The sequence below is a fragment of the Erythrolamprus reginae genome, chromosome 3 (assembly GCF_031021105.1).
Source record: "Erythrolamprus reginae isolate rEryReg1 chromosome 3, rEryReg1.hap1, whole genome shotgun sequence".
Classification (NCBI taxonomy): domain Eukaryota; kingdom Metazoa; phylum Chordata; class Lepidosauria; order Squamata; family Dipsadidae; genus Erythrolamprus; species Erythrolamprus reginae.
The window spans coordinates 218,693,855-218,838,033 of record NC_091952.1 but is presented as its reverse complement, the minus strand read 5'-3'; positions in this window follow the sequence as shown (position 1 = coordinate 218,838,033).

Below are 144,179 nucleotides of genomic sequence, written 5' to 3'. Positions count from 1 at the left end.
CTGTGCGCAGTGTGTAATCACAGAATGTTTAAAAGAGGAGGAGACTGGGAGTCTCCCTTTGCAGGAAATCAATGTTTATACCTACAAGAGGGAAAGAGCAAGTTCAGAGTCCACCACCCCTCAAATATTGCTGCAGTCTTGAAAATAATACAGTTTTGATAAGTCTGTGAGTAATTTTGCTTCAGCCAAGCTACAGGCTTTAAGTTACAACTCTGTTTTGGAACATTTCTTATCAGTTTTGCTGCTCGCTTTTTTGAAAGTTGGTCAACATTCTTTGGTTTAATTTGTAATTTTCAACAAGTTTGCTTGTACAATAGACTGTTATACTTCCCAACCCTGTGTCTGAGTATTAATTGGGATTTAATTGCTGACTGGTCATCGAGTCAGACAGAACACATATTACACATGTGAGAAAAACAAAATGTTCTTCTGCTCTTCTCTACTCTGGACCTTAATCCACCTGATTGAAGAACCCATTGGTAATTCTTAATCTTCTTCCTACATGCAGGCAACTCTAATCACCTTTTCCTTTATGTTCTATATCTGTACCCTATCATGTTACATCAAAGTAGGTAACTTTATTTTGATGCAAAGTGTGGAGAAATGGACAGTTAGGCCACCACTTTCACCTAGTGTTCTGTAAACAGCAAGCCAAGCATAAGGAGGACTGGGAAATAAAGTACATCAGGACTTTAAGAGACCTGTAGTGGGTCATTAAATAAGCACATGCATGTCAGTGGAATAGGAATCCCACAGAGAAAAAGGGATTAAAGGGTTAGAGGGACAGACAAACATTGAATATGACAGAGATGAGAAACAGGGTTGCGAGACCTGAGGGGCAAAACTAGGGTGGACATCATGTTGAGGGACACATAGGGGGGGAAATCAACATTGAACCTCTATAAGGTGAATATCATCTTATCACTAAGACAAAATCACTGTTTCCATTAAAAAAGAAAAACCTAGTCAGATATTTGTTGGTAGATTGATTATCAGTGCCATATAAGCAAACAGAAAAGTAATCCATGTTACTTATTGCAAAAATATTGGTGCATGGAGTATCCAGTCATAGTGATGGATGGCAGCAGTGTAGAATGTATCAGTAACAGAAGTATTTTGAATCGCATAAGTAAAACCTTCTAATAATAGGCTCAACCTGCTTTAAGCACAGTATTCGAAGTTCAAAACCCAAACAGATTTTTACACAGAAGCTTTGATCGCCAACCTTCTTTGCATTAAAGATTAAGCAGAGATGCATATGATACAAGGCTCTTGTAACAATATATGTTACATTTCATATTTCTAAAACCTGTATGTGTTTGTAACATTTTCTTCTGCTGCTAAAAAAATAATAATACTTGGTATGCCACATCATAACAAAGAAGAATTGCAACTATTTATTTCAGTATTCCTAATTCTTGTCAGGCTGTGACCTGGAACTGTGATACAGAATTTTTCAAAGTCAGCCTGAGAGATGGAGTGTACATTTATCAATTTTTTTTTACCTTAGTCACCTATGCAGCAGCACTTGTGAAGGTCTGTTTTTATTTAATTCTCAAGATTTTGTTGTTAATAGAAAAACTGTCCCATAAATTAGGGAAGTGCTCAGTTATGGGCTTGACAAAGATTGATTTTGGTCCTACAATTGGTCACCACTGGCAAGTGAGGGTCAGCTACTCTGCTGCAAATGGTACATACAGTTTAAATGTAAACGTAATAAGTATTTTGCAGTCCGGAAGAAAAATGTCCACCCAGAAAGATAATACTATTTTGATATTTGTAATCTGACACTCCTCAATATTTTATTCTAGAAAGTGACCCCATATATTTTAAATACTACTTTATATTTCTATTCAGAACTTAGATTTCCCCATTTATTTAATATATAGCTAGACATAGATTAATTTTGAAAATCTGGTCAGATGTTATCCATATGAAGATACCTAGTATATAACTATGTGGCTTTTTTTTTTTTTTAAAGCAGAGATAACTGGAATAGATGATGGGACTAGTTCAATTTCCCCCCCTGCAATTGCTGCAGAAATTAACCAATAATTTTTTTATTATTTCTATATGCAATCGTTAGTTTACAAAACTAAAATTAAAAGCTGAGATGCTTGTGGCATTTATACCTATTTGCTGCATTTAAATCTCATTTTTCTGCCAATGCAGCCAAACACTTTATACTTTAGAAGAAGAAGAAAATATAGCCAGTGCATGAAATATTTCTGAAGGGGAAGAGTCAAATATCTTTTTATATTTACGAGAAGAAATATTTTTTACATTACTCACCATTACTTCTAAGCCATTGAGGAAGAAGTTAAATATTAACAATCCCCAAGGAGACACTGGACGGGGGTGGGGGGGTGGGGTGTCTGCTACTAAAATCCTTCCATTGAGAGATCTGTCAATTATTTGCAACTTGTTTATTTAACTGTTTAAATGAAACATTTCAGCTTTGAATAACAACAGAATAGTAAAACTCCAAAACTGCTTGATTAATCACTCCTCCATTACTTCTCTTTTATCAAACATGGGTTTTATATCATTCAGCAATAATAGATCTAATTCATACATTAAAAAGGAATGCACCTTGATTACATATATTTTGCAAGAATACTTTCCTATATTAATTTTAAATCAAAGTCTTATTTGCCGTATTAGGATGTGGTTATGTATTTTTTTTAAAAAAATAATTGTTTCTTTTGCTTATAAACATCTTTATATAAACAAAAAGTCATTTTCTTGAATTGCAAGTTTTATTGGCAAATCAATGTTACGTTTGCTACAAAACAGGATTCATTCTTAAAACTATTGTTGATATGTCCATTTTTACAACTGTATATGATCTATGTTTTTCAAATGTATTCCAATTACCGTATATACTCGAGTATAAGCTGAGTTTTTCAGTCCAAAAATGGGCTGAAAAACACAACCTCGGCTTATACTCGGGTCATTGACAAAGTCACCACAAGAGGGCGCCATTGCTTGAGCCAGAGCGAGGAGGCACCAGCTTTTCCCCCCTCTCACTTGCCCTAGGAGCTGTGGGAGGGGTGGGGCTGGTTCTTCCTCTTCCTGGCTCAAGCAAAGGAGCCAGCCATGTGCTCCAACCGAGAGGGGGAAAAAGCAATGGAAAGCTGGTGAGGTCGTGTGTGTGTGTGTGTGTGTGTGTGCGTATGCCCCCTCTCCCCCCACCGTGAAAAAAGCCAGCTACCTCTTGCTGAAACCCGGAGGCTTTTTTTTTTCTCCCTGTGTGTATTTGTCAACAGGTTTACAGTAACTATTCCTTGCTCTCTCTGCATTGCCCTTAGTTGGATTAAAAAGGCCCCCTGCTGTCAGATTCTCCTCCCCCTCCTTTGAAAGGATTTAAACTGTTTAAAAAATGGTATTTTGTGGTAGTTGCTATTCTTGCTTGGATAGGAACTAATAAGGCAAGAGCTAGACAGGAATTCCTAAAGTGTGTTTGTGGATCTTTAAAAGTTGCCTTTTATAAAGTGGGTTTGAGAGCAAGTTTCAATTAACAAATATGAGGGGAAGCATTTTACATATTTTAAAAATGAGTTTGATTCTTAATAGGACCTGCATATTTAGGATACAAAACCACAAGAGCTGTCTGTGTTTTGCAAGTTTTGCTTGTCTCACTAGTATGTCTGTCTGTCTGTCTGTCTGTCTGTCTGTCTGTCTGTCTGTCTGTCTATCATCTATCTATCTATCTATCTATCTATCTATCTATCTATCTATCTATCTATCTATCTATCATCTACCTACCTACCTACCTAACTACCTAACTACCTATCTGGTTTTCTATGCTGATAACCTCACAGCAGCTAATGCTGAAGCTCTGTTTGGATATACAGATTTATTTAATTAATTAATTAATTAATTAATTAATTAATTAACTGGATCTGTATGCTGCCCCTCTCCAAGGACTCAGGGTGGCTCACAGCATATATAAAAACAGAACAATAATGTAAATCCAATTAATGATGAGATGATGAGAAGGAATCCTGTTTTAAATTTACAGAGCACCCAGGAGTTCTCTGCAGGCTTTCCAGACTCTTTGCTCACCCCATTTTTGTGAAAAAAGGGCAAAACCCCGGGCCATTTTCCTCAAAAACAGGTCCATTTTTGCCATCCCCTGGAACCCAAGAGCTCTCTGCAGGTTTCCCAGACCATCTGCACACCCCATTTTTGCAAAAAAAGAGAGCAAAAAGTGCCCCATTTTTTTAAAAAATGGTGTGTTTTTGCCTTATAATTATCCCATCTAGCATGACTGGAGGAGGAATTCTGGGAGTTAAAGTCCACTAGTCTTAAAGCTGTCAAGTTTGAAGTAAAATTTGTTAAAAGTATACATGTTTGTAAAAAGTATTCTGCTACACTGGTATTTTATTAAATAATATATTACTATACCATTTGGTTCAGAATACTTTTTTCTTTGTTTTCCACCTCTAAAATCTAGGTATGTCTTATACAGTAAGCCCTCACCTATCGCTGGTGTTACGTTTCAGACCCGGCCGTGATAGGTGAAATCCGCGATGGGGAATTTATCGACTGATAGTACTTATTTAAGTATTTATATTGTAATTGTTTGGTAAGTTTTCATTGTTTTAAGTGTTTATAAACCCTTCCCACACAGTATTTATTTTAGATACAGTATTTAAATACAGTATTTACAATTTTAGATTTTTTTTTAAAAAAAAAACCTGCCGATCGAGTTCCGCGGGCTGTTTAAATCTGCCGATCGACTTCCTCAGAAACCCGCGAACCAGCGAAGATCCGCGAATTATTTTTCTCATTAATATTTCTTGAAAACCCGCGATGAAGTGAAGGCGCAGTAGGTGAAGCGCAATATAGCGAGGGACTACTGTACTTCAGTGCGTTTTATACTCCGAAAAATACAGTAATTCACTCACATGATTGTGTGTTTCTGTGAAATATAGATCTGTTGTTTCAGTCTGAGTTATGTACACTAGACAGAGTAAGAATATTAAACTCACTGATGCAATTAAGAAGATTCAAAACACAGAAACAGATGGTTGAAGAGAGTGTGTGTGTGTCTAAAATAAACTAGTAGCAAGAGTTGAAAATGAAAGCAGAATTAAAGAGCTGTGGACTGCATGCTGAGATTATCAGTAAGCATATTATAGGTCAGACAACAAGGAGAAAGGAATATGGATTGTTGGGGGAAATAACAGAACATAGAATAACCCAACCAACCAAGTAGAATAAGGCTGAGCCTTTCTGTTTCTTTTCAAGCAAATCTGTGTAGACAAATTACTTCAAAAGTATGAGACACAACTGGCAGAGTATCAGTTTCCCAACACCTTGATAGTGAAGGTTTTAGAACTAGAAAACTGGCCACCTCTTCAATATTAATGTCAGGGGATCCTAATGCTTTTCCTCCTGTTTGTTCATCTAGGTAAAAACAAACTAACAAAACTGAGTGAAAACAATGGCAAAAATCATCTGGTAAGAATATTGATCTTCCAAATCATTCCTGAGATTCAGAGCCATCTGATTACTCCAGAATCAAAGTTTCAGTTCAAAGATGTGAATTAATTGACTCTAAGACAAGCGGACAATTCCACCAACTATTTATTTGTTTGTTTGTTTGTTTGTTTGTTTGTTTGTTTGCTTGCTTGCTTGCTTGCTTACTTATTTATTAGATTTGTATGCTGCCCCTCTCCGCAGTCTCTTACAGCTTCCTTTGTTAAAGGTGATCTTTAATAAACCTTTAATCAATTGAGTCTCTTCTAAATCAAATTATTCCTTTCCAAATTTTACATAGCATAGATTGGATCCTGACCAAGATTTTTCTTTAGCTTTTATCAACCAGTTTTTGCAAACCCGTCATAAATGGATTCAGATTAAATGATAGTTTATCACTAAGCAGTTAATTAAAGCAACTATGTGATTAAGGCACTTAGTAAAGATGGTACATTCACCTTGCAAAAAATCATTCTCTGAAGAATAATAAAATAAGAAGCTATATTAGACATGACATTTCTATATTTTTAATTTTGAAGGACAATAACAACAGTACTTTGATGGATTTATGTGAGTGGAAAAAGCGACAATTATTGTGGAGGATCTTAATCTCTTTTATGTATTTTTTTCTACAAGGTTTTTTTTTCAATTTAATGCAAGATAATTTGCTTTGGCAATTCTTTTAAAACAAGTGAGGATAGGGATAGTAGTGTTCTTAAACTGATTGAGTCACAAAATGGCAAATGTTGTATATAGATCAGTGCTGGGCTTCAGCAATTTCTGATCAGTTCTGAAGAACTGGTAGGAGAAATTTTGAATAGTTTGGAGAACTGGTGAACACCACATTTGACTAGACCTGCCCCATCTATTCTCTGCCTCCCAAATCCCAGCTGATTGGGAGGAAATGGAGATTTTGCAGCAACCTTCTCCTGCCATGCCCACTAAGCCACTCCATGTCATGCTCACAGAACTGGTAGCATTTTCTTTCAACCCCACCATTGATGTAGATGCCTCATCTGCATACAAATCTAATAAATTGTTATTGTTATTGCCATTGTCATTGTCACTGTCATTATTATCATTATTAATTCCTCCCACAAGTTTGATATTTTTAACCAGTAATGCTGAGAAAATTTCCGGTGTTCCACTTTTTTTGATTCTTCCTCTATATTCTGTATTATCCAAAGACCTACAACTATCTTCTTTCAGCATTGACCTCTTTCAATAAGTGTTCTGCCGGCGTGTCCCAACAGCCCGTAATTACAGGGTAATTAGTCGAGAAAGACACACACCACACGATAGAAAGAAAACCAAAAGTCTTTATCAACAGAAAAGCAGAAAAAACTCCCTTTTTAAATGTCAAAGGGATTTTCTGGTACACACCAGGCACAGGTCAAATGCAATCCAATGTCTCACCCAGTAACTGGGAAAATTGAGTCCAATTCCAAAGTCCAGAAAGTCCACACACAGCCTTGAACAGGGAAACAGCAAAAACCACGATCTTGACGAAACTATGAATCAGATAAACTTCCACAAGGCTAAATCAGCACGCTGCTCTTTTTATCTGTAGCACTAATTACAGCAGCCCCACCCAACCACAGGTGGCCTCACTTATCTCCTGTAATAATCCTTCAGTTGTTCTCTTCTATGCATCATTCTCCACATGCGTGGGTCTGTCATAAATTCTTGTTCAGAATCCAGGGATGATAAGGAAGATCGATCTCCTCCTGGGCTGTCTGCCAAACTCCCCTCTTCCCTGTCACTTACGCTTCCTTGGTCAGAGGAGACTTCGTCGTCAGATTCTATCGGGAGCAAAACAGGTCTGCAGCATGTGGATGTTTCCCCCACATCCACCTCCACATTCCTTGGGGCAGGAGCTGGGCCAGAGCTAACCACAACAATAAGTAACTATGTAAATAGTAACTCAATGAACTCCTTCTTATATGCAAATTTTATCTTAAAACACGCTTCACAAACAACTCTGCTTCCTCAATTCAATCCAGAGGTGGTTGAATGAGGTGTTCCAATAGCAATTTATTCCACATCCTAGAAATAGATTAGATTCTTCCTTCCTTCCTTCCTTCCTTCCTTCCTTCCTTCCTTCCTTCCTTCCTTCCTTCTTTATTTATTTTGTATATATTTTTTATTTTTTATTTACTATTTAATTTATACGCCACTCATTCCAAAACAGTCTCAGAGCAGTTACAACAGTCATAAATACAACAATAGTAAAAAAGCAATAACAATACAACGATAAAATCAACAATGTAGTAAAACAATAATATTATAAAAAGAACCATGCATACATTACAATCGAAGGTGAGGGGCAAGATTAAGAATGACAAATGTGTGCAATGACATCATGACACAAATTGTCTTTTTTTATATTTGAATGAGGAGATAGCAAGGATAGATAGATAGATAGATAGATAGATAGATAGATAGATAGATAGATAGATAGATAGCAAGAGCCGGGGTGACGCAGCAGGTAGAGTGCTGTACGGCAGGCCACTGAAACTGACTGTAGATCTGCAGGTCAGCAATTCAAATCTCATCACCGGCTCAAGGTTGACTCAGCCTTCCATCCTTCCGAGGTGGGTAAAATGAGGACCCGGATTGTGGGGGCAATATGCTGGCTCTGTTAAAAAGTGCTACTGTTATGTCTACAGTTAAATAAGAAAGAATTGTTTCTAGGTAAATTTCCAATACTGGTTGTTAAGCAGAAATCTTCCAAAGTAATGTAAACTGTTTACCTGTTTCCTATTGGTTGTTGTATTTGGCGCCAAGATCGGATAGCTGTCAGCCGCGGCTTGTTGCTGGGCTAAATGTTATAAATAGGACGGCTTCTGGTCTTACGCGTCTTCTGCTGGAAGCGCGGCTAAGTGAAAGTGTTACAGCCGCTTGTTAACCTCCTGCTGTGAATAAAGAAAAGAATAGAAAGAAATCGTGTATTGCATTTCTTACAGTGGCGACGAGGGTCTAGAGGTGATTTTTTTTTAACAAAAAATCATAATGTCGACCCCATCGATCATCCAGCCTCCTGAGCTTTTTGACCCCGAGAGGTCAACATGGACTGCCTATATGGCTAAATTTGAAATATTCCTTGAGGCAGCAGGAATGAAGGATGCTGAAGACGGAAGGAAACGAGCCCTGTTTCTTAACTACTGTGGCTCTCAAATTTTTGACTTAGCGGGCACTTTAACTGATCCTGAGCCCGCTAACTCCGTCCCATGGGACATGCTGAGAGAGAAATTGGCATCTCATTTTAAACCCACAAAACCTGCGAGGGTTTATAGGCACCAGTTCTCCCGTACCTCTCAGGCTGAGGGAGAATCTATCAACCAATTTGCTACTCGTCTGAGGACGATTTTAGCTAAATGCCAATTCGAAAATCCTGAAGCTCGGTTGACTGATGCCATTATTTTTGGCATGCGAAATGTCACAATTAGAAACAAACTTTTGGCAGCGGAAGATTCAACCCTGCAAGATGTCATCAAAGCAGCTCAAACAGCTGAAGTAGCCGAAGCCGCTGCAGCTGACCTCAAATCAAACGACAAGCTGCCAACTGTTTGTAAAATCTCCAACTCTCATCGCACCCCAGGGAATCATTCCCACGACTACCACCCTCAAGACCTCGATTCCTATGAAGACTACTGCTGTCAAATTCGAGGACCACCAGCGAGACAGCCCCGTCAACCGTTCCAGCCCTGCGCCGGATGCCGAGGCCAGCACCCAAGATCCAGATGCCCCTTCAAGGATGCCTTCTGCCGCCGCTGCGACAAGCGAGGCCACATTGCCGCCGTCTGCCGGGCCACTCTACCGGATGACCTCTCTGGCAACCAAGAATTGCTACCCACCTTTTCTTCCCAACGTTTTTATCGCTCCTTCAGACAGCAAGGAAGAGGAACCAGACATCCGTGGACCCCCCGAGGTAATAACCCTTACTCCGACTGTGGCACCTATTTCTCCCCCCCAATAAAATTGTTGTCCCGATCCTCCTCAATCACCTGCCTTGCCACATGGAACTTGACACTGGCTCAAAGTTCACTTTAATGCCGTGGCATAAGTTGCGGCTTTATGTGCCAGCATTGTCTCGAGACTCTTTACAACCATTGGACATTGCCATTAATGACTTTCAGGGACACCCTATTCAGATATTGGGAAGAATTAGAATTCCTGTGACTTTTAAAAATGTCCACCATGTCTTGCCAATTTTAGTTGTTGAGGGGGCAAATCACTCCCTTTTAGGTCTGGATTGGATGGCTCCTTTGGGATTGGCTGTCACTGGCCTCCACAAAATAACCACATGGGGGACACCTAATTTCATACTCGAATTTCCAGAGGTATTCCAAGAGGGTTTGGGCACGTATAAAGGTCCTCCTATTTCTTTTTCATTGGATCCTAATGTACCTCCCCTTCGGTTAAAGCCACGGAGAGTCCCCCTGCCTTTATTAGAGAAACTGGATGCTCAATTACAGAAACTGCAGATGCAAGGCATACTAGTCCCTGTTGAACATGCCCCTTGGGAAACCTCTATAGTAACCCCGTTGAAGCCGGATGGCTCACTCAGAGTATGCGCAGATTATAAATCAACCCTTAACAAAGCGTTGCAGCATAACTCATACCCCATACCAGTTGTACAGCAGTTGCTGCATACCCTAGGGGCTGGGAAATTATTTGCAAGGCTGGACCTTGCCCAGGCATACCAGCAGTTAACCGTTGATGATGCCACAGCCTTGGCACAGACGATTGTTACACATCGGGGCGCCTTTAAATGTACACGACTACAATTCGGTGTCAGCGTAGCCCCTGGTATTTTCCAAAGGTTGATGGAAAGACTGCTGAGTGGGCTTAAAGGGGTGGTCCCCTATTTTGACGACATTCTAATTTGTGGGGACACCCCTGCGCATCTGCATGGCAGAATTAGACAAGTTCTCTCTCGTCTGAGGGATAAGGGTTTGAGACTTAAGCCTGAAAAATGTGTGTGGGAAACACCATCTGTTGAATTTTTGGGGTTCCGCATAGACTCACAAGGAATACACCCCACAGACGACAAAATAAAGGCCATCAAAGATGCACCAGCCCCCACATGTAAAGCGGAACTGCAAGCCTTTCTAGGTCTCTTAAATTTTTATTCTGTCTTTTTGAAGCAAAAGGCATCTGCAGCTGAGCCGCTTCATCGGCTCCTCCACAAGGGGGCAGCTTGGGAATGGGGAGAGAAACAACATCTAGCTTTTACAGCTGTCAAAAATCTATTGACATCAAATAGTGTTGTTATTCAATACAGCTCGACCCTACCACTTAGACTCACATGCGATGCTTCACCGTACGGTGTGGGGGGGGTGCTTGCTCATGTATTTCCTAATGGTCAGGAAGCCCCAGTGGCTTATTTCTCCAGGACATTATCTATGGCTGAACGGAATTATGCTCAAATCGACAGGGAAGCATTGGCACTAGTGGCAGGGGTGAAAAAATTTCACCACTATTTATTAGGTCGCCCTTTCCAATTGGTGACTGACCACAAACCTCTCCTAGGGTTACTAGCCACTGGTCGCCCTACTCCTCCCTTTATGTCTCCTCGGATGTCTAGGTGGGCAATATTCCTCGCGGGGTATGATTATGTGCTCATTCATAAAGGTGGCTCAAGCATAAACCATGCTGATGGACTGAGCCGCTGCCCCTTAGGTCAGAGGGTGGAAGACCCAGACCCAGCAGCTGATGTCCTTCTCATAGATTTGAATACTGACCCCTTGGTGACAGCCAAAGAAGTGGCTATCGAAACAAAAAAAGATCCTACCTTACACAGGGTGCAACAATATATTTTAAAAGGATGGCCACCTAATGGTGAAGACCCAGGTGTGGGAGAGTACAAAACTAAACGTTTGGAGCTGTCAGTGATGCATGATTGCATTCTGTGGGGTGACAGAGTGGTCATTCCCACTGCTTTAAGGCCACAAGTTATAAAGTTGTTACATCTGGGTCACCCGGGGGTGGTTCGAATGAAAGCTCTGGCCAGAGGTTATGTATGGTGGCCCGGATTAGATAAAGCAATTGAGAATTGGGTTGCCACCTGTCCACAGTGTCAAGAATCGAGACCAAATCCACCTAAAACCACCCCTGCAATGTGGGACATGCCCCAAAGTCCATGGTCAAGAGTACACATAGACCTAGCTGGACCAGTAGGCCACCAGATGTTCCTCATCATAGTGGATGCATACTCTAAGTGGTTAGACATTGTTTTGTTGGGATCCACTACTTCTACTGCTATTATAACTGCTTTAAGAAAATTATTTTCCATTCATGGGTGTCCAGACGTTCTAGTGTCGGACAATGGGCCCCAATTCACATCGAGGCAGTTTGAGGTGTTCTTGGCACATCTAGGGGTCAGACACGCTTTAACATCAGTCCACGCAGCCTGGTCTAATGGGATGGCGGAGAGATATGTGCGTGTGGCCAAAGAGGCCATTAAAAGGTCATCACCAGAGGAGATGCAAGAGAGGCTGGACACCTTTCTCCTTACTCAACATATTACACCCAGTTTGACCACTAACAAGAGTCCAGCCGAGATGCTTATGGGGAGGAAGTTGAGGTCTCCCCTGGACAGACTGCACCCCTCTTTTGTGCAATTCAAAAATGTAAATATGGCTATTCCAGAAAGGGCAATGTGCATAGGTCAATCAGTTTTTGTTAAAAACTTTGACAGGGGCCAGCAATGGGAACGGGGCACTGTGACCGAACAACCTGGCCCAAAGACTTACATGGTCAAGTTAACTGATGGACGTCTGTGGAAAAGACACATAGACCATATAAGGGAAAGACAGGAGACAGCCATTTTGAAACAAAATGGGAATAACAATAATAATGGGGCTTCTAATCCTTCACTCCCCGCAGGAAGTTACAACAGACCGGGCAGAAACCAGGAACAAATAGACTGGGACTTACCTGGGCACTCTGACCTCTCCAGCGCTGCCCCTTCTCTGCCACCTGTCAGTCGTGGAGAATCATATGCATCAGGACATGAGGAACCCTCCTCTTCCGTAGACACCCAGGTATCCCATGATCCTCGCCGGTCAGACAGGACACCCCGAAGACCTGCCCGGTTGGATGATTATATTACTTATTTGACAGAATAAATACAAGCCAGAAGGGGGAGGGGTGTTATGTCTACAGTTAAATAAGAAAGAATTGTTTCTAGGTAAATTTCCAATACTTGTTGTTAAGCAGAAATCTTCCAAAGTAATGTAAACTGTTTACCTGTTTCCTATTGGTTGTTGTATTTGGCGCCAAGATCGGATAGCTGTCAGCCGCGGCTTGTTGCTGGGCTAAATGTTATAAATAGGACGGCTTCTGGTCTTACGCGTCTTCTGCTGGAAGCGCGGCTAAGTGAAAGTGTTACAGCCGCTTGTTAACCTCCTGCTGTGAATAAAGAAAAGAATAGAAAGAAATCGTGTATTGCATTTCTTACAGCTACTGCTAGCATGTTGTAAGCCGCCCTGGGTCTAAGGAGAAGGGCGGCATAAAAATTGAATTAAATAAATAAATAAACAAACAAACAAACAAACAAACAAATAAATAAATAAATAAAGTATCATAACATTGCTGTGCACATTTCATTATATCTTCTGCATTATTGGGGTTTACACCAGATGCATCTGGAAACCTATCCTTGCTTTTCAATGAAAATACACTCCAGATGATTATAAAACTTGTGAGGTGTCTGTGAAGGGAGGGATTCTGTCATTGATGTGGAACTTATTTCTATTTTGATTGATGCCAAGTATTTATCTATATACAGTTCAATTATTCACTGGCAAATTGAAAATCATTTCTTCTACTCTACATATTTTAATCCACACGGTATAAATTGGCAGCCACTAAACGGCAAATTATCCTGCTCTTAATCCAGTTATTAGAAAGGATACCAACAACTGTCTCATTTGTAGGCAGCTTTTTTCCTTCTCTGTTGGCTGCTCCCACTAGAAACTTCACTCTGAATTTAAGGAATCATTATTCCAACCAGGAAGCAGTCTATATATTGTACATGACCCTGTAAAGTGGATACTTTGCTCCTGTCAACAACTAAAAGTGGAGAGATGCTGTTCAGCTTCCAGCTCTTTTCAAGAATATAGCTGAGCTGAGTCCCAATTTAATTCCTAATAATAGGCTTTCACATTTAATGCCAAATGAAACAGGATAGTGGAAATTGCTGAAGGAAGAAGGATGAATACAAATTAACTGGAATGCATCTGATACTCTTCATTAATACTAAATATTTTTGAATTGCAGTTGGAGTCAGCGGCAAAGTTGAAAATCTACCAATCAGCCTTTAGATGTCTAAAGGCTATCTAGTTATGCTTTATGCACTTTTCCCATCCAGCGGATCCCAAATTGGGAGCAGCTTTCTGCTTCAGTATTCTGAGCTGTTTCTAATTAGTTTCTAATCTGCCTTAATTGCACTTAAAAGAGCAATAACAGCAAAACAGCTGTTAGATTTTCCCTTTTACAATGTAACCAGAGCCACCATTGGAAATTGATTTTTTAAAGGGTGATTTTTCTTTTTAGCTTTAGTCCTGGGACATAAGCCACCAGTTTGTAGTCATAGATCTACTATTCTGCGGGTCAAATTCTTAAATGGAAGTTCAACATAAAGTCTGTACATGCATGTGAATTTTAGACATAGATACTGTATTCTAATGTACATCCTCCTTTCCAATCGTTTTCCCCATATTAATTAATGGTGTACAGTTATTATACAGAATTTTCGTTCTAATGCATTCAGCAGTGTGTACTAGCCAGAACGCTAAATTGCACTCACCACCGTGGTTCGTAAGTGCTTGTGGGGCAACATGATTTTGCTTCTGCACCTGTGGGGATAGCAAAATCGCGCACGGAGCCGCAGATGTGCCCGTGTTCAGTGAGGTTTTTTTCTTCCGTGCATGCTGAAAAACGGGCGCACCCGTGGCGCCATGCGTGGTTTTGCTACCTCCACAGGTACACAAGCAAAATCGTGCTGACCCCGCAAGCACTTACGAGCCGCGGCGGTGAGTGCAATTTAGCGTTCCGGCTAGTAGCCCACTGCACTTTATTATTAGCAAGTCTTAATCTCATTTCTCCATTTGCCTTTCAACTTTAAGTGTTATCTGCATTAAATTTATTTAATCAACATTAACTGTAACACTCTCTACATGGGTGTTCGGAAACTTAAGATTGTGCAGAATGCAGCTGAGAGAGCAATCATGGGCTTCCCCAAATATGCCCATGTTACTCCAAAACACTCCGCAGTCTGCATTGGTTGCCGATCAGTTTCCGGTCACAATTCAAAGTGTTGGTCATTACCTATAAAGCCCTTCATGGCACCGGACCAGGGTATCTACGAGACCGCCTTCTGCCGCACAAATCCCAGCGACCGGTTAGGTCCCACAGAGTTGGTCTCCTCCGGGTCCCGTCAACTAAACAATGTTGTTTGGCGAGACCCAAGGGAAGAGCCTTCTCCTTCTCTGTGGCAGCTCCAACCCTCTGGAATCAGCTCCCTCCAGAGATTAGAACTGCCCCCACCCTCCTTGCCTTTCGTAAACTCCTTAAAACCCACTTCTGCCATCAAGCGTGGGGGAACTGAAACATCTCCCCCTGCCTATGTAGTTTTTTGTGTATGATGACTGTATGTATGTTTTTATATATTGGGGTTTCTTGTTTTTTAGACTTTTTAAATGTATTATTGTTATTTTAGATTCTAACTGTTAGATTTGTTATTATATATTGTTTTTATCATTGCTGTAAGCCACCCCAAGTCTACGGAGAGGGGCGGCATACAAATCTAATAAATAATAATAATAATAATAATAATAATAATAATAATAATAATAATAATAATCTTCCACCTGCCAATATTTCATTGTTAGGTGCTCTAGTCATGAGCTGCAATTTACCCTGCTGGCTTATTTTCAGGGGTGAAATGCTCCCTGTTCGCTGATCGTGAAGGCAGCGTGAAGATCTGCCCACCTGCCCAGAGGCTACCATTTGGGTTCTTTTACTCTCTGCACATGCACAAAACATTCTGTGTATGCACAGAAGGTAAAAGAGCTCAAACGGCGGCATCTGGATGGGTGGTCTAAGCCTCACACTGCCTTCGTGACCAGCTCTCCAATAGCTGACAGGCATAAGGGAACTGGGAGCACTTCACCTCTTCTTATTTTAGTTTTTTTTATCCACCCAAAAGCTTAAGGAATAATAGCAGCTTCGCAGAAAGGACCAAACACTTGAAAATGGAAAAATGGTGTATCTCTGTTGCCAGGTCTCTTAAAAATGATGTCTTACTTCTAAAGAGGGGTCTCTCCAGCCGAGTATGTAAAGCAAAGTAGCTGAATATCTCAGCAAATTTTTTGTCTTTTCCTTGGTAGAAAAGTTGAGTCAGTTTCAATTTTCTACTTGTAGTGTACCAATTATCATATTGGCAGAAGGCCAAACCCAGAATAGAAGTGATAAGTATCCATGGAAGGACTGTTAAAGGCAAAAGATTGTCAAAGGACAACTTGAACAATTATGTTAAAAGAGTTCCCCATATTCTGAGATGAATCAGCAGCAGGTAGATTTTTAATAGCAGAATTAAGTTAAGAGATGCCCTGAAAGGTTTCATGGAATAAGAACATAAGAACATAAGAAGAGCCATGCTGAATCAGGCGAAAGCCCATCGAGTCCAGCATTCTGTGTCACGCAGTGGCCCACCAATTGTCCATGGGGATCTTGAGCAGAAAGAAAAGGCAAGACCCTCCCTTTCCCTTGACTCCCAACAAGTGGTACTCAAGGGAATCCTGCCTGCATCAACCAACATAGAGGTGGCACATGGACATCCGTTTCAATAACCATCTATATGCTTGGCATCCACGAATTTGTCTAATCCTGCCTTGAAGCTATAGAGCTGACAGTTGTCACAACCTCTTATGGAAGTGAATTCCATAAACCAACGACCCTCTGGGTGAAGAAATATTTCCCTTGATTTTTCCTCACTTTCTTACCTATGAGCTTTAGGAAGTGCCCCCTTGTCCTAGTATTGTGTGATAGAGAAAATAATTTTTCTCTATCCACATTTTCTATCCCATGCATGATTTTATACACTTCGATCAAGTCACCCCTTAAATGCCATCTTTCAAGGCTGAAGAGAACAAGGAATGCAAGAGGGTAAAAAACTCCAAATGGTGGCATCTGAGCAGTTGGGTGGAACCTCACTTTTCCTTCGTGACCGCCTATCCAATGACTGATAGGCATGAGCGGGCATTTCACCCCTGAGCCAAACAAGACTTGTATAGCCTTCTCAAGAATAACACCTAAACGATCCATTCCATAATTTATATATATATATATATATATATATATATATAAATAATGCCTTACAAGGCAGAGGCCCCAGGTTCAAATCCCAGAAAGGGTGTGGCTACCTGATGAAAGCAAATAAGCCTGAAATAGATCTATGGTAGTGTCCCTTCCTTTTCATTATCAGCAAAATATGTTACACACACGCACGCACACACACAGGTGTGTGTCTATGTGTGTATACTTAAAAGAAATAAAATTATACAAAACTAGAGGTGGGAAGAAGAGGAAAGACATGAAAAATAATGCATTCGATTAGATCCCAGCGAAAATGTCTTCAAGTATAATTAATTGTTTGGTGTTAACCAGATTGGCATAAGTCCTGAATGAGGCGACAGGGTCATTCAAAGGTCAATGTGGGAATAAAACAGCACAATAGATGGGGTTTAAGACTGTGTCAAGAAAGGAACGGAGGAATCAGCATGTCATTCTGCCAAGGTAGTCTGTAATCATTAAAAAAAGAAAGTGGGAGGCAGAGTTGCTAGAGGGGACACTGTGAACTGATTTCCATATACTAAAGCACATGCCAGAAGGGAAGTGGCAAACAGCTTGCTCTGCTACTGCTCTGGTTGAATAATTTGCAATGCAAACAAGGACTGCAGGATGTTATCACATGGAGCTGACTGGCTGGTTCGCTGACTGGCTCTATCTATCTATCATCTATCTATCTATCTATCTATCTATCTATCTATCTATCTATCTATCTATCTATCTATCTATCATTTATCTGAGGTTGAATGTGCTTCCTTAACATACATCATTTACAGGTTCTGGGCTGAACAAATGATTCTTCACTGAGCTTTTAACATTCTCATAGAAGCCTGGCTTTAGCAAGTAGTTAACCTGTACCAACATGGGGCTACCTTTGTAGAGTGTTCGGAAACTTCAGATCGTGCAAAATGCAGCTTTGAGAGCAATCATGGACTTCCCCAGGTATGTCCATGTAACGCAGTCTGCATTGGTTGCCGATCAGTTTCCGGTCAGAATTCAAAGTGTTGATTATGACCTATAAAGCCCTTCATGGCATTGGACCAGAAAATCTCTGAGACCGCCTTCTGCCGCATGAATCCCAGTGACCGGTTAGGTCCCACATAGTTGGCTTTCTCTGGGTCCCGTTGACTAAAGAATGTCATCTGGCGGGACCCAGGGGAAGAGCCTTCTCTGTGGAGGCCCTGACCCTCTTGAACCAGCTCCCCCTGGAGATTAGGATTACCCCCACCCTCCTTACCTTTCGCAAACTTCTTAAAACTCACCTCTGTCGTCAGGCATGGGGGAATTAAGATATCTCCCCCAGGCTTATATAGTTTTATGTATGGTATGGTTGTGTTGTATGTTTTTTTAAATAATGGGGTTTTAGATATTTTTTAAATATTAGATTTGTTTATTGTACACTGTTTTATTGTTGTTGTGAGCCGCCCCGAGTCTGAGGAGAGAGGTGGCATACAAATCTAATAAATAGATAGATAGATAGATAGATAGATAGATAGATAGATAGATAGATAGATTCACACACACACACACACACACACACACACACACTCCTCACCCCTGCACAAATCTTAAGGTTTTTTCCTTAATTCAGCTACTTATAGTACAAGATGTGCATACTCTGAACTCTGCAAATGCACAATGACTCAGTGGGATTCTTAGCATAACACAAACATATGGCATCATTTAAAAATGTATGCTACTGGTGTACAACTTGAAGTCTTAGAAGATGCAGACCCTGAAAGACTTTAGAGCATGAGGGTTGTGGACAGGAAGGCTGACATAGATATCTTTGCATCAGATACACAAGGACATTTTCCATTCCATTTAAATGTCATTATGAATTCTACCAGATGTCTATGCTTGGTGTGGGTTTATAAATAAAACTATTTATTTTTACAGCAGTGGTTCTCAAGCCAAGCAATTTTAAGATGTATGAAAAATAAGAAGCAAATTATTAAATGGAAAACTGTATAGTGATCATATATAAGCAGTGAAAGGCTGCAAAAAGTTTTACTACCACACTGTGGGTGTGGCTTATTTTGTAGGTGTGGCTTGCCAGCCATGTGACCAGGTGGGAGTGGCTTGAAAATCATGTGACCAGGGTTGGCTTAAAGATCATGTGACTGGCTTGAAGATGGCCAAGTATATGTCACTCATGTTAAGGGTTTGGGTTAGGGTGCCTGGCCTCTCTTCGCCTCAAAGATATACAATTTCTCTATTTATTTACTATTACTGAAGATGCAAAATATACTATTTAATTCTATGTATATATGCCATATGTGTACATACATATTACACACAGGCACACAAAAATATACAATATCTACTATATAAACTGTATGTGTATGTACACACACACATATACACACGCACAGCTCTTCTAAAATTATACACACTCAACCTCATTTATTGCGATAGGAAAAATATACCCAGAGCCCAGAAGGGAAAAAAAGAAAAAAAATCAATTTTTTTCTACCAGTTCTGCATACCCGACCAAACGTTTTCTACTGGTTCTGCGTACCTGACCATAAACGTAGGAGCCCATCACTGTATGTATAGGAAAGTAATCTAATTTAATATTGCCCTAGCCTAAACTCTTTATAATTGGAAAGTGGCCGGTTGGTCGTTCTGTTGGCATTCTATTAAACTATGTATAATATTATTTAAAAAATAATGCATTTAAGAAATTTATGTTTCTTAAGACTTAAAAAAACATTTTTATTAAAATTTTCCACTAAAATCAATACAACTATTGGTCATTTGGTATCAATTTTTTTCCTCCAGTACCGTATTAGAAAGGATGTCAGAAGATGCAGTACCATAGACAAGCATACCAGAGATAGGACAAAATATGAAAAAGGAAATGTAATAGAAGAAAATAGCTGTCAGGCAACTGAAAGAGTTTCTTAACTTTGCTTTCATAGAATTTTTTTCCCAGGTCCTTGAGCAACATTACACGAATCTGTTAGTTAAGATGTTAAACATAGTAGAAAGGTAGAGATGCCTGGAATATTTTAAGACAAAATCCAGAAAATAATTCCAAAGTTATGTAATAAAAATCATGCCAGAATAGACTCTCAATCTAACATAACTTTATCTGCTTGATCTGTCACTCTTTAAATATTTATCCCTATACTTTCAAAATGCTTTAATTTTTTAATTTTTGCTGCTCTGGTTATAGGCATATTGAAAAACACACATACTACTTTAAAGACACTGGATACACTTTTGCTTTATTGTACTGCGGTAGTCATAATCCTAACACACAGTATGCTTTTTATTCTTTTTAGAAATTTAGAAACAAACATGTTGATGCAAACCCCAGCCTGGCAGCATAACCAAGTCCTGAGAGTCTTACAAAAAAATCAAAAGGGATAAGGCTCATCTAATTTTAGGAGGAAGCATGCCTATTTTTTTCTCTCACATTTTACTAAAATAAAGTTTCAGTATAAAAGAACATTACATTGCATTGGATGTACTTCTTGAAGGTATTACATAACATACTTCTAACGCACGTGGAATTTGGCCTTGGGTGAGTATAAAATGTCTGAGTATACTTCGATATTACCAGACATGTTCTGGCAACACTTTTTTACACTATGTCCCATGACATTCACTTTAACTCATCTCCAGGCCATGAGAAAGATGGCCTTAAGTCATCCTTAGTGGCATGGTGTTAAAATAGAATTTCTTCCTAAATCCCAAGATAGCCTTAAGCGGTATAAATTCTATTAGAACAGGGGTCTTTAAGACTTGTGTACTTCAATTCCCAGAGTTCCTCAGCCAGCAAAGCCGGTTGAGGAATTCTGGGAGCTGAAGTCCACAAGTCTTAAAGTTGTCAAGGTTGGAGACCACTGTATTAGAGGGCTCCTTCTCAGCTCCCACCATGTGGCATGAGATGCTTGATAAGGCAATTCATCACCTCACCCAAACTAAGCAGTGGACACCTTTCAGTTATCCTCTATGCTGGTCTTGGCAGCAATGTAAAGAGCCCTTTGTTCCTTTGCTCAATGTTGTGAAAAGGGGAAAAAGAATATGATAAATTACCAAAAAACCTCAAACCCCTCTCCAATTTTTAATAAAAATCCTAACATTCACAGCAGGTGCATTAATACCAATGACATAGAGTTGACATTTCTCTTATTACTTTGGAGCTACTTAATGTCATACACCAGAACATGTATTTGTCTTAGTATTTAGAAGTTATTTTTCATTCACCAGGCTATGAATGAAGAGAAGAAGAGTCATGGTGGCCAAATGGTCAGAATGCAGCATTGCAGGCTAATTATGCTGAATGCCAGCAGTCTTATCCTGACCAGCTCAAGGTTGATTCAGCCATTCATCCTTCTGAGGTCGGTAAAATGAGGACTAAATTGTTGGGGGTAAATAAATAAATGAATGAATAAATATAAATATAAATATAAATATAAATATAAATATAAATATAAATATAAATATAAATATAAATATAAATATAAATATAAATATAAATATAAATATAAATATAAATATAAATATAAATATAAATATAAATATAAATATAAATATAAATATAAATATAAATATAAATATAAATATAAATAAATTTATTTAAAAAGAATAATAAACAAACAAACAAACAAATGTCGGCAGTGAGATTTATGAAAATTACTGGCTTTCCTGAAGACTATGCTGCTTTTTAGGACACAGTTTTTCTGTCCCAAATAATAAAGTCAAATGGGATTGGCAAATCCTAAATAGATCCTAGGAAAGAAGAAAGCCATGTGAACTTTTAGATGTGAGTGGTATACCACTTTGGATATTGTCCACTTTCCCACAGTGAATTTAAAATGGTCAGGATGCAATTACTCCTTTTTCTCTTTCTTATCTTTCCCCGAATGTTCCACATTTAAGAATGACACGGCATCATTGATTACAACTGCATTCAGTGTGCAGTGAGCACATATTCCATTAACATTCATAGTAGGGAATTAGAGGTAGGACATCAAATGGGATCTTTTTCCATTTAACTGCTTACCCACATTATTGAAGCCAGCTAGTGAAAATGAAATCTCTAGATGGTACATGAGGTTGTTTCTAATAGTTGCATTTTCTCAGCATATCAGCTTATTCATATATGAAATAGCATGCAATCAGGGGGGAAAGAAAAACCCTTTGACCATAAGTTGGTTAGACGTGAGGATGACATGAGTAAATTTCATTTCTGTCATGAGATATCTTGATGGGTATATATTGGGTGTTATCATGAATTACCACAGCTGCAAGGAATTATTTCCATGATCATGCTCGGGAGTACACAAACCTTTCTCTAGCTTTTAACTTAGCTGGAAAATTAAACAATGTTTGCATTAAAAGAGGGAACATAGTTTTTGAAACTTTTAGTAATATTCAAATGAAAAGTTTACTTAAAAAACAATTTATGTAGGAAAATAAAACATTTATTATGATGTTCTCCCTATTTGCATCCTTTTCAGTTCAAGCTTCTCAATCATTGTTTTTCTAACCTCACAATAGAGATTTTAAAAAATTAGAAATAATAAAAATAGTATCTTTATAAAACAAACAATGATTAAGAAGACATTTATAAACGTTTATAAACAGAGTTTTCTTTTTTATGCTACTTATTTCTTAAAATATATATATTGTGTTGGTATTCTAAGAACATCAGTGTCACCCATCCTTTAATTTTTCTATTTACTGTTTCACATTCAAGATCTTCAAGAAATTTTGTCTGCCTGAAACCTCCTGATGTTGACACTGGTGATTTATCACTTCAAAATAATTTGATAGCCATGAGTTTTTCATCAAAGATAAACTTCTGCTAGTGTTGTTTTCTTCATGTGGAAAATAGGATTAACTGAAAGTAGGAGCCAATAACAACTGAGGCCAATAATAATGAAAAGTTAGTTAAAATGGTTAAAACCAATTATAATCTTACAGGTAATCTCTGACATGATTAACCACACATAACTTTGGATGACCAAAGTTATGCCATGGTATTCATCGATACTTCTGACACTGCCATTGATCTTCAAAAGCACTTCTGAAAATGACTTTTGTTCGATTCAGTTGTTTTATGCTGTCCCTTATTTACTAACATAACTGAAAGTTAAAATTTTGAATTGGAGTTTAAATTTTGAACATAGTAAAAGACCAAATAAAGGAATAAGTAAAACAATCATGAGATTGGAGCATCTCTTCAACAAAAAAGATTGGATCATTTTGGATAGTTTTACTTATTTGTCACTAAAGGCAGAAAGTGCATCCTTTTTCTAGAATTCTAGAAAACTGATAAGAAATTTAAGGGAGACATTTTTCTCAAAATTGTACTCTATTATTATAGTTTACTGGGTGAGTTTACCCAGGATAATTTACTCTCAATGTTGGGGTTCAAGACACTACATTGAATCATGAGCTAACAAAAGCAAATGGGTTTGCAAAAAAAAAAAAGAGCTAAAATGCTACAACCCTCACCCAAACATCAAGAATAAAATAATCATACTTATCAGCTACCACATTTAATTAACTTAACTAAGTTTTCTGTTTAAGTTAATTCATTGTTCTCATTGTTTAATAGTAATATTTCCTTGTAAAAATAATAATCTTCTCAAGAATTGTTACTAGAAAACAGAAAATGAAAGGGCTAAATGACTTTACATCCTGCTTATGAGTTTCCACTAGGCATTTGATGGACCACCTTTGGGGGAAATAATGATTTCTAATCTAACGGGTGTTCTGTCGGGCTCTCTGGTAGACTCCTCCCAAAAATTCACAGGTACAAATTTCAGACACACACACGTTTGAAAATTCAAAACAATGTTCTTTATAATGAAAATTCACTTAAACTAAGCCCTCTTTTGGTATAGCAAAGAGCACTCGTCTCCAAACAAACTGGTAATTTGTACAAGTCCCTTATCAGTTCTGTGATACTTAGCTTGCAGCTGTGAGGCAATTCACAGTCCTTCTTCTTTCACAAAGTGAAACACACTTTGCTCTGGTTTAGTTTCCAAACAGGGAAAAATCAGCACTCAAAAGGTCAAAGTCAATAAAGCAGTCATGAAACACAACGATCAGATAATCTCCACAATGGCCAAACCCACAGGCTGCTATTTATAGCAGCCTCACTAATTACCACAGCCCCACCCAACCACAGGTGACCTCATTTTCTTTGATAATAATCTCTCAGTTGTTGTTGCCTATGCATCGCTCTCCGCATGCGTGGCTGTATCATTAACTCTTGTTCTGAATCCAAGGAGAAGCTAGATAATTGATCTCCTTCTGAGCTGTCTGCCACACTCTCCTCCTCCCTGTCACTCATGTCTTCTTGGTCAGAGGAGCCTTCATCATCAGATTCCACGGGGGGCAAAACAGGCCTGCAGCATGTGGATGTCTCCCCCACATCCACAGTCCTTGGGGCAGGAGCTGGGCCAGAGCTAACCACAACACTGGGATTCATGTTGAATTCACCAGGATACAGTATATTACAGAACCATTGCTTCTCAAGGTGCATATTCCATCAGATATGATCAGGAGTCTTCTGAAAACATGTTACTTATGTGGCAGGGAAGGTACCATGATCATGAAGGTGGCTTTCCAAGGGTAAATCTCATTTATTATTTATTTATTTTTCTTTTATTTATTTGTCAAATGTGTATAGGATAATAGTAGTTTGTATAAATATAACATAAGCTGTCCCGAGTCTGCGGAGAGGGGTGGCATACAAATCTAATAAATTATTATTTTAAAAAAATAAGTAAAAAGTATGATGAAGAGGACAATAGGACCGTAGGACAGAGACAGTAGGCACAGTGGTGCGCTTATGCATGCCCCTTACAGACCTCTTAGAAATGGGGAGAGATCGACTGTAGATGGTCTGAGGTTAAAGGTTTTGGGGCTTGGGGAAGAAATCACAGAGCCAGGTAGTGCATTCCAGTCATTGATCACTCTATTACAACTTCAGCAATAGAGTGATCAATGACTGGAATGCACTACCTGACTCTGTGATTTCTTCCCCAAGCCCCAAAAACTTTCTTCAGATTTTTGTTGTACCTATTAACTATCTCTGTTGTAAAATCTTTACATGAAGTATTGTCAGATGACACACACACACACACACACACACACCTACCACCACATTACAGCACCAACACATGTTTTGATATATTTCATCATGCACACAATTCACTGGGTGCTGAAAGTTTTCCATCAGATGAAACTTAAACTAATTGACAATGTCACTTTACTAGATTCCTCTTGTTTGTATCTCTTCCATTCAGCAGCTGAAGCTGGATCAATTTTCAGAGGCTATCAGGGAGAAAGAGGGCATTTACAAACTAGCTGCAACTCTCACTATAATGATCTCAGACATGGCACTTTCCACTTCTGATTCTCAAAAATCATTTGGAAATAACTCCATGCTAGTTGAAGCTTCTATTAGTGCACACAGCAGTAATCCAATCTTGGAGTGACAAAGGGATTACTGTGATTAGGTTTATATCCCAAAGGAAAAGTTGCAGTCTCCTCTGGAGTTTATGGGGGAGGGAAGGTAGCAGCTTTCATCAACACCAACTTGCTGGATATTCAAAAAAGACACTACTATTTTGAAATTATGAAGCAAGTCTTCAGGATTCCACAGCTTCCTATAACTTCCTATAACTGGGTTCTTCCAGGTGTGTATATATTATCAGCCTAGGAATTTCATTAACTATGTTATCTGGGAATGAATTCCCAACATATCTAGATAACACCAGCTGGAAGAAAAGAATAAAAACTAGCTTTGTTATCACATTCTTTATTCTCCATTATTTACCTTTTTTCTCACTTTTACACAAATGCTACATGTTATCTATTCATCTTTTTTTGCTATGCTATTTTACTAGATCAAATTATTAAGATACATCTTTATTTTATTTCATTACAACACAATAGGAATCCAATAAATGAAAGTTTAGACTAACCAGAAATACAATAGTGGATACAATATGTACCAAAAAGAAAAAAAAAAAGGATTGGGGGGCGGGGAGAATAAAAAACTCATTATTAAGCTACCATAAAATTTCCATCAGATGTTCGAACTCTTCCATAATTAGAATATCAGAATGTTTTTATTTTTTTTCCAGTATCACTCCAACATATCCCCTGAGACAAATGATTGTCTGGTGTCTTTTCATCCACAGTTTATAGTTGGACACATGGTTCATACCCAGCAGTCTTCTGGCCAACAGTTTCTTGCACTTCAATATCTGATATCTAACAGGGCTATTTGAGAGTACTAATTGTGAGGAAAACCCTAAGTACAGTGGTACCTCTACTTACAAACTTAATTCGTTCCATGATCAGGTTCTTAAGTAGAAACATTTGTAAGAAGAAGCAATTTTTCCCATAGGACTCAATGTAAAAGCAAATAATGCATGCGATTGGGGAAACCACAGGGAGAATGAAGGCCCTGTTTCCTCCTAGGAGATTCCTATAGAGGCCCCATGGAGGCTTCTTCTTGCCTTTTCCGGTCCTGTTTCCTCCCAGGAGATTCCTATAGAGGCCCCACCGAAGCTTCTCCCTGTCTTTTCCGGTTACAGTTTTGGGGACTCGGGTTCGTAAGTGGAAAATGGTTCTTGAGAAGAGGCAAAAAAGTCTTGAACACCCAGTTCTTATCTAGAATAGTTTGTAAGTAGAGGCATTCTTAGGTAGAGGTACCACTGTATTAATCATATACTATAGTAGAACAAATCAGCACGATTACTGATATACAAGCTTTATTAACAGCCATTGGTTTCAAATTATCTAAAGAAGACACCCAACCTAATAGCCTCATTTCATGTAGTTCTCAAACCAATTTCAGCTTTTGTGCAGTGTAACAGATAACTTCAGGCCAGGAGATAGAGAGAGAAGGTACCAGAAAGTTAAAATAAAGGAATGAGATAAATAAGCTTTAAATGTTGTTTACCTCAATGTTGCCCACCATATTGCTAATAACAGCTTACCTTTGAGAGTCAGCTTACTTCATTTTGTACAGAGCAAATTATTTTACATTGCTAATCTTGACTGATGTCTAACAGGAAGCAATAGCAATCCCATATTTCCTATCTAACCCATGGTAGATAGGAAATCAAAACAAGGCAACAACAACTCTGGTTCACTGGTTAAAGGCATCAGGCTAGAACAGGAGGCTGATACAAGCCATATGGGTTGTATCTAGTCCCTTTTTCTCAGTCCTAGCACGGAGCCAATGGCAAGCCAATTCTGAAAAACTTTGCCAAGAAAACTTTAGGGTCTTGTCCATGCAGCCTTCCAAGAATAAGACATTGTTAAATGGAAGGGGGGGGGAAATCATAGATACTGTATACTCGCGTAGTCAACTAAATTCAACTCACAGGATAATTTATATTATAAGAGTGCAGAGAAGAGCAACAAAGATGATTAGGGGACGGGAGGCTAAAACAGATAAGAATGGTTCCTGGAATTCAGTATTCCAGTTTAATGGAGAGAAGGACTAGGAGTGACATGATAGCAGTGTTCCAATATCTCAGGGTTACCACAAAGAAGGATGGGGGAGGTCAATCTATTCTTCAAAGCACCTGAGAGCATGATGAGAAGCAATGATTGAAAGCTAATGAAGGAGAAAAGCAATCTAGAACTAAGCAGAAATTTCCTGACAGTTAAAAAGAGTGGAACAACTTGCCTCTAGAAGTTGTAAATGCTCCAACACTGGAAGTTTTTAAGAAGAGATTGAACAACCCTTTGTCTGAAATGGTATAGAATGAGTAAGGATTGGACAAGAAGACCTCCAAGGTTCCTTCCAACTCTGTTATTCTATCTTTATTCCACAAGATTAAAAAAATCCAGTTTGTTATCTCCATTCAATATTTCCAGTCCTATAAATATAAAGTATTGTATATAGTCTTACAAACAATTTTCAGTGTTGTTAAAAATGACTGACTAGCATGGAAAATATCTGAACTAGATAAATATTCTACAGTTATTCTCCTGTTAATTTCTCACTAAACATATGGTATTTGTTATTTTTGCTTGCATTTAGAGTAACAGGTGGTATATTCATTACAGGACTGAAAAGACTGAAGATAATTATTCCTTCTCTCTGCTCCCTTCTTGCCTCTCACTATCACTGCCTTGATCAACTGAGTCCAAGTATCTGTTATACAGATTCATTACAAAACAAAGTAGATTTTGTTGGAAATAATCTCCACTCTGATCAACCAGGTCTATTGTCTTGCAAAGTTTTAAAAACTCTTGCTCTGTCCAAAACTCTTGACTTTTGAAAAGGTTAATTTGTTTAGGGTTCACCAAGGTAATAGCATATATTCTCACAACTATCTCTGTAAATCCAGCCCTTGATAGTTAAGGTTCCCAGTAGAGACTGAGATTTGCCTGCTTTTATTCCCTATTTTCCTCATCTCCCAGTTTTCAGAGGATTTCATTGAAAAAAAAGTTAATAAAAACAAGTTTTTTGCTAAAGCATCTTTCTAGCATTTGTTGAAGTACAAATGAAATCAATGGCCTTTATTATATCTGAGAACAAAATGTCAAAATTAGAACTCATTCTGTTGAGAGAGAGAAAATTAATCTATTCAGCTAGATTCACCAACACAAGAATGCAAACTCCAAATCTGAAATGGGGCTGGATATGGCAGTATTGCAGTAACCGTAACATTTTAAAGTACCTAAACTATTTTTTTTACCAAACCAAGTGTTCTTTTGTCAGCTACTTTTATCTTCATTTTTCTTTATAACCTGAAATCCATTTGCAATAAGACAAAGTAGATTAGTACTATTTGCATGGAGGTGAGATAAAAAAAGACAAAATGGAGATTTGGATTACACGGAAGTTGCTGCCATATTGACTCTCCCTTTGTAGATATTTCTGCTGTGGACTCACTACAACATGTATGCATTTAATTGCAGCACAGTTTAATTTAATTCACTATATAATAATTTGCAATATTTTTGTGGTTTCAAAATGCAGGCGAAACTAAAAAACTAGAATATTGTGCAAATGTTAATTTATTTCAGTAATGTAACTTAAAAGCTGAAACGTAATATATGAGAGATATTCATAACATGCAAGGCAAGATAGTTCAAGCCGTGATTTGTCATAATTGTGATAATTATGGGGTACAGCTCATGAAAACCCCAAATCCCCCATCTCAGAATATTAGAATATTACATGTGATCAATAAAAAAAAAGGATTGTATATAGAACAATACTGGACTTCTGAAAAGTATAAGCATGCCTATGTACTTTCCTTTTGCAGCAATTACTGCCTCAATGCTGCGTGGCATGGACGCTATTAGCCTGTGACATTGCTGAGGTGTAATGGAAGACCAGGATGCTTCAATAGCAGCCTTCAGCTCTTCTGCATTATTCCATGTCATGTCTCTCATCTTTCTCTTGGGAATGCCCCATAATTCTATGGGGTTCAGGTCAGGCAAGTTTGCTGGCCAATCAAGGACAATCCCATTGTCATTGAAGCAGGTTTTAGTTCTTTGGGCAGTGTGGACAGGTGCCACGTCCTGCTGGAAAATTGAAGTCATTATCCCCATAAGGCTCGACTATGGAAGGAAACAGGAAGTGCTCCAAACTCTCCCAGTAGAGCTTCCAGCCAGTAACTTCACCCCCAGCTTCTGTGAGTTTAAGCAGCAAGTAACCCCAACTAGAGTTTATGTGAGAAGTCACAGAGGATAAAATTAAAACATATTTAGAATCAACAAATATTAAACAAATCATGGAAGATCAAAGAGAGATGTTAGATAGTTCAATTACAATCACAGGTTTTGAAATGATATTGAAAGAAAACCCCAGAAAAATAACAAAACATCTGGTCCAGATGGGATAATGGTAGAATTATTCAATGAGGTACTTCAAAAAATAAGATTACTATCCACCTGGTCAGAGGTTTTAATAACATTAATACCTAAGGAAGATTTGGATCACTAACTAATCCAAAACTAGAGACCCATCTCCCTTTTAAATTCGGACTACAAATTATTTATATCAAGTATCCAGAGAAGGGTGGCCTAGAAATAAAAATATAAATGAATGAATGAATGAATGAATGTAAATAAATAAACAAACAAATAAATAAATGTAAAAAGAGTTTTAAAAATTCTAAATGAGAATATACACAAAGACCAAAATGGTTTCCTGCCGAAACAGCAGATTAAGAACAATATGAAATAATAATGAATATATTAAAATATTATGGACAACATCTTGAAAAACAGGCAGCACCTGTTTTATTTTGAATAAAGATGGAAGGATAAGATGGAAACTACTACATAAGATAAGATGAAACATAAGATAAGATGAAAAGAAGGCTAAGATACAAGATATCAAAGAAAGGGGTGGATTTGGGCTCCCAGATTGGCAACTATACTATCAAGCAGCAGCCTTAGTATGGATTAAAGAAGGGATGGATAACAAGATAACAAAATAACAAGAGAATTTTGACAATAGAGGGACACAATCTCCAATTAGGATGGCATGTGTTCATATGGATGAGAAATATTAATCTTATATTTTAGGAGACATTTGGTTAGGAGTGCATTATTGCAAATTTGACCGAACATCAAAAAACATCATTATACAAAGATTCCAAATTGGATATCCATAATGAAAGCCATAAACCACCTAAATTCAAAGACTTTTGACAAAATTATAAGATGTAAAGATTTATTATAGGAACAAGGAAATTTGAAAACTCTCTGCCTAACAAGAATGTTTAACTGAACATGGAATAAATTTAGACTGGTGGGCTTATACACAAGTCCAAACCAAATATTACAGCGATAATAAAATTTATGAATTTCAAAAAACCCCTAATGACCTTGATAAGATATTATTCAGTACTGATAAAAAATTGAATGGTAAAATTTATAAATTTCTTAGAAGAGATAAAATGGAAGAGGAGATGAGAGGCGGTGGTTAAGGACACGATGATACGATTGGCAAAAAAAATTGGACACACTATAGATCATAAATACATGAAAGTAATGGTGGTTGATTTCTAAAAACATGGGGTTTGGTCTTCATAAAGCCTGAGACTGACTGACTGACTGATCTATCTGTCCGTCCGTCCGTCCGTCCGTCCATCCATCCATCTATCATCTATCTACAGTATCATCTGCCTGCCTGCCTGCCTGCCTGCCTGCCTGCCTGCCTGCCTGCCTGCCTGCCTGCCTGCCTGCCTGCCTGCCTGCCTGCCTGCCTGCCTGCCTGCCTGCCTGCCTATCTATCTATCTATCTATCTATCTATCTATCTATCTATCTATCTATCTATCTCAGCAAAATGACTGTGGGTGACTTACAGTTCTAAAACTATAAAGCAATAAAAATAGCCAAGGAATAAATACGTACAGCAACCAAGATAGTTAACCAAATGAACAATATACTCAACAATAGGACCCTTAAAAGATTCTGAGTATTGAAGTTTTTAAAGCCTTACAAGAGGCCAACAGGGTTGGAACCATTCTAATCTCCAAGGAGAGAGTATTCTGCAAAGCAGGAGCTACAGCTTAGTTTTAAAGCTTTAATTCTGAAAAGAAGTGAGCTTTCCCAATGCAGGTGGTTTGGAAGATATGCATATTAAACTGAACATAACCAAAACAATATGTCAAAAAGTTTGATGCATAAAATGTTTAATGACTTGCTTTAACCTCTGAGATATACGTAGAGTATATATAAAACAAAACATAACTGACTTTTGTAGATGGGGGTAGAGATTCAAAGCAAAATCAAAAGTATTTTTTAAAATGGTATGCTAGTATCCAAAAATACTAAAAATAACATTTCTAGAAATGATCCTCTATTCTTTGGAAAATATATAGTCCACTTTAACTGGTATGCATTTTCTTTCACCTTAGAAATAATAATAAAGGCAGATATTCTATATAATTGTTTCCAACTGATCAAAATTGGAAGCTATATCAAATTCTAGATATAAAACACTATCTACATTATTGTTATCCTTTGTCTAACAGACATTAGTGTTATTGCATTCATTTTGCCAGACAGGACCTACCAGTATGGTATGCTCAATTATCTGTTCTTAACAGCAACACATTATTTTAATATAAAGTTTTCACTGCCGTCAGCAAATATTGTGTATTTTGTTTAAATTGACATGTCACATCTTATTATAAATTATACAGAGAAATGGAGGAGCCTCTCTGGGTTAGACCGAATCATTTACTGTGGTTTGGCTCACCCACACAGCATATTTTCTGCCAGCAAGCCTCAACAAGCCGATGAGAAAATAGCCACACAAAAAATAAATAAAAAGAATTGAAATGTTGATATATGAGCTAATGAGAAATTGTTTATTCATTTTATGAAATTAAAAACAGAACCTCCAGAATGTTCACCTCCTCCTGTTTATAGAAAACATAAATATTTACCATACAAGACATCTAATAACTATGATGTACCAGCTTTTAGTTTTTTTCAAGCCTCCAGACAAATGGGCTTTCTACCTCAAATGCCACTTTATATGTGTTAGCCAAAATTGGATGTCAGGATTTGTGTTTAAAAACAATAACATCTGAAAATAAAGTGGCAATATTTAAAGGTCCTCATTGATTGTAGTTTATTATGCAATTATCTTAATGCTGAGCTCAAGGGGAAATGGAAACCACACATCACAATCTGAAATCAAGACAGTGAGACTAAACAATTCTCCCCCAAGTGTGCTTTTGTATCTGCTGTAGTTACTGATTATACAATTGAATCAGCTATTAAATGTCATATGCTATTATAAAAGCAAAAGAGCTGCTAAAGCTCCAAAATCTTTTATCAATCTTAGTAAATTGATGGAATGTATTTCCCGCTTCTGTTCACCTGAGCATCACTTAAGAAAAATAAATATCTATGAAAAAAGGTTGAGCGATGATCATTGAATTATTGATCGATCAAATACTACATAACAGTGATGTCTTGTTTTGATTTTTGCTAAATTTGAGATCACAGTAAACTTCCATAAAATTAAATTGAAAACATCTAGGCCGCCAATAAAATTAATTTGTTCATCTATAAGATTTTCTATATAATAATTTAGTTACTGGAATATTTCGCAAAGAAAAAGAAGAAAATACTGAGGAACACAACACACCCAGAAAAAGGTATTTAACTTAAAAAAACACACAAATGTTTAAGTTTCGTTTAAAAGTATTAGGCCATACAAGGTATGTTAAGTATATGGACGTGAAATATAATATATTAGACATTCTGAAGGAAATAGCTTGGGTGAGGAAGAGCAGAGGAATAGATTTATGAGAGAAGATAAGCAAAAAGCAAAACAATTTTTGTTTGTCTAGTAAACTAGATATAATGAGATACTTCTGTAGCATCTATGCGAAAGAAAGGTATAAGCAACCTTTGATTCCCCTAGATGTCACTGAATTCAATCACACAGCTATGGAATTGTATTCAACAAAATGATTTTAGCAATGATTTTATATCTTTATTTTAAAACATGTATATCAGCGGTGGGCTGTTTCCGGTTCGGTCTAGTTCAATGAACCAAAAGTGGTGGTGGGGAAATGGCAGGCTTCTGCACATGTGTGAACCGGTAGTGACAGGATTTGGAACCCAGTACTGATTTAAATGGCTGCCCATCTTAAAATCAAACTGCGCAACTTGCAACGCACAGGTGGATTCCTCCTGATTCGGACCGTTTCTATAGAACCATTAGTAATTTGGCAGTCTGGGTCTCTGGAACTGGCAGTGACCTAGGCCTGCCATGCCTTGAGAAACATGGGGCCCTGAAAAATGCCCCCCCCAAAGAAACCAGTTCTCTCCGTGGCACCATAGTTGCAGAAGCTTTTGTTAGTACTCCGTGTGCGCAGAGGGTCATTTCTGCACAAAACGTACAATTCTGTCACGATGCGAACCAGTGGGGAAGGTAAACAGAACCCACTTCTGTTGCAATGGTGATAAATATGAGAGTTGCTAAGAGATAGAAGATTAGAAGAGAGAGAAGATACAAGTTTCAATGACTACTATAAAGGCTACATAATATTTTGGCTATGTACTTTTTCTGAGATTCCAATCAGAGGCAGGCTACCTTTCAGTATCTGTTGCTGGGAAAGATAAGCTGAAAAATACTAATGTGGTCATGCTCTCTTTAGGACATTCCATAGGCACTTGACTGTTCATTGTGAGAAAAATGTCGTGGGTTTTGAATTGGATGCAATACAACTGTTCTTACCACCTACATTACAATCTTTTTATCTTTCCAAGAGCTTGATGGTTTATCAGAGAAGCGTGTATCCACCTGATTAGTTGAAGTGGTCCCCACTTGCCTACAGGGTTCTTAGGATGATGTTGCATTGGTACAAGCTATCCAACATTCTTATTATTGTTGGATTTAAATGACAGTTGTGCCTTATATACATAAGCTTGGCTAATAGGGAAAAAAAAAGAAACACCAGGTAAATAATATAGGTCTTCTTATTTACTTAAATCATTATCTGAAGTTAGGAATGAGGAGAAAGCTCTCTCTCCCATTACTGGGTGAATCGCTATGCATATCCTTTCATTTAAAAAATAATGCTTGCATTGTCATACAAATTCCCATTATATCTGCATATATTCCATTGTGTATGTATCTTTACATAATTTCTATAAAACTTCCTGAAATGTATGATTTTTTTGTAACCATGTTATTCTCAGTATGAAAACCTTCAGAATCATCCAAACGCACCTAATTATTTGAAGCAGCATTTAAACATGATCACATTTCAAAATGTGAAACAGATGATCATTCGTGGATTTTTGGGTATTTATCTGAGTTTGGTTGTTTGCTTAGAGATGTTTCATTGCGCAACTAGATAACATCATCTGTGAGAGTAAGTGTGGGGTTAGCTATCTCTTCATATAGCTTGTCCTACAGTTTAGTGCAGTGTGATTTTCTCTTTGGTGGTTCTTTGATTAGATTAGTGTTTTCTGCCTGATTAATACTTGTTTGGCATTTGATCTCCTAAAATGCAATGATTCTTTCTTAATTATCATTAAAAGTTGTACTTTTAATTATTTATTGTTTTTAAATTAAATTAAATTTAATTTATTCAACTTCTACACCGCCCAGTCCTGTAGGACTCATATTTGCTATCAAACATACTTATGTCATTGGTTAAAATATGGTCTAGGACCAGGGTGACTGATTTTATAGCGTATCTTTTTTCAGAATGCACAATATATTTATAATTTGGTTTATAAATTTTTACTTATCAAAAACTTTTTGAGAGTTATATAAATATTTCCTGCTGGGAACAATGTTAATAAAATTATTCTGAAAGGTTTCCCAAAATGTGGCTGATAGAGCATTCTTAACACATTACATCAGGGTGAAATTCAGCAGGTTCTGAAGAACCAGTAGTGGAAATTTTGAACAGTTTGGAGAACTGATAAATATCACCTCTGGCTGGCCCCAAAGTCGGGTGGGAATAGAGATTTTGCAGTATCCTTCCTCTGGAGTGGGGTGGGAATGGAGATTTTCCAATATCTTTTCCCCGCTACAGCCACCAAGTCACACCTATCAAGCCCCACTACCCCTACTAAACCATGCCCACAAAACTGGTAGTAAAAATTTTAAATTCCACCTCTGCATTACATTCTTGTGAATGTATATTATTAAATCAAAGTAAGTGGAAACTTTGATGTTTTGTAGATGATTAAACTACTTGGATGATAGCATTCGATTTGCACTAATCTATCATAATACTAGTAGATACAATTCTAGTATATCAGTAGTTTATGACAGGATTCATACCCATGTATAATTCATATGCATCCACAATATTTAAGGGGAGAGGGAATGAATGCACATAATAGATGATATATGTACAGCATATAGACATTTTATATTATGCAAAATATTTCCTTCCTTCCCACTTCCTGCTTCTTTCTCTTTCTCTGTATCATCCCAGCATTAAATAAGAATCTTCAATTCATAAAAAATATAGCTAAATAAATGCACATTTTAGTGCAAACTTAATAATGTTGTATTTAAGAATATCCAAGTCCACTTTTCATTATACTGTACTTATTTATTCATCAATCAAATTTCTACACTGCCCATTTCTCTTGTGACCCTGCTAAAATATGGCATTAAGATGCCTCAAATTAGTGAAAAGGCACAATGAGAATTCCACCATGATGTTCTCCGTTAAATGTGAGTAGCCAGAAAGGCTGCAGAATGTTTGAATGCTATAATTTAAAATCTACATACATAGATATTTTCTTTGATGATCTGTCCCTAACCTGATCTTTTCAGCACTGCCTTTATTGCCATGTTATCCATCCATGTTCCTGCTAAGCCTGGTACTAAAATATACCTTTTTCTGTTACATTTATGTCCACATTTTTCTTTTTTTCTTAAAGAAGAGGTGTTAAATTTTAGCTGATTTAAAAACAGAAAATCAACTTGGCTATAATTTTTGGCACAGTTCATTCCATCCAGGTGCTTTGGAGACCACAAAAAGACTTTTGTAGGCTAGATTTGACTTCCACATTTTCACACCTCTGCCTTAAAGGGTCAATAACAGGAAAAACTTTTTGACAATTGTTTATTTCCCACTGCTGCAGAGTTTACACAATGTAAAGATTATTTCTTTTGAAATATGTTTCTTTTTTAAAACAAAAAAACCACTGCCTATTAAATGTTTAATCCCTTTAAAGTTCTTACCTGTTAACTGACAACAAGCTATCACTCTTGATATGCCTGGATCTTTAAAACCTTGTAACTTAGCTAACTTCTGACTCATAATCGGTAGATTTCCATCCATAGCTAGAATGTCATAAGTGTTATTTTGGTCTCCAAATTAGTCAATAGAATTTAGCAATCTTTCTGCCATCCTTTCGTAAGCTACTTAAAACCCACCTCTGCCGCCAGGCATGGGGGAATTAAGACTTTTTTCTCCCCCTAGGCCGTTACAACTGTATACATGGTATGTTTGTATGTATGTTTGGTTTTTATATATTAAGGGGTTTTAATTTGCTTTTAGTATTGGATTTTATTGTATATTTTCATGATTGTTGTTAGCCGCCCCGAGTTTTCGGAGAGGGGCGGCATATAAATCCAATAAAACTTAAACTTAAACTTTATATCTCAAATCAGCCACATTCTTATTTGTCTGAATCTTTTAAAAAAATCCTGTAAAGAGGGCTTGAGAAAAAGTGATGACAAGTTTAAAGCACTACCTTAACCTTCCTGTAGTGGCAACAATGTAATCTGCATAACCTTTTCATTTCACCTTTATCCTATGATCCATGTAGCAATAGGATGTTCTTGTCTCTCTCAGTATCTCTCAAGAGAGAGATTGATTAAAATAGAATGTTTCTGTTGAATCTAGTATCTGCAATTCTAGATTTTGAGGATTGATATGACTACTTCCACATTAATTAGAATGAAATAAATGCTTTTGAAGTCTGAATGTATACTGGAAAGAATTTGATTCTTTAGCAACAATTTGTTTCAACTGGAAGATAGTATACTTTGGCTAAGGGATGGAATCAGAGTTGTGAGAAAAAAAAATATCCTGAGACCCTTGACCTATGTGCTGACAGAAAAACAAGCAGGGTTATTTTACTAACTTTTTTCAGAAAAGAGTAGAAATTCTCCAACTAATAGAGCTCTCTGTTACAATAGTATGTTTTATTTCTCTAAACATTTTTTGCATAAGCAGTGTTGCCATAAGAACTACCTGGTAATCATTTTGTGTCATCCATAATGTCCAGAAAAAATGAATCATGATGAAGGGGTAAATATTTGAAGAAAATCTTCTAAATGTATTCTCACCCTGATGAGAAGAAACAATTCTCAGTTCTTTTCTTAGAAAAGTATCTTCTGAGAGAACAGAGCATGCCTCATAATGCAACTGAGGACATCAATACAGAAAAGCTTCGATTCATGCCAGGCCCAGTAAATGTTACACAGTAGGATGTTCATTGGGTTCATAGCACTAGAGGAAGGCCTATAATCATACTTACTTTGCTGTAGATCACTATCTGTTCTCTCTCACCACATAGAAACTATTTATATTAGGAAGGAGAATGAATTAAATTTGATCCTGGACAATTATCATACTGAATTTGGCTCTGGGAGTAGAAATTTGTCCTTAATACATGGTCAGTTCCACTCTATTTCTTCAGAATGCATTTTAAAAATAAAAATACACAGAGAGAAATGAAGCATGGTCACACTTCATTTATACTACGCAAAAGTTTTTTGTTAGCTATTTCATAAAATGTGCATTTTTGTCTTCCAATAGAACTTTTGTTCTGAAATATAATTTCAGGATTTTTTAAAAAATCATAAAGATGAATTCTAATATATTTTAATTCCATATTTTTTCATATCAGTAATCCTTACTATTTTCTTTTGAGAAGATAGATCATAATTCTAAATAAACACTGAGAAATACCAACCCATTGTTTTAATTTTCTTATTTATTTTACTTATTTGGGGAAATGTCATGACATAAATAATGGGGAAAAAATTACACTTGGTTTTGTAGATTGCTAATGTGCCAATAATTTTTTTGTATTTAAACATTTAGGAAAAAGTACCAGTTTATCTATGGACTGTTGATGTTGCAAAGCAATAGCACTTATATACCACTTTACAGAACTTTACAGCCATCTCCAAGAGGTTTGCAGAGTCAGCATATTGCCGCCAATAATCTGGGTCCTCATTTTACCCATCTTGGAAGGATGGAAGCCTGCATCGACCTTGAACCTGGTGAGATTCCAACTGCCAAATTGCAGGCAACCAGCAGTCAGCAGAAGTAGCCTGCAGTATTGCATTCTAACCACTGTGCTATTTATTGTATGTAAAGACCAAATCATGATGTTTGGAAGCTTAAGCATGTGTTTCACATATATAATCCAAAATTGTAAAAGGGCCAATCAGTGTATTTCTTATTCTTATTCTTATTTATTAGATTTGTATGCTGCCCCTCTCCGTAGACTTGAGGTGGCTCACAACAGTGATAAAAAACAATATATGGTAACAAATCTAATATTTAAAATATAAAAATAACAATTTTACATTAAAAAGTCTAAAAAAATCCCAATATATAAAAACATACACACAATCATATCATACACAAAAACTACATGGGCAAGGGGGAGATGTCTCAGTTCCACCATGCCTGATGGCAGAGTTGGGTTTTAAGGAATTTACGAAAAGCAAGGAGGGTGGGAGCAATCCTAATCTCTGGGGGGAGCTGGTTCCAGCGTGTCGGAGCCACCACAGAGAAGGCTCTTCCCCTGGGTCCCGCCAGCCAACATTGTTTAGTTGACGGGACCCGGAGAAGGCCAATTCTGTGGGACCTAACCGGCTGCTGGGATTCGTGCGGCAGAAGGCGGTCTCACAGATATCCTGGTCCGGTGCCATGAAGGGCTTTATACGTCATAACCAACACTTTGAATTGTGACCGTAAACTGATCGTCAACCAATGCAGACTGAGGAGTGTTGGAACAACATGGGCATAAGTAGGGAAGGCCATGATTGCTCTCGCAGCTGCATTATTACAGGTTAAATCTAGATTAACAAACCATAGAACATAGAAAATAAGTCATAGGCGCAGCAGTGGTTTTCTAGTCCGACCACTTAGTCATGGCAGCAAACCTTATACCTGTGATGGCGAACCTATGGCATGCATGCTGGAAGTGGCATACAGACCCATCTCTCCGGGCACACAGAGCCATTACCCGTTGCTCTTCTGAGTTCTGGTGTACCAGCCAGATGGTCTTCACACACACAGGAACACCAGAAACTGAAATAACTCACCCAGTGCCCATGCACTCACTGGGAAGGTGATTTTCCTGTTTCCACTGTGTGCATGTGTGCTGGCCACTTGGCCTCCTATCTGGTGAACCTGAGTGCTCATGCGCCCAAAGACACCAGGACAGGATCCTAGCTGTCATTTCCTAAGGCAGCAGAGCTGTCAGCCAGGACCAGCTGCCTGAGCAGGATTCTTGCGTGGCCGCACCCCGAAAGCCCATAACAACATGCATCCACAGTCCAGAGTGCCTGGACAGCTCAGGCACCCTGAAGAGAAGCAGCAGCAGCACTGCTTCTTTCAGTGGCAGGCAAGGATGGTTGTTCTCCAGAATCACCAACTGCAAGTAGCAGAGTGAGAATCACTGTGCAGCCCCAGAGAGCAGCAGGAGCACAGCTGCTTGTTCTTGGAGGCTGGATGGGGTGTGTGATTTGTTTATTTATTATTACATTTATGTACCGTATTTATTTATTAAATTTGTATGCCGCCCCTCTCCGTAGACTTGGGGTGGCTCACAACAGTAATAGAAAAAACAATGTGCAATACAAATCTAATAATTAAAACTAAAAACCCATAATTTAAAAAACATGCACACAACGTACCATACATAAACAATATAGGCCTGGGGAAGTTTTATCCTACAGCATCCTGGGCAAAATCAAGAAATCCACCCCTACCAGCCACTGAGAACAAGCATGCCTTTTGCACAGACTCCACTCCTACAGCAAAGTTGCTTGTTCTTGGTAGCTGGAAGGGTGTGTGTGATTTCTCCTCCAGCATCTCAGGCAAAAGTAAGAAATCACCCAGAGAAGTGGGAAGCACTTTTCATGCTTGTTTGCTGCAGGAAAAAGTGGGTGCTTGGAAGACCAATCTCTATTTGGGCAGGGATCCCTGTTGGATAGCGTGGTTCAGCGGGGAGGATACTGTAGGGGGATCCATTTAGAGGGACCTGGGTGGGGCAAATCTCACCTCATTCTTCATCCCACACCCTCCTTGCCTTTCGCAATCTTCTTAAAACCCACCTCTGCCGCCAGGCATGGGGGAATTGAGATACTCTTTCCCCCTAGGCCTTTACAATTTTATGCATGGTATGTCTGTATGTATGTTTGGTTTTACAATAGGGGTTTTTAACTGTTTATATTGGATTGTCATATGCTGTTTACTACTGTTGTTAGCCGCCCCGAGTCTACGGAAAGGGGCGGCATACAAATCCAATAAAATCAAATCATTCAGATGTGTTTTTTCCTTTCCAGCTCCAATCAAGACATGCAAATGCTGCTGAAGTTTGTGCATCTTTTGCTTGGAGCTGATCTGGAAAATAAAAAAGGGGGGCAGAGCTGCTTGTTTCAGTGGCGAGCAAGCAGAGGATGTGGCCTCCCACTTGCAGTCAGGATTCTGGAGGAGAAACACTGCCACCTCCCCGGTCAGCCATCGAGAACAAGCAGAGCTGCTGCAGGAGCTAAATCTGTGTCAAAGGAGCATACGGTGCTAGGGTAAGAGCCTGAAGGGAGGCTTCCCAGGCTCCAAAATGGGCAACATGTATGTGTGTGTGTGTGTATGTGTGTGATGAACTTGTGCAGCAGTGTGTGTGTCATGCACATATGGTGGTTATTGAAATGGATGTCCATGTGCCGCCTCTATGTTGGTTGAGGCAGGCAGGAATCTCTTGAGTACCATTTGTTGTGGGTCAAGGGAAAGGGAGGGTTTTGCCTTCTCTTTCTGCTGAAGCTCCCCATGTACAATTGGTGGGCCACTGTGTGACACAGAATGTTGGACTCGATGGGCTTTGGCCTGATTCAGCATGGCTCTTATGTTCTTATGTTCTTACATATGCAATGGGGAAGCCTGGGGATTGCATGCTCATTCATGGGGGAAATCATTGGGGGGTTCACGTGCACATGCGCGTGGGGGTGGGGTGCTTGGGTGCATTGCATTAAGGGTATGGGCACACACATATCCTAGCCCCCATGCCCCTCCCTTTTGGCATGCCACGGAAAAAAGGTTTGTCATCACTGCATTATACCATCTAATCAAATGGTTGTCCAGTCTATTTTTGAAAACCTCCAGTGATGGTTTACCTACAACTTCAGGAGACAAGCTGTTTCATTGATTATTTGTTTGTTTGTTTGTTTATTTATTAGATTTGTATGCGGCTCACAGCAATAACAAAACAATAAATAACAAATCTAATATTTAAGTAACTAAAAGCCCCTTATTAAAAAAGCAAAGCATACACACAAACATACCATGCATAAATTTTATAGACCTGGGGGGAAGGAGATATCTCAATTCCTCCATGCCTGACGACAGAGGTGGGTTTTAAGGAGCTTACAAAAGGCAAGGAGGGTGGGGGTAATTCTGATCTCCAGGGGGAGCTGGTTCCAGAGGGTCGGGGCCACCACAGAGAAGGCTCTTCCTCTGGGTCCCGCCAAACGACATTGTTTAGTCGACGGGACCCAGAGAAGGCCAACTCTGTGGGACCTAACTGGTCGCTGGGATTCGTGCGGCAGAAGGCGGTCCTGGAGGTGTTAATTGTTCTTACTGTCCAAAAATTTCTCCTTACTTTTAGATTGGATCTCACTCTTAAACAAGCTTCTGCCCTCTATGTTTGCTGTTTAAATCTCAAGACTGATTGACGAAGCTGAAGTCAAAACCCATACATCATGCAAGTTTATTGAAGTCTTGCATTCTACCAATGGGTCCCTTAACAAACACATTGACTTAGAATTAGCTATCAACCAATAAAGAAGTGGCCCCACTACCAATCAACGATAGAACCGAGTATCCAGTTGAATTCTGCGCTTCACAGCAACCAGTCAGAAGTCACAAAATTACAAAACTAAAATCAGTCTTGTGATTTAATTAATCTTGTGATTCAATCAGTCTTGTGACTGACTAGCTAATTAGCTGAAATTAATTAATCAGTTATTTTGAACTAGTATGTCATTGTTCTCTTCAATTTTTAATTGCATCTGAAAGAGCTTTAAATTTCATAAAATAAAAACATTCAACCCCAAATTATCTACCAGTACTATTCTATCTACCATCACTTCTCAATGAGTTATGAGTCAAGAATAAGATTCTTTTATTCCTGCCTTCTTTCTGCATAGGAAAAATTTTCAAAACAGGTCAGTAATTTCCTGGAAGGACTATGCTTGGCAGAATTTGTTTCCCAACAGATGTTGGGGGAATTAAAGTCCATTAACACTACTGCTTCATGCTTTTTTGAAAGTTTGCTTTTAGAGACCATTATCCTCATCTTCTACTTGGTTGGTTGGATGGTAGTAAATTCCAAAAATAGTATTGTTTTTATTCCTGCTACCATTTATTTTAACCTAGATGCTTAATAGCATTTCCTTTGTTGTTTCTGTTCCTTTTAAACAGTTGCTGTAGTCTGGCAACAATAACAGCCTCACCAGCTCTCAATGATACTTATTCAATTATATTTAGTTTCTTTTGTAATATAAGTTCATGCTGATTTTTTTTATTTCCCTTGTTCTCAGCATTAGAGTATATACAACCAAGACCATGAACTTTATGTGTCAGTGTTGTTCCTGATTGCAATTGTCATTGAGTGATTTACTGCTAACTTCTGTAGTGCATAAATTTTTATCTAAAATACTTTTAGGTTTGTGCATAGAATTAAAGACAAAGGTCTCCTGACCTACTTCACTATATAAAATATTTCCAGTTTTTTAACATACAATGTAATACTCTATCATTCAGGGAATGCAACTCATGATTCCCAAAACTCAATATTTCAAATGAATGCCATTTTTCTAATTAATATTCCTTGTTTTTATTTTATCTTTTCATTTTTTCTATGAATTATAAAATGGATAAGAACAAAAGTTGTCACAAAATTATTTAATTTCCTATCTGGATCTGTTATGCCCAGGGTTGTAATTACTCTTGAGCAATATAATTTCTCCTAGGAGAATGACCTACATAAGTAGATGTAAATAATTAAGAATAATAATAATAATAATAATAATAATAATAATAATAATAATAATTTATTAGATTTGTATGCCGCCCCTCTCTGAGGACTCGGGGCAGCTCACAACAACATAAACAGTGTACAAATCCAATTTTAAAATGCAATTTAAAACTCTTATAATAATATAAAATAATCATACAACCAATCAAACCATACACCAGGCTTGACAATTAGGGTGTGTGTTAGTTTCCCCATGCCTGGCGACAAAGATGAGTTTTTAATAACTTATGAAAGGTGAGGAGGGTTGGGGGCAGTCCTAAACTCGGGGGGGGAGTTGGTTCCAGAGGGCCAGGGCCACCACAGAGAAGGCTCTCGCCCCTGGGTCCCGCCAGATGACATTGTTTAGCCGATGGGACCTGGAGAAAGCCAAGTCTGTAAATAAGTTATCTATATTTATTATTTGTATTTGTAGGGCTCAGGGCGGATATAACTTTTTTTATATGTAACTGTATATAATTTCTTTAATTTTGGAACAATTTTGAATACTAGAATCTACTTTTATGGTGCTCAGGATTTTGAAGGGAACATCAATAGAGCATGGGGTTGTATTAGTAATAGTAAATTCATTTACACCTATGTTGTTTTGTTTTAAATAAGCTGTTGTACCTTTCTATCCCATTCTATAGCAACATGCTGAGTTTTACAAGTTGCAAGAAATGTAACTGATGAGTTATGCAGCCCTACTTTTGCAATGTGACATATTATATTGTTTTGGTGCTGACATAATATAAAATATGGCTCAATGTAACGGTAAGAATGAGAAATGAATTGAAGTATACAGTGCATTCTTCTCTAAGGTGTAAAATCTGAACAATGTGCATTGCTAAAATCATTTAAAAACTCTTGTCAGAAATTTCGCACAACACCCATTATCAGCGGATTTTAAAGATTGAGGGCTGATCTCTCAAGAGTGAGATGCTATGATCATGGAACTGGAAGTTTCATCTGCCATTCATTCATTCATTCATTCATTCATTCATTCATTCATTCATTCATTCATTCATTCACGTACGTATTTGTAATATACATAGATATGACATTCTTTATATACCTAAGATGCGTACTGATAAGAGGGAACAATTAGATAGAGATGGTAGGCATACTGATACCTACCCCTTATTGACCTCTTAGGAATTGGGTGAAGTCAACAGTGGACAGTCTAAGGGTAAAGTTTTGGGGGTTTGTTGATGAAACAACAGTCAGGTAGTGAGTTCAAGGCACTCCGTTGCTAAAGTCATATTTTCTACAGTCAAGTTTGGGACAGTTCACTTTGAGTGTTTATCTGTTGTGTGTCATGTATTGTTGCCGAAGTAATCATTGGCAGGTAGCAGATAATTGGCAGATAATTTTATGAGCTATGCTTAGGTTATGCTGTAGCAGATAATTTTATGAGCTATGGTAGGTCATGATGAAGGTGACATAGTTCCAAGCTTTCTATTATAAGTATTTGTGAAAGGTCGTGCCATGTAAGAAAGTGAGACTAAAATATATCGGGCTGTTCCTGATACTTAAGATTATCAACCCTATCATGGTCCAGCTCTAACTCCCACAACTTCTGGGGAAAACCCACCCCATCTTCCTTTGCAGTTTACCATATCTTTACCATTTCTCCCAGATCAGAGGTCCTCTGTTTAGACCATCCCCATCTGCCACGGTGGAGGGAGAACAACACTATGAGATGGAAGACATACTAGACACCTGATGGTACAGGAGAAGACTACAATATCTAATATCATGGAAAGGGAACTCCCGCTCAGAAGCCAATTATTCACTAGTGATGTAAAAGCCCCTCAATTAGTCTCTAGACTCCACCAGAAATATCCAGATAAGCAGTGCTTTTTTGTCTTCTGGGTACCATCTCTGTGGTGATGGTGGGGTGCAGGTCAGCTATACTGGAGAGGTATCATCAGAGATGCCTGATGAAAAGTGCCTCTTCCATAAGAGTATGGTGAGATATAATCTACAAAAAGCCATACCAGATTGGTTGTTGCCTATTTGGTGTTGGGAGTTCCTGAACATCTGGTAACAAATGGATTGCAGCACTCAGGTCTAAGCAACCAGAGAGAGCAGCTGCGGGACTCCTGGAAACAATGTCACCAATACAGAGTTGGAAAACAAAGGAAATAAGGATATGGATATAAGGATATGTTATTACAAATCAAGTCCCAACAAGAAGAAGAGATCTTTTAAAAAAGGCAGCAGTTCTATAAAGGATATCCAGAATAAAAAAATAACAGAACACAGGTTAGCATATTAACATTAAACAATAGTATGAAATAAAGTATTCACAAAAGGAGAATTGGAAAATTGCAAAGGTCTACCTAGAGCAAACAAATTGAAGCCTTGCCAGAATTAGGTCAGACTGTAGAGGCAAATGAAGGAGAATCATCAGGCATCATAGACATGTAATTATTTTCATTCCCAAACTAGGCACCCTTTCTTCTGCCTTTTCCTCAGAAAGAACAAAGCCCTCTAACTAAAAAAAAGAATTGAATAACTGAGCATACAGAACACCACAAAAACAATTGAATCAGGTTACTTTCATTAAAGCTTGTGTCACCATCACCATCAACAGGAAAAAAAAATAGTGAAAACTAAAGGAACCAAGAGGACCTATGGAAATAACATCAAGAGTCTGGATGAAGATGATCACTACATATACCTGGGCATCCTTCAAGCTGACAACATTAAGCACACTAAAGTCAAGAAAAAAGGTTAGAAGTGTGAACATCAGAAGAGTGAAGATCTTACAACATAAACCTTAAGAGGAAGAAAGTCATGAGATAAAGAGCTGGAATAGTGGACTGGACTCAAGCAGAAATAAAAGACCTAGATAGAAAGACCAGAAACATAATGGCAATACATCATCTCCTTCATCCACACAAGTGATGTTGACATCAGTACATAAAAACTCTAGCAGGCAAAGCAGGTAGCAACAAGATTTGGCAATGGTTAAGAGCAGGAAAGCTGAAGAAAAAGACAGAAGGGTTAATTCTGGTTGTACAAGACCAAGCCTTAAGAACAAAAGGATATAAAGCCAGAATTAAGAACACGGCAACAGACAGCAAGTGCTGCCTCTGCAAAGAAGCTGAAGAACAAGTAGGCCACCTGGTTAGCTCCTGCACTATGAACACACAAGCTGATTACAAAAAACAGCATGACAAAGTAGCAACGATGATATGTTGGAAGCTTTTCAGGAAATACCATTTTCCTGCAAGCAGGAACTTGGTCGAATTGCTTGGCCAAGTGCAAGTAGCAGCATTACTTGAAAACAGATTATATCCCACAACATTTGCCTATCCCAGGTCCTAGGGAAGCACTTGATAGGAGAATAAAAATGCTAAGTCCAGTCTAAACATCTGCCAGACCATGCAATGAACAATAACAATAACAAAAAGATAGACATGATCGAGTTGCTAAATTAGTCTACCGGTCATTATGTAAAAATGTGACGTACCTGTATCCGAAAAGTCATGGGAGCACAAAGTGGAAGAAGTTACTGAAAATGAAACAGTGAAGATCCCGTGGGACTTTCAAATTCATACAGATCGTCATTTGGAACACAGCATGCAAGATGTCACAGTTATCGACGGCCAAAGAGTACAGTTTATTGATATCGCTGTACCAGGACATGCCAGAGCTGAAGAAAATGAATTGGGAAAAATTATGAAATATCATGGCCTGGACATTGAAATTGCACGACTATGGATGAAACATATAACAATTATGCCCCTTATTATCAGGACACTTTGTACAATGTCCAGGAATTCCACAAAGCACATCAAGAAATTGCACTAGTGGAACTGCAAAAAACTGCTACTCGCAACATCATACATTTTATACATTTTCTCTGGAATCAACTCCCCCCGGAGATTAGGACTGCCCCCACCCTCCTTGCCTTTCGCAAACTCCTTAAAACCCAACTCTGCCATCAGGCATGGGAAATTGATTCTCCCGGGCCGTTTCTGTTTTACGCAAGGTTTGTCTGAGATGTATGATTGTTTTTATATTAAGGGTTTTAAATTGTTTTTATTGTTAGATTTATACCGTGTTTTGTGTTATGAGCCGCTTCGAGTCTCCGGAGAGGGGAGGCATACAAATCTAATTAATAATAATAATAATAATAATAATAATAATAATAATTTAAAGAAGATACTTGGTTGATACCTAGGAAACAACCCATGCCAACCATTAGCAGCTGTCAGTGGTATTTGTGACGCTATTTAAATGTTCAGTTGATTGAGTTTTATCTTTAATAAATAAAAGAGATAATAATAATAATGCTGATGATGGTGATAACAACCATAACGATAACAATAATAAAATCAACAACTGCTGAGATCATAACATAGAGAAAGTAATAGAAAAGGAAGAAACATAATTACTTTGGAACTTTAGAATTCAGTGGGACAGGAACCTGCCACATAGCACTCCACACTTAACAATTATCATTTAGAATGACAAAAAAGTCTGGATAGTGGATGTGGCAGTACCTGGAGACAGCAGAATAGAAAAGAAAGAACTGGAGAGGGTAATAAAATACAAAGACCTGTAAATAGAAATAGAACAATTGCTGCAAAAGAAAGCAAACGTAGTACCAATAGCAATAGGCAACCTGAGGGCAATCCCAAAACAACTGGAGCCCTGCTGGAGCACTGCTGGAACCCATTTAACATTGATAAAATAATCACTGCAAATGGCAGCTTTTTTCAATTTACATCAACTTACAACAACTTAATACCATCAAACTTCCGCTCTGTCTATGCCAGTTTCTTTGGAAGAACTTGATAGATGGATAAAAATGCCAAATCCAGTTTGAACATTTGGCCCATTGTGCAATGGACCATAATAATATTATATCAAATTACAATTAGAATAACTGCAGTACCAGAAGAGTAATGGCACAATAAATATAACCTTAAAAGAAACTGTTGTCAACCATGCAAGATAGATCAGACTAAGAAACCAACACCATGTAGGTCAGCACTGCTCCCTATTGTAACAACTAGACTAATCGTGTAACTATGAATGTGCTTTTTCTTGCTTCATTATCATATGAAGTAGGGAGCAAGTTTTCTGATACATTTTCTCTTTTTCCTTTCTTAGCCAGGACTCAGTCCTTTCTTATCTGACTGTTGCTTTGGTAGCAGCTATTCATCCTGTTCCTCAAGGCCACCTCTGCTTCTCTTACAGTTCACCATTTCTAATACAATGGACATATTTTTTTTTTACAGCTTTCTGAAAAATTAGCAATGTACATGTCAGTCTGACCAACAGGCTGCTGGCCCAAAAGGCTTATCTCATAATCCCTGTAATTGATTTATCTAAAATGAAGAACCTAGAGAAGTCCATCTCTGAGGCTTTCTTACATGCCAAAGAAGGATGACAGTCCAGTAGAAATCCAAGTAATAACCCATGAATATTGTTAAATTGGACAACCAGCATCTTACATTACACCCAGAAAGAAGGTGAGTAACTGAACTTATTGTGAAATTGGTAAAATCTAATGGTTCCTTAACATATTGTAGGTTCTTTAGAGTGTTAGAGATTTGCAGCAGAGGCGGAGTAACGACGTGGACACAGGGCTGGATTTAAAACTGGGTCATTTTTATTAATTAAATTAGCATAAATTTAATTCAACCTAACAAGGACCCGCAGGGTCAAACAATTACTTCCGGGGCAGAAATGACGTCAGAAAAACTTCCGGGGCAACATATGGGCGTAGCTCCATGCTGATCCAGGTGAAGGGGCCACGCCCTCACCTGGATCCCAGCCACGCACCTACATGTGGGAGGTCTCACCGTCTAACCCCTGCAAGGGGATAGAAATGGGTTAGACCCAAAGGCAGGTTCTCCCTAATTGCTCAGATCGAATTAAAGGCACCATGAGCCCTTGGAGAGAACCTGCCAATCATCCCCAAAGATGCCCAACGGAGAACACGCAGTTGCTAAACACCATCCAATTTCCGCCCCAAACCTGCCAACCCAATGACCAAAGGTAAGCCAATTAAAACTAATCAGGGAGCGAAGCACCCCCTAACCATCCATCCGTCACCACAGTGTGGAATAGGCAAAAAAACGGTCACAGAAAATACCGAGACCTCCAAAAATTTCTATTCAGACCCCTAAGGGTGACCCACAGTAGCACACTGAAAGATAGGGAGGGAGGGCGGGTGTTCGCCTGCTCATCGTCGGGGCGAAAAGGAGGCCCCAAGCCTGCGCAGCCTCTTTTATAGGGCTGGCAGGCTCCGCCCCTCCCCCACGACATCATCGGACTGGGCCGATGACCCAAAATGGCCGGGATCTCACAAAATCTCGTGAGATCCCGGCCTTCCAAAATGGCGACTGCGACGGGAACCGCGTCTCCCTGGCCCTGCCGCAAATCCAGGCCAGAGATGAGTCCCCGGCCGGACATTTTTAGGATTAAAGCAAACTCTTTCATAAGTAGAACCTGTAGGTTAAAAAGAAATCCATTTTCTCTAGATACTACTCACATTTGGGAGGGGGTGAAACTATATAAAGGAACAAAAACTCTTATGTGAATGTTATTTTTGAGTCAGGGACATATGGAAAAATGCATGTGTGTAGATATTCTTTTTCCCATAAAAATAAATCTATTTTCCCATGTAGGTACTCAGTTCAACATCCTTTGCACCACTTCAGAGTAAATGCTAAAACAACTTATCCCAAAGAAAGGCCAATTTTACATTACACAGACAATTTATGACTCTCTCCTAGCAGGAAAAAAAATAGATTCTCAAATGTAACTGGAATGGTATGAGAAGTTGTTTAACACTGTGATCATTATCAATCCAAAGCAGTTGTTAATTTGAAGAAATTAGTACCATCCCTTTTAGAAAAAAAGAATATTCAGTTCTTTTTTTAGCAGTGCTGATTTGATAAAATGCAATTTTCTCTCCCAAATGAGTTAAAATAAATATGAAAACATCAGGCAATCCAATCTTCGAGAGCTGTATAACATGTTGCTTAGCCCTAACCCAACCTCTCCTTCATCTTGGTGATTTTCTCTTTTCCACATTAATTTCCCTGCTTGCACTTTGCTGGGAATGTGCTTTGTTCCTGGTAGACAGAGCTGAAATTAATGCAGCTGTGGATTGTGCCCTCTACAGCCTAATTTTGAAAACTCGTAAATGCCGTTAGAGAAGACTTTTTCAAGTGAACTTCAGAGATCATTATGTAACTGAATACAAGAACCAATAATGTCAGCATGCTATAACAACAAGTCACCGTAGTTCAATTTCAAACACTGCTGTGCATTTAATAGGTTCCTGCATGTTTCCACAATGTGTATATGGGGGCACAATTTAGCAGATTAGCATTGAGAGGTCACATATTCAATAAGAATATGGATATTGTCCTTACCTTTCAAATAGATTTATAGCATAGCTTTTGAAAATGCACTATTCTCTTGAAAATCAGAGGAGAGGAGAAAAAGGGAGATGAATATTTAGAAAGTTCACTTTTGCTTTTTAGTATATTTGCATTCCCAGCCAATCCTTAATTTCATAGGAAACTCAGAAAAGGCTTTAAATAAATTTTAATGAGATAACTTTAACTGAGATTGGGAAGAAAAATCCCTCAAATGCAGAAAGCTGGGGTAGTGGTTATGTGAAGTGAGAAAGAGCTACCTACATGCATGTATATGTAAATCTGAATTACTTCCAAGTAAACCTATGCAGTTTTCTGCCATGACCACAAAGATAAAATGTGATATCTGTTAAGGAGAAGATGGAGAATAGTTAGCAATTGGGAGACTTGTCAGACATCAGATCCCTATTTCAGCATAATATAGCTCCTTCTGTCTTGCAAGATAATTTTCTTCTAAGAAGAGAAGAGAAGAAAATGGCTTTTAAAACCTTTAATGTAGCCTAATACAGGGAAAAATATGCTCTGTGATTCAGAGAAGTAAATAATTCCCCAGTTCCTTATTAAACTCTCAATAGCATCCACATTCCCATATTGAATAATAATCAACATCAGTGATATTTTTCTGGCAAGGAACACAGTTGGCCGGAATTCAAGGCACATGCTTAAGTCCCATTGATTTCAGTGAGAACCTCAGAGTGTACTCCAGTCAATTGGATACTTGCCATTTGAGTGAATATTTGTTTCAGATATTCTAAAATAGAACCCATACAATTTTAAAATGGGAATTCTGAAAGGCAACAATCAGGTATTTTCTGTATTTCAGTTACACCATTAAGGCCAAAATTATTTTTTATTATTTCCTTTGAATGAAGTAATTAAAAGAATTTTGCTTTATTTTGCATTTTAAAATATTATGCATAAGCACCCCTTCCCCCAAAGAAGGAAGAAATATCCATCTAATTAATCTGTCCATAGAGACACTAATTTACAGTACTGTATTTGAAAAGCTTCAATTTTCTGATCCTTTGCACATGTTATTGTATGTTAGGTTTCCAAGATTATTTTATATTCTCTTAGTCATGCAAAAGCTATAGTGTTTCAAAACTGCAGATTAGCAATGGCAGCAACCTATTCCTCTTGGTTATCTGCAGCACCATCTTAGTATCTTAAGGCATAAAAGAATATTATCTGTGTGACAGTTATGGCTGAAACCATCTATTCATGCTATCAGCACTCAAAAAAGAGCTTCAAATTCAGTTTAAGACGTCTTCCCCTTCCATCCTTTTGTTAAAATTGTTAAAATGCTGCATGTTATGATAAGCATTCTATGAAAATTTCAGTAATACTATGATGTGGGAAGTATCTATGTGGTTGGAGTTTACTACTCCTTTGTAAAGCTAGTTGACCATAAGCAAGCAACCTATAAATGTATTCTTCTTTGCTTAATTTTCATCACAAATAATGTGCCCTCCTGATTGCATGAAATCATCAGGAGTATCTCCAATTACAGTGTGCAGCCTCTGATCAAAATGACTTCCCTTTATTCAGAATCAGGGTTATGGGGTGGGGAGGAGAGAGAATGACATTCTGTATGTGTGTGTGTGTGTGTGTGATATATAGGTATAGGGAACAAAGCAGAAAGCACAGTATTTATGCATTACAAATGTCAGGTTGCTGGGGAAGTGTATATATTCATATTTAATAATTTCTAAGATGGAATTGTGATTGTAATAATGGCTCATTCATATCTGCATTTCATTTAAATGCAGTGTTTTGAATCAGTGAACATTTGTCAAATATATTATTGCTAAACTTTTTTTTTCCCTTCCCATGGCCACTGAGGTAATGACAAGCATTACATTACCAGCGAAACTGCACGACTTGCTGATACTTCCATTTTCCTTAGCAGCTTATGAAATAATCAAAATGTGTGCATGAAATGGCGTCCTACTCTGAATTTATTTTAATACAGCCAGGCTTATAGAGAGAAATGAAGACGCGCGTAGGCCTCAGACATGAGAGACAATGACTTCACACAAAGCTGAATTTTACTAGCAGGAAAGATGGATATATGAGTATTAGACTCTTCATAGCTATAGGAAGGATAATCTTTCAATCAGATTAATGAAAAAATATATTGCATGGGCCCTACAGCACTTTTTGCTTTCTAGCCTAATACGTGATTTAAATCCCCAAAGTACATTTTCGGCATTACAATATCCTTTGATAATAATATCGCTTGCACAAAGATAGATAAAAATAAAACAGTCCCCCTCGATTTCCCATTTTAGATTTGAAGTATATTTTTGGTCCTTGTCTTGCAACAGAGGGGAATTCTATTGAGAAGAGTCACATTTAATAAGGCAAAGAAAATTTTCTAATTATGTTACCTGTCAAGATTTGAATCTATGGGATTGCAACTACAGTTGAAGAAACAGATGAGGCAATTGCATATACTCCAGTTTCCTTGGTATATGATTACTATTTGTGCTTATGTATTGGTTAATGTAAATCAAGCAAACATACCAATGTGTGCATACAGATAAACATCAAGAGGCAGATTTCAAAATGGATTCTGCAAACCAAATTGCAGGCTTTTTAGTAATCAAATTTCTCCAGCTTTCCTGTATTCTACACAGAAAAGGAAAAATAGTGCAAACTGATGAAAATTAAAGGCTCTGAAAATATGCAGCAAAGTAAATAAATATATGGTATTAAAAAAAATCCACTGAGAGAATAAATACCATAGGTGTGTGTGTGTGTTTTTGTGTACGCACATGTGCCTGTCTGTCTGTGTGATTTTGTGTGTGACTGTGTGTGAAAGGGAGAGGGAAAGGAGGGGGATTTGTCTATTTTATTAAGACAAAGGGAACTCAAAGGGGGGGGGAAGCAGACCTACTGAAGCCAATAAAAATTTTGCAACACTTATTAAAATCTACCTGGTGACTATAAATATACCTCTGAAAGTTCTTATACATTGTCCTTCAAGGATTTCTAAGGCATGATTCGTTGTTGAGATCCCTTCAGACATTATTCTTGGTCACGACAGTGGATTTTAGTAAAATTACAAAAAACAAGGAAAGGTTCCTTGTGTTGTTATTTTCCATAATAGATATTTGTGCAGATCTGCAGCTTATCATTAATAATGCCTCAGCATCCATTAGAGCAGGAGAAATCTAAAATCCAGCACAGTTCAGGATTTTTATCAGGACCAGCAAAAATGCCAGAGCATAGGAAAAAAATGCTTTTGAGCTCTTCAGATTTTTCTTCTTGTAGGCATTTAAATAAAATACAGTGGGCAGCAAACAAAGAACAAAAGAGAAAAGTTAGTAATATTTCAGCACAAGTTTACCATTTCCTTCAGCTTAACCATGGAAGGAATTTGTAAACATAGTTAGGTAAGAGGATCCCTTAGTATCTTATATCCCAATCAATAAAATCTATTTTTTTTAAAAAAAAATTAAAAGTGCTTTATGTTACAGAATTACATTCCCTAATGGCATGGTTAATAAACACAACTTATACAACAAACAGAATTTTTTACTTTTGGAAAGTCTCTCTTATCCATTGTTAATTTTACAAGTTAATTTTTTTAAAAATTGAATAACTTATGATTATTAATAGCTGTTCTCTTTGTGATGAAATAAAACAAAAGCTGTCTACAGGACTAAGATCTGCATTTCTTTAATCTACATTTCTTTCTAGTTCTTGAATTGAGCCCAGGGAAAAAACAAACAAACAAACATTAAGTTATGGGAAGGGCTATGTAATATCAACAATGGCTATAGAACGATTTCAATGATTTTTTTACTTAGGGAAAAGATGGGGGAAATCTTCATCATTCCTTGACAACCTGAAGTTTGAGATGGAAGGGATATGTTAGATTTACTACCTGTGTTCAGAAAGGACTGGTAGAATCATTCCCTATTTTCTGATTTTCTATCATATGAAAACTTGACATATTAATGTATATACATTAGATGTAACAATTCCTTGGCTTCCATTGTGGTGGCACTAAATATTTCCAACATTTTGATAGATGACCTTTACTGAGAATTAGATAGGGCAAGTACATCTCCATTAACTCTGCTAGGCTTCTGAGAGATGTTTACTGCTTTCAATAATAAGATTTACAAAGAGAAGGTTACTTGTTTGTTTGTTTCATGCCTTCACAACTGTTGACTCCTGAACAAATCTTTGCAGTTTTTGCAAGTTTTTGGAACTGGTTTGCCATTACCTGTTTAGGGCTGAGAGAGAGTGACTGGCCAAATATCATCCAATGGCTTTATGCCTGTCAGGAACTTATGGTTTCCTGATTTCTAACCTGATGTTCTCCTCCCTGTATTGGAGGAATACTTTGCCTTCAGGAAATCTTAACAGAGTTGAAAGGGACCTTATAGGTCATCTAATCCAACCCACTGCTCAAAGAAAGGGTATAAGACATGCTACTAAACCCAACAAATGGCAGTCCAATCTCTTCTTGAAAGTCTCAAGTGATGAAGCTCCCACAACTTCTGAAGGCAAGCTGTTCCATTGGTTGGTTGTTCTCACTATCAGAAAATTCCTCCTTGTTTCTATGTTGAATCTCTCCTCAATCAGTTTCCATCCATTATTCCTTGTCTGGCCTTCAGATGCTTTGGGAAACAGCTTGACCCCATCCTCTCTGTGGCAGTCCCTCAAATATTGGAAGACCTGCTATCATGTCTCCTCTGGTCCTTATCTTCTCTAGACTAGCCATGCCCAGTTCCTGTAACCATTCTTCATATGTTTTAGTCTCCAGTTCCCTTATCATCCTGGTTGCTATCCTCTGCACCTTTTTTTAGAGTCTCAATGCCTTTTTTATAGTGTGGTGACCAAAACTGAATGCAGTACTCTAGGTGTGGCATACTAGTTTAAATATTGTGGGATACTAGTTTAATCCTATGTATTTATATGCATAGGTTTCTTTGAGTTTCTGTTCTACCCTCTATACTTTTTATCATTTATGCAAAACAGGTGAAATTGTTGACCAACATTTTAAAAGTAGAGTCTCATTGATATGCTGATTTTCTTCTAATATTCCCAAGAGAGGCAAAGACACTTTACACTTGCTGTTAGCAGTGGTTGATGCTAGCAATGGTCTAAGAAATGCTACTAAATTATAACTAAATATGTCCAAGTCAGTTATTCTTCCAATAAGTAGGAAGGATTTCATTTTGAATTTTGAATATGTTGGAAATAGATGCACTTACAATTCAGATTCATGCTTTAAGGGTGCTTTTAGACTAAGCATTAGATGTGGCAGTTGAGTAGTACTTTGTGGCCACAAATGCATCAATTGTTTCCATTTTCTGCAATGTATGGCAATCTAAACCATTACTATTTTATCTTCATTATTGCAACACCTTCTGGCTGTAGCTATTTTTTTTTAAAAAAAGAAAGTTTGGAAATATACTGTAGAATGCTCAACCAGGTTTATTATAGGGTAGGATAATATAGTATATGGCAGTATAGTAGTTTTATGTAGTGCCCATCAAGATGCATGGATCATTAAACCAAAATTGCAACCATCATCCCAGTTGCTGATGATTAAAAAAAATCTAATTGGTTCCTGCTCATATTATTTCACTCTGACCTGAGAATTTCTGGGCGTTTAATGCTTGTTTTTCCCATCCTTGCTTTTGCCATAACATCTTTCTCTGACAGCAACTTAGAGCAGTTTGGTAGGAATATTTAATGTCTAATAAAGAGCTATATTCTTTCATTTAAATGTGAAGTGAGGTTCATACTTAAAATCACATACTATTAATGACATCTAAACAAGTGTTCACTTCTGTATGCATGGATACATATATGTTTATATTAGGGCACACAGTGGGGTAATTTGGAGTAGCTTCTAAGACTTTTGTAATGGGAATAGAATGTATAATTTGCGCTATCCTGATTTAAATTCTTTAATATACCATTTGGAAATTGAGTGATATAGCATATAAAAAGGGGCAGAACCCAACCTTTTTGTTATTTGCAACACTATTCATGGAAGGAGAGGAATTACAACAGGTAAAATTGTGATTATGGCAGCACATGTACTTGGGGAAAAGGAATCCTCAATCTGAGTATTGTATTGGCAGTTTCTGTGTTAGCAAAAACCTCAGAAGAAAAGGATTTAGGGGTAGTGATTTCTGACAGTGTCAAAATGGGTGAACAGTGCAGTCAGGCAGTAGGGAAAGCAAGTAAGATGCTTGGTTGCATAGCTAGAGGTATAACAAGCAGGAAGAGGGAGATTATGATCCTGTTATATAGAGTGCTGGTGAGACCACATTTGGAATACTGTGTTCAGTTCTGGAGACCTCACCTACAAAAAGATATTGACAAAATTGAAGGGATCCAAAGACGGGCTACAGGAATGGTGGAAGGTCTTAAGCATGAAACGTATCAGGAAAGACTTAATGAACTCAATCTGTATAGTCTGGAGGACAGAAGGAAAAGGGGAGACATGATCGAAACATTTAAATATGTTAAAGGGTTAAATAAGGTCCAGGAGGGAAGTGTTTTTAATAGGAAAGTGAACACAAGAACAAGGGGACACAATCTGAAGTTAGTTGGGGGAAAGATCAAAAGCAACATGAGAAAATATTATTTTACTAAAAGAGTAGTAGATCCTTGGAACAAACTTCCAGCAGACGTGGTAGATTAATCCACAGTAACTGAATTTAAACATGCCTGGGATAAACATATATCCATCCTAAGATAAAATACAGAAAATAGTATAAGGGCAGACTAGATGGATCATGAGGTCTTTTTCTGCCATCAGTCTTCTATGTTTCAATGTTTCTATAATCCAAACACTGTCCCTTTTGTATGCATATCAATGCTGCAAACCTGTTCAAAGAAGCAGGGCTTGGATTGCACTGCCATGGTCATTGTCTGACCGATTTTGATCCCACTATGCAGATAGGTTTCTTGACTTTAAAAAATAGTAAACGGAACCAGAATAATCAGGGGAATATAGACTTTGGACATCATCAAATATTTGACTGAAGTATCCTTCTAAGGCTTCTGAAATAGTTGCAGTTCACTTTGCTTAAGAAAATAAAGCTACACTAGTTATAATGGATGGATTAATGTTCAGTCAGGGGCGGGTTGCAGTCCAGACAGGGGGAATGGAGTGGGGTAGTAAAAATGGAGCTCCACCCCAGAGCTCTCAATTTGCACCAAAATATGTTGAAAGAAAATGCAGGGCATCCTGCATAGGCCACGCCCACAGTGTGGCAGTAAAAATTTGGTAGCCCTTCACTGTGTTCAGTGAAGCATAATTGTTAATCAAAGTCTACTTCATATTCACTTTCTCACTTAATACATAAGAAATATTTTTATTCAAATGAGGTGGGCACCCTCATACTTATTTTTATTCAAAATCCAAGGTACATGATGTTGTGGTTAGCTCTGGCCCAGCTCCTGCCCCAAGGACTGTGGATGTGGGGAAGACATCCACATGCCGCAGGCCTGTTTTTCTCGCAGTGGAATCTTCTGATGAAGGCTCCTCTGACCAAGAAGACATGTGTGACAGGGAGGAGGAGAGTGTGGCAGACAGCTCAGAAGGAGATCAATTATCTAGCTCCTCCTTGGATTCGGAACAAGAGTTAATGATACAGCCACGCATGCAGAGAGCGATGCCTAGGCAACAACAACTGAGAGATTATTATCAAAGAAAATGAGGCCACCTGTGGTTGGGTGGGGCTGTGGTAATTAGTGAGGCTGCTATAAATGGCAGCCTGTGGGTTTGGCCATTGTGGAGGATTATCTGATTGTAGTGTTTTGTGCCTGCCTTGCTGACTTCGACCTTCGTGTGCTGATTTTCCCCCGCTTTGAAACTAAACCAGAGCAAAGTGTGTTTCACTTTGTGAAAGAAGGACTGTGAATTGCCTCACAGCTGCAAGCTAAGTATCTCAGAACTGATAAGGGACTTGTACAAATTACTAGTTTGTTTGGAGACGAGTGCTCTTTGCTATACAAAAAGAGTGCTTAGTTTATTTGAATTTTCGGTATAAAGAACATTGTTTTGAATGTTCAAACGTGTGCGTGTCTGAAATTTGTATCTGTGAATTTTTGGGAGGATTCTACCAAAGAGCTCGACAGAACACATGATAGATGATGTCACGATTGTTTCAGGAGATGCTGGATAAGAAGCTCAGGATACTTCTATTGGAAGAATCAGACTTCAAGTATAGAAACTTGAAAGAAACCCCTTATTCATTTTGTACAGGTAGAAATATAGCAGTAATTTCTGTGCTCCATCACAAATTGTTTTTTTCTCCTGGGAAAGAATGAATGTTGACGGAACTTCTTTCTTGTCAGTATTAGTTTTTCTTTCCCGCCCCACACCCAATTTTAGGATATAAAACACTAAAATTTACTCTCAACAAGATTCAATGGAATTATTTTTCATTGTTATTGAGGAGGCAGTAATACATATATTCTTCTCTAGGAATGTACTTATTCCATTGAATTGGAAATCACATTTTTTAGAAATAAACCTGATGGAATTTAGCAGAATTTCTCTTGCCATCACTTCCAGTTTAGAGAAGAAACAAGAATTTATATATCCAAAGGATGAAAGTTATTTTCCTGTCTTCTTTTTCTCTGCTGAGTAAAGTAAGAAACAACTCAGGAACATAATAAGAAAGATAATAGAAAATTGCATACGATAGCTTTGGTGACTTTTATCCATGTCCATCAATACAGAAGCATCTGGATCCTGTTCAATAGCTTTCAACAATATTGGATAGTCCTGCCTAGTGTGCATATAGTATAAGCCATTATTTAGTTACTTTATTTATTTAGTAGTCTCATATTTCAAAAGAGACAAAGTAGAGAGGAAATCTAGGCAGGATATATGGAAAAAAGTCATTTGTGATAGAGATCTAAATAAAACTTCCTCATGTATTTGGTCAGACCTCAATATTAGTTCAAAATTTGCATACGAAGACTTCTGTATTCTAGACAGATCTATCTTTATGAAATAAAGGCCCTTATTCTTTTTTTGCCCATCGCTGGTTTTGAAATCTGATTTCAAAATATGTTTGTCGGCCCTAACCTATTTCACGTGCAAAAAAATGAGGCAGCTAAAATAAGTAAATATAATCAATCAGTATGAGAAACTAATTTGTGGGGGAGAAACTGTTAGTGGTCAAAAAAGAAACAAAGCCAAAATAAATAATAATAACACAATATAATGCTGTAACTCTTATAGCATAGCATGCACAGCTAAACCTATCTAAAATCTTAAAATATATATTTATGGGTATTGACAACTTCTCAATATACTTAGGACATATGACAACTTTACTAACCTTTAAATGGACATCTTGACAGCTACATGTCACAAATGTTAACCAGGACGCTCACAGGGAGAATGGCCAGTGGCAAAAAATGTTAGTATTTAAACAGATGTTTTGGTTAACTGCATTTCTGTGGTTGATGTAGTAATCTCTCTCCCTGTCTTTTCTCCACCCCTCCCCTCTCTGGGTATGTGTGACAGACACAAACAACCAGATACACATACATACATCCACATGTACTGCACATGTAGTTGAGAGAAATAGCTTCATAGCTGATTTCCTTCATACACATATGAGCACACCCTTTTAAATAGTAGATATAGAATTTTAAGAATCATTAGGATGAAAAGCACTATAAATGAAATATATCATTAGAAATAAAATAAGTAAACGAAGAGAAAAGGCAGATAAACCTAGGCAGATCTCCCAGTTATTTCTAACTAGGCAAAGAAGAAGGCCTTGAGCAGATTATCTCCCTTAAGCTTGCCTTTCAGGCCTTGTGTCCTGAATTTATTCAGGATTAATCCTCTACTTCAAAAGAGATGTTGCTACTTAGACAGCAATACATTTCCTTCCTGTACTCTATCTACTGCCCTTTTCACCCCAGTAAAACTCAGTGGGGGCAAGTTGAATGTTCTTTCTCAGTCCATGGTGAGTCTTATTATAGTGTAATGGGTCTTTTTCAGACATATCGGGTACCTTCACAGGTATCTTTGGTAAACGTTGATCCTGTTTCCTCAGTAGTCAATAAGATTCCATCCAACAGGATCATCCTCCCTTCCCTCTGGACCTTTGATTGGAAACATGTATAAAGAGAAGCTGGATCAGACAATACTTTCCACTTTCTTTTTAGTGATCCACTATTCTGAAAACTGAAATGGTTTTGCTTCAATTGTACAGTGCCCTCTAAAAGGCTACAGAGTACTAAGACAACATTTCTTTTTAAAGATTATTAAGTCTGTTTTTCAAATCTTGCTCTTCTGTGGTGATTGATTTTAGGCTGTAACAGCTGCTCACTGTAAGGTCCTCATCATCCTTCATTGTCTGTATTTTAAAAGTATTAGTGAATTTTCTTCTAGGTCTGCTCTCTATTAAATCAAAGGAAGAAAAAGAGATGACCTTTCAGCTGAAACTGTTATAGGACTATCCAGAAATCCAGATTGGACTGGACAGTACAGACTGATCTGGTTTACCTGTACGGATCAATTCTGCATTCTTCCTCATTATTTGGAGGATCCGTGCTGTATGCCTTCCTGCCTGTCGAGTTCAAGTCATTCAGTAGCACCTAACATAATTAATTTACATGCTGAAAAATATCTAGATAAACAAATAGAAGAAATAGTGTTAAATGAAGAATTTGATAAAACTTTATTTGAACAGAAAATAAAACCAGTTGAAGACCTTCAACTCAATGGAAATGTTTTTAAAGCGAAGTCCTCACAACAGTGCACATTTGATATGTGATTATTATGGCGCATTGAACACACCAATGCCATATTCAACAAGTCCATACAAAAAAATGAAATTTGTTAGGTGCATGTTAGGAAATGTGAAAGCAAATCTGAGCGAACACACAAACACATACATACAATACACACACCAATACTATATATACCCGACAGAAAAAACATATAGCCCCTCCCGGGAACAAAGCTGAAGGGATTGGTTCCTGTGGCCAAGAGGTTAATTCTCTGGCAGAGGCTGCAGGATCAAATCCCAGTAAGGGTATGGCTAGCTGATGAGGCTGGAACAAGACCAAAATAGTGCTATCCTAGTCTCCCTTAATTTTAAAAATTGAGCAAAAAAACATGTGATACATATTTAGCAAAAAATATGTGATACATATATTTATATATATACATACATACATACATACATACATACATACATACATACATACATACATACATACATGTATATATACATATATTTGTATTTGTATTTATTAGATTTGTATGCCGCCCCTCTCCGAAGACTTGGGGCGGCTAATAACAATATATATATATATATATATATATATATATATATATATATATATATATATATACACACACACACACATTTGTACCTTAGTTAACAATCACAATCCGTTCCGGAAGGTTGGTTGTTAACCAAAATGGTTGTTTTCTGAAACAATTTTCCCCATAGGAAATAATGGAAATGGATTTAATTGGTTCCCTGCCTTTATTTTTTATGGGAAAAATTGAAAATTGAGGGGGAGGCGGTTCTCTTCCTCCCACACACATATTGTCCTTCACTCTCCCCCTCTCTTCCACTCTCTCTCTCTTGGGGAATCCTCACTAGGGGCTCCCAGAGGCTACACATTTTTAAGATGATCCCAGGGCGACTTGGCAAAGCAGCTGCAGCAAGATCTGAGGGGACGGGATGAGACTGGATGTGAATGGGGATCTGGCACGCCCCTCCTGGCTGCCTGCTTAACACCCTCCCACAGTATACCCTCTAACCGCTCCAAGCTCCAAGGGGGCGGCTGCAATACCGGCAGCTTCAGGGACACCTTTCCTCAGTGGTTTGGTTTTTTACCTCTAGGCAACTGCAGCAACTTTTTCCTTCCTGGTGGTGGCAATGGTGGCGGTGCCTTCCCTTTGAGGAGCAGCAGTGCCAGGAACATCACGTGATGAAGGGAAGCCGCTGGAGCCATCTCAGAAGTTGCCAGGGACTCAGCCCCCCCCCCCATATTGCTGAGAGGGGATGTAACACGCAGAAGGCATAGACAGCGGCACACCTCCTTTGTCATAGCAAAAGCGACGCTTTGCTGCTGGATGTAACATTTTGGATAATAACCAAAACTTTCTGCTATCCGAATTTTTGTTCGTAATCTGAAGCAAATTTTTGCCCAAAATTTTGTTTGTCATCTGAAAAGTATGCTAACCAAGGCATTCGCTAACCGAGGTACCACTGTGTACATACACACACACACACACACACACACACACACACATCCACTGTTCAAAAAAATAAAGGGAACATTTAAACAACACAATATAACTCCAAGTAGATCAATCTTCTGTGAAATCAAATTGTCCATTTAGGAAGCAACACTGATTGGCAATCAAATTCACATGCTGTTGTGCATATTCAACTTTGTACAGAACAAAGTATTCAATGAGACTATTTCATTCATTCAGATCTAGGATGTGTTATCTGAGTGATCCCTGTTTTTTTGAGCAGTATATATGCTCAATATATATAGTGCAATTTTCATTAGCAAAGGTAACCCATGATATTGCGTATGTGTGTATTTTAAAAAGAATGAATGAATGTCTAAGTCATATACCTTAGCACATTATTATGTCCCAGATTGTAGACATCTGAAAAGCAATGAAGGCATTAGGAAAATTAATGGCATTGATTTTATTTTTCAAGAACAAAAGGGTTAAAGTGCATTTTCAAGGTGTAGAAATAAAGCTCCATTATGATAACCTTTTGTGATCCAAAGGAGCAGGAAACCAAACAACAAAACTGATTTTGTGAAGGAACCCGTTAATTTGCAATCCTAATAAACTAGAAGTGCTGAGTCCCAAAATATGTGGAGATTACTATATTTCTAACATGCATTTAAAACAATCAGGAAGGTCCCTTACTACAGCAGCAAGTAATTTGTTTATTGCCCTGAAAGTCAAGGATAAGTAAAGCAGTTGGTGGTGAGCTTTCCTCATAGGCTCTTCTTTTTAAAAAAATAAATAATTCCTCATGCATATGTCTTCAAGCACAAAAACAATCTCTTCAATTTGAGAATGCATCTCCTGGGGGTTCGTTATGTTATCCCAATTTTAGATGAAATAATACAAACCTAAACCCTCTTTTATTTTTTATAGACTGATTTCTATAGTATGTTCCATTTTCAGATGATGATGACGATGATGATTGTTGTGGTTAGCTCTGGCCCAGCTCCTGTCCCAAGGACTGTGGATGTGGGGGAGACATCCACATGCTGCAGGCCTGTTTTGCCCCCCCGGTGGAATCTGATGATGAAGGGTCCTCTGACTAAGAAGACATGAGTGACAGGGAGGAGGAGAGTGTGGCAGACAGCTCAGAAGGAGATCAATTATCTAGCTCCTCCTTGGATTCAGAACAAGAGTTAATGATACAGCCACGCATGCAGAGAGCGATGCATAGGCAACAACAACTGAGAGATTATTATCAAAGAAAATGAGGCCACCTGTGGTTGGGTGGGGCTGTGGTAATTAGTGAAGCTGCTATAAATAGCAGCCTGTGGGTTTGGCCATTGTGGAGGATTATCTGATCGTTGTGTTTCATGACTGCTTTACTTACTTTGACTTTTTGTGTGCTGATTTTTCCCTGCTTGGAAACTAAACCAGAGCAAAGTGTGTTTCACTTTGTGAAAGAAGGACTTTGAATTGCCTCACAGCTGCAAGCTAAGTATCACAGGACTGATAAGGGACTTGTATAAATTACCAGTTTGTTTGTAGACCAGTGCTCTTTGCTATAACAAAAGAGGGCTTAGTTTAAGTGAATTTTCATTATAAAGAACATTGTTTTGAATTTTCAAACGTGTGTGTGTCTGAAATTTGTACCTGTGAATTTTTGGGAGGATTCTACCAGAGAGCCTGACAGAACAATGATGATGATGATGATGATGATGGAAATGACAGGCCATCCTCCTCTGCTTCTTTTAGTAAAATATCCTAGCTAAAATCAATCTGGAATATAAGCTAATGATAATGAATGCAGTTCAGAATGCTGGTTTCTCTTAAAATCCCATAAATAGATTTATCTTGATTCTTTTCTCACCTTTTAAACTACATTTCCCTTGCCAAAACTGAAAGGTTCATGAATATATTTGTGTCAACACGATCTTGTTTAGAAATTAAAGTTCTGCAAATATCTATTAACTCAATCCAATGCATTGAGTTCAGATTGAGAAATTATTCTCAATTCTTAGAAAATGGAACCATGTTTATAATATATAATAATATGGATGGAAAGACCTCTATTCTCCCCCAAATACTGAATATTCAGCTCTCTAGGAGTTTTGCTATCCTGTATGTGCCATAGTCAGAATAGAGTTCACTCTTCTTTCACTATACAGTGATCCCCCGCTCGTTGCGAGGGTTCCGTTCCAGGAACCCCCGCAACGAGCGGGGTTTTCGCGAAGTAGCGCTGCGGAAGTAAAAACACCATCTGCGCATGTGCAGATGGTGTTTTTACTTCCGCAGCGCTAGCGAGGAGCCGAAGATTGGGGGCAGCGCGGGTGTTTTAAAACGTCCCCGCCGACATGGGGGGCTCGCTAGCACCCCCCCAAACCCGGGTTGGGGGTTCGGGGGGGGTGCTAGCGAGCCCCCCATGTCGGCGGAGACGTTTTAAAACACCCGCGCGCCTTCCCAACTGAGCCCTCAAGCCAAGCGCAGAAGTTCGCCCTGGCGCAGGCAACACGCGCTGCCATCTTCCGGGCCAGCCAGGCTCAGTGGATCAAGCCCGGCTCCTCTCGGCCCAGCATCCCGGGCCAAGCGGCTGCCTTCCGTGACTGAGCCTGGCTCGCCCGAAAGATCGTAGCGCGCGTTGGTTGCAGTGGCGCCGACATTGCTGCCGGCTTGTCTTCCCTCGCCACTGCAGCCAACGCGCGCTACGATCTTCCGGGCGAGCCAGGCTCAGTGACGGAAGGCAGCCGCTTGGCCCGGGATGCTGGGCCGAGAGGAGCCGGGCTTGATCCGCTGAGCCTGGCTGGCTTGGCTTCCCTCACCGGCGCAGGCAACACGCGCTGCCATCTTCCGGGCCAGCCAGGCTCAGCGGATCAAGCCCGGCTCCTCTCGGCCCAGCATCCCGGGCCAAGCGGCTGCCTTCCGTGACTGAGCCTGGCTCGCCCGGAAGATCGTAGCGCGCGTTGGCTGCAGCGGCGGCGACATTGCTGCCGGCTTGGCTTCCCTCGCCGCTGCAGCCAACGCGCGCTACGATCTTCCGGGCGAGCCAGGCTCAGTCACGGAAGGCAGCCGCTTGGCCCGGAAAGCGGTGAGAGCCAGCGCCAGCGAACGGCTTGTCCGCGCTGGCTCTCGCCGCTTTCGAGCTGAGTCCTGGAGCGAATTCGCTTCAGGACTCAGCTCGAAAGCGGCGAGAGCCAGCGCCAGCGAACGGCTTGTCCGCGCTGGCTCTCGCCGCTTTCCAGCTGAGTCCTGGAGCGAATTTGCTTCAGGACTCAGCTCGAAAGCGGCGAGAGCCAGCGCCAGTGAACGGCTTGTCCGCGCTGGCTCTCGCCGCTTTCCAGCTGAGTCCTGGAGCGAATTCGCTTCAGGACTCAGCTCGAAAGCGGCGAGAATGAACGGCGTGGGCGGGCGAAGGGCGGGCGGCAGCGAGGAGTTTGCGTGGGCGGTGGGGAAACTCTTTGCTGATGCCCGCTGCTCGCCCTCCCGCCAGCAAGAGGGGGAAGACCCAGGGAAGCCACCCAGCAGCTGATCTGCCGGGCGCCATCTACGCATGCGTGCCCATAGAAAAAAAGGGCACACATGCGCAGATGGTGTTTTGACTTCCGGGTTGAAAAATCGCAAATTACCCTGTTCGCAATGGTCGGGGACGCAATAACCGGGGTATTACTGTAATTGGTCAAGTTAGCAGAGAATAAACAACTGTTTACAAACTAGTTTAATACATCTTTTTATTCATTTTTTTTGGGGGGGGGGAGAGAGAATGTGATTGAGTTCCATAATGTGGTAGCATGCATGGGAATGTTTGATTTTTAAATGTTTTAAGATAATTTTTAAATTAATTATTTCTATTAATTGGATTAGAGGTGTTTTATATATTGTATTTTTTATTGAAATGTTGGAAGCTGCCCCAAGTCCACAGAGAGGGGCAGAATAAAAGTCCAATTAAATAAATAAACAAACAAACAAACAAATAAATAAATAAATAAATAAATAATAAAGCTATTTTACAGGAATTCAGAAATAATCTTTTAGCAAAACTTTTTTTTATAAAGTTACACTGTGAAGTCATAATTCCAGAAAGAAATATTTAACTTAATAAATAATAATAATAATAATAATAATAATATAATTCATATTATTTATCACTTTACTTATTTAAAATACACCTCTATTTTTTCCCCTGAGAATTATGAAAGAGATATATAAAATTCACACAATGGCGGGAGGCACATACACACGTGTGGTGGAACTGGGCTGCGGTGATGACTGGTGTATCCACAGAGAGGGCTCTATGTATCACCTGTGGTACACATGCCATATGTTTGCCATCACGGTTCTATAGAGAACCTGAGACGTTCCAGCAGAAAAGGTAACGCTTCTGAGAACAGAAGTGAACGTTTGTGAAATGCAAGGGGAAGTATGTGACCCGGTGAAGCAAGAAGATAGTCAGTGATGGAGTAATTGCTATTGGGCTCCTCAATCATTGACTGTGCTATAGTATTTATATAAAGGACTCATACCCTGGGATAGACAGGCTATGTATCATGATTACAGGGAGGATCATGTTTGGTAGGTGCCTCACCATTCTTGTTGGGAGGATACTAAGACAGAGCAAAAAATGGAAGAGAATCGAATGTATTTCCAATGTTAGACTCAAGAAGACTAGAGACAAATGGATGGAAGGATAATTTAAAATTGACAAGAATTTGCACAGTGGGTAAATTCCAGGTCCCTTTTGAAATAGCCGGACACCAGTTGTGGTCAACAGAACTTTATTGAAGAAGTCGGAACAGCATTACATAGGAAAGAACAGGAACCATAGTCTGAATGACAGGTCTTATATACCCCTGCCTGCTGAGGCAACCACCAATCGGGAAATGTAACTTTTTCCGCCCTTGCAACCGCGGCAATTAACCAATAACTGTGACCTGGGTTCATCCAATGAACAACTTGTCTCTAAGCCCCTTTTACTAATCTCTGGGCAGGACATAACACCTTTTATTAAACTATGTCACATATTGAGACCAAAGAAAGTGTGCCTTTTCTATCATGACACTTGCTCTCTGATGTCTTACTTTCCTGGAGATCAAAATGGTGCCAGTCTGCAGTTCCAAAAGCACTGAAAACTTGATTTTCTTCTCAAGTGTGATTAGCTATGTAGCCTATCTAGTGTATTTGATTTGTTTTCTTTGTGTGTATTTTTATTTTATTTTATTGATTCTTACCTTTAAAGTGTAACCCACCCAGAACTGTCTGGAAGTCCAGTTCTAAATCCAAACAAATAAAACTATTTGTTTCTTTGGTGGGATTCAGATTGATTAAATCCAAACAAATAAACAAGCAAGCAATGAAGCATGGGATGCTACCAGTAGGTACAACCTTAAAATTTTCAATATCACAATACCATTATGTTGGGAAACAAATAAGAAGAAACTTAAATCTTACTAGAAAACAAATACATTATAAACATATAAGTCCTTCGGAATTGGGCAGCATAGAAGTTGAATAAAATGAAATGAATTTATGAATGAATGAATGAATGAATGAATGAATGAATGAATGAATAAAAGAAAGAAATCTAGTGAAATGACAAATATGTTTGGAATATAGTTTTAGAAAACTATAACTTATTCAAAGAAAAAGACTCAACAGACACCGAGGGAGCATTGTGCAGTACATAAAGGAAGCATATGCCTGAATAGAAATTCACTAATCAGAGCATGAAAATCCTACTGAGAATACTTAGATAAGAATAAAAGGAGAAAGAAACAAAGGTGATATAATCACAGGAGTTTATTATAGATTACCTGGACAAGCAGAAGATATTAATATCTTTTGCTGTCAATTACTAAACTATCAAAATGGCAGATGATAGTGACAATGGAAGATCTTACAAAGACATTTCTTTTTTTCAGCTCATTTAGAAATCTAACTCTGAAACTTCTGAAAATTTAACTCTGCAAAACAGCAGCGATTTAACATATTCCTATATTCTCCTATTAATGACTTTATTTGTCAGAAAATAGAAGAAGAAACAAGGAGCCTTCTATCCTGATTAACAGGAAGAATTGATTAAAAAAGTAAAGGTGACTAGATGGAAGTCATCATGATATCCTTTTGTTTATGATATCAAAGGAATAAGCAATAGAAAGGAGTCAGGATTGTCCAATGAGCAGATTTTATAATAATAATAGCAACAACAACAAAGTTGGAAGGGATCTTGGGGATCTTCTAGTCCAACCCCTGCTTGGGCAGGAGACCCTACACTGCTTCAGACAAATGGTTATCCAACATCTTCTTAAAAACTTCCAGTGTTGGAGCATTCACAACTTCTGTAGGCAAGCCATTCCATTGAATAACTGGCTCTTTCTCATCTTCTTCATTCCTTTATTCATTCATTCAATTTTTCTAGCCACCTATCTCAAGTGACTCTGGGCAGTGAACCATCATAAAACCAATTAAAACCAAGAACATACATAATATAAAAATAAATACATAAATATAACAACTGAGAAAAATTGTAATAATAAATATAAATTTAACCAAACAATTAGCAAAAACTCACATGGATTTATCACAAACAAATAACTGTTTGTATGGTTAATCTTACCTCATTTTTAATAGAGTTTTTAAGCTTAAAAGAGGGGGAAATACCCTGGATGGAATGTACCTTGACTTCAGTAATACTTTTAACAAATCTCTCATGATATCTCCCTTAATTAAATAATAAAATATGTCTTGAATGATATAATTGTTGTGATCATTGTTCTTCATATTGATTGTAAAATTATGGTATATTATCCTAAATTTGTTTCCTACATTTAAGCCTAGTGTGAGGAAGTAGTGATTTCTAAAACCCATTTTAAAAATGGGTTTTCATGTGTACACACTGATGAATGTGTACAATGATGCCTGGATGCCCAGTATTCTAGCAATGGGTAATGGCTGGGAGCATCAGCTTGGCCCATAGATTTGCCAGGCCGGTAGGTCTTGTAGGAATAGCTTGCAAGGAAGATGGTCCATCTGATGAGCTGGGTGGAGAAGGATGCCACTATGGAGTGATAAGTGATAAGATCTAATAAGGGCTTGTGGTCAGTGACCAGCTCAAAGTCCCTGCCGTAAAGGTACTCATGAAACCATTTCATCCCAGCCACCACAGCAAGTGCCTTCCTGTCGAGCTGACTGTAGTTGTGTTCTGCACTGCATAGCATCCTAGAAAAATAGGTGACAGGAGCCTCCTGGCCATTGAGCAGCCAGTAGCTGCCAGACCCCAAAGGGGAAGGCATCACATAACAACAACACTGGTAGAGTTTGATTTAACTGGAGGCCCAGAAAGCAGCTGCTTCAGTCTTCCCCCAAACCCAAGGTCCTTTTGAACAGGAATCGGTGCAGGGGCTCAGCAACAGTAGCCTTATTCTTTCTTTCTTTCTTTCTTTCTTTCTTTCTTTCTTGTTTGTTTGTTTGTTTGTTTATTTGATTTGTATGCCACCCCTCTCCGTATATTCATAAACACACTGTAAAAGTTCAGAAGCCCAAAAAGGCTTGGAGCTCAGATTTATTGGTGAGTATAGGGGCTCAAATTGTCCTAAACTTATCCTTAGTAGGGTGAACATCAGTCCTAGTAACCTAGGAACTCAACCTCAGGTACCCCTATCTTGCATTTGCTTCCCTTGACTCTGAATCTGGCATCCCTAAACCTGCACAGGCCCTCCCTGAGTCTAGTCTTTAGTTGATTTTCATTGCAGGCAGTTATGAGCATGTCATCAAAGTAGGACACTACTCTGGGAATTTTATTTAGTAATTATTCCATAATTCCCTGGAATATACCTGGAGTTACACTGACACCAAATAGTAAGCAGTTGCATTTTAACACTCCCCTATGCATGACTATGGTCTGTGCCTCAGCTGTAGTGCCATCTACCGGCAGTTGCTGGTACACCTACATAAGATTGAGTGTAGCAAAGATGGCACCCTGGACTAGCGTATGTACAATTGGAATTGGAAATCCATTCCATTGAAGGGCCTTATTAAGAGTACATTTGTAATAAGTGCAGATGCACATGTCATTCTTGACCAGTGTCACAATAAGGGTCTCCCACTTTGCATGATCGACTGTCTCTAACACCCCATAGCTGATTAGTTTGTTCAATTCACAGTCAATTTTGGATTTCAATGTTAAGGGTACCCTCTGGGGCTTCATTCTGATTGGTGCTATGCTAGGGTCAAGGCTAAACGAAATAGGGATATGCACGTACTTGCAGAGCCCATTGTTGAACATGTTGAAGAACACTCGCAGCAAGTCATCGGCACAGCTACAACGTTGATTCCTGCCACTCCCATGCCTAGGATACTAAGCCAGTCCAGGCCCAATAGACTAGAGAGGCAGCAAGGTACCACGGTCAGGGTATCTCCCTCGAATTTGCCAAAGCAAATGTTGCAGTTGCTCCAGTACAAGAATGCAATTGCCCTGATAATCTCTGAGCTTGAGGCTTTGCACTTTATGTTTATGTTTATGTTTATTAGATTTGTATGCTGCCCCTCTCCGTAGACTCGGGGCGGCTCACAACACAATAAAAATAGTTCATAACAAATCTAATAATTTACAATTTAAGATATTTTTAAAAACCAATTATTAAGCAGACATACATACAAGCATACCATACATAAATTGTATAGGCCCAGGGGAGATATTTCAGTTCCCCCATGCCTGATGACAAAGGTGGGTTTTAAGGAGTTTACGAAAGGCAAGGAGGGTAAGGGTAGTTCTAATCTTTGGGGGGAGCTGGTTCCAGAGAGTTGGGGCCGCCACAGGGAAGGCTCTTCCCCTGGGGCCCGCCAACCAACATTGTTTAGTTGACGGGACCTGGCGAAGGCCCACTCTGCGGGACCTAATCGGTCGCTGGGATTTGAATTGCGTCTGTTGGAATGCCAGATGGAACACTGAATCTTGGCCTATACGGTTTGAATTTTGCTATGCAAATTGGCTACCATTCTTTCTGCTGCTGGACTAGATCTTCAGTGTCTTTTTTCAGCTCTTTTTCTTCAGCCTTCTTCAGAATCCAACCTTCGTTGCCAGTTGTTGAGTCCAGGGATTGAAGAACTTTGACACAGGCTTCAAGACAAATAGCTCTTTATTTCAGTTATATAGAAGATCCAGCAGAGAGCTAGATTGACAGCTTCCCTTTTTATAGGGAGCTGTCAGAAGGCTTAACTAATCAGCAGTCTTCATTTTCCTGCTTGAACATGGACCTTAGAGTAACCAAGCAGTCTCAATATCTAACATGAACTCTTGAACATGATGTGGTAGTGAACTGTCTATACAGAAGGCATCTCCTTCAGATGCTTTGGATGACAAATACCAATATTTCCAAGAAAAAATATCTATAGTATGTTTGTCTAGGAATGATGGTACTTGCAATTCAACTAATACAGAAATCTCCCATTTTGAAGAAGGCTTGTCTAGAGAGAACATTGTATCTCTGTATTTTCCTCCTAGATCCAATATAATGTACACTTGGACAATATCACATCAAGCTAGTTTTCTTGGAACTTTGTTTTTTACCTAAAACAAGGTTTTACATTAGCAATTGTTTCATTTGTTTTTGCAGATGGTTGGTTTTTCTGCCTGAAACATGTCCCTTGATTTTCTTATGAGTGGAACTGTTTAAAAATCATACTGACACATAGCAAGAGTCCCAATCACCTGTGCAATTAAAGTTTTATATGACATAATACCACCTCTTTCTTCCAGCTAGAAAATGGCTGTATCAAAGAAGCAATTTAAGATGGAACCAGCTCTCTCCTCTCTTCCCTGATCTCTTTTTCTTTGTCATAAAAAGTGCTCTATTCCAGTTTATGAAACATTTCAAGCCAGGGGAAAAAAAATGAAAATGAATTAAAATGTATATTTCTTAGGCAATACCTCCCATCATGTAAGAATTTTCAGGTAGCCAACTGTTTTGAAATAAAATGCCTTGCAGTTGCTATAGTGATGATAATAAAGTTCCTGTCTCAATTTGTGTGACAGAGTTTCCTAGCTGAGCACTTGAAAAGGTAAGCTAATGTAAATGAAGGCACTGTTCGTTCTCAAAGCAAGCATCCTTGAATTTAGTTCACAATTACAGGACCTCTCCATTGTTGTCAATTGTATTATAAGCACATTATCATAATCTTCTTCAAAGCATCGGTAACAAATTACATATCAGAGACAGCACCATTCTCTTTACAGATTAATGGACATGGACAAAGGATATAGACATTTGTAGCAATAATCAATTCCTAAATTAAAGACTTTTCTCTGTTAGTTCCTTCTTTCTCCTCTGCCCAATCCTCTTCCTGGCTTATTACAAATCTTTATTTTTCTAACAATGCTATAATGAGTGTTATTTTGCTTCCAAGCTACATTGTGATCCGCTCTCATTTTATTTCCACACTGATGCAAACGAAATAGCTTTAAAGCAGACAGCTAACTGTCAAAATGGATGACTCATCAAAGCAGTGTCAGAGATAAAGCAGTATTGCCTTCAATATACGTTCTCTTACAGAAATAAATTTTGTAAAAAAAACATAATTTACGTTAAACCATTTGTGACGCCAGTGTCACTTCCATTATAACTGCTTTTTTTTGAAAAAAAATGCAAAATACCTGACATAGCTAGAACATCATTAAGTACAATTTCAGATAAATAAAATCAACAGAAATAATAAGGATGACACAAAGAGATAAATCCAATAATGAGGAAAACAACTCCATTTTGTGATGTGTATCTAATACTTCCCTCTACTGAAATTTGTCAACTAAAATTTAGCAAGTAAAAATGAGTATATCTTTCTCTTCCGTTGCTTTGACTAATTTCAAAAGTTTATTCTGTATTGCATATAATAAATCTTTTATTCCTAGGAATAAAAGTAGGAAATTTTCTAGAATTCAAGAATTGCGGCATGAGGTACATTTGCTCCTTCCCACTACATTTGTGATTTGTGATGCAAAATACCACCACCAAAACTATAGTATACAGATATAAGGAGATACAAGAATTAGGTAAACATGAGTATTTGCATTAAGCATATATAAAATATTAAAACACAGAGAGAGGGAGGGAGGAGAGGGAGAAAGAAAAGGAGAAGGAGAGGGAAAAGTGATTAAAATACGAGCCTAAAAACTGGGAGAGTGTGAGTTTTAGTCCTACCTTAGGCACAAAAACAACCGGACAATCTTGGGCCAGTTACTCTCTTTCAGCCCTGGGAAGCAGGGGGTGGCAAATTACTTCCATAATCTTGCCAAGAAAACTGCAGGGATTAGTACAGGCAATTACCAGGAGTAAAAAAAAAATGGCCCAATGGCTAGCAGAAGGAAGAAAAGATATAATCATACTGAATAAACAGAAGACTATGGCAACTAAAATATATACTGTACATAATTTAAATACTAAAGGCAAAGCCCAAAGTGGATCTGATGCACCAGTTCCAATAACCCAAACTGAAGTAATTCCAAATTCCAAAAATTTAGAAATGTGGAAACATCTATAATGTGACTGACAGGTGACTAATTTTCTATGCATTCTATCCATTTTAAAAGCCATGAATTCTTTGCTCCTGGAACTCCATTGCATAATCTCTTTACTTCAACAGGAAATAGTTTTATTTATTTATTTTTTAAAGTTCTTTACAGTAATTAAAAAATAAAGTTCAGTTATAGTTCATGTCTGAATTGTAAGGGCACAAGCACCATGTTCAAAATATGTCAACTAACGGGGATAGATCAAACAAATTAATGAAAGTGTCTGCCAAAGTTAATGGCCACGATGTCAGTATGCTTTTAATTAATATCTTCCAAGGGTTTTTTTTTTTAAAAAAGCTCTTTTCGAGCTGAAGTCATTACAATTTAGTGCTCTGCTAATGAAAAAAAACAAACCCAGTTATGTCAATTTTTCCCTAGTACAATTTTAGTAATGGCATATGTTCTTTGGTCAAATGTGTGAAGTCTTAATCTGACCAGTGACATTCAGGTCATGAGTACACATATGGTGTGCCATACTGGTTCAATTAACCATCCATCAATTTAATTGCATAATATATCAATCCCTGTATTTCTTTGCCATTTAAAATAGCACATGCATGCAAATATATAAAGAACAGAAACAATGGCTCATGTTTGTTTATTTGAGAAACAATAATATAATTTATGATGCTTACTTTACTCTTTATTCCCAGCAAAAATGAAATGACAGTCAAACTGATCAGAGTCTGCTAGTTCTTTAAATGATAATAAGCAAGCGTAGGTGGAAAGCCAGCTTACAAGAAAATTACAGTGCTTCAATGGATTCTAATCACATTAATGTAGAGATAAGAGGGAAAGATTGTGTATTATTTAAACATTATATAAATTCTAAAGAAAGTTAACATGCTGCAAAGTTGTAAGTAGTGGCATTGTGAGATTGGTAATTTGACTTTAAAGCAATCATTCTGAATGATACTTCACAAAGATCTTAGCATGGTGACATATCTGCATTGGGAAAGATCCCTAGTTCACAAATTGCATGCGATTAAATTCAGTTGCATGTAATAGTGTGATAGATTTCAGACGAACATTGAATTCAGACATCTCTACATACTGAGAAATGAACACAGATCTCTCACACAGCTGAAGATGTCCATTTATCTCATGGAAAAAGACAGGTCAAATGACATCTCAGTGAAGATGGTCTCTTTTTCTCCAAGGTTATATGGAAAGTCTTGGTGTTTTGGTAAATCTGCACCTGGAGGAGGTGAAAGAAGCATTTTTATTTGAATGTATGCCTTTAAATCAAAAGTTACATAGCCGTGGTAACTAAATTTCAAGCTTTGGGCTCAAACAGAAGCTTTAGCATGTTTATTTTTCAATCCCTACATTAAAATATGACTAAAAAGATGCAGTGATGTGCAAGAAGATTTTATGCATTATTTTCCTGATATAAAACTATTTGCAACCCTTCTCACCATGGCCTTCATTTGACAATTCTCTGGGTATAACAACCGGTGCACAAAATCACAAACTGTCAGCCACAGGCCATAACATTATTGCAAGATTCTTTCTCTTACATGAACCAGCTTCATATAGCTGATATCGTTCCCTTTCTGCAATTCCTTTGGGGATAAAAATCATTCTGGTGTGATTTGTCTTTACTGACCTGCGGTTGTTGCCTAGAATCAGATCTTCTCTTTATTTTCTTTCAACAGAAGAACACCCAGCACTGCATATCTTCCTTCTTAGCACTGCTTATTCATCCAAAACATACCAAAGTTGTCTTTTCTTTCATTCTATCAGTAGCCCAATTGAGAATTGTGACTTATTTGTGCAATTAAAATCTCTAAAACATAATCGTTTCTTCTCTTTATTATACTGTCTTGATATTTAATCATATCATATTGAATATTTATTCTTAATATTTTGATCTCTATATTTATGTCTATCTATCATGTCAATGTCCAATCTCAGAAGAAAAACAATAGCATCTTGGCAAAACCTATAAATGGAGTAAAGCATTGCAAAGTGTGCATAGCAGTGTATCACTTCATCATCACTTTATTAAATCCAGAATTGGAGATAACATTTGTTTGCTTTTGTCTTTGAAAGAGCTTAATCGAGGTAGCATATAACATGTAAAGGCCTCAATAATTTTTAAAATAGTAGGTCAAATACTAAATGCACAGAATTAAAAGAATTAGCAGAAGATTGACCAAAAGGCTGATTGCACTGTGTAAATTAAAATTGTAAATGTAAAAAGCTTCTCATGATAGTCCTGTTTGACTTAGAAGGTGGTGCTTATTTCCAATCCATAACTGAAAAGCCAATATTGTCAAAAATAGTTCCAGGGTCATGTGGCGGACATGATTATATGCGATACGTGTCCAGAATGCTGTTACCTTTCTATAAAAGTGGTACCAGGGGTGGGCTGCTGCCCAGGCGGGGCGGGGGGTGGCGGATGCAGAGGGGAGCGAAAATGGAGCTGCACCCCAGAGCACCCAATTTGCACTGAAAGATGTTGAAAGAAAATGCAGGGCATCCTGCATAAGCCACACCCACAATGTGGTAGTAAAATGTTTGGTAGCCCTTCACTGAGTGGTACCTATTTATGTTAAAACACTTGGGAGAATGAAAAAACATCTGTCTGGACCTAGAAATGTTGCAAACGTAAATGCCAGGTGGGCCTCCTTTAAGAGGATATTTCAAGACTGGGGGGGGGGGGGGTTCCTACATCTGAGAAGACCAGCCCAGAGGGAACTATTTATTATACTGTACCTCAGACGGAGTGGCACACAGAGCAAAGTCTCTGAAAATAAGCTGAGGGTTTAGCTCAGATCTTGTGACAAAAGCCATAATATCATAAGCTGTGACCACAATTCTTACATCTTCACAGCAGTATCTGTAAAGTACAGTAGGATATCTGTATTATTGCATACGTGTAACAAAATATCTATCATAAGGTCATGTAACCTACAGGAGAGAGAATCATATCAATGTAAATGCAATTACACATAGGGCAGATGGGAGGCATAAAAATTGAGTGAATGAATGAGTGAATGAATGAATTATTTAGTTAATTTATTAATTAAGTGTTTGGTACAGAAGATAAATTTCACTTCCATCCCCCACCCCCAAAAACATGAGGAGAGAGGGGAACTCACATGATATTCTCTTGGTGGAACATTTGTACATATATTAGTCTGTTTTAACATTAAGGAAAGATGTCTTTGAAGATTCTCAGTCATCCAAATCATAGTTGTCCCAAAGGCGCTTTTGCAGAAGGCAACTGAACTTTGTTTGTTTTCCCTTGAAGTCGTTCCCCTTATGATTTAAAAAGGTTGGATGACAATAGAAACATCTTATTGCCCTTTGATTTGCTCTCTACATGGGGCTACCTTTGAAAAGTGTTCGGAAACTCCAGATCGTGCAGAATGCAGCTGCGAGAGCAGTCACGGGCTTACCTAGGTATGCCCATGTTTCACCAACACTCCGCAGTCTGCATTGGTTGCCGATCAATTTCCGGTCACAATTCAAAGTGTTGGTTATGACCTTTAAAGCCCTTCATGGCGCTGGACCAGAATATCTCCGAGACCGTCTGCTGCCGCACGAATCCCAGCGACCGATTAGGTCCCACAGAGTGGGCCTTCTCCGGGTCCCGTCAACTAAACAATGTCGGTTGGCGGGCCCCAGGGGAAGAGCCTTCTCTGTGGCGGCCCCGACCCTCTGGAACCAACTCCCCCCTCCTTGCCTTTCATAAGCTCCTTAAGACCCACCTTTGTTGTCAGGCATGGGGGAACTGAGACATATACAATTTATGAATGATATGTCTGTATGTATGTTTGTTTAGAAAATGGGGTTTTAAAAATATTTTTAAACTGTAGTTTAGATTTGTTGTAAATTGTTTCACTTTGTTGTGAGCCGCCCCGAGTCTTCGGAGAGGGGCGGCATACAAATCTAAATAATAAATAAATAATAAATAAATAAATAAATTTGGTAAATATAAAGGGTGCCATTCAAATACACAGTATTTTAATATGCCTTAATTTTTCTTAATCTTCATCTTCTTATTAATAATAAAAAAGGATCTATAGATAACATCTGTAGAATGCCTTCATGCACTAAACATATAATTGAGCAGAACCAAATATGAAGAGCTGAATATCACAGACAATCAGACCAGGGGTGGGTTCTTGCTGGTTCGGACTAGATCGCTCGAACGGGTAGTGACCCTTTAGTGATGTCACAATGGCATCATGGATCCAGTTCAGTCGGTGCTGGTCTGTGGGCATTTTTTTTTTCTGATTTGTTTTACTGTTTTGAAGTTTTTCCCTCTGCTGCTGCTTGAAAAAGGGCCCACATGCACGCCCTTAAGGAGCCGATCAACTCCTCACATGTGTTTCGGGCTGATCATAGCTACTGAGCATGTGTTGAAGTAGAATTGATTGAGGGGACACACTCGTGCGCGTAAGCTTATCAAGTGTGTACCCACGCATGAAATGTCACAATGCAAAATGGTAGCGAAGGTAAGTGGAACCCATCTGTGAATCAGAGACAATGTTTGATCCAAAGTTCCATTGCTCATCTATCTGAAGGAAAGAGAAGCTCTCTACGCTGTTCCAGCAAAAAAGGCAACATCTGTGGCCCAAGGCAGTCAGGTTTGGCAAGTAGAGTACCCACATGACAACTGCTGGCATGATTTTCTTCAACAGCAGTAGCAGCAGCAACATCTGGATCTCTTGACAGCAGTCTAGTTTTTCCTTTGGCTGAAAGCCCTACAAACAGATGTGAAACTGTCTCTATTGCTATCCAGAGATTTCAATGTGGTGGGTGTGGCATAATTTAACCAGCTCCCCCCGGAGATTAGAACTGCCCCCACCCTCCTTGCCTTTCGTAAACTCCTTAAAACCCACCTCTGCCGTCAGGCATGGGGGAATTGAGACATCTCCCCCGGGCCTAAACAGTTTATGCATGGTATGTTTGTGGCTATGTTTGGTTTTAATAAGGGGTTTTTAGTGTTTTTAAATTATTAGATTTGTTGGACATTGTTTTATTATTGTTGTTAGCCGCCCCGAGTCTCCGGAGAGGGGCGGCATACAAATCTAATAAATAAATTAAAAAAAATGTTTCCAAATAATTCAAAAGTATTAATAGAGTTTTTTTGAGTGGCTGAATTGATTTGGTGGGCCAATATTACCTTTACAACATTGATTTCTTAACTTAAAGAAATCAATGTTGTAAAGGTAATATTGGTCCACCAAATCAATTCAGCCACTCAAAAAAAAACCCTCTATTAATACCTGCTCAAGGTTGGTTCAGCCTTCCATTCTTCCGAGGTGGGTAAAATGAGGACCTGGATTGTGTGGGTAATATGCTGGCTCTGTTAAAAAGTAATATTGCTAACATGTTGTAAGTTGCCCTGACTCTAAGGAGAAGGGCGGCATAAAAATTGAATGAATGAATGAATGAATGAATGAATGAATGAAACAGATAAACAAACAAACATAATAAATAATAAATAAATCATAAGAAACCCTAGCCTAGCACAGCACAGCTATGTTCCTCTGGATATTATTGTGCAGTTCTTGGCATAAAAATACCACACACACACATGATATTTGTCCATCATGTTTGAATAGGATCTTGATATCTAACCGTTTTTGGGCTGTCCATGATGTGCCTGATAAGGCCTATACAGGCATGAAATGTTCTGACATATGCTGGGCAGATGTGTGGGCATTTGGAATATACTCACCCTCCACCCTACCACACCTGTAGAGGTAGAGGTACAGAGAGATAGAGATAGAGATAAATGTATACACACCTACATATAATAATATTTAAGAATATGAATTAACATAAACAAAATAGGGATATTTGGTCACAAAAATATCTATTTATTAGATAAAATCATATATTAAACAATTTTTATCCAGAAATAACTTTTCTTAATTTGATTTTTTTTTAAATCATAGCTTTAATATGGAAATGGGAAAAATGGGCTACTGTTTTAATAACAGGCACCTGCTGGATAGAGATTGATTTATCTCTACTATAGAGACTGTTTAACAGAACTCAGTTGTGGTTTCTATTGCCAAAGCAGATCAAAAGACTCCTTCTCTTTAAAAAGTTGTAGCTTTCCTTCCTTGTTCTAGAAGAAGCTTTAATGCACAAGGAACCATTAAAAATGAGTAGTGCCCTAATGAAAAAAAAAATCCACAAGATTTAGATTTATCCCATGCAATACCCAACTCGACATGGAAATGCATCTTAAGTAACATCGTAAGTTGGGTCTAAACATTTGGATGTTGAAAATCCAAATCCAAAGTTTCTTTCACTATCCATTTTGTTCCATGTTTTTGAATCCAGAACTTTTTCCAGAAGATCTTCTGAAGTACTTCCCACCTCCTGAAACTATATTTGTTATACGGGAGTGAGTTTTATGCTTAGTTTTATTTCATCTTCAAGGTGGGTAAAAGATCTCTTACTACTTCTGAAAATCCAGATTATTATTTATATCACTGAGCTACTGATGAGAGTTTTGTTCTTCTTCCAGTGGGTCAGGAATCTTTTTCTGTTTGTTGTTGAAAACTTTCAAAAGCTTAACAAGCTAAAAAGGATAGTGCCAAGTCTAGCAAGATTTTTTAAAATCTTTACTTCAGTGCTTCTGTATTGACCGTGTAACACAACCATGTCATCAAAGGATATCAGGACATCCTAGCAGAATATATTTTACATCCTTGTCAGAATATGTCCACCAATCCACAGCAGGACCCTGGGGAAATAAAGCATAGTTTAAGCAAAACTAATTGTATTGGATCCTTTGTTTTATCTTTTACCGAAAAGTTTAATTCCAGGTAATAGAACAACAGCATTTGTCAACCTACAAATTGTTCTGTCGGGCTCTCTGGTAGACTTCTCCCAAAAATTCACAGGTACAAATTTCAGACAAACACACGTTTGAAAATTCAAAACAATGTTCTTTATAATGAAAAGTCCCTTAAACCAAGCCCTCTTTTGGTATAGCAAAGAGCACTCGTCTCCAAACAAACTGGTAATTTGTACAAGTCCCTTATCAGTTCTGTGATACTTAGCTTACAGCTGTGAGGCAATTCACAGTCCTTCTTCTTTCACAAAGTGAAACACACTTTGCTCTGGTTTAGTTTCAAAGCGGGGGAAAATCAGCACACAAAAGGTCAAAGTCAGTAAAGCAGTCAGGAAACACAACGATCAGATAATCCTCCACAATGGCCAAAGCCACAAGCTGCTATTTATAGCAGCCTCACTAATTACCACAGCCCCACCCAACCACAGGTGGCCTCATTTTCTTTGATAATAATCTCTCAGTTGTTGTTGCCTATGCATCGCTCTCCGCATGCGTGGCTGTATCATTAACTCTTGTTCTGAATCCAAGGAGGAGCTAGATAATTGATCTCCTTCTGAGCTGTCTGCCCCACTCTCCTCCTCCCTGTCACTCATGTCTTCTTGGTCAGAGGAGCCTTCATAAGCAGATTCCACTGGGGGCAAAACAGGCCTGCAGCATGTGGATGTCTCCCCCACATCCACAGTCCTTGGGGCAGGAGCTGGGCCAGAGCTAACCACAACACAAATTAAAGATATATTAAGTCATCTTACATCATATTCTAATAATGTTTAACTATATTATTCAGTTCATAAACAATTATTTCCATTCTCTAAAGCCGTGGTGGTGCAGTGGTTAGAATGCAGTACTGCAGGCTATTTCTGTTGACTGCTAGCTGACTGAAATTTGGCAGTTCAAATCTCACAAGGCTCAAGGTTGACTCAGCCTTCCATCCTTTTGAGGTGGGTAAAATAAGGGCCCTGATTGTTGAGAGCAATATGCTTACTCTGTAAACCACTTAGAGAGCGGTATAAAGCACTGAAAAGGGATCAGGGGTGGGCTACTGCCCGGATGGGGGGGGGAATGCAATGGGGTAGCGAAAATGAAGCTCCATCCCAGAATACCGAATTTGCACTGAAAGATGTTGAAAGAAAATGCAAAACTACGGCTACAGTGTGGTAGTAAACATTTTGGCAGCCCTTCGGAAACTTCAGATCGTGCAGAACGCAGCCGCGAGAGCCATCGTGGGGCTTCCCAGATTCGCCCACATTTCTACAACACTCCGTGGCCTGCATTGGCTGCCGATCAGTTTCCGGTCACAATTCAAAGTGTTGGTCATGACCTTTAAAGCCCTACATGGCATTGGACCAGAATACCTCCGGAACCGCCTACTACCGCACGAATCCCAGCGGCCAATAAGGTCCCACAGAGTCGGCCTTCTCCATGTCCCGTCGACTAAACAATGTCGTCTGGCGGGCCCCAGGGGAAGAGCCTTATCTGTGGTGGCCCCGGCCCTCTGGAATCAACTCCCCCCGGAGGTTAGAACTGCTCCCACCCTCCTTGTCTTCCGTAAACTACTTAAGACCCATCTATACCGCCAGGCATGGGGGATTTGCGACACCTTTCCCCCAGGCTTATTATAATTTATGTTTGGTATGTATGTGTTGTCTGGTTTTTTAAATTGATAGGGTTTTTAGTTTTTTCTTAATATTAGATTTGTGCCTGTACAATATTGTTTTATCGCTTGTTGTGAGCCGCCCCGAGTCTTCGGAGAGGGGCGGCATACAAATCTAATAAATTATTATTATTATTATTATTATTATTATTATTATTATTATTATTATTATTATTATTATTATTATTATTATTACCTGCAAAGAATATATAAGTCTAAATGCCATGGCTATATTTCCTGTAAAGTTTATTTCTAATGATAACTTTCAGGATTAAACCATACAATTCATAATGCATTCTAGGCCATCCACTTTGCCTCCAACATTGAGCAGTTTAGCATTGCCATTTTTAATTATGTAGAATGTTTTGGTATAATATGAGAAAAGAGCTATGATGAGAAATTTAAAATATCAAGTGGAAATATTCCTGAAGGCTCATAACACTCCTTCTCATTGCTGCTCTCGTTTACATATGTAGGAAGAGTCATCCTGACATTTTGCTAAGGCAATAAAGGTATTGTAGGCTTTGCAAAGTTTCCTCATCTGAAATTCATAGAACAGCCAATAGTCCCATTATACAAAGTTGGTTGGTGTTTACAATTCATTGCAAATATATATATGTCAGAAACAGAAAAATGGTGAATCAACACAGATTAAATTAATTTGACAAGATACCTGGTGGATAACCTCTCAAATTTTATTATAACTTTTATTTTCTATTAATTACTTCTCTCATCACTATTAAATATTTCTCAATTTCTCATTTAGAGTAGAGGGTTGTCAATTTCTCTCTCTCTCTCTCTTCTATTGCCTTCTGCCTTTTCTTCTGTGTCTCTAGAATATTCAGCTCTTGTTACTGAACAAGAGCAAATCTTTTTCTGGAAAAATCTTCTATTTTTCCTTTCATGCTTTCATTCTTCTGTTTTTCTTAATACCATATATATCCTAATGCTTTATCTTCTGATGAACAACACTTTCAACTCTATAACAAACCTTAGATTTCATTTCTCCAAACTATCACTAAAAATCTCCTAATAAGATTTTTATTTAAACCTTCTCAGCTCCACTCCTCCCCTCTAGAAAGCAAAGTGTCAAATACAGTTTAGAGCCTATGTGGCGAGAATGAACTCCCCTGACTGATAATCTTGAGGCATGTCAGAAGTAGTTCAAAGGTTCTTCTTTCTTTCTGATTGTGTTTACAATCTGAGTGTTTACATAGGATACTACTGTGAATCACCATATAAATATTTGAGATTTATAGTATTTCTTAGTGATATTATTAATTTCTTCATAGACTCCCAATGTCAACTTACAAAGCATATTAATTAATAAAGGCATTTTTGCTTCTTTGAGAATGGTGATTTCAGACTATCTATCTTATCTCTATCTATCTATCTATCTATCTATCTATCTATCTATCTATATTTATCTATCATCTATCAATTTATCATCTACCTAGCTATCATCTATCATATCTACATCTATTTATCCTATCTATTTTGACAATACAAGAAAAATTAATAAATTATATATTCAGTGCTGTATTTCCTTTTATTGGCTGGCTAACTTGCCATATACGACCTAAGCATAGCCCATAAAATCATCTGCTACAATGTTCATATAGTCAATGACTATTTCAGCTTCAACCACAACAACACACGAGCACACAACAGATAAAGTAAATCGCTCTAAATTCGACTGCAGGAAATATGACTTTAGTAATTGAGTAGTTGATGCATGGAACTCACTACCAGACTCTGTAGTATCATCACCTAACTCCCAGAACTTTACCCTTAGATTATCCACTGTTTGTTCTGCCTGACGGGGCTCAGGCGGTAATTAAGAGTCCAGGAAAGAAGATCAGACACACACGGGCAGTGATAAACAGCACAATTGTATTAAACACAAAAGGAAAAACTAAACAAAATGTCCTTATTCTTCAGGATTAAACCACAGTTCTAAGCGAAAGTTCAGATAGATACAAAGTGCATGTGAAGTGAAAAGGCAACCAAATACAAAGTTCATGTGGCAGGAAAGTTCCAGGAGTTGTCCAAAGTCACGAAGCACTATAGAAGCCATGATTCACAGGTTTCTCAACGCCCACTTGCCTGAAAATGCTGGGTTGAATCCAAAAACACAGAGCAAAGATTTCAAAGCAGGGAACAGTAAAGCCATCCAAACCACACAGATAAACATCCATGGTTTGCCTCTGCCTCTGTTCCCTTTTGTAACTGTAGCCCTCATTATGGGGACCACACCCAGCCCTCATTCTGTTGACCACACCCAAACACAGGTGATACCATAATCACCTTTGATAATCCTGTAATTGAGCCCTACATTGCATTGCTCTACGGCTACACATATTGATTATCTGTTCGGCATTCGAATCCAGAGAAGAGAGGCTATCTGACGGGCTGCCTGCCAAGTCCCCTGGGCTGTCTGCCAGCTCCTCTGGGCTATCTGCCAACTCTTCTGAGCTATCTGCCAAATCCTCTGGGCTGTTGGCCAGGTTTTCCTGGCTGTCAGCCATGCTTTCCCAATTGCTCTGTGATGCATCTCTCACATACGTGGGAGCAGCAGCTGGCCCAGGCCCAAACACAACACTGTTGACCTCTCTCAATTCCTAAGAGGTCAGTAAGGGGTGTGCATAAGTGCACCAGAGTGCCTTCCATCCCCTATCCTACTGTCTTATTTTATTCTTTTAGCATTACTTTCTATGTTATGTTATACAAATTACAACCCTATACTTGTTCAACAAAATAAATAAATAAGAATAAAAATATAACATGAAATAAAAGGTCTGAATTATTAATTAATTTGTATCACTAGTCTCCAGCACTCTACAGAATTTTCAATTTGCAAGCTTTGCAGTTTTCTAAATTAAGAATTTACTGTTTTGCCAAGGTAGACCTGATTGTTCAATTGATGAGAGATGGGACAGCTTTTCTGAACCTCAACAATTAACGTATATGTTCCAATATCTAAATTAGATTAGTTCTCTGGATTAGAACTTTTTTTAAAAGAATATTCGCTATCCATCTTCAAATGTTTAGCTTTGAGCAGATATGTCAGAGAAACTCAGGCAATGCCTTTCCTTTTATATTTATCCTTTATTTTCATAGATTTGGCTATAAGGATATAAAATGTATTAATGAAGTGAAAAGAAATGTTGAACTGGGGAAAAAACTAATCCACTTATGAAAAGGATGAAACCTCAATTCAATAACTGAAGACTTAGATGATTTTCATTTTCTCTGGATGGAGACAATCTTCCAAAATTTTATTGTCCTAAAATTTACATGCTTGCAGTTTTATGTCAGCTGTTACTTTTTTCATAACTATGCTTGCTTTAAGCAGATACAATTTTCAGAATGTACATACTGTGAGTTCATCTAAAAAGTATTGTTTACTGGTCACATTGTAATTTAAAGATAACTTTGAAAATATGTTGTAGATGAATTAAAAAAGCAAAAATAAAGTTGCTGATCAACAGTGATAATTGTAAGCAATAATGATCAGAAAGTCACCTCATTATGACTGGCTGACTATTTGATATGGATTTGACCTCAGGCAATGCCTGAAGCATTGTTTATTTAAAAGGCCAGAAAACTATAGAATCATCAGGATCTTACATTTATATTTTTAAAAACCTTGAAGACTGCATGAAAGACAGAAGGGGAAAGAAGGAGAAGAATAAGCATAGTATAAATTTTAAGATCTTGGTTTTGTTTCACTTTTTAAAAGAGATAATGAGGTTGACTGGAGGTTATGAGTATGTTAAAAGCCTTTGTATTATGCCAATTTATTATAATCTCACACTTCAAGAAGTCAGAGATGGAACCTTCATGTGCTTGTTTCTTTTTGATTTTCTCACAACAATTTATCTGCTATTATCTGTTATTTTTTTAATTGCAAGGCCTGATGAGTTTAAGTCAACATATTTCTTTATTGCTCCTTCTGCTTGTCAGCTGTAGCTGAATTGATAAAATGCAAATGAACAAATCATTAACGAGTGCTGGTTATGAATCTCTCAGGCAGTTCAGGACCCTATCAAATCCTGCACCTATTACTTTGTGTGATTGATGTACTATTGTAAGTGATTGTTCCTGATCTTATTAAATCTTATTGATTTTTTCCCAGGTTTCTATTTTATGCAGGACCAGGCCTGGACTATTATGAATGTTGCTGAACACTGTTAATCAAGCTTACACAGCTATTTTGATGGCAAACAATTAGAACTCTGCAGCAATGCCTTGCAATTAGCTTCAGGGATGTGGACCTCAGCACCATAATAATGAAAAAGGCCTTCTCCTTCAAGCAAGATAATGAGATTTATAATTATGACCCCAAATAACCTCTAAGAAATAACCAATCTGCAAACTCAGATGTGTTTATCAATAATTTGTGCCCTTTAAAATAAAAATGAATTTAATTTTGGAAAGGCATTTTAACATTTTTTTTTTACTTTCTGTGAACGATGCAAATTGGAATAAGAAAAAAAAAGGTAAATTTAAAAGGTAGCACTTAAGTATTGATGATGGCTACTGTTTAATATTTATCTAGAGTAAACAATATTTCCAGCAAATTGCTCATTTGTACAATATGACACCTCAGAATAATAGCGTTGAATATTTTAATATTCTGATGGCAACACGTCCTGGAATTGCTATTCTCACATACATTTCTCTTCACATACAAGAATACATTAATATAGAATATAGAATTAGCATAAATGGCCTTTTGACATTCTCAGCTAAAAATTTGAGCAGAGAAAGAGGAATTATGATTTTTAATGATTTTTTTCCAGGAGAATTCTTCAACAGTTTCTTAAGGGCAGTGGCAATAGCATAACTACTGAAAAGTCCAACATGAAAATTTCCTTCATATCTCCCCAAAAATTTCAAACACATATCACTCTAAACTTCTTCAGTAACTAGTTACTGACATACATTCATACCGGTTATCAACCTCTAAAAGCTTGACAGAACTACACAAACTGGCTGTCAGCATTCCAAATAGCATCCGAGAAAGAAATCAGAGTCCAAGGCTTCGCCTTCTTCAAAGTTTCAATATATTAACAGGGCCATGTTAGCACAACTAGAGAACTTGAATCTAAAGTTATGAGGGTATCTCCACCTAGGTTAGAGTTCATTTCCTTGCATCTCCTCCCACAAGCCCATCACATCAACCATACATCGTCCGCCATTCCCAGCAGCTTCCAGCTAGATGCTGACCTTGAGAACCTAAAAGGAATGTGTCATGGCATGCAGTCTCACACACACACACACATGCGCACACACACACACTAAGTTCCCACAGCAAGAAACATTCCAAAAGAACATAGCATAATGTAGCAGATCAAAACCTCCAAGCATTCTAGCTTCGGCCTGACACTGGTTTCATGATCTGTGCCATATCTCCAGTACCAATCCTGTCTACCTCCATTTACCTAATGGAAAGAAGTCTGGATGGGAGCTGTTATATGTGTTTAGCTTAGAATTCAATTGAGAACTTTCTTATTGTTGCTGTTAGTGATAGAGAATGTTTAGTGTGAGGGGCCAAGTTGCATAATGAAAGCTCCAAGCTTCCTACCTGCTATTCTGCACTGAGAAGCTAGTATGACCAAGGAAAAAAAAAGTTTTCACAGAAATGTCCCAAAGGTGCCTTCAAAAGGCACCTGGATATCTTCTCTATTTTTCCTTGAATATTTCTTGAATGAGAAGAAGCTTCTTGGATGAAGAGTGAAACATATTCAACGAAAAACAAAGAAAGTTGAGTTGCCTTTTGAAAGAACACTTTTGGGACAACCATGACCTGGATGACTGAGAATCTCCATAGACATTTTGACACGAATCTTCAGGATTCCCTTTACCATTCATAATTATGCAAAAGGAAAATAAGAGACCAAAGCTACAATTTATAACAATTCAATTAGCTACCCAAACAAAATAAACTTTTATTTCCAAAAGAACATAAGAAAACTCCGGCTGGATCAAACAAATATTCATCTTGTGCAGTAGAGAAAGTAGGATGTGGATTGCATCTGCAACTTCAGAACCTCTAAATTAGGTGGAAGGGTTTTTTTAAACCCCATTTTTAATTAAGTTTTGGTGATTCTGGTTTTTTAAAAAAGAAAAATTAATGTTTTAGCATGCATGGAAGCAAAAAATCTTGCTGTAACACGAGTGCACCTGCATTCTCCATGCACAATTTCACTACCTGCATGGGCACAGCAGCATAACTCTGCTCAAACTCACGGGACCTCCAGAGTCACAGAGGCGAGCCCAATTAGGCATTCTGGCTAGTAGCCCACCACTGCATACATACTATATATTATTCAATAAGACAAATTTTTAGAATATGGTTTTTTAAGTGTAAAAAACTTTCTAAAGAACTAAAATCAGAAATATAGAAAATTTAAATGTTTATTTTAAATGTTGGAGTATAAATATTGAAGTTAAAAATAATATTTACCTATAATTTTCTTTTTCTATATATAATTGTTAGTCTTTATAGTTTAATTTTTTTATCATAATAGTATAGATTTTGGCACTTAGATCATAGATTTAAATTTCTCATGTGCACTGTTAGTATAAGACCATAATGTAGAAGAGGACCTCTTAATGACTTGTATGAAACAAATAATAAGCATTTTTTGAGAAGAAAAGATGACAGAAAAAGCAAACTTTGCAGCAAAGGAAATCAGAAACTTCTATAATTTCTGTATTTTTGTTTTTTGTCTTTTCTTTTTTTTATTTTTTTGTTCTGCATTATTTTTACGTTCTTCCTTTTTTAAACTAATGTAATACTACTTAATAACAAATTATCTTAAGGAAAACAGAAATACGTTTGAACTGAAAAAAAAATCAAGGAACTATCAAAGAAATAACCATATCCTGGAAAGGCAAAGCACTATATATAAAGATGGATCAAACCTCATATTCGCTTGTAGTAATTATTGTTATCTAGCCAGGCAACCACATAGCTCCTAGTGACAATAAGGGCCTACAGATTTGATCTTCTCCGGGTCCCATCAGCTAAATAGTGTCAGCTGGCAGATATATGGGGGAGAGTCTTGTCTGTGGCCGTCCTGGCTCTCTGGAACCAGGTAGAGATCCGGACTACCCCCCCCCCCCCGCCCCATTGGCCTTCTGGAAAGCAGTAAAGACCTGGCTTTTCTGACAGGCCTGGGCCATTGATCTTATGATGATAACCAGCGAGATCCTGCCATGAATGGTATGCAGGGATTTAATTGTTTATATTGTTAATTGTTTTTAAACTGTTTTTTAAAGGTTTTTGTACTATTATTGATGTTTTATATTTTTGCTGTGCGGTGCCTAGAGTCCATAGGGAGTTGGCCGGCATAGTAATTGCATGAATGAATGAATGAATGAATGAATGAATGAATGAATGAATGAATGAAGACACCTTCTTTTGAAACAGTTGGTTCCTCGTAAACAATATGTTGAGCACTAACTGCGCAATTTTGTTCACTTGAGTAGTTTTGGATTATTACAGCTCAAGAATGGAAGAACTCAATTTGCAATTATTTGGACCCAATAATAAATTGATGTTTTAATGTTCCTGTCTTCCTTTGTACAGATAGCAACTGTTAATCTGTTGACGAATCCTGTTACAGTATGGAAGGTGGCATAAAAGAAGACAGAGGAAAATTCTGCACTAAATTGAAACTAAGGGGTGAAAAAAATCCTTCCTGGTGAATATTTCCAAGTGATTATTGGATTGGGACCTGCAACTGTCCAAGAAATGACAGATATAAGGCATTTATAGCTTCTGAGCACTTTATTTGTAACATAGCAAAAATTCTCACTGGCCAGGTTTGGAAATACAAAAGCCTTAGGACAGTATTGTCTTGAAAGGCAGAAGGATGTTCCTAAGTACACATTGCCATTCTTTTAGCTAAAATAAAATACTGATGTCTTTTCCAAGCCAGCTATCCCTGGTTTTGAACAGGGAATTTTCACCTCACGTTCTACAGTTTGAATCCTTTTGACTTGTTGTCATGTCTTTGACAGTTTTCATTAAAGCTGCTCCAGATAGGAAACCTGATAAGCTTCAGCTGCCAAATGAAATCATTATATCAAAATGTTGAATTTTAAATACTAATGTGCTCCAATTATTAAAAAAATCCAAATATTGTAGAGCAGTAGATTTCAATATGCCAACTAGAGAACACCAGATTTTTTTTTAAAAAAGAACTTTTTTCTCAATAAGAATTGTTAAGAGTAGATGAGTTTTCCTAGATTTAAAAGGTGCAGCAGCTGGGAAATATGAATAATGAGATAGGATGTAAGATAGGAACTAACAGTTCCAAATCAGAATGGATTGAGTGAATTCACCAAAAGTGATCTTTAAGAATTAGAGATTACATTAGCATTTTTTTCTCCTCTTATCATTAGCTAAGGACATTAATGGCACCCAAACTAGAATGCTAACTTTAACAATACAATTACATACTATTCCTATGCTAAAGAGCAATAATAGTTTATCTTCCTTTCAAAGATCTACCAAAACAGGCTGGTTTTAAATTTTAATTCTGTTAATAATAAAGATAAAAATTTGAAGAAGCAGGATAAAAAAATATTTGATGCTTTTTAATTTTGGTGTTGGACAGACTCTTGGGCAAATTGGAGACAGCCAAGAAAATAAACAAGTAGATCCTTAAACAAATCAACCACAGTTCTCATTTGAGACATATATTACCTAATTAAATTATCCTATATTATGCATAAGAGCTAGCAGTTTATTATTTATCTATGTGAATTTATTATTCAGCCAACTCCATTGAACTGACTGGAGCATACCCACTGTTCTGGAACATACTGGACAGGCAGAAACAATTGGAGACAAGCAGTCCCTTAGATATCCAAGCCCTATGCAATCCATTTATATGTAATAACATTTCAGTAATCTAATTGTCAGTGCAATCCCTTATGTTTCTTTAATTCCTTTATCAGTGCATCTGTCAATTATTGGGCTATTACCCATCCCAATACTCAAATATACACCAAAACCAAATAGGAGAGTGACTGTTTAGACAAGTATTTTAAAAACTTAGCTTTTTCTTGATGTGGTGTGTATAACTCCACTGCATAGATTTTATTGCGGCGCAGGCGGAGTAATAGTCGGACACAAGGTGTGGGTATAACGGGGTCACTTTTATTCAACAACTTAATTCTTAACTTATTAACTTATTTAAACCATTAACCCCACATGACCTGCAGGGTGCAAAATCAAATGGGGGCGGAATAACATGCCCAATTCAGACAGCAACCCTTGGGCGAAAACTCCTTGAAACTGGGTGCGGGTCATGTTAAACTACACCTACCCCCTGCACCCTTACTACGCCACACCTGGCGTGTGGGATGGCTCGCTACTGGTCTACGTTAAACTCCAGCCAGCGAGCCACAGGAGCGACTCACTCCCCGGACCCAGGCCGGTCGAGCCCTGTAATCCGAGAAGGAGCTCGCCCCTCACCTCAGTAGAGGTGCCCCAAAAGGAGCTCACCAGTTGCTATTTATTTTATTTTCCGCCCCCTATCGGCCACAGCAGGGGGTGAAATTTTAATTTATTCCCCCTGCTCCCCCCCCCTGCACATATATGTGCAGGCACCTCTGCAGGTCGGCTATAATTTTAACGTTCCCTCTATTGGTCAAGTGTACACCGTCCTGCCTGTGCAAGTCTATGAGGGATGCCCTGATGTCTGGATGATCTATCACTCCACCCCCAGCCTGAATCACCCACTTCTTAACCACTCTGTTTACCCTCTTTCGAGCCTTATCCACTGCGCTAGGGCTTCTGGCCTGCCGCCAACTCCTCCTGGGCAGGATGTTGGACCACCACACACACGTATCTGGCCACCGCTCCCAGATCACCTGCAAACTCTCCCAAATGTGCCACAGCAGCTCCACACCTGTCATCGCTCTCAGATCGCTCCCACCAACGTGCAATACCAAAACAGCCCGGCACCCTTCGCACCCTTCCACTGTCGAACAACAGTGGAAGAACTTCCCGCCAACATCGGCCTCGTCGGCCCAGCCACTGGGCCACCACTCGATCGATCTCCAAACTCGTGCCGGGCGTCGTCTCCCGGGCCCTCCGCTCGGCCCAGTACACCATGCTGTGGCCACATATCAGGATTCTGCGGCGCCAGTCAAGACGTCGGGCTAGAGAAAGGGAGGAAGCAGAGCAGCATCAGACTGGCGGCCCGGCGCCTCCCCCCCCGCCCCGCCCCACTCACCTAGGGGCGGTCGTACGTCCGGAAGGCCCCAGATCTCCAGCGGCCCACTGTCTTTATATCCAGCCTGCTGAAACCTTCGACTGCTGCCAACGACGCTGCACCTTTTCTGAATGAGTGAGTCCCGTAACGTCTGGGGTCCAAGCCCAGCCTTGCCAGCGCCTTGGACGTGACAGCCCAGAACTGGTACCTGGTCAGGGGTTCCCCGGACACATGCCAAAACAAAAAACCCAGCTCTACACCCTGTGGGCCCAATACTCCCCCAGCGCGGCCACCGGGCATACCCGCCGGTTGTTGGCCCGGGAAACTTGGACCGTCACACCTCTACCCCTCTGGTCGGTCTTGTACCGTCGCAACCTTAAGTACACCGAGCTACGACCTAACTTGATATCCCTAGTGGTGAACGCCTGGCCGGAGCTATCGGCACTGGAAGCTGCTAGAACCTCGCTAACCCGAAAAGCCCCGAAAAACAAGGTCACCGCCGCGGCGTGGTACAGTGCCGCCTCATAAGCAGAGCGGCAGAGCCGACCCCACAGCTCGTAAAGCCCCATCAAGTGGGTGAGCTGTAGGGGACGCCTGCTGCCACCCTGGGCCCGACCTTTCTCCCTGATCCAACCCTCTAGTCTGTCTAATCCTGAAATCCCCTGTGGTGTCCGCAAGGCCCCGAGACTTGGCTACGAAGGCCAGGCCTGCCAACTTGCCCCTAATCGTCCGGGAAGACAACCCACAGCGGCGGTCAAGGCGCGAAATTCAAGCAGGTGTTCGACCGGAGCCGGCCAGCTGATCGTATCTCCTATCATGACGAAAAGCCGAAAATTCCCTACCTGCCCGCTGATATGCTCTCCTGGGCTCGTTCCTAGATGAAAGAGTATGCACTACGTGTCCAACCGCCATATGGTCACACCAAATTGGACTGTCCTATCGGCAAAACTGGACGCCCACAACTCAATGGCCACTACTATTGGGAATAGCTCCAAAAATGTCAAATCCCTACAGATGGCCCCGCCGCGCCACTCCTGCGGCCAGTCAGCCCGGAACCATTTGCTTTGCCACACCCTCCAAAGCCGGACGTGCCCGCCGCATCGGACCCCACTTGGAAGTCCGCTTTCAGCAGCATATCCTGCCTCCACAATAACACACCGTTGTACCCGTCCAGAAACCCTTGCCACACCACGAGGTCCCCCCTAACACTCCTCGATGACCCGATCCTGTGGGCGGTATTTGACACGCCAACCGTTGCCCTGTACAGTCTAAACATGAAGGCCCTTCCTGGCGCAATCACACGACAAGCAAAATTCAACAGGCCAGCCCGCTCCTGCACCTGACTCAAAGTCACCTTCTTTGCGGCTCGTGCGACCCCCACCGCTTCCTTGAGTCCAGTCAGTTTATCATCGGGTGGCCTACACGTTTATGCAACGGAGTCCGCCGCGATGCCCAAAATTGTCAGTTTGGTCGAAGGCCCCTCGGTCCTTTCATGAGCCAAAGGTACGCCTAAATCCGCGCATAAAGCCTGGAAACCCAACATTCCCTGCTGACAATCGACAGCGCCCGCCGGCCCCGCGAATAGAAAATCATCCAAATAATGTACTACAGACACAAAGCCCGTACTTTTAACGTGGGCCCCCTCCAAAATTGAACTAAACTTCTCAAGCAACGAGCAGGATATAGAACAACCCATTGGCAAGGCCCTATCAACAAAGAACCCGCCCCTGAACTGGAAACCCAACAAGTCGAAATCCCCCGGGTGAATGGGCAAAAGCCGGAAGGCCGATTTGATATCACACTTCCCCATCTACGCCCCCACTCCGCACGCCCGGACCATCGCGACAGCCGTCTCGAATGGTGTGTAGCGCACCGAGCAGAGCTCCTCGGGAATGTGGTCGTTCACCGATTCACCAGGGGGGGACAACAGGCGATGTACCAGCCTAAACTCACCCGCGGCCCTCTTGGGCGCCACACCGGGTGGGGACACCTGCAGTAAGGGCAGGGGGAGCCCCGAAAAGGGGGGCCCAAAACCCGGCCCTCGCGCACCTCCTTCATAATATTGTCCCGCACTACGTGGCCCATACCTGCCACAGGCCTCAAATTGTCTGCCATGCAGGCCCTGCGCGGCCCCCCACACGGGATCCCGAAACCCGCGGTAAACCCCGCGAGCAGGAAATCCGCACCCTTCTTGAGGCGGTACCCGGTGAGCCAATGCTGCAACCTGTCAAATCTAACGGGGGTTGGGCCCCTTACCTTGAGCTCCCCCCAGGCTGGGGTTTGGCGGGGGTCCCCGCGTCCTTGGAGCCGGCCCCACCGCGCCCCCGGTAACAAGCGGAGGTCGGGTGTCTGCCACTACACAAGGCGCAGGCGTGGCGAAAGCGACAATCTGCCCTGGAACAGGCCCCTCTAGCGCCGTACTCGTAACAGTACGGCTGGCCTCGAAAGGACGACCCAGCCGTGCTGCGTTGGCCGGAGGCCGGGGTCCCCGTCCCCACCGCCGGGCGGGGAAGAGTAGCCTCCTTGCCCGTTGTTAAGAGCAAATGACCTGTGGGTGTACGCCCACTGGCCGGAGTTGACACTTGTTGCGTGGCCTGAAGCCACAAATCGTTATGCCGCATATCCCACGGCCAGTGCCTGTTGTGGGCGGCGAACCTGCGAAAATCCTCGTCATATCGCTTCCAAGCCTCCCCCCCAAACTCCTGATACGCTCTCAGAATCATGTTCATGTACAAGATGAGCTCATGTGTCTTATGGACATCATCTTCCACCACCACAGAGTGGTAGGCCAAAAATGCATACGCCCCCGACAAAATTCCCTTGTCCATTTTGGTGCCTTTCGGGTCCTCCGACCCCTTCTTGCCCTCTTTATCCTTCTCCTTCTTAGACTTTGCCGGTAGCAAAATCTGAAACATGTCCACGTAAGCGCCCCGCCAAATTTTACGCTTGAGGGACTGGGACATGTGCATACTGAGCGGAGTGTCTGGTAGGCCCGGCGCGAAAGGATTATCACTGTCAAAAGAAGTACTGGTAGACCCCGAGGTAGTTGACCCAGAGCTGTCCCTCGAGGTATCCCTCTTCGCTTGTGCCTCCTAGCCACTGTCCTTCTACGCCCCCTCCTCCAGACCTGCGCAGCTGTGCGGGAGCGCCAGGTCCTCCGACCCCCCTGTGTCGTGCGTTTTGAAGCCCGTAGCCGGCCACGAGGCCCTCTTGGGAGGGACCACCGGTGCCTAGGCATAGGGCACTCACCCCAGTGAGAGGAGTCGTCATCCGCCTCCTCAGAGCCGGATACCATCCTGCTGGCCTTCCTCCGCTTGGTCTTTGACTGCGCATGCCGGTCCTCGTGGGATCTCTGCGGGCTCGCAGCCGACTCCGATGAGCTCCGAGCCCCATCCGCGCCGGCGGCTGGCGTGGCCCGTCCCCGACGAGACCTGCCCCGCTTCTTTGGCCTCTCTTCCAGTTTCTCGAGTAATGAAGACAGTATACGTGAGGAAACAGAAAGCGAATCCCCCGCCCCCTGCCCCCTTCTGGCAGGCCGTGAAGCAGAAGCCTCTGCTTCAGAGAAACCTGATTCCCTACCACTGAGAGGCCCCTCCTCAGCGCTGGAAAACTCCTCTGGGGCCCCCAGTGGATCCACGGGCGGGGCCCGGCCCTGGCGGGGCCCCCTCGCCCCAACTGCAGCTCCCCTACGGCCCCTCGAGCGCCCCCCTGGGGGTCGCCACCCCCCTGGGGCCAACCTCGCTATCCTGCCTCCCGGCAGACCCTGCCCCTGGGGCCTCGCTCCACGCCCGCTTGGGCGCCCTCCTTCTTCCGGTGCGGCGGGGCTCCGTGGGGGGGGCCCCCGGCCCTCCGGCCTGCCCCCCCGAGGCCCGCCGCCGTGCCCCCGAGCGACCACGTCCGCCCCCCGCCATGCCTCCCTGTTCCAATGCGCCTCCAAACCCTGTGGGGGGTGTCGCCGAAGCGAACTAAGGCTCCAGCCGCCGCTCGCGGCTCTTCTGGCCTCGAAGGCCTGACGCTCCGGCGCTCCTCGGCTGCGCACCAGGCCTGCAGGCCTGTGACGCAGCTCGCTGGGGGGAAAGACCGCAGCAGCCTCGCCTCACGCTGCTCCGGGCGAGACTGCTGCGCCACAAGACAGCCCTCTCTTATAGGGCTGCCTCCACTCGCCCGGCCAATCGGTGCCCACGCACCGCACCACGTGGTCACGGCACCCGACGTGGGTGCCGTGACTCCGCCCCCCAACATGGCGGCCTCCATCCCCCGCCGATCGCCGCAAACCCCACCGGCCGGTAAGTCGGCTGTGGGAATTCCCTGTAGTTCAGTTTGCACAATTACATATCTATAATAAATGTGGTTGTAGTTGGGGGTTTATATACAAAATTATCTGATTTAGTGTCTTTTTTTTTTTTTTACTGTGGACAGAGATATATTTTAAACCAGGGCATTAATAATTGTCTGAGCAGAAATTGTAAGATCACAATGCTGTCTGGGAGAGGTGTAGTCCCATTCAAGATCAAGTATGGTAATATTTGGGGATCCAAACAGTCTGAGTCACTCATCTTATTATGGCTTGTTGAAGTGTGTTCCTATTATAAGCGATTATGCAGACTAAATCTGACCTGGCATCTGATGAAATTGTTCCATCTGAACCTGTGCTAGAGAATGGTTAGCTCCTCAGGAATCACCAAGAATCCAGAATTCAATGGAGGATAGAATCTCCTATTTGGCTGGAGCAGTCAGATGACAAGGTACTAAAGATGAAGTTCTGTGTTAGCAAACACTTCAGAAGAGAAGGATTTAGTGGTAGTGATTTCTGACAGTCTCAAAATGGGTGAACAGTGCAGTCAGGCAGTAGGAAAAGCAAGTAGGATGCTTGGCTGTATAGCTAAAGGTATAACAAGCAGGAAGAGGGAGATTATGATCCCGCTATATAGAGTGCTGGTGAGACCACATTTGGAATACTGTGTTCAGTTCTGGAGACCTCGCCTATAAAAAGATATTGACAAAATTGAATGGGTCCAAAGATGGGCTACAAGAATGGTGGAAGGTCTTAAGCATAAAACTTATCAGGAAAGACTTAATGAACTCAATCTGTATAGTCTGGAGGACAGAAGGAAAAGGGGGGACATGATCGAAACATTTAAATATGTTAAAGGGTTAAATAAGGTCCAGGAGGGAAGTGTTTTTAATAGGAAAGTGAACACAAGAACAAGGGGACACAATCTGAAGTTAGTTGGGGGGAAGATCAAAAGCAACATGAGAAAATATTATTTTACTGAAAGAGTAGTAGATCATTGGAACAAACTTCCAGCAGACGTGGTAGATAAATCCATAGTAACTGATTTTAAACATGCCTGGGATAAACATATATCCATCCTAAGATAGAATACAGAAAATAGTATAAGGGCAGACTAGATGGACCATGAGGTCTTTTTCTGCCATCAGACTTCTATGTTTCTATGAGCAAAGCAATGTTGCTTAATTAGACTTCTCAAAGAGTAAGGCATATGTAATTGGAGGCAGCTGGCTGCAGAAATTGAAAAAGACCCTTTGTCTGCAGACTTTATTAGAGGCAACTATTTGCCTATCCAGTGCTTGCATCACTTTCATGATTCTTGGCCATTGACAGGTTAACTAATTGATTTGGCATCCTGTGACTCTTGGAATGTATTTGAGTTATGCTATTGTTTCTTGGAGCAAATACTGTATTTCCCCTAAAATAAGACCTGGACTTATATTTTGGGGGGTTCCAAAGTAAGCATTATGGCTTATTTTGGGGAAAACATGATATCAGAGTGATCAGCCCAGCTGGGCTCCCCATATCCCAGCACATGCACAAGAGATGGTAAGTGCATAGGGGCTGATGGCATCGAGGAACACCTGCAGTCTGCTGTGCCCTTGGTTAGCACACTCTGGGTCTGCGAAGCCTAAACAATGCATGTGAATTGATTACCTGTTCAAGCAGTAGATGGAGGAAGAGGCATAGGGAGGAGGCACATGATCCGGATGGGCCATAGGAAAGCCAAGATTTGGTGGCCTGGAGCGGGTGAGCAGCCACAGAAGGCTCATCTTTGTACGGTGGCACCAGCAGCAGATTGAGGCAGAGGCACAGGGGTGGAAGATAAGTGATTCCAACACACTGCATGAACTTCAGGCAAGATGAAAAACATGAGTACAAGAAGCCCACCAACTCTCAGCTTTCCCACAGCCCACCAGCATGTCTGGATCGTTTGCCTTCCCCCCCACATCTCTGCCTCCATTTGTTGCTGGTGCCGCCAGACAAAGACAAGATTCCCATGGCCACCCACCTGTTCCAGCCATCAACTCTTGATTTTCCTCTGTCTTGTGCAGCATGTCCAGATCCTCTCACCTTTTCCTCCACCTGCTGCTTGGACAGGTAATCAATTCACCTGCACTGTGAGGGCTTTGTTGCTGGTTATGTCCACCCATACTCGCTCCCTAGCTGATGACAATCTTAACTGGGGCTTATTTTTGAGGTAGGGTTTATGTTAAGAGCACCGTAAAAATCAAGCTAGGGCTTATTTTTGGTTAGGTCTTATTTTCATGGAAACACGGTATTTTCATGGAAACACGCTATGGCAAGATTTATTTATTTTTTGCTAGGCATTTGACTCACCTTGCTATCTGCAGTTTTTGGTAAAACTATAGCAAATTGGTCAACTTTAAATAGTATGTTTTTGTGTGTCTGCCGGTAATTTTGAAGCAGAACAACTCTACCCCATCAAGACCCAAATAGACTCAAGATATTGAATCAATACATCACTTGCACCACTTGGGATTGAAATACAGAGCTGAATATCAGCAGCATACTGATAATATCAGTGGATGACCTCACACAATGGTTTCATGTAGATTTTGAACAGAAGAATCTGTTCAAAAGATTTTGAGCAGAAGAAAGGAAAGTATTGAGTCCTGGGTCATGTCACATATGAGAGGGCTGCAGACATGATCGTTCCTCCCCTGTTAACACCAAGTGAAATTGATCACCAAGGAAAGAAATGAACCACTGTAGCACAGTGCATCCCATTCACTAATCTTCATAGCCTTCATAGAAGGACACTTTTACAACTGCCACCGTGACTTTTTTGAAGCCTCTCATATTCATTAAGTCTTTCCTGATAAGTTTTATGCTTAAGACCTTCTACCATTTTTGTAGCCCGTCTTTGGACCCATTCAATTTTATCAATATCTTTTTGTAGGTGAAGTCTCCAGAACTGAACACAGTATTCCAAATGTGGTCTCACCAGCGCTCTATATAGTGGGATCACAATCTCTCTCTTCCTGCTTGTTATACCTCCAGCTATGCAGCCAAGCATTCCACTTGCTTTTCTTACCGCCTGACCGCACTGTCCACTCATTTTGAGACTGACAGAAATCACTACCCCTAAATCCTTCTCTTCTGAAGGTTTTGCTAACACAGAACTACCAATACAATACTCAGATTGAGGATTCCTTTTCCCCAAATGCATTATTTTTACATTTGGAAACATTAAACTGCAGTTTCCATTACTTTGACCATTTATCTAGTAAAGCTAAATCATTTGCCATATTCCAGACACCTCCAGGAATATCAACCCTATTGTGCACTCTAGAGTCATTGGCAAATAAGCAAAGGGCTTTAAGGGCGTGGCCAGAAACCAGGTGAAGATAGCTACCTTCCCCTTGTTCAGCAAGGAACTATGCCCATGGTTGCCCAGGAAGATTTATGTAACAATTTCCACCCCATTGGTTTATTGGCCTCTGCAGGTCCTTGGTTATTAGTTTACAACAATTAAAGTTGCTTTAATTTAAATAAAGTGACCCATTTTAATCCTAGCTCTTGTATCCATGTTGTTATTCTGCATCCACGCAATGCATAAACCATACTGTGTGATATTGTGCTGAAAAGTCTAATTCTGGATTTGCTGGCCCAAGAAGGTAAAAGGTAGCCAGAAGGAAGGAGAAATCAAGGACCTGTAAATCTTAACAAGAACCTGCAATCGAGTCTTCGTAGAGGGGCGGCATACAAATCTAAATAATAAATAAATAAATAAATAAATCAAATCAAAATCACTCAAAAGACGTACTTAATATTTTTCTGGAAATTTGAAGAACGTGGGTTAACTTGCTAAAATAAAGAATAGCTATATCAAGATTCCAAGTAATGATCCCAAACCATTTGGCCCATCTCTGGCTAAGGTTTGCTTCCAAAGCACAAAACATTTCCCTTTCTCATGCCTGCAGTCACTCTTTTTCTGTTATAAAATTTACCAATGAGAGTGGGAAAGCAGTTTCCTGATGTTAACAAGAAAACGGACAAATTCTTCTATAGCTCTTTGATACAAGAAATACTACAACAAAGGTATATGTGTATTGAAATTGGACTGAGGAAAAAAGGAACAAAATATCATTTTTCTTTAAATCCAAATTTTATTTCTTGGTTCCCACTGCTCTTTTAATACTCACAGCATTTTCAGAGGATAATTGAGCCATGTGTGTATTTTTAGGACAAATATTGGGAAAAGCCGGGTTCAATACTAATGTCTATACCATTTAAACAATGAAAGCTTTGGGTAAGTAACAACATTTGGACAGCAAGTCAATATGACTATGAAAGGCCTCCAATAATGAGCGAAGTCAGACCAATATACTGTTTGAGTATTTGGCCTCCCCACTGACAAAGGTTGCTTTCAATCACACTGTATCTATTACCATATCAATCATCACTCTAAACGAATACAGCATCACCATTGATGAAGGCATCATTTAAAGCAGAGAAACTAAAAGGTTTATAGAACAAGTAATGAAATGTAGGCTGATCAAAGAATGAAAATGAAATCTATCCCATAACTGTTCTAGGTGCTAAACCTCCCTACCTAAAACTGAAGCTCACTGATAGGGGTCATGAAAACCCGAAAACTTTGTATCTCATTCCTCATTATTAAGGATAATGCAATCCAGTACATTGTTTGCTACACAAATTAAGATATGGAATTGAACTGATGGAAATGATTTACGTGCGGGATTAAAATATTGGCAGCTTTATAGAGTGAAATGTCACTATACTGCTGTACCTTCAAGTTTTACATTTCCTCCTTTGAATCCCTGTCAGCCTTCATGAACACGAGAGACTTTAATCAATGCTTGCTGTAGCTATAACATAACACTGAATATTTTACCTGTGTAATAATCAAACGGCTGTTTAGCTGCAGCTATGAGAAGAAATAACAACTATATACATTCCAATTGGCAAGGTTACAACATCAATAGAATGTCACATTAAAAAAAATATTCCACACATCAACAGATCCTGTTTCAGAATGGAAAAGACGGATTTTTTGGGTGGTAACAGTTGAAATAAAACCATTGTCAATTGAACTATTGTATAAGGAACCAGCTGAAAAGCTTAAAATTAGGTATTTCTTATGCTTAATTGAATTGAAATTTTAAGCATTTTTAATGAGGATAACATTAGTTATTATTCTAAATTAACTTTGCTTAAATCCATAGAGGAAAATTCATGACATTTTATGGATTAAAACATGTAGATTAATATGTTAAAATACATGTGACAAAATGTTTTGTTTTCTTGATAAGGCTGGTATTTCTCTACTAATACTAAGTGAGTATAAAATTGAAAAAAGAGATGGAGACAGGTAAGAAAATCAAGTAAGACAAGAGGCAGTAGTGGAATTCATGACTTTATACTAGTAAATTCCTCAACAATCTCTCAAATTTATTGAAATTTGTTGAAGTCTCCCATAAGTCACTTTTTAAAACTTTTTTTTTTGCCTCAGGCCATTCTTTCAAACCAAATGAAAATCCATACCTTAGGGCTATTTTTTTTGGGGGGGGGGGAAATAAGACAACATAATAAATCATAGCTTGAATGATTGGTTCAAGTAAAATAATAAATAATTTAATTAATAATTAATGAATAAATAATAAAAGGAATAGAGGAAATGGTTAATACCTACGTCATTTTACATTGTAAAGTAAATTTGCCTAATTTCCTGCCTTTGATTCAATATTCAAACTAGTTGTTGCTAGTCCTGGTTACTATTGGTTTTGTTTGTTTGGTTTTATCATGTACCAACCATGTAACACTTTGCCTTGCTATGATTTCTTTCTGTGCTTCATTTAGTCTTTCTGATAGATCCAATTTATCTCTTTGGTATTCAGTAAGGCTTGTTGGTGTGCTTCCTAAAGCAACTTCTTTACTTTCCATCAGATATTCTTCTAATGTCCTTTTTCCCCTTCTTCAACTATCTGGTGTACATGCAACATTCGACGCTAACCTTGGTAAATAGAGTCTGACAACATCACTATGAGGATGAAAGGCATGACCCATTGTCATTATTTTTCCAGTTTTCTTCATCCATGATTCCTAGTCAAATCCTCTATTGCAGCTGTATATTCAATTACTGGAATTGCCCAGGTTTTAATCACCTTGATCGTATTTCTGCTACTGAATTAGGACTTTCGATCTTTTTTACTCTTCTGTTATATTTACTACTAATCTCCTCCTTGAGTTCAGTGTGTTAGCCTGAAAGATGCCCAGGTCTTTTTAGTTATCATTTAATCCAAACTTTTAATGTTAGTTATATAGAGCATCTTGGTTCCTTTCATTTTTTCACTTATTTTGATGGTAAAGAAGCCATATTTGTCCTATCCAAACCCCATTGCCATATCTTGGCTGTACATTCAGATAGTGTTTCACTGCAGTGAATCACATAAGATTATGCTTTTCTATATAGCTTCATTTCATACATATAAAGGGTATGGGATAGCTTGGCAGATGGTTTTTGTGTTGGATAGCTACAGCCTGATTTCTGTATTTTTCACAGCGTAATTATTGCCATGACAAACAATAATGGTGAACTTTCCTTGAAATAATTCTCTCTTGATGTTAAACTCTCCCAGTCTATCACCATTGACTGGCAATTGTTACTTCTGTTCTGCAATTGATCTTTATAGAATGCTTCTGATGTTTCTATTGACTCCTATTATTTCCGGGCACTCAATAATCTAGTCATGTGGAAGGGAGTCAAATGATTTTTGTAATAATCCAAGCTACATTTAAATTGGTCTCCTTTCTCTTATAATTTTCCAAGATCTTCTTGTTAATTAGACAGTGATCTTTTTCCCTATCCTGTTTGGGTACTAATCTTTCTGCTCAGGTGGAGGGAGCTTGTGTTCAAGTAGATGTTGGACTGCATTGACCACCACACCAGTTAGCAACTTGAAATGTATTGGTAAGCAGATAATGGACATGTAGTTGCCTGATATTTGTCTTTTTTGAATCAAATATTGAATATTTATTGTTTCCTCATTGCCTATTTGACCATTATGACAATCATTAAGTGTTGTACTTCATGATTCTTGACAAATGTATCTTTTTTCTTTTATGTACACTGAGAGCATATGGACCAAAGACAAATTCCTTGTGCGTCCGATCGTACTTGGCCAATAAAGAATTCTATTGACATGCAATAATGGGTATACCTAGGTATGCCCGTATTACTCTATCTTTCCGTGAGCTGCATTGGTTGCCAGTTGGTCTCCGAACCCAATTCAAAGTGTTGGTTCAGGGCAAGACTACTTATGGGACCGCCTCTGACCTCATACCTCATTATGGCCAGTAAGGGCCCACAGAGTTGACCTTCTCCAGGTCCCATCCGCCAAGCAATGTCGGTTGGCAGGACCTCCTCCCTATTGGTCTTCTGGAAAGCCATTAAGATCTGGCTTTTCCGACAGGCCTGAAATTAGATTGACTACCGTGTATGTATGCTTCTGTTTTGAATATTATTTTATTGCTTTATTATATTACTTATTTTATCATATATTTTGATTATATTTTAGTACTATTGTATTTATCCCACTTGTTAGCCACTTTGGAATGAGCGACATATAAATACAATAAATAAACAAATAAATATTCTATTCTATTCTATTTTGTTGAATCTTTCATTATTAGTAAGTTTGATCAGATGTTAACTATTCTTCAATTTCATCTTCCTGCAGTATTCATCTTTGCCAAGTGCTGAATATTCTTGATCTTCTTTCTGTTGTTATTACAAATTCTTTTCAACTTCTTTTTTCATTCTTATTCACCTTCTTTATCCTTTTTAAATTCTTTATCCACCTTCAAGCTGCATTTTTATTACATTTTTTGGTGTATCTCATTGCTGCACACAGAAATACACTTCTTCTTCTTCTTCTTCTTCTTCTTATTATTATTATTATTATTATTATTATTATTTTCATTTTTCATATATTTGTGATAATAAAGAACTTTTCTTCCAGTGGTCTTGAGGTGCTGATCCTGCTTGCTTAATCAACAAGTCCTAGTTTATTTTATTTATTATTAGGTGTTATTATTAATTGGACTTGTATGCCGCCCCTCTTTGTGGACTCAGGGCAGCTCACTTGGTTGATTGTAGTATGTTTGTAACCAGATATTCAGACATTTTAACCTAGTATAATCCTGGTTAACCTAGGTGATAACTGATCTACTTTGAGTTTTTGTAAATTAATTCTTATCACATTCTTTATGGGAGAAACACTGTTCAGCTGACTCCCCTATCTAGTATGGTTGAACCTTCACGTAGCTATCATCCTCAGAACATGCAAGCCACACAACCATGTCAAGTTTATTACAATATAAATTGTATAGTAATTTAAAAGACTGTGAGAAGCTTTAGTCCACTCTGGTCATCATTCTAGACTGTTGTGCTCAGCAGGAAAATTTGATTTCAAAAGCTGTATCCTCAAAAATCAAATGCTTAATCCATCTCTGCAAGATGTTAAATTTTAGAGCACTTATTCATGGAAACACTTTGCTTTACTGTCTTCAATTCTACATGTGATCACATACACAGTGGTGTCCCTATAATATAAAATTTGCAGGACTTCAATAGGTTCATTAAGTGAAACTGCATTGCAAATGTAATTTACATTTACTGTACTCCAGGCCATAGCAGGTGCCATTGGTTTAGGCAAACATAAAGTAAAGGAAAGTAGATTTTCTTTCTTTCTTCTTCTTCTTCTTTTTATGCCAACTTGAACTTCATTTTTCTCACAGTCAGCATTCATTAGAGTCACAAGGGCTGGAGCTTAACATAGCACCATAGCATGCTGTTTCCTATCTTGGCCAGCAATAACAATATAATACCATGTCCAGTCTCTTTGAATGGTTTTCTTCTAACTACAACAAATACCAAATGTATAAATAGAGTAGGCCAGTGATGGCAAACCTTTTTTTCCTCCGGTGCCAAAAGGGTCTGGATATATGCTATCACGTATGCGTGAGTGCCCACACTCATAATTCAATGCCTGGGGAGGACAAAAACAGCTTTCCCAGCCCCATGGAGGCCCTCTGAAGGCTAGAAATGGCATGTTTCTCAACTTCTGATGGGCCCAGTAGGCTTGTGTTTCACCTTCCCCAGGCTCCAAAGGCTTCCCTGGAGCTAGGGGAAGGTAAAAATGCTCTCCCCCATTCCCCAGAGGCTCTTTGGAGGCCAAAAACACCCTCCCAGAGCCTCTGTGCGAGCCAAAAATCAACTGGCTGGCACACACATGTATGTTGGAGCTGAGCTAGGGCAATGGCTCAAGTGCCACCAGATATGGCTCAAGTGCCACCTGTGGCACCCATGCCATAGGTTTGCCATCACTGGCGTAGACAATACTCAAGATGCTATAAGATTGGATTAATTTTAAAAAGCAGTAAGTACTGAAGAGAGGACATACTTTTAAATGACACATTTCTTTTACCCTATTTACTTCTTTTTAAAAAATTAACAATATATTCCTATTCTTTTAGCTTTCTGCTCAGGATAGCAAAAAATATAGCAAAATCAAGCCTGGATTTTGCATGGAGGGAGCTCCATTTTAAAGAAATGTCTAGGGAAGAACCTCCACCACTTTAGCGGTGTCACTGAAAAAAAAATCTTCACTGCTTCAAGCACACATTATACATTGAAAAGAAGAAGAATTTTATTGCATTGAGGGAAGGATAAATTTAAACTAGAAAAGGTCTGCAACTACAATAGGGACATCTCAACTTTTTAAGAAAGTTACCACCGAGGTCAGAAACAAGTCTGAAGTTTCACTTATACAAAGTTCCCTGTATTTCGAAATAACCTCATAACAGAAATAATTGTGGCTTTACGTAACAAAACAGTGAAGAAAGCTAATAAATTTACTGAGCTTGTCTTCTGTTCTTAGGCTGAACAGGTATAGCTTTGGGTAGCTGCTTTAGGGTTCCATATATTCTATATTCTATTTATAATTATAATTCTTAGAGAAAGTAAGCCACCAAGAGTATTTAATGGCTTAGAGGCTATTGAACTCAGGTTTTCCTAATCTCAATCTGTGCTATACCAGGCTTGCTAAATGCCCAGCAGCTTTGACTACCACAGAGATCTACTTTCTCTGGTGCTTTCCAAATTGTTATTTTAGTTACAAATTCTAGGAAATGTAATCACAATATAACCAGAAGATAAAGGGTTGAAGAAGTTGGTATAACTTTTATTTTTCTCCCTTTTCCAATTCAATATTAACAATTTTGCCAAAAAATGTAAGTGCCATGAATGGTGAAATAGAAACTACAACATATCCCTTGAGTATAAATAGACTATCTTTACTTATACAACCATCTTGACATGCTAGACAAGAATATATTGATTGAAATAAGGCTAACATCCAATTCTCAGTGAAGATGAAGGACATCTGAGAGCTGGTGTCATTATCAGTTATTTAACCAAGGAGATAAGATTTGGGTGAGGAACTGAAACATATCTAGCATTTCCACATAGTATAACTGTCTTGGAACCAACTTAGATAAATGGAAACTGAAACAGACAAACAAACAAACACTCAAATCTCATAATGCCACAAGCGCAGAAATAACCTTATTGCTTTTAATGGATGTTCTAATAAAACTTGATTCGCATTGATTCAAATAGTTGTAGGTTAACAGAGCATCTGCAGCAATCACCGGCTTTGAAATAGCAGGAGTGACTGTATGATCCAAAAATATTCTTTTTGTGTAGCTCTAATATATGCTATACAAACCCTGCTGTTCTGTTCAGGTCGTATGTGACCCGAAGCCAAGTTTGAGTCCCCTGTAAAATATTTTCCATGCATATCTTAAACTTGAAATTTCATGACTTTTCATAATTTCAGGGGTTCTCTCTATGATAATTTTTTTTTTTGGGGGGGGGGGTTAGTTTTTGCTGGACAAAAAAAGTCACAGTTCTTCTGTTCCCGGGTCACCCTGACCCGGACCGAAAACTCTTCATTTGCAATGCTTATGTTTGGTCTTTTTGAAAGCTTTTTTCATTTGGAAAGTAGTCTGAACATTTCTGCACACAATGATATGAAAATTGAAATGAAAAAAGTAAATCTTATTGGTTTATTTTGCTGCTATAATGCATGCCCCCCCCCGTTTTTGTGAAAGATTTTTCAATTTATGGATAGTTTTGCTTGCAAAATGCATTCTATTTTACTGAAGTTGGTGTGGGATTGGTATCTTGAACATTTCTGAATATAAGAAAAATATAAAGGAACTGAAAAAAATGATTCTTACTGGTTTTTTAAAATCAGAAATAAGGCCTCCCCTCCCCCTCGGCTGCTTACAACCATTTTCACTTTTTATTTTTTTATGCTCCAAATCCGAAATATTCTTTAAAATCTTAGCCATTCATTTACTCAATTTAACAATTCTGATAATCATAAAAATATTTGTGGGGTGGGGGCTAATTTTTTTCTGGGGGGGAAAAAGTCATGTTTACTCTGTTCGGGTCATATAGACCCGGACCAAAATGAATTTTTTTAGATACTTGAAATTGATCTTTTTGAAAACATTTTCAACTGGCAAACTAGTTTGAACATTTATGAACATAATGATATGAAAATTGAACTGGAAAAATTTAGACTTATATTTTTATTTTGATCAAAAAGCCCCTCCCCCCATCCTTTCTGAATTTCGTGTCAATTTATATTTTTCAAGGCCACAAATCCCTAAGGAATTTCCCCCCAAAAGGTTTGATATACTAAATTGAACAATCCTGAACATAAGAAAAATATAAATGAACTGAAAAAAATGGTTCTTATTGGTTTATTTTTGCCACAAAAGCCCCCCCCCCCCCTCGGCCTTGCTGTGTGCCATTATTGTCACTTTTTATACATATTTGGCTAGAAATATTTGGAATATTCCTTTGAAAATCAACCACATTGTATCCAGAGAACTAATTTTATGAAAGAAATCCATTTTACTAAAAAAAAGTATGTAAGTTTGAAATTAACAGCATAATTTTTATATAAATTGAAATAACTTTATGTGCAAAATAAACCAATATGCATCAATTTTTACAGTTCAATTTTCATATCATTATGTTCAGAAATGTTCAAGCTACAAATCTCACACCAACTTTAGTAAAATAGAATGCATTTTGATAACAAAACTATCCATAAAGTGAAGACTATTTCACAGAAACGAGGGGGGCATGCATTATATCAGCAAAATAAACCAATAAGATTTACTTTTATCATTTCAATTTTCATATCATTGTGTGCAGAAATGTTCAAGCTACCAATCCCACACCAACTTTAGTAAAATAGAATGGATTTTGCAAGCAAAACTATCCATAAACGGGGGGAGGCACATTTATGTGCAAAATAAACCAATAAGGATTAATTTTTTCAGTTCAATTTTCATTCCATCGTGTGCAGAAATGTTCAAACTTGTTTCCAGGTGAAAAAGCTTTCAAAAAGACCAAATATAAGTACCTAAAATGATCAATTTGCAGTCCGGGTCAAATAGACCCGGGAACATAAGATTAGGGAGTTTTTTCTAAACAGAACAGCAGGGTTAAAAACAGGCAGGGTTTGCCCAATCATATTGGTTATTTTGAAGTCAGTGATTGGTGTTGAGGATTATAGAAAACAACATATATTGAAAACAGATGGGTTTTCAGATCATAAAGACATTGTCCAATCTATTCATAATACAGATGGTATTATGCCATCTATAGCATTATAGTACAGTATTATATACAATTATGTCAGATGCAACCAAGCAGAACAGCTCTGAAAATTACATCAAGAGGTGTCTTTATTGTTGAGTCACCAGTTCACAAGAATTTTACCAGTATGTTATTATTATTATTATTTATTAGATTTGTATGCCGCCCCTTTCCGTAGACTCGGGGCGGCTCACAACACAATAAAAACAGTTTATAACAAATCTAATAATTTACAATATAAAATATTTAAAAACCCCATTATTAAACACACACACACAAGCATACCATACATAAATTGTATAGGCCTGGGGGAGATATCTCAGTTCCCCCATGCCTGACGACAAAGGTGGGTTTTAAGGAGTTTGCGAAAGGCGAGGAGGGTAGGGCAGTTCTAATCTCTGGGGGGAGCTGGTTCCAGAGAGTCGGGGCCGCCACAGAGAAGGCTCTTCCCCTGGGGCCTGCCAACCGACATTGTTTAGTTGACGGGACCCGGAGAAGGCCAACTCTGCGGGACCTAATCGGTCACTGGGATTCGTGCGGCAGAAGGTGGTCTTGGAGATATTCTGGTCCGATGTCTTCCTTCTCTTGGGAAACACCTGATATACGGTAGTCCTAAATCTTTGATTTCATATCCTTCCTCTCCCTCTATGGAGTCTAAACTGGAATAATTATTAACTCTCCTTACCAGGGTCTTCTTTCAGCCATCGATTTCACCACACGTATTAGTAGCAATGTAGTATTATATCATAGATGGTGTCATACCGTCTATAGATTGTATGTTTGTTGGAAAAGAATGAAATAAATAGAAAAAAAGTTTTTTTAAAAATCATGAAATTTTCTCCTTGCCACACAGTTCTATCTCAGAATACTAAAAAATAAATAAGTGAAAGAATATATTCACAATGTATTGGAGCCCCAGTAGCATAACCTATTCCAAAAAAGTTATTATTGAATTCTGTTATTGATTTATTACAAGTTGATAAGTTTATACTGCTTTCCCATATTTAATGATATATTTGAAAGGTTGTTGTTCATTAGACTTAGAAACTAAACTTAAAGCTACAATCTGTTTTTAAATTATACTTTTGATTTATTTGGCATCCAAAACACTAAGTAAATCCATCAGAGATCTGCAGAAAATCTGATGCTTTCATCAAAAGGATGAAAGCGCAATCATGCCATCGCAACATAGCTTTTGTTATTTATTACCCCCGCCCCTTGCTGCTATTTGCTGCCCCCTGCAAAGGCTTCTGGGGCTCATCTTCCTCATTTCTGTATTGTCCCCCACATCTTTATGACAGAAGGTAAGCATCAAAGTATTGGAAAAGAAAAGCAGAAATCTTATTCCACTTTCCTATTAAATAGCAGATACTAATAAGGTAAGCCATAAATGGCTTAATTAAAACCATGCATCATGCACATACTCAGTAGGTGTCTGTATCTGTAGCCATATCTGAAGCTATACAAATGCAAATGCAGATAGATAGAGGGGGGGGAGGGAGGGAGGGAGGAAAAGAGAGAGAGAGAGAGAGGAATTCGAATATTCATTATGTGCCACTAGTAGGATACATTATGTCGAATAAAATTTTACATCCTAAAACAATACACAATCCAATGTAACCCTGTACACCACGGTTAAATTCATTGGGATTGCCTCTTAAGGCAAGCACTACCCTGCAACTATGGGTGAACTACAACTACTAGCATCCTTTGTCATTATAGTCAATAGTGAAGGATGCTGAGAGTCATAGTTAATCAACATCTGTAGAGACATAATTCCATTTCTTCTGTCTTAGGTGTTTTAGGATATAGATGTAACAAATTTTCAAAGAAATGTCCATGTGTCTATAGATGTGTGTATGTGTGCATATTTCTGTTTATCATTAAATGGCATTTGTTCCAGAGCAATTTCTTGAAAATTATAACTTGGATTGGATGTGTCAAAAGAAATGGGATTCAGGAAGATAGTTTCCAGTGCTGAAAAAGAAAAATTGTCTACTGAAGAGTTACATGCTGCACATTTTCATGAGAAATTAAAAAAAAACTTTCCAAGTATACATTGGCAACTGCTAACCAAATCATGCATTCAAAAATCAAGTGAAACTACTATAAAGAATTCCATTTCTATTCCTTGTGCTTATGTTTTTTATTTTTTACATTTGTTTTTTTACAATTTTTATTATTATCATTCATCAGTGTAGAGTAGCAGTACTTCAATTGCCATATCAATTTACCACTTTAATTAGTGTTCATTTTTAATTAAAAAAACATTGAATTGTTTCTAATGGAATCCTCATCCATTGTCAGAAAACTATTCTACAGTTCTTTCTATTTCTACAGTGGAATCGGTCATTGCTCATTGCTATTAATTAGTATCGGATACATTTACTAATAATGAAATATGGACAAAATGTTTAATACTCAAAGCACAAAAATCCCAGAATGCATAATTCTTCGGAAATCAGTTAGACCAAATTTTATCTCTCTTACACCCTTTGTGCCATCCACCAATATGTGAAAAACGAAGGTAAGATTTCAGATATTCTTCAAAAATATGGTGTAACCTGTCACACACTGTTTTTAGGCTCATGCCCTTCCACATCTATTTGCCTTCTGGATTGCTCTGTATTGGATACATAGCAAGTCAAAGATTCATTACTGGTAGAGGTTATATTTATTACTACTAATAATATCTGCATAATAACAGGCTTTTAATAATGACAATAAATTATTTATTATTTATTTATTTATTACTTAGATTTGTATGCCGCCCCTCTCCGAAGACTCGGGGCGGCTCACAACATGTAAAAAACAAATCATAAGCAATCAGACAAATTTAAAATATTTAAATATTTAAAAATATATTTAAATATTAATATATTTCAGTATGCAAATATTAATATATTTCAGTATGCAAATTTATATCAGTTACTTTTGCAATGCTTGTAAACCAGTTTTTTATCTACTTGTACTTTCTTTTTCCTTTGATTCTACCTTTAACTCTAATTTAAAGTGACCAGACGTCCGGCTTTCAGCAGGACAGTCACGCCTTTTCTTCATTTTGTTGTTGTTGTTGTTGTTGTTGTTGTTGTTGTTGTTATTATTATTATTATTATTATGATTAATGCTGCCCCCGCCGGAAACTGGGAGCAGGTCACAACAAAAACAACAATGTGACAAATCCAATATATTAAAAGACATCTAAAAACCCATTATTAAAACCATGCAACACAATCATACCAAACATAAACAATATAAGCCGAGGGGTATTTTAATTTCCCCATGCCTGACGACATAGGTGGGTCTTCAATAACTTACAAAAGGCAAGGAAGGTGGGGGCAATTCTGATCTCTGGGGGGAGTTGATTCCAGAGGGCCGGGGCCTTCCACAGAGAAGGCTCTTCCCTTGGGGGTTCACCAGATGACATTGTTTAGTCGATGGGACCCGGAGAAGGCCAACTCTGTGGGACCTTATTGGTCACTGGGATTCGTGCAGCAGAAGATGGTTCCAAAGGTATTTGTCCTGCGTCCCAGACCCTTTGAAATATGTCCTGTTTTTTTACCTCCCAACCAGCCCCCTTGGGAAGACGCTGGAGGGAGGGGATTCTGGGATCTCTGCTGCTGCCTCACCCTCCCCAGTTTGGCCAGGATCTTTGATCGCCTGTTTTCCCCACCCCACCCCCAGATGGGACCAGTCATGTCCCAGAACTGTAGCCCTGCAACAGGTTATTGGGCTGGGAAGGGTGTGAGGCTGTTGTTATCAGAGAATATCTGGCAATCTCACACTATTCACAAGAGCCTACAAAACTTTCTCCCGACCCATCCTAGACTACTGCTCATCTGTCTGGAACCCATACCACATCTCAGACATCAACACCCTTGAAAATGTCCAAAGATATTTCACCAGAAGAGCCCTTTACCCCTCCACTCAAAACAGAATATAGTACAAAAATAGACTAACAATCCTGGGCCTAGAAAGCCTAGAACTATGGTGCCTAAAACACGATCTGAGTATTGCCGACAAGATCATATGCTGCAATGTCCTACCGGTCAATGACTACTTCAGCTTCAACCGCAATAACACAAGAGCAGGCAACAGATTCAAACTTAATACGAACCGCTCCAAACTTGACTGTAAAAAATATGATTTCAACAATCAAGTTATCGAAGCGTGGAACTCACTACTGGACTCAATTGTGTCAACCCCTAACCCCCAACACTTCTCCCTTAGACTCTCCACGATTGACCTCTCCAGGTTCCTAAGAGGCCAGTAATGGGCGTACATAAGTGCACTGGTGTGCCTTTCATCCCCTGTCCAATTGTCTTTCCTTTCTTTCACCTATCTTATATATTCTCTTCCTTTCCTATATCCTCTCCTCTAAGTTTACTTTTTCCCTCATTTATATTACCACATGTCTATTTTTCTTCCTATGTATTTGTGTATTGGACAAATGAATAAATAAATAAATAAATAAAATAAAATAAATAAAATAAACCTCCAGGAGCATTGCTACTCAAGTGCCTGCTCGTGATATCTTTTTTCATAGGTTGGGCACAAGGGATCAGGTGGGATTGTTGCTATTGTACTAGCCTCCCTGCTACATGGCAGATTTCCTATCTGGGCTTCTGGACCTTGCCACAAGGCTGGCAGTGGAGGTTTATAGTACTGGAGAACTTCAACCTGCCATCCCTGCGGGCGGAGTCAAAGATAGCCCAGGATTTCATAAAAACTACATGGGCCTGTCCCAGATTACCCAGAGCCTGACTATTTGTTGTTCTCATCATAGCATTGCCTATGTAACCTAGAATTGGTGGACTTGTATTTGGTCTCTTTGACGTGGTCAGATCACAATCTGGTGGCAATGAGTTTCTCACAGTTTCTGTGCAGATATCCGTATGCACATGTGTTATCTGTGCTGCAGAAGCTGAATTGGCTGCAGATTTGCTTCTAAGTGCAATTCAAAGTGCTGGTTGTCACCTTTAAAGCACTTCATAGCTCGGGAACAGGTTATCGGAAATCTGCCCATCTCCATAATCTGCCTATCCCCACTGTTCAATAAAAAATTTCCACCATTTTTACCATCTTCTTTCATATCTCTATCTCATTATTTGGATATCCTTTAGAGAAATGAGCAAACAGGTAGGCTTTGGCCATCATCCACGTTGTTTGTTTGTTTGTTTGTTTGTTTGTTTGTTTGTTTGTTTGTTTGTTTATTTATTTATTTATTTATTTATTTATTTATTTATTTATTTGTTGGATTTGTATGCCGCCCCTCTCTGGAGACTCGGGGCGGCTAACAGCGACAATAAAACAGTGTACAATAGTAATTTGGTATTAGAAATGATTAAAAATCCATTAATATAAAAACCAAACATACATACATACATACCATGCATAGAATTGTAAAGGCCTAGGAGGAAAGAGGATCTCAATTCCCCCATGCATGGCGGAAGAGGTGGGTTTTAAGTTGTTTACGAAAGGCAAGGAGGGTGGGAGCAGTTCTAATCTCTGGGGGGAGTTGGTTCCAGAGGGCCGGGGCCGCCACAGAGAAGGCTCTTCCCCCGGGTCCCGCCAAGCGACATTGCTTAGTTGACAGTCTATGGAGAGGGGCGGCATATAAATAAATAAACAAACAAACAAATAAACAAACAAACAGGTTTCTGAAATGTGTTGCAATGCATTAAAGCTCTTGCCAGCAAGAAGTGGACCTGTTTCAACACACGTTTTCGTGGAACCCTCTGTGATAGCTGCTGTCATCTCTGAATGCCAAACTGACAGATTTACCAGAGTTAGGTCAAGCTGAAATATGGTTATTCTTATAGGTAATAAAGCTTTCAATCAAATAAATTAGAAATTTATAACGCAAATACTCTCAAAGGGAAACATGAGAAAAATATTAGGCTTACTGATTCCACGATGTACTAATAATTTGTTTGAGGTAGTGGTGCAAAGGTTGAAATCTGAAATGTCATCAAAACTGTGAATGTGATAATAACAGATAACTTTAGAAATGGCTGCACATATGTCAGTTGAGGTCATTACAGAGAGATAAAATGTCGAGATGCAGTAAATAAGAATGCCTTGGAGCTATTAGAATAAACAAGAAAAGCCAGTGCAGATTTTAAGGGTGAAATATTGACCCATTTAGCAAAAGTAACCATAATCTTAGATTTAACATACATATATAGAAATCATTAAAAAAATAACTACACTGCTATAGTTCAAAAGAAAAATATCAAAATGTGATCACCAAATTTCTTTCTTAGTATATTTGAGACAGTCTTGAGTTTTGGCAACAGTCTGGACAAATTGTTAAAATATTGTTGGCACCATTTTGGGGAAGTAATTTGTCATTGCCTTCTTCTTAGGCTGAGAGAGTGACAGGCCCAAGCTACTACTGTTCCCTCCCTCCATTCATCCCTCCGCTTTCTTCTGTATAAATTTTATAAATCACAATGAAACAAATAGCAAGTAGCAAGTAATCACGTTTTCCATCCAGAAAACTTCCCCAAATAATGGAACAATCAGGTTCCTCTTAAGTAGAACAAAGAATACACTTAAAACAATGCTAAATTGACCTTATCTATGATGATTTGCATGCTATAATATGAATGATGTAAATTGATGTAATGATGTAAAGTCTTCTAATTTCTTACATTGCCATACCAGAATGTCTCTTAACAGAATTTCCCAAGAAAGAAAAAGTTCAGTTGTAAATTGCTCACTAAGGCAGAAAGGATATCATCAATAAATTTCAGTTTAAGTAAATAAAAACTGTCATGGTTAAAAAGTAGTCAATAACTATCTTGAACTTCAGATTCCTTCCTTCCTTCCTTCCTTCCTTCCTTCCTTCCTTCCTTCCTTCCTTCCTTCCTTCCTTCTTTGACAAAAGAAAGCTGATTGAAAAGATTATAGAAAATGAATTAACACTACAAGAATATAGCTGAAAAAATGAACATCTGTATATTGGAATTATAAAGGGGAAGAGCCTTCTCTGTGGCGGCCCCGGCCCTCTGGAACCAACTACCCCCCCTTGTCTTTCGTAAGCTGCTTAAGACCCACCTCTGCCACCAGGCATGGGGGAACTGAGATACACTTTCCCCCTAGGCCTTTAAAATTTTATGCATGGTATGTCTGTGTGTATGATTTGTTTTTAACTGTTTTTAGTATTGGATTATACTGTTTTGTTACTGTTGTTAGCCGCCCCGAGTCTGCGGAGAGGGGCGGCATACAAATCCAATAAATAAATAAATAAACAAACAAACAAACAAACAAACAAACAAATAAATAAATAAATAATAAAGTGTAATAACAATAGGGTGCAGTGGAGAACAGTCTATTACTGAACATTTATTTCATATATCTTTATATAGCAATCCTATTAATTGTTCAAATAACATCAATGTCAAAGTATTTTTTAAAGTATTATTTTCAGAAGCTAGGTGCAGCAAGTATTTGAATGATTATTAAAAGAAATACTTAGGTGCGGAAGAGCCAGTGCCTGGTAATTTCTCACCATTTTAAAAAACTCAATATCTCGGACTTTCCCATCTTTCTATTTTTTTATTTCTTTTTATTTCTTCATGTTCTAAGTACCAGTTTCCTTCGTTATTTGTTTGTTATTGATAATCTCATAGAAATGTTATCCCCTTAATAAGATTTACTGTAGAGATATCCACATCACCAAAACTTTCATATAAGCAACAAAAATTCTGGTGCTACAGTAGTTAGAAGATGGTTTTGCAGGCTAACTTTACCCTCAGCCTGGAGTTCAATCCTGACTGGCTCAAGGTTGACTCAGTTTTCCATCCTTCCAAGATTGGTAAAATGAGGACCCAGATTACTGGGGGCAATATACTGAATTTGTAAACCATTCAGAGGATATGGTAAAGCACTATGGAGCAGTATGTAAGTGCTATTATTGCTATTGTACCATCACAATAGCGATGACCATCACTTTCATATGTTTTTTTAATGTGAACATAGACAAAAGAGGCACAGCTTGCTTCGTGGCAAAGACATTTCAAACGCTATGTTCATTGAGTTAGAAAGGACTATGAACTTCCTCAAGTTAAAAAATTAAGATGAAAGAGAACATTTTTCATGGGACAGCGAGTATGAGGAAAAGTGGGTATTATTTTGTAAGAAGCTGCTTATAATATTCATGGAAAGCATATTTCCTTGTTTTTGCATTCACGTTTCCAGATATTATAAGATACATACTGTAGATGCCAGGCAGGAGCATTCAATCAAGTTTTAGCAAAATGAGAGGATATGTTTCTCAAATTCAATATTCACCAAAACATTTAAGTGAAAAAGTGACTAGCAGTATATGTTCGACTAGTGACAGTAGAACAGTGCTGCTTGTAGATTAATACACTATTATATGACTGGATATTTAGTTTACAGACCCTTATAAAATATTAATTTTACCTTAACTTAAATCAATAACTTCTAATTGTTTTTCATTCATTTATATACTCAGGACAGTACCAGCAAGACATCTCATCCAATATGTTGAGGGCACCAAATGAGGGCACCCATTATTATGCTCATAAAAATTTGAAACAAGAACAGATGTTCCTAGATATCCTGCCTATCTAGAGATGAATTTGTAAGACAAATGGACATTGAGGCACGGCTTGACTGTAAACAGAAAAAGGTCAGATGAGTATGTTTTAAAAGGAATAGATCTGTGTAAACAATATTTGTGAATGCATTGGTTCACTAGAGGGAAAATAATGAGCACTTCACCAGGCTAAAAGAAGTGAGCAACGCCTTTGAAAGGGATGCTTAGCAAACTTCAGTGGCATGAATAAAGCACCCACTCCATAAAGTACAAAAGTAACTGCAACCTCTGGAACTCTTGGCCCAGGTGAATCGAAGCCTGTCTTTGGCTGCCTGTGCATGCATCAACAGATATTGCTTCTACAAATTGAAAGAATCCACATGTATACTGAGACAATCAGGAGTCTTTGAACACTGGATCTTCTGGAGATGTAGATGCTATTCAGAGGAGGGGTATGTACTTTGTGGAGCAACCTTTTCAGAGATTTTGCAGAGAGGATTAGAAAAATATTGCCTTTAAAAAAATCAAAAATGTAATTACAAATTATTTATGAAGTGTCATTGCATATAAAGTTAAAGTAAAAATACCTTCAAGTCAAATTTTGTTTTAAGTGACAACATGCCTGGGTACTTTGCTTGGTAGTACTATGGAAATAATTCGTTATTGCCACTTTTGGGGATATATTTGTGCCCTCCCATTTTATTCCTAAGAGACTGGATTTTATGGTTCTATGATTTTATGATTTTTTTGGGGGGGGGGGAGGGGGTAATTTTTTCCCCTCCATACAAACTTTTTTCCATACATTTCAAAATAGTCGGGCTACAATAAAAACAGCATTTAGTTAGTAAATCATAGATAACTGTCCCCCCAAAAAGTTTAATAGTTCCAAATTAAATTATTTTCGATATCAATCATACCCCCCCAACCTTGACCTCTAATTTTGTCATCCAGATATCCAAATTTTCATCTAATTAAATTCCACGTTGAGTTCCTTTAACCTTATTATAATAATTTCATCTTATTCTTAAAAACACAATTAAGCCATTATATTTACTCCCCCTACTCATGTATTCTAGAAACCCTTACCACCACTTCCTAAATAAAATTTAAAAGCTTATAAGCCAAGAAAAAAAGAAAGTATAATAGTAAAAAAGAAAAGAAAAAAGAACCAAAAAACTATTACTAATACTAAAACATTTGGACTACCCACCTCGACCAAGGAAAATCCATTGATGCAATTTATATAGACTTTTGCAAAGGCTTCGACTCAGTGGTCCATGACAAAATACTCCTAAAACTCAAATCCTATGGCATCTCAGGATTCCTCCACAAGTGGATTACTGCATTCCTGTCAAACAGGCAGCAAATTGTCAAAATTGGTAGCGCCATCTCCACCCCCGTCCCTGTCATAAGTGGCGTTTCCCAGGGAAGTGTACTAGGTCCTACTCTCTTCATTCTCTACATCAATGACCTCTGTGACCATATCGAAAGCAACTGTGTTCTTTTTGCTGATGATGTGAAACTTTTAAACACCACTGACAACACACTCACTCTCCAAAAAGACCTGGACTTTGTCTCAGACTGGTCTAACAACTGGCAACTTCAAATATCAACCAACAAATGCCCTACACTCCACATCGGCAAAAAGAATCCAAACTGCACATACGAACTGAATAAACAATCTCTCACGGCCAACCCACACTCAGTAAGACCTTGGAATACTAATATCGAATGACCTAAGTGCTAAAGCCCACTGCCACAATATCGTCAAAAAAGCTTCTAGAGTTGTTAACCTGATCCTACGCAGCTTCTGCTCAGGCAATCTCACTCTACTCACACGAGCCTGCAAAACTTTTTCCAGACCCATCCTAGACTACTGGTCATCTGTCTGGAACCCATACCATATCTCAGACATCAACACCCTTGAAAATGTCCAAAGATATTTCACCAGAAGAACCCTTCACTTCTCCACTCGAAACAGAATATCCTACGAAAATAGACTAACAATCCTGGACCTAGAAAGCCTAGAACTACGGCGCCTAAAACACGATTTGAGTATTGCCCACAAGATCATATGCTGCAACGTCCTACCGGTCAATGACTACTTCAGCTTCAACCGCAACAACACAAGAGCATGCAACAGATTCAAACTTAATACAAACCGCTCCAAACTTGACTGTAAAAAATATGATTTCAACAATTGAGTTATCGAAGCATGGAACTCATTACCGGACTCAATTGTGTCAACCCCTAACACCCAACATTTCTCCCTTAGACTCTCTACAATTGACCTCTCCAGGATCCTAAGAGGCCAGTAAGGGGCGTACATAAGTGCACTAGTGTGCCATTTGTCCCCTGTCCAATTGCCTTTCCTGTCTCACTTATCATATATATTTTCTTTCTTTCATATATCCTCTCATCTAAGTTCACTTTACCCTTATATATATTACTACTTGTCTATTTTTCTTCCTATGTATTTGTGTATTGGAAAAATGAATGAATAAATAAAAATAAATACTAATACTAAGCTACAGCTGACAAGAGCATAACAAGCTCGAAATAGATCTATACTAGGCTCCCTTTCTTTTCACTTATCAGCAAAATATGTAACCATGTATATTATAATTAGTCGACTATTTAATCTGCCTTATAAATGGCCCCTGCATGGGGCCGAGAGGTAAAAGGAAAGTGAAAGTTACTTCCTCTCATATTTGGGAATACAAGGGTGATTTCGACAGAAGTCAACCGTGTGCGTGTGTGTGCTTCTGTATATGTTGTATATGGCTTAAAAAAATAAAGGGAACATTAAAATATCACAGCCTAGATCTGAATGAATGAATTATTCTCATTGAATACTTTGTTCTATACAAAGTTGAATGTGCACAACACCATGTGAAATTGATTGTCAACCAGTGTTGCTTCCTAAGTGGACAGTTTGATTTCACAGAAGTTTGATTTACTTCGAGTTATATTGGGTTGTTTAACTGTTCCCTTTATTTTTTTGAGCAGTATACATGTAACATATTTTTGCTGATAATGAAAGTACATACATATATACACACATACATATATACACGCACATATATGGCATATATATATATATATATATATATATATATATATATATATATATATATATATATATATATATATTTTATGTCGGATCACCCTGGTATATTTTAAGGAACGTCACAGCTCCTTTTTTGCCTGATAGCTCTAACTGCTAGTTCTCTGCTTTACAAGGCAGAGTTCACCAGATCGAATCCCAGTAAAGGAAAGGGTGTGGCTAGCTGATGAGGCCAGAACAAGGCCGAAATGGGACCATCCTAGTCTCCCTTAATTTTAAAATTCCAGCTAAAAACATTTAACACATACAGAATATAGTTGTCGGCTATAAAATATATTAACTGCCTTGTAGTGGTCCTGGGTTGGGCCTAGAGGCAAAAAAGGAGCTGTGACATTCCTTAAAATATACCAGGGTGATCCGACATAAAAAAAACAAAAACAAAACATATACCCCCTCCCTGGTACAGAGCTGGAAGGGTTCTGATCTGATAGCTCTAACTGCTAGTTCTCTGCTTTACAAGGCAGAGTTCACCAGATCGAATCCCAGTAAAGGAAAGGGTGTGGCTAGCTGATGAGGCCAGAACAAGGCCGAAATGGGACCATCCTAGTCTCCCTTAATTTTAAAATTCCAGCTAAAAACAATACTGGTGGCTGGGTGTGGTTTGATGGCTCAGAAATTGCCTGCTGTGTAGAAACTTCCTGGTGAGTCAGAGGGGTAACAATTGGGGTCGTTGATGTAGCTGAGGTATGCTGATTAGTTAACGGTTGTAGATTAGGCGTGTAGATTAGACAACCATTAACTAATCAGCATACCTCAGCTACATCAACGACCCCAATTGTTACCCCTCTGACTCACCAGGAAGTTTCTACACAGCAGGCAATTGCTGACCCATCAAACCATACCCAGCCACCAGTATTTATAGAAGGAAGGCAGCTCAGGTCTCGCTGTGTTCGCCTGAGAACAAGGACAGAAACACCAGCCTGAAGATGATGAGTGGGACCTCATCGAAACATCGCCAGAAATTTCCAAATCCTAAAAAGGAGCAGGGCTTTGATAGCTGCTTTGGCTGTTGCCTTGACTTTTTTGACCTTCTTCTTGGATGCCATACCATGATGTTTGCAATCTAAAAGATATGACAGCACAACAACAGTTGAAGAAAAAGAGTCAAGGAAACAGGGTAAAGGAAGGATAATCTGGCTCACAGTATTTGCAATTTGCATTTTGACCAGCTGGGATAAAAGCTGTTTCAATAGTGAGGAAAACCAGCAGCAGCTATCCTTTCAGCAAAGATAATAAACTAGTCCCACTGCTCTTTTGTATGTATGATAGAGAGTAATTAATTTGGCTATTTGCAGTTTCAGATGAAAAAAAAAACATTTGGTGGTAGCACCAAGCTAACCTTGACTGAGCCCTAAACCTAATGACAGTCAGACTTAGATAGTATGTGCTGCAAGCTAGTTTAGGAAGTCAAATCAAGACATCTACATGATGGAAGACAATGATAAATTACTGCCATCTTTTTGGGGGGGGAAATGCATACATGCATCTATAAAATAATCTGTAGACTTTATTTTTACTTATTTCATAAACAATATTTAGTGGTCTGTATGGGCCTGTTACATGGAAACCATCTTTGTTGGATCTCTGTTGGTGGCTGGACATTTGGTATTGGTGAGATAGTGGCTATATCATATGAACTTTTATATATGAAGCTGAGTGCACAACCACTAGGGATTTAGTCAGCAACTTGTTGAATGCAGAAAGGAGATTACAATGAATACTCCATGTGAACGCGGCAGACAGAACTGAATAATAGCAGCAGTCTGTAGCTATTGCCCACATAGCAGGATGCAATTACCTAACAGAAGATTTGGGTTTATATTGTAGTTGATATGATGAAGTGCAAAGTTTTGATTTCAGCATAATAACTCTGACTTAATAACATTTAAGTTTTATCAGAGTATAGAACCATTGATGATAGTAAATACATTTCAGAAGGGCTATGCATTTGGCTGAGCTGGTTTATCCATCATCAAATACAATTGGGTGCTTGCTTTTTAATATATTTTGCTTGGTTATTTTGATAAAATTGAGAAGTCCCCCCCCCCCCACTTTTGCTTTCTTAAAAAGAAAACTAAGCAAAATAAGGCTCATTTTTATTTTTATACAGAACCAAGCTACTGCATGCCAAACCCTATTATTATAAATGCTGCACTATGCTATCATAAATAATTGATTTTTGTCATAAAGCTATTTAGAGGCCATAAGGCATCTTCTAACTTGCAGAAGAATACATTATAATTTTTTCACTCTTAGCTGCCTGTTGCTTTCTTCTGGTTATAAATACCTTATGTTAACACTTGCTCAAATTCTTTATTCAGAATGACAAAAAATGTTTTGATGTCATTTGATGTCAGAAAAAGAAATGTATGTACCAGGTGAATCAAAGGGAATAATAGCTTAGAAAGTATTAATTTGAAATACTTTATATCATACAAAGAACCTATTTAATTAAAATAGGTCTATCAAATCTGGATGCAGAATTACTGAAGTATCATTACAAGATAGCAAAGTGTTAGTGGGTCTGCTTATATGGTGGTCACCCACATTTCTGCTCCTGAGATCTTATAGCCCTAACTCAAATACTTTCTGAAAAGATGAAAGACAAATTACCACTTCTTTTTTTCCTTGAATAATTGGTCTTGTTTCAGAGAGGAAGTTGATATCCATTCCTATACTATTATAAGATCTTTGTAACCAATTATAAGGATTAATCACAATTTTTCAATGCAGATTTTATTGCAAATGATGGTTGTCCTCTATGCTGAACTTTAGTTTATAGATACTTGGATGGAATTTAAAAGCAAAGTGTTGAATATTAGATGCAATACTTTTGCTATTGTTGTTTTAAAGCATATGAATTATTGCTTTGTGACATACCTGTGTTAAACGTTCAATAGGATTAATGTTTATTTTATTTTGAAATCTCTTCAATTTAAAAAAGGTGAAAGAAAGGAAAAAATCTAAGCATCTTCTTTTTGTGTATGTGTGTGCCATTATCACCATCCCCTTGTTAGCTCTTGATTTAAAAAAGTACACTGCAAAAAACTCAGTTATTTCATTTTAAAATCACAAATGGAAAAGTTTTAGGCAATTTGAGTCAGGACAGTCAGGTTGAAGATTACTGGGATGACCCTTCATGGAATGGAATAGAATGGAACAGAACAGAATATTGGCCATGAATGATTTGATACATAGGAAATTTGTTTCCAGTGCAAAAGCTCTCAGTGTACATGCAGAGCAACAAAATAACAATAATCATAATACTGTATACACTTCTGGACACCATGTTTTTAAAAGATATTTACAGAGTAGCGAAGGCTCAGAAAATATAACTAGTATAACGCAGGGATTTGGGAATATAAATTCAGAACCGCATAAAAAGCAATTATTGACAACCTGCCTTCCATTGAGGACTTGTATGCCGCACAAGTCAAAAAGATGGTGGTGAAAGTATTTACTGACCTTTCACATCCTGGACATAAATTGTTTTAATCCTACCCTCAAAACTACCCTATAGAGTACTGCACACCAGTACTAGATACAAGAACAATTTTTTTCCCGAACACCATCACTCTACTAAATAAATAATTCCCTCAACACTGTCAAACTTTTTACTAGGTTTGTACTTTTATTTCTACTAGTTTTTTCTCATCATTCCTATCAACTGTCTCCTCCCACCTATGACTGTATGACTGTAACTCATTGCTTTTATCCTTACAATGCCAAATTCCTTGTGACAACTTGGCCAATAAAGAATTCTCTTCTGTTCTATTCTATTCTATTCTATTCTATTCTATTCTTATAAAGATAATCTGAAGAAAATTGGATATTCTGAAGGGCAGACTAGATGGACCATGAGGTCTTTTTCTGCTGTCAATCTTTTATGTTTCTAAATGGTACCCAAGGGAATCCTGCCTGCATCCAGTTTTGGTCACCACATTATAAAAAAGATGTAGAGAATCTGTAAAGAGTGCAGAGAAGAGCAACAAAGATGATTAGGGGGCTGGGAGCTAAACATATATAAATGGTTGCCAAAATGGAGTTTATCTAGAACAGTGGTTCTCAATCTTTCTAATGCCGCGACCCTTCAATACAGTTCCTCTTGTTGTGGTGACCCCCAACCATAAGTCTAGCGCCAATTCTCCCAACAGAGCTTTAAGCTGATTGGCAGGAAGGTCAGAGGGACACCCCCAATGTAAACGCCTGATTGGTCAAATTGTAAAAATATGTTCCAAGGTGCCAGAATAGAAGCTTTAGTGGGAAATTTGTCTTTTCCCAGGGTATTAGGCGACCTTTGTGAAATGGTCGTTCGACCCCCAAAGGGGTCCCGACTCCTAGGTGGAGAACCACTTAATCTAGAAGGAATAGGGATGATATAATAGAAGTGTTTAAAAATTGAGAATTGCCACAAAGAAGATGGGGTCAACCTACTTTTCAAAGCCAATGCAAGAAACACTGGATGAAAACTAATCAAGGAGAGAAGCAACCTAAAACTAAGAAGAAATTTCCTGGCAGTGAAAACAATAAATCAGTGGAATAGCTTGCCTTCAGAAGTTGTGTGTACTCCATAACTGGAAGCTTTTAAAAAGAGGCTGGACAACCACTTATCTGGAATGGTATAGTCCAGTGATGATGAACCTTTTCTTCCTCAGGTGCCGAAAGAGTGTGCCCATGCACCATTGCACATGCACGGATGTCCACATTCATAACTCAATGCCTGGGGAGAGTGAAACAGCTTCCCCAAGGCCCCAGAGACCTTCTGGAGGTGGAGAAAATGACCACCAAGCCAAACTGAAACAATGGACAACCTTTTTACAAGTCAATGAAATGAACTGGAAAAATAACTCAGCACCAAGCAAAAAGTCAAATAGATTCTTAACCAGCCTTGAAGATAACTTTGTAGCTCATAAAGTGGAAGCAGGAACTAGAGGGACTGCAACACTAGACCTAATACTTACAAACAGGGAAGAAATGATAGAGGTAATTGAAGTAGAAGGGACATTGGGAGAGAGTGACCACGTCATCCTAAAATTCAATAAAATGCAATCACTAACTCCTGGACCCTACTTCACTAAAGTCCCAGACTTCAGAAAAGTGGACTTCAATAAATTCAGAGACAACCTGGTAAAGATCCCCTGGAAGGAAGTCCTAAAGGGTAAATGCACACAGGAAGCTTGGGGTCACAATCATAGAAACCCAAAACAAAACAATCCCTATCAAAAAGAAAAAACAGGAAAACTAAAAAGAAACTAGCATGGCTAAACAAAGACCTCACCGACAACCTAAAAGGAAAAAAAGTCAAATACAAAAAATGGAAAGGACACATAACCAAGGCAGAATTTCTACAAACAACCAGAATCTGCAAAAAAAGAAAAGAAAAAAAGTACAGCAAAGGCCCAACATGAACAATACCTCGCTATGAAAGTCAATCACAACAAAAAAAGCTTCTTCTAGCACATAAACAACAAAAAGAAAATCAAGGAAATGGTTGCCACACTAAAAAGTGAAGAGGGTAAAGAAATCACAGACAACAGAAACAAAGCACAGCTGCTCAATGCCTATTTCACATCCGTTTTCACACAAAAAGAAACCACCAACCAACTAACCTGCAATACAGCTGCAAAAAACAGCTTTGGAACCAAACTCAACACAAATAAAAACAGAGTAAGGGACCACTTGTGGGAACTCAACAAGTGCAAATCGCCAGGACCAGACGGACTACACCCCAGAGTCCTAAAAGAACTAGCAGACACCATCGTTGAACCACTAATCCTTATCTATCAAAAATCCTGGAACACAGGACAACTATCAGAAGATTTGAAATGAGATGACGTAGTTCCATCTATTAAAAAGTGAAAGAAACAGACCCATGCAACTACAGACCAATCAGTCTGACTTCTATACCTGGAAAATACTGGAAAAAATAATTTAAAAACTGCTTTGTCACTACCTAGAAACAAACAGGATAATAACTAACACCCAACATGGGTTTGTTAGGAACAAATCACGTCAACCCAATTTCATATCATTTTTCAACACTGTGATCAAATCAATAGACCAGCATAATGCAATAGACCTAGTATACTTGGACTTTAGTAAAGCTTTTGATAAAGTTGATCACAATCTCATACTCTACAAATTAGGGGGAAAATTGGGGTAGATTACAACACATGTAGATGAATAAACATTAGCTGACCAACCACACCCAATGAGTTGTCCTCAATGGTTCTAAGTCCACATGGAGAGAGGAAGGCAGTGGGGTACCACAGGGTTCAGTGCTGGGTCCAGTGCTCTTCAACATTTTAATTAACATTCTAGATGAGAAAATAGAGGGGGAACTAATTACATTTGCAGATGACAACAAGCTGGCAGGGGTAGCCAACACTCCAGAGGATAGGCTCAAAATACAGAAAGATCTCAATAGATTAACCCTGTGCGCCCAAACTAACAAAATGATGTTCAATGTTGAGAAAAGCAAATTCCCACACCTAGGCAAGAAAAACCCAATACACACATATAAACTGGGAGGAACCACACTTAGCAGTAGTGACTGTGAAAGAGATCTCGGAGTCTTGGTGGATAACCAACTAAATATGGGCAGTGGCAGCTAAAAAAACCAACATGATCTTAAGCAGCATCAACATAGGGATAAACTCCAAGACTAGGGAAGTACTAATATCACTATATAATGCCCTAGTCAGACCACACCTGGAGTGCTGCATTCAATTCTGGTCACCTCACTTCAAAAGGGACATAGAAATGCTGGAAAAGGTAGAGAGCAACTAAAATGATAAAGTGCTAGAAACCACAAGATATGAAGAGATGTTACTGGAACTGGGCATAGATAGTCTAGCAAAATTGAGGGCCAGGGGGGACATGATAGCAGTATACAGATACTTGAGGGATTGCCACAAAGAAAAGGGAGTCACACTATTGCAACACTCTCTACATGGGGCTACCTTTGAAAAGTGTTCGGAAACTTCAGATCGTTCAGAATGTGGCCGCGAGAGCTATCATGGGGTTACCTAGATTCGCCCATGTCTCTCCAACACTCTGTGGCTTGCATTGACTGCTGATCAGTTTCTGGTCGCAATTCAAAGTATTGGTAATGACCTATAAAGCCCTACATGGCATCGGACCAGAATACCTCTGGAACCATCTTTTGCTGCACGAATCCCAGTTGCCAATAAGGTCCCACAGAGTTGGCCTTCTCTGGATCCTGTCGACTAAACAATGTCATCTGGCAGGCCCCAGGGCAAGAGCCTTCTCTGTGGCGGCTCTGGCCCTCTTGAATCAACTCCCCCCAGAGATCAGAACTGCCCCCACCCTCCATGTCTTTCATAAATTACTGAAGACCCACCTGTATCACCAGGCATGGGGGAATTGACATATCTCCTTCAGGCTTATATAGTTTTATGTATGGTATGTTTGTGTTGTATGGTTTTAAATGATGGGGTTTTTAGATGTTTTTTTTAAATATTAGATTTGTTACATTGTCACATTGTTATTATTTTTGTGAGTTGCCCCGAGTCTGCAGAGAGGGGCGGCATACAAATCTAATAAATAATAATAATAATAATTATTATTATTATTATTATTATTATTATTAATAATAATAATTAATTATTATTATTATTATTTTCCAGAGCACCAGTGGGCCAGACCTGGATGGAAACTGACCAAGGAGAGATTCAAACTGGAAATAAGGAAGAACTTTCTGATGGTGAAGGTGGTCTACCAATGGAATGGCCTACCAGTGGAGGTTGTGAATGCCGCAACATTTGACATATTTGATTGATTGATTTGATTTATTGGATTTGTATGTCGCTCCTCTCCGTAGACTACTATTCTCTAGTCAGAGTAAAGCAAACAAATATATTTGTCACTTACTCTTAAAATCTATTCAGAAGTAAAAGTTATAATGCTCAGTGGGCCTTTCTCATAACAAATATATAGCTAGATGATGGATGATGGGTGGGGGAAAAAATCAATAGATCAATAGATATAGAGATAGATGATAGAGATAAGACATAGAGATATAACTATAGACTTAATATATCTCAATTCTTTGGAGATAAATTAAAACCAAGGATCTCAATTAAACTTGCATCTTGTATGATTACATAGTTGGTAAATTAACTGCTCCAATAATAAAATTAGTTCACTATTATATTTCTACAATTGTTACTTTCCTTGATAAACAATACATAAATACATCTGAAGTGAATGAATGAAAGTAAAGTGTGAAGTGATTCTAATGTTACTTTTGTAATACAGAAAAGATTATATGAGACTTTCTAAAATGTGCTTTCCTGAGCTATTAGGCATCCTTTAAATATATTTATCTGCTATTAATGCCTGACCGTGTTCTGTTTTCCTTTAAATTTCTTCTTGGGGTTTGTGTGTTTCATAACAGTTTAAACTTAGTTACAAAACACAATTGCAGTTGTGCTTAGCCAAGAAAATCTATTTTAAAAACTCAATTATGAGACAATTCAGCAAGAGATTTCACACATAAATTCAAGCAGCTGAAGCCACCAACCCTTATATATCTTATACGGTCCATTGGATGATGGTTAAAAAATAAAGTGATGTCAAGGAGGCTATGACACGTTGAACTCAATGCTTAAATCACTATCACTCTCTAGCATCTTTATTGTATGAACTGAACTTGGATATGTTGCCTCTTAAAGATTCACAGTCAATTATTATTGATAACTTTTACAGTTGGGTGATAATTCCCACATCAGGTCCAATTATTGAGATGTTAAACATACTTCTTATAAATTGGCTACTTTGCTGAACAATGATCTTGGCACTGATCTTGATAATTAACTGCATAATTTAAAAATAAAATTTTTGCAAAACTAAAATTATACACATAATTATACAATCTTGAAAATACAGAAGTTATATTTGTTCTGATTATAATTTATTTTGAATGCTAGTATAATCTACTATAATTATGAAAGACAAAAGAATCTGTATACTCCAGTGGGCTTTTTTCTTTTTTCTTTTCCCTTTAAAATAGAAAGAAGAGGGAAATAACAGATATTTATTTTATAATATATATAATAAATGTAGATCAGGATTTTGAAACTGATGGACATATTTTCCTTCATTAACTGATGAACCATGACCACTACTTAAACTCAAATATATTATGACATGCTACATTTTTAATGTAACTTTATTCTATGTCATTTTCTATAATAATAATAATAATAATAATAATAATAATAACAACAACAACAACAATAACAACAACAACAACAACAACAACAGCAAGAGCAGCAGTAGCAGCAATTTTTGTTCCAGACCTAACAAACTTACCAGGAGTACATCCCACTGAGTTTACATACGTATATGCAAATATATGTTTTCTTTGTTATTCATTAAATATTAGGTTTAAGATTCAAAGTTTTGTGTAAGCTGAAAGAGTAACTAGAAATGTTAGCAATGACATTGAGTTAGAACTATAATATTGAAAGTGAGTAGCAAAAGGGGAGAATTCAAAATTACTATAGGGGCCTTCTACTGGCACAGCAAGATATACAGAAAGATTATCATTTATAATTCCAATTCCATGAACGGTGAAACTGCTTAAATGTTAATGACTTTATTGATTGCATCATAAATCTACATCCACTTTGAGTTTTTTCTCCAGATAAAACAAAATGCAGGTAATTTTGCTCATCTCTCCAAATAAGTTAAAATGTAGACGTTTTCACTCTAAAAGAAGTAGATATTTTTCAGATTATGATATCTATAGTGAGACCAAGTATAGCTTTACATTTTTATTTCATATTTACAAATGTTAGATTTTGCTACTACAATTTAACTGTATGAGCAAAGGAACAAATTAAGAATTTAGTAATGGCATGGTTTATATGCTTAATAGGCAACAGCTTTATCAGGTGCAAAATATACATAAAACTTGAATCTGATTTATTTCATAGATCATTTTTTCCCCTCAATTCCTTCATTGCTTAATTTAGGAGAAAACTTCAAAGATGCACTACTGACATCTTTGAAGCATCCTGCGGAAACTGGATCTGAATAGCCCCTTTTACAAAGGCTTGAATTCAGGATCTAACAAGGCTCAAAACGCAAATGACCCTTTTACTGCTTCTTTCTCAATAAGGGTCAGGCACAGTTTTGCATTTACAACACACTAACTTTGAAATTCTTCCATATGATATGGAATAGTCTGCTATAATGAGTGCCATGATTGTTAGCCTGCTGTTTAGAATTTAACACAGAATTTTAACATCAGCCAATTTAAAATGCACATATCATCAGAACCCGAACAAGGTTGCTTTACTCTTATAATCCCATTTCTATTCTTGCTTGAAATAAGTCTATAAAATGACCTAAAATGAAGGTCATTTTAAATAGGGCCAAAGAACACAAAAATTGGTCCTGACTACCCGAGAGACAATTGGTTGTCCTTCTAACCATCCCCCCCAATAGATCCCATTGCTGTTTGTCTTGATATTCCACTGCTCTTTATTTCCAGATGCAGAAGCTAAGACCACACATCACTGTTTCTTTTTCTTTTTTTTCCTCCAAGCTAACTGTACTTAAACTTTGTATCTGATCAACTTAAGTGTATTGGATTTGAAAACAGTTAGTCAATTGTTTTCAGTCCCTAGGTGGTGGTTTATGGTAATGTTTGCATCAATACTAACAAAAGCCATACTGCAGTACAAAGTACATCAAGGAAATGAAAGACAAGGCTGCCTGTTGTCAGCTCTGTCTACAATAAAAGCAGGATTCAGGACTAGGGCAGAGATTGTTACGGAACCGCAAAAAATGAATGAGCCACAGAAAGCAGAGGGCTGATGGTTCACATCAAAGGTGCAAGGACTGGCTAATGGACAAGGTTGCACATAGGCCAAGAGACTGTAACCTAGACTCATCTGACTAGACAAAAAAAAGGCAGAATAAAACAAGCCAGCAAGATCTGAGATTGAGATCCAAGGGATGCTGTCCTGTTGGTTCTTAAAGAGACACAGCCCACTCTTGAACAAGGGAGTATTGACCCACCTGACATGACAAGTTTAGAGTATGGAGCATTGCTTGGAATTCAGTAATGAGGTAACATGTGCAAGAAACAGGAATTATTTGAACAGCATCAGAAGCATCTGGGTAAAATAGCTAGTTAAACCATGACTAATTTCTCAAAACTATTCCTTACATGTGGCATTGGATGCAAACAAATTCAAGTATATACATATACATGTACACAGGTAATGGGCAAATGTGCCCCACCATAATAATGATAAATTAGTAAAATGTGGGATATTTTTTTTATTCTCACTTCTCTTGGCCTGCTTTATCATATATAATTTAAAAGAAAACAATTAAAGGAACTAAATGCTGCAATAATATGACATTCATACAATGGCATCTATTAATACAAGAAGGTAGTTATCCTTTATTTGAAGCCTAACCTCTGGATACCTGCTGTGCTACTAGATGTGAGAATGTCAGAGAAAAATAAGTGAAAGCATATCTCGTCATGGGGTAAATTGCCTGTTGAAAAGAATTGTGTTTAGTTTCTCATTTGAATGCTGCTTTCTAAGAAACAGAGTGAGAAAGAAAGAAAGAAAGAAAGAAAGAGAAAGAAAGAAAGAAAGAAAGAAAGAAAGAAAGAAAGAAAGAAAGAAAGAAAGAAAGAAAGAAAGAAAGCAGTTGGCAGGATTGTTATCAAAGTATAGACTAATCTTTCCTGGCCAAACGAGAGTGAGAAAAAGAAGGGAGGGGAATATCACTTCAACAAAAGATACAATCCAAAAATAAAAGGGTAATAACATTTCTCTTATCCTTTGTGTTATATTCCTATTTCAATATATATTTAGGCTTTTTATCATCAAAAGACAAGTTTACAGACTATAGAAGAGTTGTAAAGCAACAAAAAAGGAAACAAAAATATATATGATTCACTGAGAAAGCTTAACATGTAATAAATAAAAAACCTTTTATTTCAAAATGTGCAGCATTTTCTCCATCAGCAAGATTCATAATATTTTGCACATGGCATTTTGTAGTCTAAAACTGCTCATAATATCTTTATCCTATTACAACATCTTGATGAATCTGCTTCGGATGATGTATTATTAAATATTACATATTTCCCTACATTCCATATTGAGAAATAAAAATAACATCAGAATATTCCAGTAAAAAATATTATCTAAGTGAGCAAGTTATTTACTTAAGGGTAAGGATAAATAAAAGATTAATATTGCTAGGAATTTCACATATTATTCTTTACATTTTAAACTAATTTAAACTAGTATAATTTTCACAATTGCATGTTCTACAGCAAACTGCAGTTTTCTTCATATCTGCGATAAAAGGATTCTAAAAACAGATTATATCAAAAGAAACATCAGGGTGTAAGAAAACAAGTCAAAACGAACATATATCCTGCAATAATCATCTTTGCTTGACCTACCTTATCTGTTGCAAAAATGCAAAATCCCTTCACAGGCCTTGACTAATTTTCCTAGTAAAGTCTTCAATGACACATAAACCATCAAGGGTTGAATTCACATTTCAGTCACTTTAAAAACAACATCCTTTTCAGCCTACCGAGTTTTTTATTAATTTCCACATCTTTTCCTGTATTTATTTCTTATCTCTGTATTTATTTTTCTGTCATACAGACTGTGCAAAGAAACAGATTTTCAAACAGGACCATTTACATTTAATTATCAGCATGACAACTATATTTCTATATATTAATTCAGCATTGATAAATCCATTTTTCAGAAATTAGTTATTGGCTGGAAAATGAGACCTTAAAAATAGAATAATGCTATAATTTTTGAAGAACTTAAAAAGACCACTCAAGAATGGCAGTGTCAGCAAATTAAACAGCATAAGATTATTTTTGAAGCCAGTTATTAATGCAATTTCCAATAAGAAGATATAGTTTGTACCTACATTGCTAAATTTCATTACAGGAAGGAATTGCTCCAGTTTTATATAAAAATCCCCAACCCATTCAAAATGACAAAATGTGTTTGGATAGAATTAAAAAAAAATTCAAGGACATTTGAACGTTAGCTGTCATTATGGTCCAATACACTATTTATTTCTTTGGTATGCATCTCCTGACCTGTATATAAAATTCATAGTTTCAGAAGTGACATGTGCAAGCCTTGGACAACAGGGGAAAAGGCATATTTCCTGACCTTGTAACCATAGCAACCACTTGCTGATTGGTAGCAGGCAAGCGTTCCATCCTTTACCACTGAAGGCAAGTATGTAAGATTGCTGGCTTTGTTTGTGGTTCCTGCTTTATTTACATGAAAACGTGAATGCCAGTGGGTTTTTTTCTTTTCTTTTTCTCCCCCCCCCCTTTTTTTTTTTTACAAAAACTGGTTTTGTGAAATGTTATAAGAAAGAGAATGGAAAAGAAGAATTGTGTTTGTGGGGTGTATTTATTTACTTATTTACTGCCATCTAATTAACAGAATTTATTTCTGATTGTTTCATTACATTTAAGAAAATGTGCACATTACCAAGTTAGGTATTGTTATTAATACCCTTCTAAATCATAGGTATTTCTACCCTCACATTTAATATTTGGAGACTGTTTCAAAGTGGGGGGGATATTTATGCAAATAGCAGGCTTATACTTTTTATTGAGACCATTATTATTATTATTATTATTATTATTATTATTATTATTATTATTATTATTATATAATAAATATTTTCCTAAGCAATTCATGGAGATGGTCTAGTATTTTAAAAATACAAACACAAATATATTGTCTTTAATGTAAGTGGAGCAATTCTAGGGTTAAAAATAGTTCTTGCCTTGTTTTTAGTGTAGGATTAAGATGGTACACCTTTGCTTTTAAAATTGAAAGCATTAAGTTCCATAAGGTTATGAACCCAAGCATAATTATCTGAGATTATGCACAGAATTTACTTAGAAATAAATATACAAAGACTTGTGCTATAGAATGATATGAAATTAGTTCTTAGTAAAATAAGGCAGTCTCCTTTGTGGCTAATAAGTCCAATATTCCCCCACTACCCCTCCCATCTCCACATATGCATCCCCTATAAAAATGAAAATGGAATTCTATATAACGCAGAGTGGAATGAATAATCTATGTTCTCTGCAGTGATATAAGACTCAGCTAGTATGAAGATGTATTTGTATTTACTCCTGCTCTTTATGGAGAGAATTTATCTCCAGGTCAGTGTGTCTGTAAGGTATAAGGCGGTGGAGGAAAGACAATTCTTTGTTCATAACATAGTGTGAACAAAATAAAAATAAAAAGTAACAAGGTAATACCTGTGTAATATTCCTTTTTATTTACACAGTATTAATTATCTTATTCATGTATTGCTTTTATATAGATTACAATTTTTTATTAATAAATCACTTGCAAGCTCCCAACTGCTTTTATTCCTAAATTATTAGTCATGTATTTTTGCATACAACTTTTTAACTACTATGTTCATTTTTACCAAGCCTATTTGCAAAACAAAACAGATATCATACCAAAACACATGATATTTCCTTTCTCCAGCTAATATTTTATGGATCATCTCCTGAAAATAAAGGTATAGTAAAGTACTAATATCAAAGACATATTTTCAAAAATTATTTCTGAATTGAATATTCATCCTCTGCAAAATGAACAAATGTTCTAAAAATATATATTGTTTAATAAGCATTGCATTGTTCCAAGTGAAGATATCTGCAAGAATTGAGAAAAACCTTGAGTAAATGAAAAATAAAATTGATCATAGTCTGTTTATAGCTATAAAAAGCTATTACACCTTAAGATTTACACTCTGGTGAATAATATAATTCTTTGTATTGCACTAGGTTTTAAAATATATTATGTGTATTTACTAAGTTGTGCAGAACTTAGTCATATTAGTGCACATAAGCAAAATGGTTTTATGAACTGAATTTAAAGAAGCCTGCATGTTTCTTTCATTTATTAGGAAATTTATTTTATCATATTCTATTGAAAGAAATGTAATTTAGTAGACAGTCCATTAAAGAAAACATTTTCTCTGTAAAGTCCCTTTTAAAAAAAACCCCTGAAATCTTACAGTTACTACCTTTGTATGTAAATACAATTGTGTAACAGGTTCAGTTAGAAATTCTCCCCAAAGAGAAACAATTCAAAGAGCTTTCTGATACTTCAAGTTTTAGAGCATTGTAAATAATTTTCATTATATAAAATTAGTCTATATTTAACCAGATTCAAGCTTGTATAGTAAAAACAGTATAGCAGGCAAGAGCAATCTTTGATGTATTTGGCATTCAAACTGAACCTTAAATGTGAAAATTGACTTTATATCATCCACAATCATCTTGTAATTCAAGTACTGTATTTTAAATAGCACCACTTTGGGAAGACAAAAAGGCTTAAACTTACTAAAAGATTGGGGTGTTTTTTTCTCACTGTTGTTTTGCTGAAAGTTGCACTTTTTTCATCGGTTGCCTTATAAGGTTAATTTTCTGCTATGGAAAATATTTTTAATGCACTAATACTAAATATAAATTAGATTTATATTGAAAATGCTACAGAATGGGCTCTATAATCAACATAAGTGGAATGTAATTGTAAGAATTGTTGCCAGATTAAATGCAAATGTATTTATCACCTATTTTAAATGAGGTAAGAAAGATGTAATAAATTATTTATAGCATCCTGAACAAAATGCTGATTAAAACAAATGTTTATTAATATAATTAATAAACATTTCTTTTAATATTTTGCACATTAAAAGAGGCTACTAATTTTAACATAAACCATTGCTTGTATCTGATTATTCAGATATGTTATTTGACTAAAATATTTGATTGGTACAGATAATACTCAGTGTTCCAATCTCCCGAATCTGATTTTCCCTTCCATTCGTTGAATATCTAAGTAAGCATGTCATATTGTATTAATATCATAATTCAAAGGGAAATTTATTAAACCTCCTCCCAGCATTTTCATCAGAGTTAAAAGTTGCAAATTCTAGGTGGCAGAGCCTAGACAGTGATATCAAATTTTAATAACAATTTCTCTTCTTCAGTCAGTGCTACAGCGGAGAAAAGCATAAATTGCTGTGACTGACCGTTAGTTGTTACAGAAGCAATCTGACTTACCCACACCCTTATTTCAGTGTGTCTGTTCTGTCCCTCAGCTGTATTAATGATAGCATGAAAGGTCACATGATAAACGAGTGACAAAAATATCAAAACATATTAGCCTGTAGCTTTGTTATCAGTGTATGGCAGAAATGACAGAAAATTGTATTTTTTCCCCTGAATAATTTTGCCTTACATTTTGCTGGCTAGGCAGAGTGAATTAAGGAGAAATTTCTGCTTCTGACTGTTTGTCTCCTTTTCTGACATACTTGAAGTAATAATGTACATTAATAATAGGGTGTACACAGAGGGAAAAGGTAAGAATTCAAGAGAAGACAGTCTAATTCAATTGCACAAGGTATTACCCTTGTTTTTCCCCTCACAAAAACCATTTTTGTTAGGAAATAGGCAGATAACCAAATATCATTAATACTAATAATGATTTCTGCTGAATCCTATGGTTACAACAAAATGAATGGTCAATTGAACAAAATAACAAACATCAACAAAACCAAAACACTTTAGTGTAATGAAACTATATTGCATACGATATAGCTACAAATGTACATATTATTTAATTAAATAAGGTCCAATTCTTTTTTTTAATGGGGGCCCAGTGATAATAAATTAAATACCAATATAATCCTGGCCAGTTTACAGCCTGTCTGAAATTGTAGGGCCAGAAGAGATGAGGTTAGTAAAATTGGAAAGTGAAAATAGAACAGTCATATGTGGTAAGTAGCTAAGTGCAAGTCCCTGTTTTGCCCAGAAAGAAATTCAGTTTTTGTATATGTGGTGATGTCCAGCAAAGAAGATTTTGAAAGGGTACCAGTGCAATTCCCATTTTTCATAAAACTTTTCAAAAGTAGTAACTTCATTAAGAGTTATATTAAACTATTATTTGTTTGAGCATTTCTTTGCATATTAGAATATGTTATAATTTAATTTATGAACAACCAAGCAAAATCTCAAATTATAGCCTGGATTTACTTTAGAAATTGTTGGGTTGGATTAACTGTAATTTTTCTTTACTTTGTCTGTGCCAGTTTATATGGCTGTATCTATCCTTCATTTAGCTATACAAAGGCATTATAAGTTAGGAAATAAACTTGCTCATACCCTGGAATCTCACCGATATTCTAGATATTGTTTTTATTTCTTTTTTTACCAGACACCTGAACCCTTTCTGTATCAATATCCATAACCATCTTCAAAATACCTCCCTTTATAGACTTCCCACACACAGCTTTGAGATAAGATACTTTTTAAAATTATCCAGGAATATTCTTGGAAAGGTTAATTTTACTCAAGTTTGTTAAACTGATGCAAACCACATTGTCTTGAAAAGAAGTACAGTACATAATATAGATTGTTTTGTTCCTCAATACTTACATGTCCTTTGAAGCCCACTTCCTGGAAAAACCACTTATGCCACCTCAGCATCTAGTACCTTGATCACTAAAGAATTCCCTCTCCAAAGAGACAAATAAAGTCAAAATGTGTCTTTCAGGGAAACCATGCAAAGTCCTAAATATAGAAGTTGTGTTAACAGCAATTGTTTCAGAGACCACAAAAAGAACTTATGACCATTGTTCTTTTGTTTCCCTGTAACAGTCATGGGGTTAAAGAATGTTTTCTATGCTTCAGCTGCATTATCATCAGCTCGGTTATAATAGATAACTCTTTTTCCTTGCAGGCTCCTGCAGCTGTTGGTTGACTGAGACAAAGGATAACATTTTGAATGAGGAAAAGGTAGTAGTCTTTCAAAGATAAAAAGAAATCTAGAATATGTATTACAAATATGTATAGCTTTCAGGAGCATCTGCAGATAGAGCCAAAGAAGATGGAAGCTTCAACTGTATGGCCAAGTCTCACCTTACAATTTTTACACACGTAAAGGAGTAAGAGTCATTCGCATAAGCTGGAAGGGCAATCCAGTCCGAGTTACATAATCAGAATTCCTGCATACTGTACAGATATTGATCAGAATATGAAGGTGGATGCAGCTATGTGCTGCCCATCGCAAATTGATTGCATTAGCAGAGTTCTCTGCAAAACTGTGTAGTTGGAGCATGTGTGTATTCATGTGTGTGCAAGTAGTATGAGATATAATTTTCTATTTTCCATGTGCATGAAAACAGACCTTCTGGCAAAAAGAAAAAAAAATCAAAATGAGGTCAGCCAGGACTCTAGAGATAAGAAAGCTTTTTGCTATGAAAGATAAGAACCATCATGTAATAAGTTCCTTAATCTTCCTATTATTAATAAAGTTTTTTAAAATGCTCCACCTGTTCTCTGTCTACACTTCAGTAGCAAAACACCCATATAAAAACAGAGTCAAACATTGCTTAGTATCCAGACTCCATGTTTGTACAGGGGAAATCTAATAGCAGTATTTACTTGTTTTATTTAAACTTTCATAAACTGTTCAGAATCCTATTTTCAATCAGAATAGAAATGGAAGGAACCTTGGAAGTGTTCTAGTCCAATCTCCTGCTCAAGCAGGAGACCTTACACTATTTCAGATAGATTGCTGTCCAGTCTTTTCTTAAAAATCTCCAGTGATGAAGTAGCTATAACTTCTGAAGGCAAGCTGGTTCATTGTATTCATTGGTAGGAAGTTTCTTTTAAATTCCAGATTGCTTCTTTTCTTGATTCAATAGATTCTATTTATTGTTTCTTGTCTTGCCTTCTGGTGCTTTGGAAATAAGTTCTTTCTGGCAGCTCCTCAAATACTGGAATACTATCATTTCGTCCCTATAAGTTTTTTCTAGACTAACGATACCCAGTTCCTGCAACCATTCTATTTATTTGTTTGTTTGTTTGTTTGTTTGTTTGTTTGTTTGTTTGTTTGTTTGTTTGTTTGTTTGTTTGTTTGTTTATTTATTTATTTATTTATTTATTTATTTATTTATTTATTTTATTTCTATGCCGCCCTTCTCCTGAGATTCGGGGCGGCTTACAACATGTTAGAAATCTTACATAAAACTGTATACTAAAAAAATCCACAATTAAAACTAAACAAACAGATCCACACATCACACATCCGACATTCATTCATCGGGCGGGGCAAGATGTCAGGTTTCAATGGCCCCAAGCCTGCCAGCAGAGATGGGACTTCAAAGCTATGTTTTTGTCTCCAGATCCTTAATCATGTTAGATGCTCTTTTTCCACTTTTTCTAAAGTTTCAGTTCTTTTTTGTAATAGGGTGACCAAAACTGGATGCAGTATTCCAGATGTACGTTACAAAGGTTAGATCATGTAATTTTGATTCTATGCCTCTGTTTATAGAACCAAGGATTATCTTAGCTTTTCTAGCTACTGCTGCACCCCGCTGGCTTATGTTTAAGTGATTATCTATTAGAACTCTAAGATCCCTCTCACAGTTACTGGTTTTGAGCCAGTATTCACCTAATCTGTACTTGTATCTTTGGTTTTATCATCCTAGGTGTAAAGCCTCGCTTTTCTCCACATTAAATTTCACATTGTTGGATAGGGCCCATTGTTCAAGTCTGAGCTTGTCTTCTGGGATAATGGCTAGTCCTGTCAGCTTAGAGTCATTGTAAAGTGATTGATGAGTCCTCTTTCCATCATATTAGTCATTTATGAAGATATTGAAGAGTACTGGGTCTAAGAAGGAACCTTGTGGTACCCCACTGCTTACTTCCCTCCATGTAGATGTAGTACCTGTCAACGCTGAAGATGACCTGACTGACACCATTTTGAAGTTTCAGTGTTGCCACACTGGAGCTGAGGAACATGGGGGGGGGGGAGAGATAGCTGTAGTTTTGTGGCAGAAACAAAATACTTTCTCTTGGGAACCAAGGATATTCCCACATGTGGCTGAGGAGAGGAGGAGTGAAGCTACCAGACAACCAGATGGCACCTTGATTAGACCATGTGACTGGTTATTTGGGGAAGAGGGAAAAAAAAACCTTTTACTTTTAATTAGGTGAAAACCACGGGAACATTCAGAGTCAGTTTTCACTATCTGTGCCAACATGATATATCCAATAAAACTACGAATTGAGGAATCTATCTGCCACAAGTTTTACTTGCTGTGGGTGTATTACTTGGAACATCTACAGTATCATTAAGGACAACTCATTGAGTACAATTTGTCAGCCAGTTACAAATCCATGTGATGTTGTCTACCCCACATTTTTCAAGTTCACCAAGAAGTAGGTTGTGGTCTACTTTGTCAAATGCCTTGATGAAGTCCAAGTATACTATGTCCACAGGATTTCACTGGGGAAATTTGAACAGCATTTCCCTATGTGTGATCTGAACCCCCTGTTAAGCTCCTCAAAAACACAATCAAGCAATTACTGTACATGACCCATACAATGGTAGGGGCATATGTAAACTCTAGATCAGTGATGACAAACCTTTTTCCCCATGGGTGCTGAAAGACGATGGGAGTGCACTATCGCGCATGTGCGAGTAACCACACCCATAATTCAATGCCTAGGGAGGAAGAAAACAGCTTCCCCCACCCCCAGAGGCCCTATGGAGGCAGGAAACAGCCTGTTTCCCAACTTCTGATGAGCCCAGTAGGCTCATGTTTTACCCGTCCCAGGCTCCAAAAGCTTCTGTGCCTCTGTGTGAGCCAAAAATCAGCTGACCGGCCCACACATGCATGTTGGAGCTGAGCTATGGCAATGGCTCATGTGCCAGAAATATGGATCCATGTGCCATTTGTGGCACCCGTGCCATAGGTTCACCATCACTGTTCTAGATGCTGAATTGAAAAAGAAATATCCTCTAAATAAGGAAAATGGTGGGTAGGAATAGATTATATACAGTATACAATCAGTTTCTCATTAAGAACAGAACATATCACTTTCCAACTGAATGAACTCATAATGTTAGAGGGTCTGAATATTTGGCTCAGCTAATCCTAAATTTATCATGACTATACATCATCCTGAATAGCACTACAATGATAGAGTATTATTTATCTTGAAATAAATAAAAAGGTATATTCAGTAAACTTGCTTTTTCCAATTTATTTATGTATATTTATTTATTTAAAATGTTTATATGCATAAAGATATAAATTAAACGTTAATGGCAGATACCTAATATGAAAAATTAATTCATCATTTAACATACAGGAATCTCTATTTGGAAAAATGTCCTCAATTTTTTTTAAAAAAACATTTTTTAAAAAAATAGGTAAGCAGCAGGTGTCCTCTCAGATTTGGGACAAGCAAATGCCTAGGATTCCTGACCAAATTGGACATGCATATGGACATGAAGCTGTTATCTATAGCCGCTTTCTTTCTGACGTCTGCTCACACAGAAAAAAAGAAAGATGTCTTCATTGCTACTAGATGAAACTTGTTGCCCTTCTTTTTCTAATCTTAGTTTGGCAGGAAGGAGTTGGCAAGAAATCAGGAAAGTTTAAATTACAAATTGTAAAATTTAATTTGAATCAAATTGGCTATCACATGTAGTTAAATAACTAAAAGAGGGTCAGTTTCATGCTTTAATAAAGGTAGCATATCACATTACTGAATGAATCTTCTGTTAATATTGAATGTTTCTCAACCTTAGCAGCTTTAAGATGGTTTGACTGCAACTCCAAAAATTCTGTTTATCAGTGGACATTTTTTAGGTTCATGAATACATACCTACAAAGATTTATTGTTTCAACATAGCTTACATAAAATATCTAAATTATGGCAAATGTAACTGCAAATTTAGGCATAGTTTTTTATAGTACCAAAAACAGTATAAGCATCGCCTTCTGGCATATTCCCAGGGGTGGGCTACTGCCCGGACCAGGGGGGGAG